Raw genomic sequence first — 144,179 nt, 5'->3', positions numbered from 1 at the left:
CCCAAAAAAGGAATATACAAGATTCGTGGAGTGATTCCCAAATAAATAAATAATTGACAGATTTAAAAAAATAATAATAATAATAATAATTAAAATTTATTTTTATTTTTATTAATAAAATATATTATTATTATTATTATTATTATTATTATTATTATTATTATTATTATTATTATAACCTACTTCCTTCAGGATCATTCCTGAAGGAAGGATTCTTCTTTTGTAGGAGGATTCCTGTGCCACCCCCCCATAGTCTCTAAACTCTCTCTCTTTCTCTCCTCGATTTCGTGACGGATTTTCGCCCGATCGAAAATCGGAAGATACCGCTGGGCTCCATTCTCCGCTACCGTCATTTCTACAGGAGCAGATCGGTGGTAGAAGCAGCGTAGGCGTATCTCCTGTGGTAAGTCAATTTTTCTTTTTTCTTTAATTTCTTGCAAATTATAAGCCGAATCGACGAACGGACACCACCACGAGAATCTAGGGATGATTCTCTACAAGTCCAGTCGGACGAAATTCTCGTGGGGTTGTCGTGGGCAAAACCCCAAATTTAGGGTACAGAGGTTATTTAGGGGCTTATTTTTAATTAATTAGTATTAATTTAGAAATACTAAAATATTGAGCATCTAGGATTAAAGTAGGATTTCTGAAATTTAGGGTTTGGGTGAGCACTACAGGTGTAATTTTGGAACCCGCAAGCAAAATTCAAAAAATTAAGTAGGGGTGTTAAATATTAGTTTAAATGTTAATTTGAGGTATATGGAGCCTAAGGAATGTTATATGTGTATTATTTTGGAAAAATAGGTTAATTAATCTGAGAAAAATATAAATTGCAGGAGTTGAATTTCGGACGCCAAGGGCGTAGAATTTGGGTGTTAACAAGTCTCTTAGTAAGTCAGGTAAGGGGAATAAATTATAACAGTGTTTTTAGAATTATTATTTGAATTAATATGTGAAAATGAGCATAAGATATTTTGTCTAAAAATTATTATGATATAAATATCAGATAAATTGTGTGGCATTTGAGTAATTTTAAATTCTGATATTTTGGACTATAAAATATAACAATGAGTAATTTCTGAAAAAATATTGAAATGAGAATTATTGATGTGATTAGTGAAAAATAATGAAATATGGTATTAATATGTGAGTAGAAATATTTTGCCTGAAAAATGAGATTTTGTGAATTACTGATATTAGAAAATAATGAAATGTGGTATTTATTTGTGAGTGGAAATTATTTGCATGAGAAATGAGTTTGTATAAATTACTGGTATGAGTATTTTAGGAAAATGTGAAAATACGTGAAATACGATATATATTATTACGAGATGATGAAATGTGCACAGAAAATGATGAGAATGTTTATATTGAACTAAATTATGATATGCTGGAATATGATTGATGAAATGCCAATACCACATAATGATTGCGGGTATGTGATAGTAAACCCTGTTTGATGATTATGATATTGAGCACAGTACCGTTGCTAGTGGTGTTAGTGCAACCACACGAACTCTTGGAGCGTGTGGCGTGACAGTCGATTGTGCCATTTTGTAGGGTTGTGGGCCCCCTAAGTCCAGGTTAGGGTTATAGGCTGACCAATCGTACTACTGATGCGATATGTGATATGATATTTGATCTAACCAGGTCGGCCAACCGCGATTAGATCCAGCTTTCGGGCCGCACAACCTTGACCATGGGGGGAAGCATGGCGTGGATAGAAAGATCCTCTGGGTGGCCATGAGTTATAGACGCAATGTTGGTATTTGATACCAAGGATACTCATAAGCCGGAAAGTAAAATGAAAATGGAAAGTGAAAGAATGATAAAATTGACTAAAATGATAAATGAAAGAAAGAATGGAAATTGAGAAATAAAGAATGTTAAATATGAGAAATGAACTGTGTGAGTTAATGACATAAATAATTGAGGCGAGGCGAAACTCTTCGTCTGAGGGCTTACTAAGTAAGGTGAGTGTCCTGATAGGTATCAGATGTGGTCATACGTGGCTACATAACGTGTTAGGGCAGAGGGAAACTACCTGTATGGGCGGGTAACCTTCTTTATTCTTAGGAACTTCGCAATAAATATGTGTTGAAAATTATTGAATTTAAGAAATGGTTTTAAAACTTATAAAAGCTTGTGTTGTGTATTTATATGAATATAAGAATGTTTATATCAGTGTATTTTCTTAGATGAAACGATGGTTTGAAAAGTAAAGTGTATTATAACTGAACTCATATGGCCACACACTGTAAATAATTTATTCCTTCTTACTGAGATGTGTCTCACCCAAATTATCTAAATTTTTTAGGGAACAAGGATAAACCAGGTGATAGAGCTCCGTAATCATAGGGAGCTAGGACCCTGACACACAAGGTGAGTTTTTGGATTAGGGGGTGTGTAATTTCCCCTAGAGTTGAGTAGGTTTTGAGTTTATGATAATGATGTATATATGTGTATGTAGATACTCGGGATATTGTATTCTGATTGATATAAATACACTGTCTTCCGCTGTTAGGTTTTATAAATAAAATGACTTTTTACCCGGTACCCAATGCGGGTTGAGTCGTACGAATGATAATAGGATTGTTGACGTGACCAATTTGTGAATGTTTTGGACGACGTGTGATTATTTATCTATTATTGAGAAAAAAAATTGTATGAAAATCGGGGCGTCACATTGGGGACCAGCATTAGTTACTTAGTCTATCTTGCGGGTGTGTTTGAGATCGTCCTCCTCCAAGGATAGGTGGTACCTAGATAGCGGGTGCTCATGGCACATGACCGGTGACAAGGCAAAATTCGCTTCAATCACTCCCAAGGATGGAGGGTACGTGACATTTGGTGACAATGCAAAGGGACGCATCATTGGTGTAGGTAAGGTCAGTAAGGATCCTTCTCTAATTGGTGATAATATTTTGTTAGATGATGGCTTGAAGCATAATTTGTTGAGCACTAATCAATTGTGTGATAAAGGATATAAAGTTTCATTTGAAAATGACAAATGCATAGTTGAAAATAAATCAGATCATAAAATTATTTTCACTGTAGATCTGCATGAAAATGTATATACTACTACTTTTGACAATTTAGCTTCACAACAAGTAACTTGTTTTTCTACAATAAATGAAGCTAGTTGATTATGACATAGACGATTAGGACACGCTAACATGAATTTACTGTCAAAACTAGTAAGAAAAGATTTAGTAAAAGGCTTGCCTAAAACACCATTTGTGAAAGATAAAATCTGTGATGCATGTCAAATGAGTAAGCAAACAAAATCTAGCTTTAAGAATAAGAAATTTAAATCTACCACTAGACCACTTGAAATGCTTCACTTGGATTTGTTTAGTCCTAATTATGTGCAAATTCTTGGTGGTAAATCATGTGCTTTTGTCATTGTTGATGACTTTTCTAGGTTCACATGGGTGCTATTTCTCTCACATAAAAATGAATCATGTGAACAGTTTACTAAGATTTGCAGGAGAATTCAAAATGAAAATGGCTATAAGATAACTCACATAAGAAGTGATAAAGGCACTAAATTTAGAAATGAAGGCATAGAAGATTATTGTGACTTAGCGAGTATATCACACAACTTATCTGCACCTAATACCCCTTAACAAAATGGTGTGGCAGAAAGAAAGAATAGGTCATTACAAGAAATGGGTAGGACCATATTGAATGAGCATAAACTACCTAAATATTTTTGAGCTGAGGCTATAAATACTGCATGTTATGTCATAAATAGGGTGTTGATTAAATCGCCACTTAATAAAACCCCTTATATATTGTGGAAAAACCATAGACCTAATATTTCCTATTTTCATGTTTTTGGTTGTATATGCTTTGTGTTTAGGGATAATGAACATCTAGGGAAATTTGATTCTAAATCTGATGAAGGCATTTTCCTAGGCTATGCTATTAATAGTAAAGCATATAGAGTTTTCAATAAAAGAACATTGACTGTCATTGAATCTATCCATGTTATAGTTGATGAATCTAATCCATTTTCTAAGAAAGATAATGAAGATGACATTGACATTAGAAAATGCTTAGAGAAGTTGTCTGTTGAAAACAATGCAAGTGAAAATTCAGAAATAAATGATAAGATAATGACAATGAAAATGAAGTTCAGGAGTTGCCTAGAGATTGGAAATTTATTAGAAACCATTCTCTAGATCAAATCATAGGTAAACCTTCCCATGGTGTAGCCACAAGATCTTCCTTGAAAAACCTAGTGAGTCATTCCGCCTTCTTGTCCCAAGAAGAACCTAAAAATATTAAAGAAACCATAGAGAATGAGTCTTGGGTGATGTCTATGCAAAAAGAACTTAATCAATTTGAAAGAAGTAAAGTGTGGACCCTAGTTCCTAGGCCAAGTGATCATACAATCATTGGAACCAAATGGGTGTATAGAAATAAGAAAGATGAGAATGGGGTAGTAACTAGGAATAAGGCTAGACTAGTTGCCCAAGGTAATAACCAGGAAGAGGGAATTGATTTTGATGAAACCTATGCTCCTATTGCTAGGATGGAAGTCATTCGTATGCTACTTGCTTATGTCGCTTTTAAAAATTTTAAATTGTTTTAAATGGATGTTAAAAGCATTTTTCTTAATGGCTATATTATTGAAGAAGTGTATGTAGAACTACCACCCAATTTTGAAAATCATAAATGTCCAGATCATCTATACCAGTTGTCTAAAGCCTTGTATGGATTGAAACAAGCTCCTAGAGCTTGGTATGAAAGGGTTAGTGGGTTTCTATTAGAAAATGGGTTTACCCGTGGCAAGATTGACACTACACTTTTTATCAAATCCAAAAATGATGATATTCTTATCTTTCAAATTTATGTTGATGATATCATTTTTGGAGCCAATAATGATGATTTGTGTAATGAGTTTGCCAAATACATGCAAAGTGAATTTGAAATGAGCATAATGGGTGAACTTAGTTTCTTTTTAGGGCTGCAAATTAAACAAGCTAAATATGGAACTTTCATACATCAATCTAAATATGTCAGGGACTTACTAAAGAAATTTAATATGGAATTCTTGGTACTCCTATGAGTTCTTCCATCAAACTTGATAAAGATGAGCAAGGAATCCCTGTTGATGTGAAATTGTTTCGTGGCATGATTGGGAGTCTTCTTTATCTTACAGCTAGTAGGCCTGATATTATGTTTAGTGTGTGCATGTGTGCTAGGTTTCAAGCCGCTCCTAAGGAATCTCATCTATTGGCAGTAAAACGAATCCTCAGGTATCTAGTTGGAACTATAGAGTTAAGGTTATGGTATCCTAAGTATACGACCATTGAGATTGTTAGTTATACTAATGCTAACTTTGCCTGTAGTAAGGTTGATAGGAAGAGTACTAGCGGTACTTGTCACTATTTAGGCTAATCTCTCGTTTCTTGGTTCTCCAAGAAAAAAAACTCAGTTGCCCTATCTACAGCCAAAGGAGAATATATTGCAGCTGGAAGCTGTTGTGCTCAAACTCTTTACATGAAACAACAACTTATGGATTTTGGGTTGCACTATGATACAATACCGATTAAATGTGACAATACTAGTGCAATCAACATTTCAAAAAATCCTATCTCACATTCACGAACTAAACACATTGAGATTAGACATCATTTCCTTCATGATCATGTGCAGAAAGGGGATGTGGCACTTGAATTTGTTTGCACAAATGAACAATGGGTTGACATTTTCACAAAACCACTTCCAGAAGATAGATTCATACAAATTAGACGTGAACTAGGTCACATGCATAGTAGATAGAGATGCTTCTTAGATATTTCATAGTTTGCATAAACTTAGGGGGAGCTTTCTAATAATTTCAAAGTCTAACAATTAATATAACAATTGGTATCTTTCATTGTTTTGGACTTTATGAAATTGGTTATGTTTTACAATGCACAATTCTCATATCTATTGCATGATAATGATTCCATTTATGTTTTATGTCTTGATCATACTAGAATTGTTTGAGTTGAGTAGTTGTGGATAAACTGTTAGGTCTTAAAACTCAAAACGGGTCATTTTTATACATGAATTTTTGGAAAATGTCTTATTTTCAAACGACATTTTGCCAAAATTTTTAAAATTCCCAAACTTCTCTTGTGTACTAATGTTATATACCCAGTGCCTCCGACTATTAATTTCATAGCCCTTTTTACTGTTGTCAAAAGGGGGAGATGTATAAGAGAGGGCGAAAATTGGGTTGACTTGAAAATTAGATTGACTTGAACTTAAATGAAAAATTATTTGCATTAATAAATTTTTTACATTATGTATATCGTTAGGGGGAGCCTTCTAGGGCTATATCCATTTTTTGCACGATGTATTTGTCATTATTAAAAAGGGGAGAATGTTGACCCTATAGGTCACACCTGGTTTTGATAATGACAAATACTCAGGTATTTGATGGCTTTCAAATGTATGTGCAAGTTCATTTTAGCAGATCAAGTAATTGCACATCAAAGCAAAGCATGAAGACCCTGAAGATTAGTTTCATATTGTAATTCATTTTATGTAATATAGGTTTGTAATAGTAATTAGGATATAAGGTCTATAATAATTACCTGCATGTCATGCATATAGGATATACTCTAAGCTCATTATGACCTTAGTAAGACCTTAGGTCCCAACACAAATGCACAATCACTCCCCATAATAACTTGCTCAATCAGGGGATCAAATTGAAATAGATTGAACATAATAGGCATAAAATGAGAGAGGTCGGGAGACCGAACCCTAGGTGTTCATATCACCTTGGGCGCCCAAACCGTTGGGATATCAAAGGTTTGACCAGGCTTCAGGCGACTGAACCTAAATTGACCCAATCTTCCCCGGGTGACCGAACCCTTAGAAAGTGACTTTTCACCAACTCGAGCTGCCGAACTTTTTAGTTCAAAATCAATTCGGTTAACTGAACGTATTTTCGTGCACCCAAACCATGCACCAAAACTTTCTGACTTTTGTTCAGCCAACCTAGTTTGAACTTGAGCACCCGAACCTTTTAAAAAGCCTTCTTGGGCTAAGTCTATTTAGGCGACTGAATTGAAGTTCAGCCACCCGAATCCTCTCGGGTTACTTAATTATTTACCAAGGTTAAAAGGGTTAAACTAGGTTAAAAATTCTAATGTGTTTTAAAACTTTCCTAATAATACCTTACATGTCATAAACGATCATAATTAGGCCTTGGTTTATATATATGAGCTCAATTCTGAGGATTAGCAATTAATTAGCAAAAACCATTAGTAAAAATCCTCTCTATTTCCAAAAGACCATATTGCCTATTTTACTTCAAAACACTCTCAAATCTTCATTCCCTTGATATATCTAAGCTTTGTGAGAGTTCTATATTAGGTTATTGATTAACATAGATTGCTCATACTCTCATTTGTGTGGCTTGATTGTCTGATAATATTTTTGGGGAGTTTAGCAAAGCTTATCCCACAGATTTGAATATGGTAAATCTTGTGTTGGGATAAACACAAAGGCTTAAGGATCTTTGCATTGTCATTGCAAGATTCCTATAACTTGATTTTGTTGTGCAAAATATTTTCTACAAGCTACAATATTTTCAAACTACTCTTGTGCTCATTTCATTGAAGGAAATCTTTTGAGATAGTTTGATTATCTGATTAGCATCTTTGAAACCTTGATTTGTTATTAAGATTTGATATAACTTGTTTCAAAGTTATAGCTTATTTAGAATACTCTTGAACATTATAGTGATCACATCTTGTTGAGTGTTGTTTGTACAGATATTCACATCACTAAGCTTACATATTCTATACTGTTGATGTGCATGTGATTGATTACATTTGGAACATATCTGCTTTACTGAGAAGCATAATCACTGTACCGATCATATTATGAAAATACTGTTGTATTCCAGGCATGGCCTGAAGGGGTGATAATCCAGTTCGGTAAGGATTGGTTGTGAAGGTTGAGGTCAGCCCTGCATTAATTCACCTGGTTATGAAGGTTAAGGTCAGCCTTGTGCTAATTAACCTGGTTGTAAAGGTTGAGGTCAACCCTGTGCTAATTGACTTGGTTGTTTAGGTGCCGCTCCACCCGTTAAGTGAGCCTTATAGTGGTAATCCTTGTGCTTGTTAGCCAAGGTGAGGACGTAGGCAGTTTGCCAAACCTCGATAACATTTCTAGGTGTCATCTCTTATTTACCGCTTTCTAGTGCATGCTTGGTTAATTTCATTGTACAATTTAATTCCCCCTGCATATTTAAATTGATTTTAATTTATTCACATTAGATTGACCATAAGGTTGTGTAATACTACTGCTAGGGGATTTACCTTGGTCCTTAATTTTTGAAAATACCAATTCATCCCCCCTCTTGGGTTCATGGTAAAGCTAACAGTTTAGGCCAAACAGTCAACTATTTGGTGCTGAGAAAATACTCTTGCACGCCACTTGAAACCGTCGACAATTTGGCCCAATCATTCAACAGTTTGGCCCAATACTGCATAATCCTCTTATGCAATTGTCATTTGCTTCACGTAACTTTCTCCAAAACATGTGATCCGCTCAGAATATGAGCCACATCTTCAAAAATCTCCACCTTGGCGAATATTCACCCCCTTGGAAATCTAAAAGCCTAACTGCTGCTCTACCCAAGCCTATAGATCGGGACCCGCCTCCCCTTTAACACCTAGAGACATAAACCAAGTCCAAACCACACTTGAACTTGACCGTGGTAACAAGAAATCCACCTAACTGAACACCCAGCTCCTTTAACGATCCTCTGAACCACAATACTACCTTGGTAACCTCAGTATCTTCCAAGAACTCCAATCCAATTGTAACTAGCACACCCTGAGACAGTACCTCTATAAGAACCCGATCCGTGGGAAAGGAAATAAATAAGCAAGAAAAGGATAAAACAGTAAATTGAGCAGGCTTCGTCAACGAAGCAAAAGTTCATCAACGAAGGCTCTTCTGTTGTTCGGCGATGAAATGCAAAGGCTCATCGATGAGGAGAAGCCGAGAGATTCTAGGAAATCCAAAAATCTCAAACTCATTGTGTAACGACTCGTACAATAATGATATTTAAATAATAAAGAGGAAGGAAAATGGAAACAGTAACAGAAGGAGTTCATCGATGACTTTGCATTTTGGAGGTGATAATTCCAAGAAATTTTCCAGGCCTCGTCGACGAACACAGGGGTTTCGTCGACGAGGGTTCTTCAGGATCTCGTCGATGAGGTTCCGTCTCGTCGACGAGAACATACCAAGAGAGGATTTTTGGGATGTCTGAAATTCGTCGACTAGGGTGCAGGTTCATCCACAAACTTTCTACAAGATTCGTCGATGAGGTGATGTGGCTCATCGATGAATCGTGTAGTATAAATAGTGCTAAACTCATTTTCTTATGCAGAAATTTCACCGAAACCCTCTTCTCTCTCTCTCCTACAGCTCCACCTCCTTCTCTCTTCGATTTTGGCCCCGTCAGTCGTTGAATCAATGATCTAAGGCCACCACGACGCTCCTGGGGTGAGTTCTCTTCAAGTTTGCTAGGACGAATCATCGGTGGGATTAAGTTGAATTTTTTCCCAGAATCAGGGTAAGGCCTTTTAGTTAATTTTTGGCCTTCTGGAAGTTATAGGAAATGATGAAGGCAAAGAAATATTGATGTTTTGTTCTGGCGAATGTTGTTTTCAGGGTGTTTAGTGGAGAACCCTGCGGGTGTAGGACCCGTCTCAATAGGGGGATTTTAGTAGAAATCAAGTAAGGGAAATATGCTATGTTAGGTAGTTCTAAAATGATTTCTAGTATGAAATGTATATTTTTACCACGTTATTTTTCACAGCAGGACTTTATACAGTTAATTAATTATGAAAATTATGTATTAAATTACTGTGTGACTTGAGAATATAAATATAGTACAGAAGTATGTTTTACAGTATTTTCAGGGTATGTTTTACAGAATATACAGCCAGTGGATATGTTTTATAGTAATTACAAAATATCATGACTATACAGTTTTCAGTACCATTATTATACAGTTTTCAGTGCCATGACTTACAGATTACAGTTCAGTTCAGAAATATAGTTGACACGGTTACAATTTATTTCAGTGTCATGGTTAATATAGTTATTTAAGAATCATGGTAAAACAGTTAGTTGTATATAGAGATGTATTATATAGTATCAGACCCTGTTGAACCATACAGCTTACAGAGCACGGTACCATAGCTATAGATTTTCAGTTCAGAGTGCAACCACCTATTCAGATAAAACGTGGTAGCAGGTCGATCGAGCTCAAATGTGGACAGACTCCCCATCAGATATGGGTTGAGGAGTGGCTAATCTGACTGAGGGAGTATAGTGGTTTACCCTGGTCGGCTAGCCAGGGTAGATCCCTCCTATGGGTCGCACAACCCTGTCATGAGGGGTTAAATCATGACACATAGTTATCCACATGTAAGTTTACAGTTATTACTATATTTATACAAATTTACAGAGACAAAATATATATATATATATATATATATATATATAGATACATTAGAAGTATTTTGAGTAGAAACCTAAAGTACAGATATGTTAAACAATAGGGAAAAGGTGATGGTTTATATTAATAATATTATAATTATAGATTCAGTGATACATGATTATATAGTAATAGATTTTCATAGTATTGTAACTCAAATGTCACACACTAGCAATAGCATATTTCGTCTTACTGAGCGTCAGCTCATCCCATTACTTTAACATTTTTCAGGTGATCCAGGTAGACGAGCTGACCAGGCTCGTAGATAGAGGGGCCTTAGTATTGCCCTGACAGTGGAGTTAGTATTTTGGGAGTATTTTTGTATAGCCCTAACCAGTTGAGAGTATTTTTGGAAAATAGTCATGTATGTATATTTTGGGAAACATTTTAGCACTCTGGTATTATATATAAATCAAATAAACATAACTATATATAATTATATATAGTTATGTTTATTTGATTTCTGCTTCTCGCTGCTTAGGTTGATGGTTGGGTTTAATCCAGTTTGGTATCAGAGCATTATAAATTTTACAGTGTATATATACCAAAAAAAAAAACCCCCAAGTTAAATAGCAAGTCGTTACACATTGACGAGGCTACTGTCACGTCGACGAACTTCCTACGCTGACTCGTCGACGAAGACACCGCCTCGTTAACGAAGTTGGTTGAGTCAAAGGTGCTATAAATATCCTTTTTTTTTTGCTTAGAAGCTGAGTTATTAAGTTTTCTTTCTCTCTCTTTCTCTCTCTCTCTCTCTCTCTAAGAACTCGAAGCCACACTTTCTCTCTCTAGTTTTCTTCGTCATTCGTTGTGAAGACTTCTTTACGAACCAAATACGGCCACTATGAGTTCTAAGTCATGCCTTTTGGGTTGACGAATGCTCCGGCAGTGTTCATGGATCTGATGAACAGGTTTTTCCATGAGCACCTGGACCAATTTGTAGTGGTGTTTATTGATGACATTTTGGTATATTCGAGGAGCCTGGAAGAGCATGAAAACCATATGAGGTTGGTGCTACAGATTCTACGGGAGAAGAAGTTGTATGCCAAGCTGAAGAAGTGTAAGTTCTAGTTGAATCAGGTCGCATTTTTAGGCCATGTGGTGTCTAAGGGCGATATCTCAGTTGATCCTAACAAGATTGAAGTTGTGGCCGACTAGGTGAGACCGAAGAGTGTGCAGGAGGTTCAAAGTTTTCTGGGACTAACGGGTTATTATCGTCGGTTTGTGGAGGGATTCTTTAAGTTTTCTAGGCCTCTAATACGATTGACCAGGAAGGGAGTGAAGTTTGATTGGACCAAGGATTGGTTACTGCTCCGATTTTAACCATTCTTTCTAGGGATGACAGTTTTGTGATTTATAGCGATACATGTCTGAAGGGTTTGGGATGTGTGCTTATGCAACAGGGTAAGGTAATAGCTTATGCTTCTAAAAAACTCAAGGAATACAAGAAGAATTACCCTACACATGATCTGGAATTGGTTGCTCTAGTTTATGCACTAAAGATCTTACGACACTACCTGTATGGTGTTCAGTGTGAGGTTTTCATTTAGCACAAAAGTCTTAGGTACTTTTTCACGTAGAAGGAGTTGAACATGAGGCAGAGACGGTGGCTTGAACTGATCAAAGACTACGATTGTACCATCAGTTATCACCCGGAGAAAGCTAACGTGGTAGCTGATGCGCTAAGTCGGAAGTCGGAGCATGTGGCAGTATGTGTAGTTGTAGCTCGGCATCATATCAAACGAGATCTGAATAGCCTTGGTGTAGAGTTGGTGGCTGGTGATCATTAGGCTTTCATTGCAACATTGGTGATCCAGCCGACTTTGTTTGAGCGTATTAAAGTCACGCAGGCTGGTGATGAGGAGTTGGTTGAGACTATAAAGAAAGTGCAGCAGGGGTTGGCTGCGGATTTTAACATCTCTGATGGAGGTGTGTTGAGGTTTGGAACCAAGCTGTGTGTTCCAAATGATGACAAGATCAGAAGGACGATTCTGGAGGAAGCACATCGTTCTTTGTATACAGTATATCCTGACAGCACGAAGATGTATCAGGATTTGCGCGAGACCTTCTGGTGGAGTCATATAAAAAAAGAGATTGCTCGATTTGTGGAGCAGTGTCTGACATGTTAGCAGGTGAAAGCTGAACATCAGAGGCCGGCAAGGCTGTTACAGCCTTTAGCTATTCCGGAGTTGAAAAGGGAGCACATTTCCATGGATTTCGTTACTGGATTGCCGCCAGCACTTCACGGGCAGAATGCCATTTAGGTAATTGTGGACAGGTTGATGAAATCTGCTCACTTCATACCGATGAAGATTAGCTACTCCTTGAGTAGGCTAGCAGACTTGTACGTGCATGAGATAGATAAAATGCACGGGGTACCGGTGTCCATTGTGTTAGATCGAGACCTAAGGTTTACCTCTCGTTTTTGGAAGGGCTTGCAGGAAGCACTGGGGACGAAATTTACTTTCAGTACAACGTTCCACCCCCAGACTGATGGACAGTCGGAGAGAACAATACAGATCTTGGAGGATATGTTACGGGCTTGTGTGTTGGACTTCGGTGGTGGCTAGATGCAGTTTATGCCACTAGTAGAGTTCGCCTATAACAACAGCTTCCAGGCCAGTATCGGGATGGCACTGTTTGAGGCTTTATATGGTCGGAGGTGTCGGTCTCCTCTATATTGGGATGAGGTTGGTGAATGTCAAGATTTAGGACCTGAACTCGTGCAGCAGGCATATGAGAAGGTGGGTTTGATCCGGGATAGGATTAAATTGGCTCAAAGTCGGTAGAAGAGTTACACGGATGTTTGTCACCATGAGTTGGAATTCGAGGTTGGGGGGTAAGATATTCGTGAGAATCACTTCGATGAAAGGGGTGATAAGATTTGAGAAGAAAAGCAAGTTTAGCCTGAGGTATATCACGCCATTCGAGGTTCTTGAGTGAGTGGGTTCGGTAGCCTACAGGATTTGCACTACCCCCAGTGCTCTCAAAGATCCACGATGTGTTCCACATATCCATGTTAAGGAGGTACGTGTCGGATCTGTCACATGTTATTAGTTACGAGAACTTGGAAATTGGGGATACATTAGCATATGAGGAGGTACCCATTCGAATTCTGGACCGTAAAGTTCAGAAGCTATGTACCAAGGATATGCGGTTAGTGAAGGTATTGTGGTGGAATCATGAGGTTGAGGAAACTTCTTGAGAATTGGAAGCGAAGATACGTCATAAGTATCCACAGTTGTTCTAAGTTGTAGTTTTAATAGTAGAGTCAGAGGGTATGTGAGTATTATCCTACTATTGTATTGTGATAAGTGGTTAGTCATTGGGATTGTGTATTATTGTGAACTCTTGAGACAGTTTATGTATGTAACCATGCTATTTCTCCGCCATAAGTGAGGGTATGTTTGTATTGTGATGGGGTTGCGTTGTAAGTGGCTTCCAGCTCTTCCCAGAGTTGAGTATGTGTATTTGATTGTGTGAATAAGTTCGTAAATGAGAGATTTCAAATTTCTAGGATGAAATTTTTGTAAAGAGGGGAGGTTGTAAGAACCGGATCCATGGGAAAGGGAATAAATAAGTAAGAAAAGGGTAAAATAGTAAATTGAGCAGGCTTCGTCAACGAAGCCAGAGTTCGTCGATGAAGGCTCTTCTGTTGTTTGGTGATGAAATGCAGATGCTCGTCGAATAGGAGAAGTTCAGAGATTTTGGGAAATCCAAAAATCTCAGACTCGTCGACGAGGCCACCGCCACGTCAACGAACTTCCTATGTTGACTCGTCGACGAAGACGCCGCCTCGTCGACGAAGTTGGCTGAGTCAAAGGTGCTATGAATATTCATTTCTTTGCTTAGAAGTTAAGTTATCAAGTTTTGTCTCTCTCTCTCTCTCTCTCTCTCTCTCTAAGAACTCGAAGCCACACTCTCTCTCTCTAGTTTTCTTCATTGTTCGTTGTTAAAATCGACAAACCAACGTTATTGCAAGAATCAGGGAAGAAATCTCTACATGTTCTGCGGAACAGATCTTCGTTTTGAGGTCTTCGAATTTTGACCCAAAAATCGAGGTAGGGTTTTGATTTTCATTTCTGTTTCTGTAGAATTGTAGGGGATAAGATTGTGAGTAATTATTGTACTGTAGTTTATAGGTTTTGAGAACTCGGTTCACTGTTTAGGAGTCGTAGAGTTCGGGTTGGATTTTTAGGGAAAGGTAAGGGGATTTTGTTTATATTGGTTATTTTCGAAATCAAATTTGGTAGAACTGTGGTTCACAATCCTGTGTGTGTTTTGGCTACTTATTTGGGTAAATCTAACAAGTAAAATTATGGGATTTTCATGTTATAGTTTTAGGAAAAAAGGGGGCATCGGGTTGCATCTCTAGTTTCGTTGGAAAACCATGAATATTTTGTGTTATATATTATGTTATGGAGATTGCCATGCCTTGACTTGTTTTAAACTGTATGTTGGAAATCATGATTTTGAGATTACCAAATAAGTGTGGAATGAACTATTATATAAACATGCATTGAGTTGTGATTTGCTTAAATGAGATATAGGAACGCGAGTTCCAAATTGTTCCAAGTAGTGAAAGAGTGTCTGACTCTATATCTGAAGGTGTGAAATACCACCTGCTAGTGGCAAGAGTGTCTGGCTCTATATCCGAGGGTGTGAAATACCACCTGCTAGTGGCAAGAGTGTCTGACTCTATATTCGAGGGCGTGAAATATCGCCTCTTATCGGCTAATCACTGAAGGGTGTAAATCCACCAATTGTACCGATACGATGCCATGGGAGCCTAGGGCTACGCCATGTGCCAGGGAGGCCGTGTAATGGGGGCTAGCTTCTTGCCGAAGGGTGTGACGACATCAGGTTACTTGATCATGTGTGTGTGGGTGTTAAGAACTATACTGGAACTGTTTTGTGAAAAATACTAGAACTGTATTGAACTGTGTATGTTATATGTCATGATAACACTCATATGTCACACACCGATATAACCTGATTCTTTCTTACTGAGAGGTGTCTCACCCTTATCGTACGTACATATTTTCAGGTCTTTTAAGTAACCGAAACTAGCGTCCTTGTGTTGGGAGCGTAATGGTTGGTATATTGAGGGAAGTGCTTGTGTAAGTACTAGGACTGTAACAAAGGTTGTCGTTTTGGGTATTTGCTGGCACCCTAGGTTATGTTTTGTATTATGGAGCTTAGACTCTATTTGTATAGACTCTAGTATGGTACTATGTATGTATAGAATGAACTTTTCCGTTGCATATATGTCGTGTATGTGAATGTGTATACGGTGTACGGGAATTCCACGGGGTCTGATCCTCATTCATTATTATATCATTTGTGTTTTGTATGATACGGGGACAGGTTAGGTTACTACATCACACCCTGGGTCCCATTGCCGGGTTCGGGGTGTGACAACCCCGGACTTCCAAAAATTAGGCCTTCCCACAATGTATCCTGTTGCAATTATCCTATCATCCAAGTCCCCTATATAGTCTTCATCTGCAAACCTCACAACTGGTAGAACCCTCTATTGCCTGCCAAAGTACCTAACTGCACTGGCGTAGGAAACTTTTGACACGACCCCAACATCACTGTCCAACCCTGAGTACTGAGCGGTAGGTTGTTTACTTAGATTCGCCAACAGTATATTGGTGATAGGTTTAACATCAACCATGTTAAACCTCACCAACACCTAATTCCCAAAACTACCCTGAGATAACCACAATCTCCATGTAGTTTTGTCCATACAACCACCTTGAGAGCACCAATCTCTCCGCAGCTAAAAGGTCACCCTCAGATAATTCCAATCTCACAGTAACTTTACTCTTACGAATCTCCAACCCAAGAATAATCTTGGCAGCACTCAAAACCTTCGTGTCAACTTCCTTTCTCAACAGAGTCCCCAACTGATTTATATCAGTTGGAACCTTTCTAGCAATCGGTATGTCACTCACATAAAATAACACAATACTTGCCCACTTATAACTTATCTCCATCTCCCCTTCTATGAGCACCACTAAACTGCCCTGTTTGATTCTTATACAATATCTCCATCTCCTCCATCATGGCACTTGTCTACCTACCCTTCTCCTAGTCATGCACTGCCTTCTGAAAGGTACGTAGTAGGATCCTCCATGGTAGTAATGGTTGCATAAGACATCAGATCACACCTGGGTGGTGGTCTGATAGCACCTCTGAGCCCATTGTGATCATGTTGGTTGTTAGTTTAAGAACAAGGATGTAAGAATTAAGAAAATTTGGAAAGTGAAAGGAGAATCTGATACTAACCCTAAAGGACCCAAGAAAATCTGGGTACCAAAAGTAGTTATTTGAGTATGTTTTGCAGATGTGCTTGAGATTGTCCTCTCCAAAGGACAAGTGGTATATGGATAGCGGATGCTCGCAACATATGACATGAGATAAAGCTAAATTCACATCCATTACATTTAAAGATGGAGGATTCGTTACATTTGGGGATAACTAAAAAGGCAAAATTATGGAGTAGATAAAGTTGGTAAGAATCCATCCTTGGTTATTGATAATGTTTTATTGGTAGATGGATTAAAACATAACCTATTAAGTATAAGTCAATTGTGTGATAAAGGTTATAGAGTTTCATTTGAACATGACAAATGCACTATAGAGAATAAATCTGAAAACAAAATATTGTTTACTACTGATCGTCATGAAAATGTCTACACCACTAGCTTTGATAATCTTGCTTCCCAACATATAACTTGCTTTTTTGCTATAAATGAAGGTAGTTGGCTTTGGCATAGAAGATTAGGACATGCAAATATGGACTTATTATCCAAACTAGTCAAAGGAGAATTAGTTAAGGGATTACCTAAGACAAAATTTGCTAAAGATAAAATATGTGATGCATGTCAACTAGGAAAACAAATAAAATCTAGCTTTAAGAAGAATAAAGTTATATCCACCACTAGACCACTTCAAATGTTGCACTTAGATCTATTTGGTCCTAATGCAACTCAAAGTCTAGGAGGTAAATTATATGCTTGCGTCATTGTTGATGACTATTCTAGGTTCACATGGGTACTATTTCTTACGCATAAAGATGAAACTTGTGAACAATTTACTAGATAGTGTAGAAGAATTTAGAATGAAAAAGGCTATACAATCACACACATACAAAGTGATAGGGGTAGAGAATTTCAAAACAAAGGTATGAAAGAATATTGTGACTCACTAGGAATCTCTCATGATTTTTGGCACCTAGGACACCTCAAAAAAATGGGTTAGTTGAGTGAAAAAATAGATCTTTACAGGAAATGGTTAGAATTATGCTTAACAAACATAAATTACCTAAGTATTTTTGGGCTGAGGCAGTGAACACTATCTGCTATGTATTGAATAGAGTTTTGATTAGACTCACTCTGAATAAAACTCCCTATAAATTATGGAATGGTCATAGACCAAACATTTCTTATTTCCATGTCTTTGGCTACAATGTTTTATTCTTAGAGATAATGAACACTTAAGAAAATTTGACGCCAAATCAGATGAAGGTATTTTTCTACGTTATGCCTTAGATAGTAAAGCCTACAGGGTGTATAACAAAAGAACATGGACTGTAATTGAATCCATTCATGTAGTATTTGATGAGTCCAATCACTTCTTTAAAATGACTGATGATGATAAAATTGAGATAAGTAAGGGATTAGAAAAATTATCTATTGAAAATAACTCAGATAAGAACATTGAAATTAACGAAACATCTTCAGAGGATATTCAAGTAGAAAAAGAGGTTAATGAACAACCTAGAGAATGGAAGTATGTAAGGAATCATCTCATAGATCAAATTATAGGTGAACCATCACAAGGAGTAGTTACACGATCATCACTTAGAAATATGGTTAGTCACTTTACATTCTTATCACAAGGAGAACCTAAAAATGTGAGTGAAGTAATTGAGGACGATTCATGGGTAATATCTATGCAAGAAGAATTAAATTAATTTGAGAGAAATAAAGTATGGATATTAGTTCCTAAACCTGATGATCATACAGTTATTGGAACAAAATGGATATATAAGAACAAGAAAGATGAAAATGGAATAGTAATTAGAAACAAAACTAGACTAATAGCTCAAGGATACAACCAGGAGGAAGGCATAGATTTTGAGGAAACATTTGCTCATGTAGTTAGAATGGAAGCCATTAGAGTGTTATTGGCATATGCTGCTTTTAAAAATTTTAAATTATATCAAATGGATGTGAAAACACATTTCTAAATGGCTATATTAATGAGGAAGTTTATATTGAACAACCCCCAGAATTTGAAAACCACAAATTTCCAAATTATGTTTATAAATTGACTAAAGTCGTGTATGGATTGAAGCAAGCTCCTAGAGTTTTGTATAAAAGGCTTAGTGATTTTCTTCTAGATAATGGGTTTATTAAAGGGAAGATTGACACAACACTCTTCATAAAAGGCTAAAAATGAAAATTTGCTTCTAGTACAAATATACATAGATGATATCATTTTTGAGGTAACCAACAAAGAGTTGTGTAATGAGTTTGCCAGCTGCATGTAAAGTGAATTTGAAATGAGCATGATGGGTGAACTCAACTTCTTTCTAGGCTCTAGATCAAACAGGCAAAAGATGGAATTTTCATAAACCAATCAAAATACATTAGAGACTTGCTCAAAAAGTTTAACATGGAAGATGGTAAAATTTTAGAACACCTATGAGTTCTTCCACAAAATTAGATAAGGATGAGCAAGGCATACCGGTGGATGTTAAACCCTACTATGGAATGATAGGTAGCTTGTTATATCTGACTGTGAGTAAGCCTGACATTATGTTTAGTGTATGTTTGTGCGCAAGATTTCAAACTGCACCTAAAGAGTCACATCTATTAGATGTTAAAAGGATACTTATATACCTTATTGGAACTACTGTACTTGGATTGTGGTATCCTAAGTACACTTCGCTTGAGATTGTCAATTATTTTGATGTTGACTTTGTCGGTAGCAAAGTAGATATAAAAAACACTAGTGGCACTTGTCACTTTTTAGGACAATCCTTAGTTTCTTAGTTTTCCAAGAAACATAATTCAGTTGCACTATCCACAACCGAGGCTGAATACATAACGACTGGAAGTTGTTGTGCTTAAACGCTATATATGAAGTAACAACTAATGGACTATGGATTGCACTATGAATAAGTTCCTATAAAGTGTGACAATACGAGTGTAATTAATATCTCAAAGAATCCTATATCACATTCACGAACTAAGCACGTAGAAATTAGACATTATTTTCTTCGTGACCATGTGCAAAAGAGGGATGTGGAACTTGAGTTTGTGTACACAGATGAACAATGGACAGACATATTCACGAAACCACTTTACGGAGGATATGTTTATCCAAATTAGACGTGAATTAGGCCTAATGCATAGTCAAGAAGTTGCTCAAAGATATATTAGAATACATAATCGAGGGGGAACTTAAATTAAAATTAAGTAATGATTATTGCATGTTAAATACTTTATCGATATATGATACATGTTGATGCGCACATGAATTTTTGAACTTTAATGAACTGAATTGTTTACCTATATCAATGTTGATTGAAATGTCGTGTATGTGCAATATGAAATTTGATTTGACAAAACAACTATATCTTTAGAAAAAGGGGGAGAAATAAATTGTTTAACACAGGGGGAGAGATATTTTTTTTTAAAGGGAAGAAATATGTAACTATGTATATTTTTTTATACCTTTTTGTTGATGTCAAAAGGGGGAGAAATATCCTACAGTAAAATTTTGAAAATATCCCACAGTAAAATTTTGAAACAAAGGGGGAGAAATATTTCACAAAAATATTTGGACAAAAGGAGAAGTAGAAATTAATTCAGGACAAAGGGAGAATAAATAGTTCAAATTACAATCTTGAAAAGCTTATTCTCTTCATTCTACAAAGCGTATACAACCTAACACACTCCATAGAATTAGAAGAGCGAAAGGATGAAGAAGCTTCAAGTTTTCAATTGTAATGGGTATTTAGTATTGTTTGTATTTACATATCTCATATGATGTAGTTGGAAGCTCAAAAAGACTTAGACTGACCTTAGGACACATGCATTTCATGAAAAATCTATTTATATTAGTTCTAAGTTGGATGGACATTGTAGAGACACAATAAGTCTAAAAAACAGAGGCCTCGTCGACGAACATCCTGGCCTCGTCGACGAATTCTTAAGGCCACTTAGCGATGAATGATCTGCTCTCGTCGATGAGAAAATACCAAGAGCTCAAAAATCTTAGACAGGCAATTCGGCGACGAACGTGTGCACTCGTCTACGAGTACGTCAGTGCTGAACGACGCTTCAGCGCGGACACATACATAAATCTTTTATTTTAAATGATCCAACGACCAGAAATATTTTAGATGGTGAGAACACTCATAAACATAACCTCTAAACCCTAGGACATCACTTTTTGCATACTTTTTGAGAGCTTTTGACATGTTACAAGCTTCTTGCCTGCACTCCAAAGCATACACATCAAGTTTGGGCATTTCATGCATTGATTTTCAAGATCAAAGGGCATTCACTCATATCTTTTGCAAACAACTTCACTATTGAGGTTTGGTAAACAAAGTATTGTTTTTGATATATTGATCGTTATTCACAAAGTTTTGTACTCTCACAATCCTATTATTAAATATTTCTTGAGAGCAACAACTTGAGTTCTTTATATATATATTTTTACGTGAAGAAATTTTTAAAGGGTTTATCAAAGCTTAAATATTTGAAAGTATTCACTTTTATTCAAAGTTTTCATCTTAGCACAATTATTGCAAAACATATTTGATTAGATCTTTGAAGCAAACTTGTCCTTCAAATATTTTTATAAAGATCAAACAGTGGATTAGATCTTTGGAGCAAAACTGAATGATTTAAATCTTTGGAGCTAAATTGTGTTACATATATTTTTACAAAGATCATTTAGTTGAATTTAATCTTTGAAGCAAAATAGCCATATCTATATTGATACAAAGATTATTAAAAGAATTTCATTGACAGCGTCACATACACTCATTGAGCTTCATGTTATATCATCTGAGTATGTATTAGGATTTTAATTGTACTCATTAGCTTGTTAAGGAGTGTTTGAGTTTTGCAAAAAATTGTAACTATATTGTTGTATTGACAGTTCAGGCTGTGAACCAGAGTGAGGAGGAAGCTACGCCTCTTGTAAGCAGCGGATTGTAACGGGAAGCTCCGTCCCAGTTAAAGGAGTGAGATTAGTGGAATCCTTGAATGGGTTGCTCAAGGCGAGGATGTAGGTCGGGTTGACTGAACCTTGTAAAAACTGTGTTTGCATCTCTCTTTCCCTTAACTCTTTTAATTTTCACTTGCACTTAATTCTGTGGTTGTTGTGTATGTGTTAATTGGTCAGTGCGTCAATATAGTAATTGGGTAAGATTGACTGATTAATAAATTCACACATTAAAATTGATAAGTTGAGAAATACTGAATGACTCGTCATCTAAGTTAACGTGTATGGTTGTAAGTAGTTCAAAATTAGAACTTGAGTGACACAAATTTTAAAATGCCCAATTCACCCCCCTCTTGGGATTACACCTAAATTAACAAATATAATTAGAACACATAAGATTTACATGGTTCGGCAATAGCCTACCTTCACAAGAGCAGTACTTCAGTTTTCACTATGAACAATGTCAAAGTTTATATCTTTGGGTTACAATAGTGTTTAGGTATGAACCCAATGCCTATAAAAGAGTTCTAACAAAACTAAATTACATCTATAGTAATCCCCCAGAGGAAAATCCTCTAGATAACCCCAATCTACAAGCCCTCGAATTCAAAATTCATAATTTGCGCCGATTGAAACAGTTGATTGTTTGGTGCTGAGAAAATACTCCTGCGTGCTGCCTGAAATCGTCGACGATTTGGACCAATCAGTCAACGGTTTGGCCCAGTGCTACATATTCCTCTCATGCAATTGTCCTTCATTTCACGTAACTTTCTCTAATACATTTGATCCGCTCAGAATATGAGCCATATCTCCAACAATTTCCTTCTCTTCTCCTATTGATAATTCCCTTCTTACAAACCACCTTTCTTACAAAAAAGTCCTTACCTTTCCCTTACTTAAATGTGCACTAAAGTCGCTCCAAGAGATCCTTTTATAGACATATTGGGAGTGGAGGGAAAATGCTTTTCAAATTTAAATTTCAAAATTCAAATGTGAAAATAACTACTAATATCTACCAACCATCAACTCCCATGCTCGACAGTTGACACATGGCACCAAAAGGACACGTGGTTGGTCCAAGGTTTCCAGCCAATCGTGTGAAGACAAGTCAAAAATTCAAATCTCAGGTAGTCTTTCATTTTGGGATGTAAAAAATGGTTATCGATAGCTTTCAAAGTTCCACTTGGTCAATATTAATGGAATATATATGATGCCATTTGGATTAAAAATGCACCAAATGAATCCCAAAACATCATGAATGACATCTTTTATCCCTCTGCAGATTTTATAATTGTTTATATTAATGACGTCATAGTTTTTTTTTAGAGAATCTAGACAAGCACTTTAAACACCTAAACATCTTCTTAAAGGTGATTAAGGCCGATGGTTAAGTAGTTTTGAAAAGAAAAAATATTTTTATTAGATTCCTTGCTTACAACATAGAAAATGGAACAATTATGCCCATTAATAGAAGTACTGAATTTGCTGACAAATTCTCCGATGAAATCAAAGGCAAAAAACAACTCTAGAGGTTTCTATGATGTTTGGGCAATATTTCAAATTTTTACAAGGATCTAAGAAAGATATTTAAACCTCTTCATGATAAATTAAAGAAAAATCCTCCACAATGTTCTTCTATCCACACAAATATGGTCAAAGAAATAAAATAAAATGTCAAGAATCTCCTTTGTATGACATTTTATGATCCACATACTTTTAAAATTATTGAGACTGGCGCCTTATAAATTGGATACAACAGAATTCTCAAACAGGTAATTGACAACAAAGAAAAAATAGTAAAAAGTTTGTGATAGATAGATTTGTTTAGGCTGTTGTTTTGTATTTTATTTGTCCTTTTCCATTTTATGTGTTTGTTTGTTTATGTTGTCTAATTACATTTATTAGCCATATCATTTCCAATAACTTGGAATAAATCATATCAGGATAGGAAGTTGACCTTCCAAAGAAAAAAAGAATTAAATTAAGTTATATAGATAGACAAAAAATTGATTATACAAAAACAAAGAAAAACATAATGCACATACATTGCATATGCCAAATCTCTACAATACACATATGAGATGACCTCTTTACTTGTGTCCACATCTTATTTCCTTAAAATATTTTGTAAGTCTTAGTTTAAAACTTGAAAAAATTAGAGAAATGAAACGAAAATATAAATGAATTCACTTTTCTATATATGATTTTATCGAAGAAAGTGTAAAGAAAAATTACAAAAATTTGAATCTTACGCATCACTAACATTTGATTTTTTTCTTAATTTTTAACCACACCAGCGAATACATGTTTAATGCACTGAAAATCACTAATTTTAAATATAGAACGTAAATTTATTTTAAAACTTTCAATATTAATTTTAAAATAGTAATATGTCTATCTTTAAATATTAGAAGACCTTTTTCTTTGCATTGCTAAATTGTTGAATTTTGACAACTACATCAGTTGACAATTAATCCTTTAACTGTTTTATCATTAAGTCAAATAATAAAAGTAGTTTAATCTTTTTTCTAATTTAAAGGAGTTAGTCCTTAAATAATTAATTAAGAGGATAATAAGATCCTTAAATTTAATTTCCTACATACTCTTCAGTTAATATAATCATTAATTCCTATTTGTTTTGTTCAAAAACAAATTTCAGTAGCTATAATTTTTAGTAATGCAGCAAGTGAGTTAAAGCAAATTAATAAATTTATCATTAATAAGTTTTTATATAATTATTTAATTTTTAAATTTATATTTTTGTATATTTTTATAACTTAATTAAATTCATAACATTTGCTCGTTATCAAAATGCTAATTATTATAAAATATTAGACAAAATGTAGATAGTAAATTTTTTAAATTAAAATAATAATTATTAAAATATTGATAATATTAAAAAATACAGACAAAAGAAATAATTGTAACTATATTTTTTTGATCGTTAATTAGTTATTGCACACTCATGTGTTGGTCATAGTTGTGAGCAACTTAATATTTTTTTTTATGTTTATAAAATTTATGCACTAGCCTCACATTTTGGTTTATAAGTGAGCTCGAGTCGAACTTGTCCTCGACTTGAGTTTAAAGTATTTTTTTTGAGTTCGGCTCGTTTAATATATATATAATTCAAGTTCGACTAACGCTCGACTCAACTAAAACTCATTTCAAATTAATAAACAAAATCAAGCAACTAAACAAATTAAACGAATTGATAATTAATAAATATAATTTGAGAAAAATGTTTTTCAAAGTGAAAAATTTAAAATAAAATATTTGATGTGATTAATATTGAATTTGTTCGAGAGCCTAATATTAAACTAGTTCACAAGTTTAATATCGCATTAATTCACAAATTATTAAAAAATTAGTAAACAAGTTATAAACCAATTCGAGTTTGGTTCATTTAGTAGACGCTCAATTTGTCATTATGAAGTTTAGCACGAGTGTGTTATAACATTATTAAGAAGAAAAAGAAGAAAGGAAGATATTGGTAATATTTAGGGTGGTGGTTTTAGTGTTCATATTTGAACAAAATTTAATTCTAGAGAGCGTATTTATATTTATTAAGAGAAAAGCATGCACAAGTGGCATCAAATCAAGAAGATTTACCAATATTTTTTTTGGTTTATTAAATTAAAAATTGTCAGAGAAGTAATGGCACGTTGGCACGTCGGACATTGACCAAACCCACCCAGAGGGGTCGAGCCCATTGACCCAGTGGTCCACCATTTTTGAACCCAGAGAGTAATTAATTAAATACACAAAAAAGTAAACCATTGCCGCAATATGGTGTTGCTTTGGTTGTTGCGGTGGCGGTGGCGGTGGCGGTGGCTTTAGCCATTTACATGCTGCCTGACTGCCTGAGCTTTCCTGCCCTTGATGGGAGGAAAATTGAAGGACAAAAAGCAGTTCACGCGGAGGAAGGTGTGTATGTGTGGATGTTGGTGAGCCACCCTTTCGCCAGCTGGCCTTCCGACAGCCCAGGGAAATTGCCCCCACACGCGCCAAGCACGTGACTCCCAACTCCCTCCTTCTCTCTCTCTCTCTCTCTCTCTCTCTCTCTCACTCCCCTCAAACCCAACCTCTTCTCGCTCTAAAGCCCCCCTCCCCTCTCACCCCATCGCTTTCTCCTTCGATCGATTTATCATTCCCCGAATCAACTCTCTCTCTCTCTCTCTCTCTCGCGTTCTCGCTCTACTTTCTCTCTCTCTTCTGTTTTTGCTCCTTCTCGTTGTGCGAGTCTCTGAGCTTTGATTCAGACATGCAGCTTCGGTATCGGGGGAGTTAGGATTCAAATGTTATTGTTCGGGGGCGGAGGTGCTGGAGTGCGGATCTGCTGGCGGTGAGCCTGTTTTTGTATCTCTTCTGTGTTTGATCCTTTGATTCTTGGATTTTTATTCGAATTTCGGTTTCGTTGGTGGTGTTGTTGGTTCTGTGATTCGGTGTTGGGTTTGGTGTTAGATTATTGGAGTTTGATTGGTTTCTGGTGGTTACGATTGGGTTGCTGGTGAAGAGGTAGGTTGAGGCGTGTTTTGGACGTCTTGGTAGTGGAATGCTTTAGTATTGATTGAATGCGCGATAATTTGAATCGAAACATGTGAAGTACTGTTGTATTTATGTGATTTAAATGATACTAGTCAGCCGCTTCCCTATTTAATCTTAATTTCTTTCATTCATCTGTACATCACAGTGATTTATAGTTATTATTCACGGCTCTAGATTTTGAAGTTATGTGGTTTTGTGCTGCATTTAGAGGAAGATTATCCCCAAGTTAGAAAAAACTTGTTTTGTTTGTGTCCATAATTTAAGTGGTCAAGGTGCATCTTGAGAATGCCAGAAGTGCTGCGGTTGGTGGCTGCCGTGGTAGCATCGCATCATCTCATTGGTTTAAGAGTATGATCAGAATGGAACTGTGAGGATATCCTCAAGTCTTACAAATACCAGTCTGCCTCATGCTTCTTGATTAGTTGTAACTTGAATTTATTTTTTTCATGCTCCTTTTCAGGAATGCTCATTTTCTTTGTAATTTTATTTGCCATTTTGCCCAAATTCTCTTGCAACTAAAGCCTTGGTCATTCAATGGTCAAAGTAATTACTTTTTTTCTCAGCTTCAAAACTTCTCACGTTCCTTGCAGAGTTGAAATGTCATGGAAAATTCTTGGAGGTAGGAACTAGGAAGATCGCCGAATTGATTTGTATAGCAGAAACAGTGTGGAATAAGCATGGCAAGAAAAACAGGAAATGATGATACATTCATTCGGGAATCGGGAGTCTGGATCTTGATATGAATACCGGGGCTTACATTGTATTTAAAATGATAGATAGAGGTTGATGAGTTGGAAAGCAGTTTTGGACAGTCTGGATCTTGATATGGAAACTGGGGTTAAATTGCATCTAATGTTATGGATGGAGGTTAGTAAGTTGGGTCACGATTTTTGACTGGCACTGAGACCACATTAACTGAATTAGATCCCTCTTATTTAACTTTGTGCCAAAATTATGGAGCATATTGATGGCTTGTTAGGTTCACGGGGAAAACTTTTGTGTTGCAATTGAAACTCTGAAATTTATTCACTTGTTTTGAACTTCTTTACTAATTGAATGCACATGTAACTAAGTTGCTGGCTATCTGGATGCAAAATTACCTGCTGCATTACAGCAGTTGATTTAATTTTTTTTAATACGCAAGTTTAATGTAGATTATGTGCATGCTGTCTATGTTTGAATGTCATTGGGGTATTTATAACATATTTTATCCTGAAAATTTTTTGAAGCTAGCAAAGTGATGCACAATAAAATATTGCAGTAGTGACCGTTGCTCCTTTGGTCTTCATTTTTGCAGGTCATATGGCCTCCAGCTCAAAGAAGTTGGAGCCAAAAAATCTTGTAAGCCAATATGTCGTTGTCTTATAACAAATTCTAGATTGAAAAAGGCTTTAATGGGGTAGGAAGTGGGCCGAAATGGTTTTGAATTTTGAATACTTAAGGATATGGAGGAGACGCGAGATGATGCAGGGCCCGCAGAACGAGGGCATTCTAGTGCTACATGGTGGCCTTCAGATTTCATGGAAAAATTTGGATCTGTTTCTTTAGTTTCTCAAGAAGAAACTTTGAATAATAAGGACTCAAATTGTGACATTGAGCGGGATGTTTTGTCACCTCAGACTGCCTCACAGATTCTCTGGAGCACTGGAATGTTTTCTGGACCAATACCAAATGGTTTTTACTCTGTAATTCCGGTAGGCAGTAAAATTTATTTTCTTGGTGTCTATAATTGTTATTTTTGGTTATTGTGTTACTACTGGTTCATTCTGAACCATTTCTGAATGGCTTTTGCTCCCTCATTCTGATTAGGCTTTAAATTTTTTTTCTTGCTGTTTATGTTTATTTTTTACCCATGTTTCCTAGCTGATGATACCTCCTACTTGTTGTGATATTAATTCTATTTCAATGAGTCTCCCTGTTTATGGGGGCATGGAACCTTGTATTTGCATTCCACATGCTATAAATATTTCAATAGGCAAATCCTAACTATGAAAAAGACAAAAAGTATATCAATAAATATGTGCACTTGTGTGTGACAATCATAGTTTACTTAAAGAGCATATCTTTTGTGAGCACATGGTAAAACTTAAGGCATGGTTATGCATATGGATTGGAAAAGGTTCCTAATTGCCTCTCTCTTGCACTGCATGGTTTAATACTCCAGAGTTTTTGTAATTTTAAAGGTTCTTTAGGTTGGTTCAATGTTGCTAATCCAATTAGTTGAGATTAAGGCTTTGCTGATTTGGGTTATTAAGTTTTTTGTTCGAGATTGTTATATCTACTTTGCTTGCATGATCAGACAAATGGTTTTGGAGGACCAGTTTTCGAGTTAGTATTCTCCCTGGCTTTATGTTAGAGGCGGGTGTCTATGCCATTTGTTTCTTTTCTCTTCAGTAATTAATTTCTATCATTATTCTTTTCTACTGATTTCTCTCCTTCTTTTCCGTTCCTGTAAAAAAACTGCAAATCTGGAATCTATTCAGTAAAATTTCTGTAAATTGTTGGTGTTATGCATACAAAGGCTGATTGGTTACAACTGCTAATTGTTGGATGTCATTATATTTTAGCTAATATATTCCTTTTTTGGGAACATAAAGGGTGAATTGGAGTAGGGAAACAAGGGAGTAAGGAAGTAGAGAGGAAAATGTGAGGGGGAAAAGAAGAATGAATGAATTGAAGTAGGTGAGGATGGAGACAATATTGAGTAGAATGAGACCATACTTCACCTATCTTTGTGTTTTGTTTTCAACATTTATTGATTTAGAGGGAAATGAAGTCTATTTGAATGGTGGTAATATTAAGGCTAGGACGTGACCAAGGGAAATGTCCAATTTGTTGTGCTTTATCAAGTATGATTGTAAGGATTTGAAATGAGGTTTTCTTAGGTAGTGCTTTTTTTAGTTTTATTTTTTTGGTGGTGGGCAGTTGTGGATTGAGTTATCTTTTTTCTTTGTTTTAATTTTCTTTTTTGAGGATTTCATATCCTTTTGTTTGTAGTCTAACTATCTCTTACTACATCTTCTTTCATTATCTGAAAAAATATTGATGACCATCAAGATGCAAGAGAGTAAAACTTAAAGTAATTTTGAATTATCTAGGTAGGGGTTTCCAATTCCATGTTTAGTTTTCTTGTTGAAGATACTATTTTGTTCCTCAAAGATGGTTTAGGTTTTTATTATTAATATTTTTTTTTTCAAAAAAATAAAATTTTATTTAATCGAGAATACAAGGAGGATGGGAAATCCTCCCATAAAAAAAAAAGGAAAAAAGTAAAAAATCCGTATGAAAGTAAAAGAAATGAGAGAGGTTAAGCTAAACCACCATCCAATTTTCCTAATGATCAAAGAAATTCAAACAACCAAAACATCTAGAAGAGAAGCCTTATGACAATGCCAAAAAAAAAAAAAAAAAAAAAAAGGTTCTGTCACACATCAAATTAGAATACATGTAGAGATCTTGGAAAATATGAGCATTTCTATTGGATAAATAACCCGAGAGCAAAAATTATCCATCATCATAGAGCAAAAATTATGCATCATCATAATCTCCTTGCTTGCTTTTTCCTCCCCAAGCCTCTGAAAGTAGTTAGGGCCTGTTTGGTATTGTTGCCGTTTCTTGTTTTTTGTTTCTCTTTCTCTACAATGAAAAAACATATTGTAAAAAGGCGTTTGTTTCAAAAGTCAGTTTTCTGTTTCTGTTGCCGACTTTCAACTATTTGCCAAAAATCTGAAAACGAGATTTTATGGTTTTCAGTTGTTTTGGCAACCTGTTGCCAGAAATTTTAATATCCAGAAATAGTTTTTTTGGATTAAATTATTCATTTTATACACTTTTAAATTAAAATCAAAATTAAATGATCATATGAATTTTAATAAAATTAAAATAAAAATATACATAAATTTCAAGAAGAAATAATCAAGTCAATTACAAAATATTTTTAGTATTTTTCAATTGTTATGTCCAATAAAATTTTATTGTGAATTATTTATAATTTTATTTTAATCATATTTTTATAATATTTTGATTTAAAGATGAAAATGAGAACTTTTTTTTAATTAGGTTTTTAATTTGTATTAGTTTTATAAATGTTAACCAAACAGGTTACTAGTTTCTAGTTTTTAGTTTCTATTTTTGATTTTTAGTTTTTGTTTTGGTTTTCATTTCTCTAATTTTTGACTGTGATACCCAATGATCCCTCAATAAATAGCCTACAAAGAGTTAAGGCATATTGAAACTCACCAAATAAACCAAAAATCTTGTTCCAAATTCCAAGCACCAAGCTGGTGAAGAGAAAGCTAAACAAGAGTCTCACCACTAGTAAAGCACATTACACAAACATTTGGTGACAAAATTTTGGGTGCTCATCTAGTAAGAATTGTCATCTTCCATTATTGAAGGAAGATGTGGGTTGGGGATAGAAAGCGAGGGTGAAGTTGGTCAAGGAGGGGGATTGCAACTCTAGATTTTTCCATAGGGTAGTGTCTATAAGGAGGAGGGGAGGCTATATCAAGGAGTTGGAGTTGAATTTAGGATTGTGGTGAGGGGGCAATCCAAGATTGGGGTTAAGAATGCTAACTTTTATAAACAATTGTTTACTAAGGATATCTCGAACATATTGATGGTGGAAGGTCTCAATTGGAACTTCATTAGGCAAGTTTTGCGTAGTGGCTAGAGAGACCTTTCAAGGCCGAGGAAATCAAAGAAAAGGTGTTCAAACTAAGTAGGATACGGCCCCTGACCTCGATGGATTCACTATGGGTTTTGTTTAGGAGAATTGGGAGGTCTTGCAAAAAGATTTTTTGAGGTTTTTTGAGGAGTTTCACCATAGTGGGTGGGGCATAACAGAAATATGCCTTTCTTATTCTAATCCCAAAGTAGGAGAGATCCTTAAGAGCAAGGGAATTAGTCTGCACAAAATTCTCTCCAAGGTCTTAGCAAAGAGGCTTTGAGATTTATGCTTTTGGGGGATGCAGAATGAGGTGGTTTAAGGATGTGAGGAAAAGGAAAAGGAGGGGCTTTTATTTAAACTTGACTTTGAGAAAGCGTATGATGGATTAAATTTGGGTTTCTTGGATAACATGATGTGCAAGAAACTTTTCGGGGTGGTGTGGAGGAAATGGATCAAAGGTTTCTTGAGTTTGATTGACTTGTCAGATATTGTCAATGGCCAAGTTAGAGATTGCTTTAGAGTGACTCAAGGCGTAGGCAAGGCGACCCACCTTCTCCTTTCTTGTTCACTTTGATGGTGGACACATGGAGTGGGTTGCTCTTGCATATTGTAGGTTTAGGGGTTGATTAGAGGTCTTCACTTGGGAGGGGAGGAAGTGGAGGTGTCTCACCTTTAGGTTGCTGATGATGTCATGTTGTTTCTCGAGGAAAATGTTTGAAGATTCCATAAAGTCATCATCTTGCTTAAACTTGTTAAGAAAATGTCGGGTTTAATGATCAGTTTGTCCTAAAATGGGGCGGCTGGCATTAATTTGGGTGTTAGGGATTTAGAGATTTTAAAATCCTTGGTTGGGTATGTTTCCTTGGTGTGGTAGCTTTCTTATCTTGGTCTCATGCTTGGGGTTAATCCAAATTCCTTGGCCTTTTGGGACCTTGTGATTGAGAAGGTAGGTAGGGGATTCAAGGGTTGGAAGAGGGTGTATTTGTCTCTTGGGGGCTGTCTCACACTCAATGCCTCTCTTTCTAGCATCCTTATTTATTTCCTTTCTATTTTGAGAGTGCCTCCAAAAGTTGCCGGGCTTCATGACTTTCTTTGGGCAGGGCATGGGGAAAGCAAAAGAGAGCATTTAGTTGGTTGGGAGGTGGTTGGTATATAGTATACCAAAATCCAAAGGGGAATTGGGGCTTGGCCATGTGGTACCCAAGAACATTTCCCTGATCAGAAAATGGTTGTGGAAGTAAATTTCCTATGTTGCAAGGTGATTAAAAGTAATTATGGGCTCCATCGAAATGGGTGGGAGACAAGAGGAAGCAATATTATTTCTTATGCATGACCCTTGAAGTTTGTGTCGTAGGTGGCAAATTCCTCTCATCCATTTCAAAGTAGGAAATGGACATAGGGTTCGCTTTTGGAAGGATGTGAGGTTGGGTGAGGTTTCTTTAGAGATGAAGGTGCCTCGTTGGTTTATGATTTCTTTTCTCCATAACGCACTTATCAGCTCATTTATCTCTTTTGAAGGAGGCTCTGTTTCGTGGGGCTTCCATTTTTCCAGAAATCTCAACAAAAGGGAGGTCGATGAGCTCACCACCTTCCTTTCTGTGTTGGGATGATTTGTTCCTACCAATAGGGAGGCCGAGGCAGTGTGGGAGTGTGATTTCTTTGCTGCTGTTCTATACTGAATTTTTTTTCTCGCCTCTTAGAAACCTGTTTGGAGCGACATCATTTGGAAGGCTATGGTTCTTTGGAAAAATGGACCTTTACGCATGATATGTTAATAGGAAAGCAGCTCCTATATGTCTCAGTCATGACATGTGCTTGATGTGCTGAGTCAACTGAAATGAATGCACACCTGGCATTGCACTTTTGGAATGCGCTTTCCTATTATATAGTTAAAGCTTGGGTGGCACCTTGGAATGTGGGAGATCTCTTTCTTGTGAGGCATCTGGGTTTTGGCTCAAATAGAAACGGATGTGTATTATGGAGTGGAGCAGTTTTCGCTATTATCTTATAGACCCTTTGGATCAAGAGGAAAACGAGAATTTTTATGGGTTGCATGTCTTGCCTTAGTCTCTTGTGTGATAAAGTGGTGTTCTTGGCTTCATTTTTGGGCCCTTTCGTTTGGTTTTTTTTTTGGGGGGGGGGGGGGTGTTTATCGTTGCTTATCTTCAAAGGTATTGGAAGGCAGCTCTAGCATAATATATCTGGTTGTACATTATTGGGTCTAGAGGACATCTTGTCCTCATCTATTGTACATTGTTTTAGTTCTTAATACAATTTCTCATGTCCACCCCACCCTACCCCACAAGAAAAAAGGAATAGCCATCTATTGTGCATTCTGCCAGTTTAAACCATTTATGGGCGTGTTTGTATTCTGTATGTAACAAAATGTGTTAAGCTCTTCTGTTGAGACTTTATTTTTGTCAAAGTCAATTTTTTTTAGAAGAAAAGCGTGAAGTAGCATTCTTTGCCTTGTTTTCTCTTTAGTTCTGTATCTCCTTTTGTGAGCTATAAACTCTGTATCTCTAAAGTGTTGATTTGTCCATCTTTAGAGGTGAATTTTCTTGTTTTTGTATGTCTTTGGTGGATTCCATTGAGTGGTGAGCAAGGCTAATACCTGGTGTGTGTGTGTTCGGGGCTGCTAGTTCCAGCAGTCCGGTATCAGTTGGTATGAGAGCTCAATTCTTGTGGCTGTTCGTGGTTGTTATGTGCAAGAATAACATGATAGAGATATTCGTGATCTTGAATTGGATGAGATGAGAAGGCAAATCCAGGAGCTCTAACAACATGTCAAGCATTATGAGAATTGTGTTGCAATGAAAATATTTGTGAAAATGATTATTTTGATACTTTCCATCATATCCTAGATCAAGTCTCAAGTGATGACTATTCTTCTTTTCACCACAGAGGAAAGAATTGAAAGTTTTCTTGAGATTCTGATGTGAAAGTTGATATACCAGAATTTGAAGGAAGAATGCGACCTGATGATTTCATTGAATGGCTTCAGACTATTGAGAGGGTCTTTGATTTCAAGGAGTACTTGGAAGAATGTAAAGTGAAGCTAGTTGTTGTAAAACTCTGAATGTATGCTTCTTTTGGGTGGGAAAATCTCAAGAAGTAGAGATCTTGTGAAGGAAGAAGCAAGATCAAGTCATGGGAGAAAATGAAAAGGGAGCTAAAAAAGGGGTTATTCTTGCCAGGAGATTATAGGCTAGAAACTTCTCTGAAATTTCATAATCTGAGGCAAGAGATCTATCTGTGGAGGACACAATGGAATTTGGGCAGCCAATGTTGAAGTGTGACATAGTTGAATCTGAAGAACAAACAATAGCCTTCTATTTGGGTAGGTTGAAGGAGGAGATAAGTGGAATGGTTAGTTTACTGCCTTGATGGAGTTTTAATGACTTGAACTGGAAGTAGAAAAACAACAAAGTAGAGTTCGAAGGAGTGGTTTCTAACATGGAATCAGGGAGAATTCTTCTAATTGAGGGAATGCATCCATGCTGAAGTCTAATATAGCAACCAAATCCATTTCTTCTGAGGCGTAAATAAGAGGTAATGTTGGGGCTGTCCCTAAGTCAGGTAGTTCATCAAATGCTAGCTCAAAAAATGAGTTTTAATTGTCAGGGTATGGACATATTGCTTCTAATTGTCCAAATTGCAATTTTTTTTCTATTATAGAGGAAGAGACAGAAGATGGAGTTGGCTCACCAATTTGCTCAGGTAGGGAAGAAGAAGTAACTTTTTTTGACCAAGGAGATTTGCTTGTCAGTCAAAGGAGTTTGAGTGCTGCCTGTGAAGAAGATGAAGAGTTGTTTGTTGCAATATTTTCGCACCAGGTGTAGTTCTAATAGGAATATGTTAGGATGAGTTTTGTCCTTGAATTGCTTAGCAGCTCGCGAAAAAAAGATTTTGTCATGGTGATGTTTGATCGTTTCTTTAAAATGGTACATTTTGTTTCATTCAGCAAGACTCTATATGCTACTAATGTTGCTTTTATAATTCAGAGAGATTGTCAGACTTTATGATATTCCAAAAACAGTCACACTTCAAATTGGGATTCTAAGTTTATGGGTCATTTTTGGCACACAATCTAGAGAAAGCTTGGAACTTATCTTCAATGCAGCACCACTCACCATCCCCAAACTGATGGTCAAAAAGAGGTTGTAGACAAAAGTTTGGGAAATTTTTTGAGGAGTTTGGTTAAGAAGAATTCGGATCGTGTTTTGCCACAAGCTGAATTTGCTTACAATCATTCAACTAGCCAAAGAACTGGTTGTAGACCTTTTCAAGCAATTTATTTCCAGAATCCACCTAGTCCATTAGATATGATTCCTCTTCCAACTAATAATTTTAGTGGAGAAGCGGAAGAAAGAGTTAAACAAATTTAGAAGTTGTATGAACTTATTTTTGAGGAGATTGCAAAACAAAATGAGGTATATTGTGGTTGAGCCAACAAGCATCGAAAATTTTCTGAATTCAAAGAAGGTGATTTTGTTTGGGTTTACTTGGAAGGGGAGATTCCCTCGGGACCAATTTGGAAAGCTCAAGCCAAGGGCTGATGGTTTATTCAAAATTTTCAAACTGACCGGTGAAAATGCATACAAAATTGAATTTCCAAATTATGTATTTCAGACACTTTCAATGTTGTTGGGTTATCTCCTTATTATGGTGATCATAGCACATCTGACCCAAGGATGATTTTCTTCAACTAGGGGAGCATGACACACAAGTGTGCTCAATGAGTTCATTTGAATTTGGGCTGCTGGAAGTTGACATAATATGCAAACAAATTCAGTTCTTGAAGTTGTGGATGAGCAGGTTTTGGCCCAATTTAAGCCCCATTTTGAGAAAGGTTTTGGAGGTTGAAAAAATGCACGTAAAGTTGAAGAAGTGCTTTTTTAGTTAACTAAATTATACATTAATTGGAGTTTTCTTATAGAAGTTATTGTCGTTTGAATTTTAGCTTGCAGTCCGCCAGTTTAAGCTTTTTATGTGTTTGTTTGTATCCCCTATGTAAGAAACATATTAAAATCTTCTTTTGAGTCTTTATTTTTTGTCAAAGTCAATTATTTCTAGGAGAAAAATGTGAAGTAGCATTTTATTATGCTTGGAGGGCTGTTCCAAGTCTATAAAAGAATCTAACGGCATGTATTAGCATAGTAGAAAGCGTTTTTGATTAAAAATGGGATACTTTGGCCTTTGCTTTATTCTCTCGTCAGTTGTGTATCTCCTTTCGTGAGTGGTGGACTTTATCCTAACTTTGTATCTCTAAAGTGGTGAGTTGCCTGTATCTTTAGAGTGGTGAGTTTTCTTGTTTTGGTATCTTGTTGGTGGATTCCATGGATTGGTGAGTAAGGCTGCCTGGTGTATTTGTGTGTTGTCTGCCAGTTCCTCATTTCTAGCAAGATATCACGATTGGGCCCAAGCGAAGTTCTAAGCCACCTGTCCTTTACAGTTCCTTTCCCTCCATATCTAGAAAATGGTAAGAGGAATGACTTCTCCAAATCTATAATTCTTTAAAAACAGAATGAGTGGCCACCTGCAACACTACCATCCAAGATAAAGCAAAATTTCAAACATTTCAGGTCCAGTCACTGCAAAATAAGAAGATGATATGCAGCATCGACATCTTTTTTGCAGAGAGAACGCCCATTAACAGTTGTGATTTCCACATTAAATGATTGCAAATCAAAGAAACTGAAAACAGTTTTCATTTACCATTTCCAGTTTTCCAGAGAATTACAAAAATGTCACCTTGTTTTTTAGTTTTGCAAGGTGATACTCTGTCTTGACATCCTTTTTGTAGAGAAAACATCTATAAGCAACTGTGGTTCCCCATGTGGAATCATAACAAGTTGAAGTAACTAAGGGACTATTTATTTGTGAAAAGAGTTTTCATTTTCCCTTTTTGTTTTTCTGAAGAATTACAAAAAATGTCACCTTGTTTTCTAGTTTTCCAACATTTACATAAAAGAATTTGGAAAACAATAAGGTGTTTTCCAACTTGTCTATACAACTGTTGGAAAATTTGAGAACATGATGGCATATTTGCAACTATTTGGAAAACTGATAATGGAAACTAAAACAGTTTCCCACAACTAAACAAGCCTAAGGCTTTCAAGGGAAACTAGAATGTTAGTTCCTATGAGGTCTGAGTTGAACATTCAACGTGTGTATTGTCATCGCACAATAAGAGTGGTACCTTATAAAGAGTGTGCCACCTTCACAAAAAATTAATTGATGGCTGCGTTTGATGGTTCTATTATTTAATTTGGCCCTGTTTCCTATTTTTCATACTTTTGGATGGAGTTGATTTTCACATTGGTTTTGTGTCTCGATTGAATTGTTTCAACTGGCTGTACAAGATCTGATTTCCAAATGTTGCTTTCAAACCTAGATTTGCATTATTGTGTGTACTTAGTGCTATTTCAAGGCTCCTATGTTTGTTAACTTGTAATTATTGTTGTCCCGTATCTCTACTTCTTGTTTGTGAATCTGTGATATTGTGTTGCAGTAGTGTTGGTTTGATTGATATATTTGGCTTTACCTTTCAAGTAACAGTATTGACTTATGGTTTAAGTTGTTATTTATTTAATTTTTTTTTTTTGGGGGTGCAGGAGAGAAGGCTCAAGGAGCTTTATGATCGCATTCCAACTTTGGATGAGCTTTATGCTTTGGGGAGTGAGGTTCTTAGAGCTGACATCATTCTTGTAGATGCAGAGAAAGATAAGAAGCTGACTATGCTAAGACAACTGATTGTGGCATTAGTCAGAGGATTGAGCTCAAATCCAGCTACAATGATAAAAAAGATTGCTGGATTGGTGAGAATTATTAATAATTCTTGTTTCATTTTTTCATCTTTTGTATTTCACAAAATCTAATATTTTTCTTGTTCAGATTCACCACTTCTTTTAGATTTGGATAAGCCAATAAGAACCCTTCCAGTAGTTTATCTGGTGTTTAATTTAAAAGTATACTTACAGCTTCGCTGAGAATTCTGAGGATCTAAATGCTTATGATGGAATAGTTGATATTAATGATCAAGAGGTAATGACTGTTTTTTGGCTTAGGATCAATTATTCACCGATGAGGAGAGATTGAAGGGGTATGGCATATTGGTGGGATGCACCGATTGGTTACCAGAGTGTAAAATTCTAAATTCAATTCTCAAAATTCTTCCAAATTCCAAAAAGCAATTTAACATGATTACACATCCATAATGCCATATGACTAACATAACCCCAAATTTTTTACTTTCCAAAATAAAATAAAAATGCTTGCTTAAATAAATTACTAATTTTTTTTTTTAAAATTGGGCACAGTGGGCCTGGTTGCTTGATGATTGCTCTGGACTTGGTCCAGTTAGTGGAAAGGAAAGAAGGCTCATTTATACCTCAGGTTGGCCAGTTAATCAAACAGGCCTGAAACAAGAAGGATGTTTGGTCAGTCCTGGGCTAGTCTTTGAAAGGAAGGCAGGCTTGTTTATTTCCCAGTTGGGGCACTTAAATGTACAGGCCCAAAATCATAATGATGCTGTTAAGATCCCGGTTTTTTTTGCAATAGCAGAGTGTTCTGATAAGATTTTTAAGTAAAGACCAGAGGGTTATTACATATTGGAATTCAAGTAGTGGTGAGGCTCACATGGCTTCTAATCACAATGTTTTTGGTCCAAGGAATCAGTTCAAAGAGCAGTGCAGTTCACACAACCTTCCTAAGATGGGAGGGTGTCTTTTATAGACAGAAGAGATGGTAATAATAGGCAAAGTGATGCAGGGGCAGCATCAAGGTTCTACAGCTATGGAGAAATTAGAAGAGAGGAAGGGAAAGGGAGGAAAGAGGAGATACCAGGGGGAAAACTCACGTTCAATCCTAATTTAAATTCATCAACAGCCTCTATAACATGGCTTTCACACACTTTATAAGAAAGCCTCTTAATATGAAAATTACACAAACCCCTACAACTAAATTACGTTACAAACATACACCTACAATACACAAATACTACAAACAAGCCCCCAAAATAGACATAGTATTATACTAATTAAACTAAACAAATAAATTACTAACTAAACCCAACAATCCTCGATCCAGTTCTTATTGAGTAGTATTCTTCAACAAGGATCTTCCCAAGGTCTTGCTTCTTGTCCTACATCAACTCTCCCTCAGGAAAAATTCAGCCTCAAATTTTGAAATGCTGGAGGATTAGAAGTAAGAAGCAAACTTGGATTCTTTGAAAGCCCAGTGCTTGAGTGATACAAGAAACCACGATCCTTTGGCAGTATCATAGACTTGAATTGAGAGTTAGCACCAATAAACTCATTAGGGATGACACACTCTACAGTAGGAATGTTTGAAAGACTTTGGATGTTTTCAGACACATTCATTGCCTTGCTTGTAGTGTCATCAAGTTGAGTACTTGTGCATGATTCCTTGTCTTGGTTGATTGGTGGGGCAGGCTTCAAAATGATCTTCCTACCATTATAGTGAAAGACGTGTTCTCATGTCCTTGAGTTACACTCAAATCATCCAAGCAAGGAGAACAAAGGAGTACATGGCCAATCTTCATAGGTATGATATTACACCAAACTTTATCAAAGTAAGAATGCATTTGGATATGAACCAGTCATCTTTCATAAACATGTGAGGTAGTGTTATCAATCCAAGGCCTCTCGTAAGGTTCTGAGTGAGGTTTTGGATAAAGTTACATACAAGTGACTCCATTAGAAACCATATTCATAGCATCATCCATCAATGATGATGTTGTGAACATTTACTCCACACTTGAGAAAGGTGTGAAAATCTTGAAATTGTGCCCAAGATATTTAAATGGCATTCATTTGTCCAATAATTTGTCACCATATTGCTGGATTTATACTTATATGCACTTAGATCTTGAGTTTCTTGTTGAAATGAAACCAATTCGCTTACAAAACTCCCAAATTGCAGCAATAAAACATGATTTTTGATGTTGGCAGTGAGAATTTCTAAGGTTTCATGCCAAATTACCGCGCTTGCTTGCAATATGTTGTGTCCACAATCAAAATATTTCCTTGCAGGTCAAAATATCATTGAGAAAACTCAAAATGTCGTAGCTGGGCAATTTCTCGAGAGACTGGAAACAGTAGAGTCTAGCAGACACTCTCACTCGCAGTCGTTGGTGCATGGGGTGCGTGTGCCTCTGACGATGGTGCTCTGGCAATGATTTTTCAGGCGAGGGTAGATTAAGGAATGGGGAGAACAATGGTGTTGGTGATGTGATGAGAAAAGCACAAGAGGATAGGCTTTCAAAGAGCTGATGGCTGGAGATGATTTGGCTGGCGTGTGGGGGTGCTCCAGTGGTTGCACGGTGATGAAAATTGTAGGGGAAGGGTTTCAGAGGGGGGGGGGGGGTGTTGGTTTTGGTGATGTGGGTGGTCTTGTACAATCTAGACTGGGAATTAGGGTTTCGAAAAATGGGACGTGGCTGGAATTTTCTGAAAAGTTCAGAATTGCAGAGCTGCTTTTCGGGGTTTTTTTTTTATATTTTAATTTTATTTTTTTCCCGGACCCTGCATATGCGAGAGCTTTGTGCACTGGGCTGCCCTATTTTTTAAAATTTTAATTTTTTTTTTTACTGAAGTTTCAGAATAGAGATGATGAGATGAGAGACTCACAGAGAGGGAGAGATTAATGCAGAGATTGGGAGATGAAGAAGAAAGGAGAAAGACAAAATAGAGAAGAAGGGAGGATTAATACAGAACACAGAGTGAGAGTACAGAACAGGGGCAAAACAGGAAGCTAGAGAACAAGAAGAGAAGAAAGAAGCAGCAGCAGAGAGGGAGCGAGAAGTTACAGAACAGAGGAGAGAAGGAAAGAAGAAGAAGAGAGGGAGAAGAAGAATATGGTAGAATGGAAGAGAAGAGAGAAGGGGAAGATGAGGGGTTGAAATGGAAGAACAGAAATGGATATTGGGCTTTAAGACAAAATGATGCAGGGATAGCATCAAGGTTCTGTAGCCATGGAGAAATTAGAAGAGAAGAAGGGGAAGGGAGGAGAGAGGGGAGACGCCAAGTGGAAAACTTACATTCAATTCCAAATCCAATTCAGAATCATGAACAACTGCTTCAACATGGCTTTCACACAATATTTATAAGGAAGGGGAAGGGAGGAGAGAGGGGAGATACCAAGTGGAAAACTCACATTCAATTCCAATTCCAATTCAAATTCATCAACTGCTACAACATGGCTTTGACATAATATTAAGAAAGCCTCTTCATATGAAAATTACACATACAATAATAACAACAAGCCTTAAGTCCCAGTTGATGAGGTTGGCTACATGAATCCTTTTCCACCAATTCACCTGATCGAGAGCGTTTTCCTCTATTAAATTAAGGGCTGTTAAATCCTTCCTCACTACCTCATTCCAAGTTATTTTAGGACTACACCTACACCATTTTATGCCAAAAATAATAACTAACTCACTCCTCACAGGTGCTCTACTAGGCCTTCGTTTCAAATGCCCAAACCATTTAAGCCGCCTCTCCCTTATCTTATTTTCAACCGGTGCTATGCCTAAATTACTACGTATATGTTCTTACTTTATCTTTTAATGTTAAACCACTCATCCACCTTAACATTCGCATCTCCCTTAACATTTGCATCTCAATAACTTTAATTTTTTTGTACATATTGTTCTTAGTTGCCCAACATTCTGAGCCATAAAACATAGCTGGTCTTATGGTCGTCTTATAGAACTTTCCTTTTGTTCTTAGTTGCCCAACATTCTGAGCCATAAAACATAGCTGGTCTTATGGTCGTCTTATAGAACTTTCCTTCTAATTTCCAGGGTATTCTATGATCACGCAACACGCCTGGCTTACTCTTCCATTTTATCCAACCTATTTTAATTCTATATACTACATCTTCTTCAGTTTCCCCTTCAACTTGCATAATAGATTCAAGATATCTAAATTTATTAGTGCTATTAATCTCTTGATTATCAAGTTTAATCTTCTCTCCATCGCTACTCCTTACAATACTGAAATCACATTTCATATATTCTGTCTTATTCCTACTTATCCTAAACCCTTTAGACTCAAATGTGGCTCTCCAAAGTTTTAACTTAGATTTCACTCCGCTCCTACTATCATCAATCAACACAATATCATCTGCAAACAACATACACCAAGGGATCTCATTTTGAATATTCCTACTAAGTTCATCAATCACTAAAGTAAAAAGAGGACTCAAAGTAGAACCTTGATGTACACCTATTTTGATTGGAAAATCTCTAGATTCCCCTCCTACAGTCCTAACGCTAGTCACTACTCAATCATACATATCCTTAATGACCTCATTATATCTAATGCAAGCCCCCTTCTTTTCTAAGACCTACCAAAGAACTTTCCTACGTATCATAAGCTTTCTTTAGGTCAACAAAAACCATATGCAAGTCCACTTTCTTTTGCCTAATCTTTTCCATTAAGCTTCTTAAAGGATAAATAACATTTTTTGTTTATCTCCCATGGATAAAACCAAATTATTTTTCTAAAAAATTACACATAAACCCGTAAAACTAAATTACATCACAAATGTACCTCTAGAATACACAAATACTACAAATAAGCCTCCAAAATACACATAATACTATACTACTTAAACTAAACACATAATAAACTACTAACTAAACCCAACAATCCTTGATCCAATTCTTCTCAACTATTCCCCGACAAGGATCTTCCCGAGGTATTGCTTCTTGTCCTATCCTACATCACGAAGTCTCAGCTGTGTAGGGGGAAAGAGGCTATGGGGGTGCTGCAGCCTTAATGAATCATCTGGGTGTCATAAATCTTCTCCTGATGGGATGCCTAGAGAACTTTCTATGGAGGTTGTTAACTGTGGAAGAACTTAGGTGGAGCAGGAGATTCAGCTTGTTGGAGGTTAGGGTAAAGAGTGATATACATTCAGAGGTGGCTTGTAACTTTTTAGATCAGGGGATTTGCATGGATGGCAAGGGATGTAATCAGGTTGAGGATCTGAAGGTGTATAAGTGTTATCCATAGAGGTAGGAGGGGCTAGGTAAGAAAATACTTCTTGTTATAATAATCGAATGAACTCTAACATGTGCGTGAACAAACTCTTAAAAAGAGATTCTATAGGGATTTTTGATGTTGATGAGTCATTGAATTGTTCTAAGCTCGTCTTAGAGAAGGATAATTGTGCAAGTCCTATTGAGGAGGAAAAAATGGGGTGATTTTTTGGAAAATGTCAGTTAGTATGACAATGATTTTGTATGAGATAGTGGTTTATTGTTGGATGAGTTTTAGGACCAATTTGGTTATGTTTCTGATGCTTGTGAGGTGCTAGGGGATATTTCTCATGTGTCTCCTCCTCGGTTTCTCTGATGAAGATTTGGAGGATGTGTCTATTTGTAGGAAGGGGTTTTGGGTGAAGACTTGGCGTTGAAGAGTCAATATCGGGACGAGATTTTACCCGTCCCTGTGGAGGAGTTTAGTGAGGATGTTGAAGCTCATTTGTTGGATAAGTTGGGATTGTGGCTGGCTGATCCTGGAGGGAATGAGGTTTGCTTGGATGGTTGTAAAAATAAACCTAAGGAAGGACAGCATGATCTAGAAAACTCGCATAGCTCTGTCAAACTATGATGGGAAGGGTTTAAATAGTGGTTTTCTTATTTAGAGCTTGTTTATTTGTTAGGTTTTTTTCCCCCTGTTTTCTTTCCTTTTACTTTTTTGTTTTTTCTTCTTCTTGCTTTGAGGATCTATTTTTGTCCCCTAGGTTGTAATTTCTCTCCTCTCTTAAAATATTTCTTTTGCTGTAATTTCTCTCCTCTCTTGAATGCATATGGCTTGGGGCTGATCCCATGGTTTCAAAGCCTGTACCAGTGACGAACACTGTAAAGGCACTGGATCACTTGAGCCTGAAGTAGTGACATCCCCATGATGTCATACACACACAAAATATTAAATATAAATATATATAAATATACGTGTGTAGAATGAATCTATTTCATTTATGTATTAAATAACTAGCATGTAATCTCAATGAGGTATGCATGAAAATTACAATTAATAAACTATCTCCTAGATTTGTGATGTGTGAACTTCCTATTGAGCACTTTTCTATAAACCATAACTTCAAGACCTATACAAAAGAAAAGGAGAAAAAAAACTAGTATATTTATATTGTCAGCTTTCAAATTCAAAAAATATTTGAAATACTATATATATCTCCAACATACCTACCTAGAAGGATTGGAAAAAATTGACACGCACACACGATTGAGAGATTAAAAGTGCTTTTAGTTAGAGTTATCGTACATTCCTTCGAAAACAGCATTCCCTTCCATCTTGTCAGTCTCCTTTTGAATTACTTGATCACTGATTCCTCGACTTCAGCACCCAAAGGCAGCCCCAATGTAGGGGAAGGGAAAAGCCTTCTGTAGAATTTGTGGTATCTGGAATCCTCCCCCCCCCCCCCCCCCCCCTAATCTTCCTGTATTTTTCCCAAGTTTCTTTTATTCCACTCCCTTCCCCTCTTCCCCCCAGGTTTCTTGTTTATTTTCCTTTGTTTTCTTTCTTTCCAATCAGCCCCCAGCAATTGGTATAAGGACTTCACTTTGATCTGCACTTGTTATTGCCATCATCAACTCACTATCTTTTCTGTCACTGCCACTACCATTTGTACCATTCTTCCTCGCTCAGCCGAAACCCCTGCACTGTCATCTTCATGCAAGCTGCAGTCTTCAACCACAGCATCCAAACCCTAACCTTCTTCCCTGATTAATGAGCACTCTTCAATCCATGCTCTCACCTAAAGTTAATCGGACAAGAAAAAGTCAAATGTATTTGTTGCTGGTTCAAGAATGGAGGGCAACTAGCAGGAAATGGAAAAAAGAGCTCACTGTTGATATAACAGAAATGAGCCCCCTCCCTCCTCACTATTGATCACTGTGAAATTTGCATAGAATGATGCAGTGAATCACTTTACTAGTAAGAGTCCTTTTGAGATTGTCAAAGGCTTCTTTCCTCATCCTTCTGTTCCCCCTACCACCTGATCCTTTGAGTACTAAGGTATCAGCCCCAGCGGCTTTGAGTGCTTGTACAACAGCTGATACCACTACCAGAATCTGTAGCATTCATGTTGATTGAGATGGAGCAAGAGCACATGAGCGTAGGATTGTGAGCTCCTTCAGAGTGATGGGGACCTATAGGTGCACAAGTAAGGATAGTGGCTTGGTTGAAATGAAGGGCATCGTTAGGGCAAGAAGAAAATGGGTTGAGGCAGTTAAAAAAATAATAAAATTCAACTTAATAGAAGAGATGTGCTTAATCCAGTTGAATGCAGAAAAAAGATCCATGTTATTGATGCCAGGTATTTGGTCATAGAGGCTTGTCATGGTATTTTTAACTAGCTAGCTTATTTTAATTTTTTTTATATGGATGGTTTTCTACTATATATTCTTTGATGATTCCAACTGAATATGAGTAAAGGTTCATGGTTAGATTACGATATTACGTTACTTGAGTTACAGGGATATAGTATTTAAGCAGCATTTGGTTCAGATATGGAATCAGAATTGTAATGCATTGAAATCCATAATAGAATAGAAGATTCTTGCTTTGTGTTTGGTTTGACATGGAATTGGCATTTGAATCAAATTGTTATTGTTTGGTATACCTAGACATAAGAACTGGAGTCGGCCCAAATTTTCCTTTAACCACTATGGAGCAAAAATAAAGTATATGCTCTTTCTCAAGTAATCTTCTAGCAGTACTTAATTTCCCTGGAAAATTGAAACAAACATGACTATTATTATTATTGTTGTTGTTGTTGTATGCTAATTATCAGTGTTTTGGGTCATCTGTTCAGAGAGTAACGTGTCTCTTTCTTGGTCACTCTTTTCCTTTGGGTATGCTGTGAAACATTTTTTTTCTCCTTTAATTCTCATTGGGTGTATTGATCTGACTATTTAGCAGAATTTGCTTCTAGTTGATGGCCTTGTCAGCTTGATTTTATTGTTGTACTTTGCCTTTATTTTATTTCTCGATAATTTTTTTCCTCTTTAAAAAATTGGACTTTGTCTTTCAAAAGAAATTATAATAAAGGCTTTGCCTTTCACCAAAGAGCAAAGTGCCCCCGCTGCCACCACACTAAAAAAAGGGGCATCCTGGGGCCACAAGGCTCCCTGCTTTGCGAGGGTAGGTTGTTGTTGTTGTTGAAAGGGGCATCCTGGGGCCACAAGGCTCCCTGCTTTGCGAGGGTAGGGGGAGGGTCCTCATAGCGTCTGGTGCCTCACCCTTGATTTTATGCAGAGAGGCTGTTTCCTTGGATTTGAACCTGTGACCAACCATTCAAAAAGGATCAACCTTACTGTTGATCCAGGGCGCAGCTTTTTGCCACAACACAACAATAATAGTAAATAAAAACTATCATAAAAAACATCATTTTCACCATAGCATCCCAGGAAAAAAGATGTCCATTATAGTGGTGTATCCAAAAAAACCACCACAATAACATGTAGCAAGATAACATGGAAAACATCCAAAGGAACTCAGCTATCATAAATAACTCTAGTTTACTTAACCCATACAAAATCCTAATGTCTAGCACTAGCTCCATTACAGCTAGGATCAATCAGTCCAATAACATATCATAGCTCAAGGTAAGTGGGTTGAGAGAAAAAACATGAAGCTCTAACGACTCGAGCAGACTTGTTGCCTTATGATTTCAGTTTGTGTTATTTCCTCCACTTTCTAAACAATTTGCTACGTCTTTGCTGTCCTGATAAGCCATGATCTTTTCATGTATCATTCCTGGCCATGGTAGCACAATGTTATAAATAAGGAACCAAAAATGCTAGTAACATTCAAAAAGCATTTTATCATTAGGTCATCAGAAGTCTCAACACTTTTTCCATTCTTGTACCTCTTTCCAAAATCCTTTTTCTACCTTTTGCAGCTATAGGATGAGTCATGAGGTCGGTTAGTTTAACTGTTATTGTGAACAATGGCAAGATCCCCATCAAGATTTACGGGGCATTTGTTTGCCCTTAACAGCCTCTAAAAAGAGGAAAGACTCTTAGTGGTTTAAGATTCAGTGAACTGGTGTTGTTTGTTTGGGTTCTGAATGGGTGCTAATTGCTAAATATGCTCTGACCGAACTAGTGTCTTTCCCTTTGCTGATTTGGTCAGCAACAAGCTTACATCATATTATGATTCATTTGCCCCTAAAAATGCCAAAATTACACATGGAATCTTGAACCAATACCTTCTTCTCTCCTCTTTGTGTAAATGCCTGCACAATCCCACAGCCTCCCTGTGCAGAGTCTCTTTGAGCTCGTTGGAGTTCCGGCTGACCAAGATAATGTTGATGCTTTTTCTGGCAAGTTGAAAGATGAAATCTTTTTTTGGATTTGAACCTTCGATGCCTGTTTTGGAGATCCGGTGATGATGGTCTTCGTGGCTCTAGAGGTTCTTAATTTTGTGTGTGGTGAAGGTGAACAAATGTGGGTGCAGAAGCCAATTGGGTGTGGAGGTGATTCATGCAGGCTGAACACAGAATGCAACTAGATCTGAATCTAGTGAAATCCCCTATTCCTCAATTCCCCATAACTACGAAGGATACCTGCCACAAATATGAAAAAAAGAAAATATTTTTTTTTCTTTTAAAAGGAAAAAGAGGACTATTTATTATTTATTGATGGCTCTTGTTATTTTATGTTTATTTATTTATTATTAAACAATTATTTTTTTTCTTATAACATTTCTATTAAAAATCATATTTTAACTAATATTTTTATGTTTTGCATTTAAGACAAAGTTTTTGCAATAATAAAAATTATTTTGATTTTTTAAAATACCTATTTCTAACAAATAGTTTTGCTCTTGATAGTTTAGCAGGGAAAAACACATATATTTAAAGGTTAGTTACTGAATGATTGGAACAATTCTGCATTTGGGTTCAAAGACTAATTATATGCTGGACTCGGTTCACAGATTCCGAACTACATTCTATATTCAGAACTTAATGCTTAATTTTGTCAAACACCCCCTTAGATTCTTTACTTTGTTTTCTACCTCTTCCATATTATTCATAGCATTGACAAAGGTTTCAACAAAATCACTCACTCTCATCTTTTCTGTATACTTCTTCAAGTGCCTCAAATTGCGAGGACACTCCATAAAAAGTTGTAGCATCCTTATGTCCCTATCATAAAACAATTCAAATTTTTCGCTTGTTAGTAGCAATATTTGACAGTTTTTCCCAGGGCCAATCATCATAAGTTTGCTTCCTGCACGAATTTTCTTCTTGGTGTCATCCCTTGTGAAACCACTCTTACCCAACATCTCAGTTTTTGTGTGGTATTTTTGCTTTAGGATCTTCATCCTTGACTTTTGAGGACTAGTAGACCTGCCTTCAAGCCATATTCAGTAAATTCTTGTGCAAGCATCTTTTCTGTTTGTATGAAATGTCCATTGTCTAATCCAGTCTCTTGTTTCCATTGAAGACTACTGAAGAACTATAGCTAATAGTCCAACAAAATTTAATCCTTGTGATGAATCCATTGCCGTTTCTGCTGGACCTTGAGTAGATATTGTTTGGCTCAAGGAGGGGGAGCAGACATTTTTCCCACCAAACAGCTAATGCTTATTGCAGGTTTAACTTGTTGATAAGAATTGAAGTTGAAGGAAAGTGGGGGGGGGGGGGGGGGGAGACTCTTCTTGTTGAAGAGGATATCAAAAGGGGCACATGTGATTTCTAAAAGAATCTTTACGCAAAATCAGAGACTTGGAGGCCAACAGTTGATGGCATCAATTTTAGCATCCTCAATCCTTCCACAGGGCAGTGGCTTGGAAGGTCCTTAAATGAGGAGGAAATTTATCAAGCCATCAAGGACAGCAATGGGGATAAATCACCTGGTCTTGATGGTTTCGCTTCAATTTTTCTTTCTTCAAAATAATTGGGGCATTCTCAAATGGGCATTCTCTATATTTTTGAGGAATTCTACAGAACAGGCAGACTTGTGAGTAGTGTCTACTCCACCTTTATCACCCTGGTTCCCAAGAAAGCAGAGGCTTATCAAGGACTTTTGGCTGATAAGCCTTGTGGGCAGAATTTCTAAGATCCTATCCCAAGATGTCACTGCATGCTTTAAAAAGTGATTGCAGAAGTCAATGGCCAGCATCAGCATGCTTTTGTTGCTGAAAGGCAGATAATGGATGCAGATTGTGAATGAAGTGGTGGGTGCCAACAGTATGTCAATGAATAGTTAGGTGGTCTCTGAGCTTGATGTGCAGAAAGCATTTGATCATGTGAATTGGAACTTTGTCCTTAATATTCTTAGAAGAATGTTTTTTGGGTAGCTCTAGTGTAGATGGATCCAACAATGTTTACTATCCCAAGTCTTGGTTTTTTTTTTTTTGGGTGTTCATTAACAGCCATCTTTATGACTTTTTTCACTCTTCTAGAGGTTTAAGGCAAGGAGATCCTCTCTCGTCTCTTTTGTTTATCTTGGCTATGGAGGTGTTGAGTCTTTTGATTAGAAAAGCTATTGAAGGAGGCCTTCTCAAAGGTTTCACCGTCGGAAAGAATGAAAGTGTTTTGGAAGTCTCCTATCTTCTTTTTGTGGATAATACCATCATCTTTTGTGAAGAGGATCCTCAGCAATTCCTCAACCTCAAGGTGTATTCTTCTTGTTTTGAATGTGGAATTAGGGAGTAAGGTTATTCCAGTAGGAATCAGTATAAATAGACGTCTCTTTGCTGGTATTTTAAGTTGCAAACTAGGGGCTTTTAACATTACCTACCTTGGTCTCTCCCTTGGAGCCAAAAAATTCTAATGCAAAAGAGTTTGAGACCCCATTTTTGAAAGATATGGAAGGAAAATTGGCTTGTTGGAAAAGGAACTACCTGTCCAAAGATGGGAGACTAACCCTCATCAAGAGCACACTTTCCAACCTTTGGTCTATTTATGCCCCTCTTCCCTATCCCTTGGTCAATTTCCATGTAGTTGGAAGGAATTCAAAGGAGATTTCCGTGGGGTAGCTTAGGAGAGGATTTCAAATGTCATCTCATTAAATGGGGGCATTTAAACTACACATTCAAAAAGGAGGCTTGGGGCTTAAATCTTTCTCTACTTTCAACAAGTTCTTCTCGGGAAATGGCTCTAAAGATTCATGAAGGAGATAAGGATCATTACTGGAGGAAAATCATCGCCTTTAAGTATGGTCTTCTCCATAACGATGGGGCCATGATTGAAGCGAGAGGTGCTTGTTGATTAGTGTTTGGAAATTTATCTGGCATGGTTGTGATAATTTCTTCTCCTATAGGAAATTAGGCGTGGTGGGGATAATTTCTTCTCCTATACCAAATCTCAAGTTGGGAATGGGGACAATGTGTTTTTTGTTTTGGCAATTGGCATGTAGCCAGTCTCCTCTCAGCACTAATTTCCCTCCCATTTTCAATGTAGCCTGTGACAAAAAGATGCTTTAATCCATGATCACGTTCAGTTTACAGAGCAGGGGTTCCCCTAGAGTGTTTCCTTAACTAGAAATGCCTTTAAATTGGAAATGAACTCCTTCACAGATTTTTACAGTAGTTTGTATAAAACCCAATCCAGAACGCTCCTAATGATCCCAAAGTCGATTCTGGATGGTCATTTAATGTTCATCCTATTACAAAATCCTCACTCTCTAGGCAGCTACCAGCAGCAATTTCCCTCAGAAGCTTGCCGGGAAAGCAGAAGCACCCATGGAGGTCACTTTCTTACTATTGACAAATGAGAACTTGCAAAAAAGAGGTCTGGCCCTTGCCAACACGTGTTACTTGTGTTTGAAAAATGCTGAATCAGTGGAGCACATCCTCTTTCACTGCTTACATTTTTTGGAATCTGATCATTCCTCTAATCAGGCAGCAGTGGGTTACTGCAAGAACAGTGGAAGGTGAGTTATGGGCTTGGAAAGGAACTCTCTCAAGCAAGGAAAGGGGGAAGGATCTGTCCCTCATTCCCCTTGCCATCTTTTAATTTGCACGAACGGAAAGGAGTAGGAGAGCTTTCAAAGGAGTGACTACCCCTCTTCATGCTGTTAAAGACCAATGGATTGCAATTATTAGTAGTGGTTTGGTTGTGAGACTCATGTAATGCTTTAGTTTTTTTTGACATTCTGCAGAGTTGGTGATTTTCTTTCTGTTGTCTGTACTCAGGCAGGATTGCCTTGATGCCCTTTAATGAAGTCTTCTCTTTATTGATTAAAAAGAACCCAATCTCCATCCTATGACATCCAATCCAAATGTTCTCACAAATTATAATTCACCATTATTGATAATATACATCCATACAAATTCTCGTAAACTAGTAATTTATGCATCTTTAGCATGTAAAAAAATTACTTAGATGAGATAATTCATAAGCAACACAAAATATGCATAATATGAGTGCTGTAGATTGTGTAATACATAGAAGCTCAGAACTTCAAATGGTTGACAATGTGCATGATAAGCAATTGCGTTCAATCACATAACAAATTCACTTTCTAGATCAAGCTCTCTAGAGGTTGAACATTTGTTTATCCAGGGCCTGAAATTGGTCCTTTTGTCAATTGATGAGATAATTGTAATGAACTCTACTCCATATTCTTCATCTGCTTTAATTTCATCTTCTAAAACATCATCTATGTCTTATATATGTCCTTGCGCATTTGATTATGTAGTGGAGCACATACCATAACATAACATGATTTGGTGGCACCATGTGATTGAAAAAGATGCTGCACAAGTGCGATTTTGTTGATGGCAATGATTAAAAAAAAAAAGAAAATGCATGTACTCTGATACAAAAGTTTTTGAGTTTGTAGTTTTTTTCTTTGATCAGCAAAGAAAGTTTATTAAAGGGTATCAGGGGGATGCCACCCAATTACAGAAATACAATGAACACCCTCACTCAAGGGTGTCAAGGAAATGAAGGATACATTAAGAGACTGCAATGGGGATAAAGTGCCTGGCTCGGATGGTTTCTCTTTCTTTCTTCTGATTAAATTGGGGAGTTTGCAAGCCAGACATTTTCAACACCTTTGAGGAATTTTTTAGATCAGGCAGATTTGTTAGTAGCTAATTCCACTTTTTAAACCTTGATTCCAAAGAAAATGGGGGCTGTCAATAGTAAGATTTTTTGTCCAATCAGCTTGGTGGGAAGCATTTATAAGATCCTTGCCAAAGTTCTTGCCATGAGGATCAAAAGAGCCATCCTGAAAGTCACTTGTCTGTTCTAGCATGCCTTTGTGCTGGAAGACAGATCACGGATGCTACCTTTGTTGCTAATTAAGTTGTGGATTCTTATTAGAAGAAAGGGAAAAGTGGTGACTTGCAAGCTTGACATGGAGAAAGCCTTTGACCATGCCAACTGGAATTTTTTCTTTGACCTTCAAATAAAAATGGGCTTTGGGGAGCACCAGTGCAGCTAAATTGCTCAATGCACTACATTTCAAGCTTCCGGTGCTCATAAATGGCTGTCCTGATTCTTTCGCTCCTTAAGAGGTTTGAGACAGGGGGATCCTTTGTCTCCCTTCTTGTTCGTCGTGGTGATGGAGGTGTTGAGCATTATGCTGAAGAAAGCTACCGAAAGGGCTCATTATTGGTTTGAGAGTGGGCAAGAAGGGAAGGTCCATGGAAGTGGTATATTTTTGTTTGCAGAAGATACAGTTATTTTCTGTGATGGTGATCCCCTGCATATTCTCAATCTATGATGCATTTTGATAGGGTTTGATGCTGTCTTGGGCTTGAAAGTAAATCTTGGAAAATGTTAACTTATTCCAGCACAGGAGGGCCTTTCCTGTTGGCCTTCTGGGGTGCAAGATAGGATTTTTTCCCATCAGTTATCTTGGGCTTCTTCTTGGAGCAAAATTCAAAGATTGAGGTGTATGAGACCCATTTCTGGAAAGTTTGAAAAAAAAATTGGTTGGATGGAAAAGGAATTTCTTGTCTAAAGGTGGCAGACACACTTATTAGAAGTACCTTGACAAGCCTTCTTGTTTGTTTCATGCTTCTCTTTCCTCTTATCATTTTAGTTGCCATAGACTTGAAGGGATTCAGAGGAGGTTCATATGGAGGGCTGTGGGTGCGGAATTCAAATCTTACTTTGTCAAATGGGGCACGGTCAAACAACCTATTTGCTTGGGATGCTTGGTGCTGAAGTCCCTTTACACTTTCAATAAAGCACTTCTCAGGAAATCATTGTGGAGATTTATGAAAGAGAAAGACCATCTTTGGCAGGGAATCTGATTCCAAATATGGGTTGGAGCATAATGAACAGAGCTTGCAGAAGAACATATGGTGTAGCAGTGCGGAAATTCATTAGAAAAGGCTGGGATGACTTCTTGCGTTTATCAAATTTCAAGTGGGGAATGGGGACAACATTTACTTATTGGCATGATGTGTGGCATGACCAAGAGGCCCTTCGTGTTTATTTCCTGCCTTCTACAACTTGCCTACAATAAGGAAGCCTCATCTGTCATCACCTTCCAATTTCGGGGCAGGGGATCTTCTGGACCATTCCCTTTTTCAGAAACGTGGAAGATTGGGAATTCCACCATCTCATTAATTTTTTTAGAACACTAAAACATTTTTTATCAGCCAAAGTGGACCATAGGTAAAAAACAAGGTCTTATCAGTCAGATCCTTCTATAAGAAACTCTCATATATGGAAACAAACCACAACAATCCCCCTTGGACTCACATTTGGAAGACGGCTGCCCCTACAAAGGTAGCTTTTTTTGCTTGGGAGTCCAACACATGAAATGATCTTAACCCTGGACAATTTGCAGAAAAGGGGTTTGACCATTGTCTGCAGGTGGTCCCCATGCATGATTGATGGAGAATCAATTGACATATCCTCTTTCATTGCCCCTGGACCAGGAACCTTTGGAATATGGCACTAAACTTGATTGGGCAAAGATGGGTTACTATTAGTTCGTGGGAGTGGAGCTCTGGGCATGGCAAGGGATTCGGGCAACCTAGGAGAAGTGAAAGGCTTTGTCTGTCATCCCTCTTGCAATTTTCTGGTGTGCTTAGAAAGAACGAAACTTGAGTGTAATTTTAGATATTTGTGACATCCTGCAGGAGGGTTGACTCTGTGTACTTTAAGTTGGCATCCCCTTGATGCATTTTCAATGAATTTATTTTACTGATTAAAAAAAATTTAATATCTCTTACAACCATCCCATTATGCCAATTAGAAATCATGGTTATCCAGTGATCCTTGACAATTTGAAGGGGTGACCGGGGAAGGTAACTGTATGAGTTGATGTAATTCATCATGGATGAAAAGCAGTGTCAATAATAACAGTGGTGGTATTTATAGATGGATGGGGCAGAATGAGGTTAATGCTCTGAAGTTAGACATGGTTCTTGTGTATTAAACCATCATAGTGATTTCTGCAGATGATCTTAATAAGATAGGTTAAGCACTGCAATAATTATGCTTTTCATGTGTAGAGCGTGATGCGGCATTGAAAAGATTGTGCTTTTTCTTAATTATAAGATTAATTTTTTTGTGAAGCCAGAGAGGGGGCAGGGATGTATGTAGGGAGAAATGGTGAGATGCGGAACAGTTAAATATTATATAATCTAGGCAAAAATGTATGTATGGGATTAAAAAATATGAAAAAATAAGTGAGGTTGGGGTAGAAATCTGATGATTTTCGTTCTTATGCTGATAGATTTGATGTTTAAAAGGTTTATGCTCGTCGAAAGATGGCTTGTTGAGGTGCTGAAATGAAGAAGATATTCAAGCATAAGAGAGAAAATTCTGATGAGTCGACTACAAAGGTACTAAGGAGAGATTCTATGGGTGAGTTCAGTATTTTGGAAGTTCCTCAAGTTGTGAAGAATATTGGAGGTTCAGGAGAGATTCTATGGGCAAGTTCAGTATCGTGGAAGTTCCTCAAGTTGAGAGGAATGTTGGAGGTTCTAATGAGATTAGAAAAGGTAAGGAGGTGAAGAATTGGGGGAATTTTTTCAGATTCAGAAAGTGATGATAATGGCGATTTTGACTGTGCTAAGGGGTGGTTGTTGGATGAGATTTGGGAACAATATGGGTACGTTTTTTGACTTTTGAGATGAATTAGGTGATTTATTTTTTGTTCACCCACCCCCGTTGGACGATCTGGAGGGTGTTTCTATTTTTGATAATGATGGGTTGGCGAATCAGTTTCAGCATAGGGATGGAATTTTGCCTACACCAGTCAAGGAGAGTTCAAAGGAGTAGATAGAAGCTCAAATTTGTATGGATAAAATGGATTTAAAGCTGAGTGATATTGGAGGAAATGTAGTGCGTTTGGATGGTGCAAAAGCTGAAAGCTGAAGGGTCAAAGGGGATTGACTAATTTGAAAAGTTCAGTAAATTATGATGGAAAGGGTTTAAAAAGGGGTTTCTTGGTTAATTTCATTCAGTTCTTTTTTGTTTATTATTTTTTTTTCCCTTTTTGTTTTTATTTAGTGGACTCCTTGTCCCTGCACGTTCTACCTTCTATTCTTTCTATCTAGTATACTTGTTTTTGTTATTAAAAAAAACACGACTGGCATAGAATATTTCTAAAGAAATATGTGTCCAACATATAAGCTAATGCAATTGCATGAAGACAATATTTACACATATTAAAGCCTAAAAAAATTGCAAAGTCGGATTATAACGTCATCCTTATTTTAAAATCAACAAACTCTTAGGCACATGGACTTACTAGAATGTGGCACTTGGTTCTTGGATTCAACAAGGATTACTTGTAATCCCATTCCTGGGAATGGTACATATTTGCAAAAAGCTATTCAATGCCGGTATCCCTATTCCCATTTTAAAAGGTGTGTATCCGAATCCTCAATTGAGGGAATCACAAAAAATGATCAAGTTACAAAAAGACCCTAGTTATATTTTAAAAATCCAAAATTACCATCATTTAAGAAAATAGTTGCAGTATTGAATTAACCTTTGAATTATGTTCTAGTTTATAATCTTATTTTAATTATTGCTTTTGAAATTATGTTTTCAATGAGTTTGGTAATTTTTTTAGTATTTTATCTTATCCTCCGAATTTTTTGCTAAACGCTGCGTACTATCATTTTTTTTCCTTTTTTTTTTTTTGTGTGAAGTATCACTTGCCCAACTTAAGAATATTTTGGAAATAGAAAGTTCTTTTATCATCATTCCAGGGATGTACCAAACATTGGAGTACTACAAGCCCAGTAATCATAATATGCTTCTGAACTGAATGTGGGAATCCTATATTCCCAGGAATCACAATGATGTAAGGCGGCATCTTAGATGCTGCGAACCTTGCATCACATTAGTTTTTTGAGGTTTATAATGATTGAAATGTGGTTATGAGATGTTGATAATCTTCTAAGGGTTTCCACTGAACAATAGTTCAACACTGATTTTATCTTTAGGAACTTCTGCTTTTCTAATAATGGTTAAACTGGAGTGTCTTTCAGCTGGTTGTATATTGACAGCATTGTAATTATAGTTGATAAAATTTTGCTGTATAATAATTAAATGTTTCTTTTTCATGTTTGACTTATTCTTAGGTTTCTGATTTTTATAAACGACCAAATGCGGAAAGTCCAGCAAAAGCTGCACTTGAGGAAAGTGCCCATATGTCTGAGAATAGAGTTGTTCAGATGCTGGGACAAATAAAGCATGGTTCATGCCGTCCCCGAGCAATTCTATTTAAAGTGCTTGCAGATACTGTTGGTCTTGAAAGTAGGCTCATGGTGGTAAGTTTGTCTTTTATTGGAGAGGAAACTGTTTCTACTTTTATTTTATTTTATTTTATTTTTTAAAAAGTGTTTGCCCTATTAAACTGTTTTTACGCTAGTTTCAGTTGAAAGAAATGTAATTTGTTCAATGTATGCTGCATTGTGGGTTGTAAATTTGTAATAGCTAATTTCTGAAGGTCCATGCCTTCTTTTCTTGTGCTTATTCGTTTCCATGATTCATTGTCAGGGTCTGCCTAATGATGGGGTTACCGAGTGCATGGACTCATACAGACATATGTCCGTCATAGTTGTGTTGAATTCTGTTGAACTACTTGTTGATCTTATGCGATATCCGGGCCAGCTGATACCTCGGTCAACCAAGGCAATTTTCATGACTCATATTTCTGCTGCAGGAGAGAGTGATTCAGCTGAAAATGATTCCTGTGACTCACCACTAGAGCCAAACAGTCCTCTGTATGGGTTTTCAGAGAAAGCTGACCCTGACAGGTTGATAGTATTAGAACATAAGTTTTTCTGTTTTCTGTATTACCTTTTAAAAAATATGAGCATTTAAGTAACTATGTGGTGCTTATGGTTGAAGCATGCTTTGTAAAACTGACTGGCCTATTATTCTTGTTTCATGTGGCATAGTGTTGATAGAGATGATGGCCTTCAATATCAGCGGAAATTGGAAGCCTCATCAAATATATCAGGTCCTGCATTGAGGAATATAATGCTGAGGCCTGGCTCCTCTATAGACCGAAAACTGAGGTTTTATTTGTTGTTTTTCTTTAAAAATTTAATTAAAAAATGCAACTTTTATTTGAAATGACATTCTTTTTCTATTTTTATTTCTTCTCCAATGGTTGTCTTATTTTTAAGTGGCATGATTGTAATCATATCTCTTTTGTGCTTCCCCAGTTTGTCACATAGCGAGCCTGATATTGCTACAGCATTTTGGCGACGCAGTCGAAGAAAGGTCATTGCTGAACAACGGACTGCTAGTTCAAGGTTTTCTTCAATGTCTTTTCTATTTGGATCTGGCAAATCTGGGAATCAGATCATGTTATGTTTGAAATCAGTATTTAAATTTTATTTCTTGTGTGAAATCTGGTATATGCCATACTGTATTCATATTTCTTGTTTAGTTGCAACTATGGAGATGGCTTGTCCATTCCCTCTCTCCCCACCTTTTTCCTTCTCATTTTTCCCCTTTACCAAGAGATGAGATTCAGTTATAATATTTCCATTAGAAGTGATGCTCTCCTAAGTTCTCATAGATTAGAATATTTATATACCTCTTTCATGAACATTGTTTTGCCTTCTGATTTTATTGTTGCAATGCAAGTTGACATTCTCACTGTTGGCTGCATGACATTTTCCAGTGTCTTGTGTGTCAATGCCCAGGATATCTGAAGTTGGTCCAGAAATTGCTGTGCAATGTTCAAGTTTAGTCTATGAACTTATCTTAGTTATTTTCATTGAATTTTTTGATGTGCACAGTCCAGAGCATCCTTCATTTCGAGCACGCGGACGATCCTTGCTTAGCGGTGATAGGAAATCATTTAGAGATTATTCTGATGATATAGCCACGTCAAGGTTGTTATCTCAATTGATCTAATTATCTCAGTTTATATGAGACACATATTAATATGTTATAACTTAATAAAATATCTGGTTGCGGAATGTCCACTCTGAAATATTATTTTTGATTTGATGTATGTTGAGTTGGATGCATTGATGGGAAATAATCTCATTTCTTATTTGACAGTTATTTATTATTATTTTTGTTCCCCCCTGTTTTCTTTTGCTGGGGGGGGGGGGGGGGGAAGGGTGGGATGAAAGTCACATCTTACCTTGAACATGCATGATTTCTTATTGCATGGTGCACATTGCTACATATATGAATGGCATTATTAGTTTTTCTGACATTTTCAGTAGAATAGAGTGACATTTTGTCTATTAGTATATGTTATCTTTACTTTGATAGTTGGATCCTTCATTTTACGCTCAATAGAATAGAGTGACATTTTATGTCTATTAGTATATGTTATCTTTACTTTGATAGTTGGATCCTTCATTTTACCCTCAAGTTTTTGTTTTGGATGTGTGGGTATGGGACTTATTCTGTTATTAAACAGTTCAAAATAGTGGGAAATCTTTGAGAAACTGGTGACTGGCCTTTGGACACGCCCTCACCCAAGGGCCGGTGCATATATTCAAATCCATGTGAAATAGTATTTTGATATATCCAGCTATGCCCTCAGTTTTCCTGTATCGATTATATTTGTTGACTTCACTAAAAAAGACCAAATAAAATAAAACGATGATAGGATTTTATCATATAATGAATTTTATTTTTGCCTCGAAATAACTGTAGCTCAGTTTTGAAATATTATGTTGATTAAATGAATAATTGATGATTGCCACTTTTAATGTTTAGTAGAAAGATGATGCTCTTTTTTCAAAAATATATATGAATATTTTTGGAATGGCTCTGGACTTGTAAAATCCAAAGCTATAGAGGTTGTATTACCTGGAATTTAGTTGTAGTGCCAATGCCACGGGGTTTGCTGAATATTTTCCCCTGATGTATGGAGGTGTATTTTCTGTGTTTGGATGGTCCATAATTCTAACTGATCCTTTTTTCTTTTATGGTGCTTTATATTAGATTTCTCTGAATACCCTCACATGTGGTTGCTGGTTAACTGCTTGGCTCCTTTTGATATCTACAATGTCAGAAAAAGTCCCATCTTTTATGTTCTACCGAAAACATAAAAAAGAAAAAAGTTATATGGCTGAGTATATATAATAATGGAAGATTGTCATGTGATCATCCTTGTCTTGCTAAGTTATCTTCTAATTGTTTTATAAATCCTCTGTGAAATGCTGTATGTGTGAGCTTGTGTATTTGTAACAAGTAGTGTCAACCTATGCCAAATAATAAATAATCGTTAGAAATTAATGAGGCATTGAATAACATAATTTAGCAAGAACATTTGTTAATAAAGGTAACAACTTGTGACTAATCATGGATTCATGGTCGTATAAACTGATCTAATTAATAATTCTGGATGATTGGTTAATGCTTCTCTGTATGTGATAATTATCATATTGGTACTATCCTATGAATTATATCTGTTCCCAATCAGTACCACTGGTGGTTTTTATTTTTGGGAACCATACGTCTGTGCTACAGTGTTTGTTACAAATAGTGTGAACTTATGCTGAATAATATATAACATTTAGAATATATCAAGGCATTGGATTCATTGAAGAACATCATTTAGCAAGAATATTTGTCAATCAAAATGACAACTTATGATTAATCATGGGTTCATGGTCAGACAAACTGTTCTCTTTGTTATTAATTAATGCTTCTTACATGTGATAATTATCAAATTAGTCTGCTATCCTAAGAATTGTATCAATTCTCAATCTGGGCAACTTGTTTTGTCTTTTAAGAGACAAAATTTCGAGCAGTTTATTCATATATTATCACTTGATTTTTCATAAATAAGCCCCAGAGTTCATTGACAATACCTTACCTATAGAGTTAAAGGGAATTACTTGCCCGTGGATACCTCTTGTTGATTGTCCACTTTCATTGCATCCTTTTATGATAACCTTACTGTGATCTGTAGTTTCTTTTGATGGCTGACTCTGGTCATAAAAGAACATTTATGATTAATTGAAGAACATCATTTAGCAAGAACATTTGTCAATCAAAGTGACAACTTGTGATTAATCATGGGTTCATGGGCAAATAAACTGATCCAGCTAATAATTCTTTGTGATTGATTAATGCTTCTGTATATGTGGTAATTGTCAAATTAGTCTGCTATTCTAAGAATTGTATCAATTTGCAATCTGGGCAACTGACAAAATTTCTAGCAGTTCATTGATATATTCTCACTTGTTTTCTCATAAATAAGCCCCAATGTTCATTGACAATACCTTGCCTATAGAGTTAAGGGGAATTAATCTGTGGACAACCCTTGTTGGTTGTCCATGTTCAACCTAATTCCATCTTTTTATGATAATTTTACTGTGATCTGTAGTTTCTTTTTATGGATGACTCTGGTCATGATAGAACAAACAGTTTCATGAGCTTCTATCCCTGTCGTTAGAAAGTTGTGGATGATTATTGCAATGTATCACTATTTCTTGCCAGTGATGCAATTTTAGGAATTGATAGTGCGTCAGTCTGAAAGATTTGAGGTCCCGGAAACATACCACCTTCTTGATCACTCCTTCTGATGGAAAGGGGCTCTTTGAACCCCCATCTTAATATTTTTGATGAAAGAGAGTCCTTTAATGCATGAAATCTTGTGCTCAAATTTTGTTTTACTGTTATTTTATTATCATTTTTTTTTGGCTTGAATTAACTAGTCTTCTGCCATCCGGATGGCTTCCTTTAGGTATGGACACCCCCTCCTATTTTCTAGCAAGGAACAATCTCTCTGCTTGATCAAACACCTAATAATATCTGATGATAATCTTGTATCATTTTGAGCAGCTGAATTTTGTATATGAAACATATGTGAGTTCTAAATTGAGCAATTAGTGAGCAGTTTCTTGTTCTACTGTAGCATGCTTTTCCAGGTTGCATGTGAATGTAATATTGTACAAGTTTTGTTCAATTTACTTTGAGCATGTTTCTTTTTTGGTCTGGTTTTAATGTTTTTATTGTTTCTTTTACTGAATAATTGGGGTGTGCTTGAAAAGGCTATGGAGGATGAGGCTTATGCATATTTCAAGGTTAAAATTGGGAGTAGAAATCATTAGGGTGATCAGCAGGAACAGATTGTAGTATCGAAGATTGTTTCTCCGGACTTCAAAAAGATACTTGGCCAGTTAAGTATTGAAAAGGAAAACAAACCCTCATGAGGGGATCAAGGCTTGAAATTATTGCATTCTTGCCTGATTTGGGAATGCATCTCAATCAAACCTACTTAGAATAAAAATGAAAAAAAACCATTTGTTTATCAACAAAACTACAAGAGCACGAATACCAAAAATCTTAAAGATGTTGTAGCAATCAAATAGCTCCTCGGTCTTAATGTCATCATTCAAGGTAAAATTCACATTGGTATCTTCATCAACCCATTGTTAAATCATTATCATCATTAAATACGTATCTTAATTTCTACAGTCATTAAGAATTTGTTAGCTTATTTTTTTCTGCTTGATGCTTATCATAATAAATATCATGATGAAAAGATTTTGACTTGTTTAGACAGCACATATGTGCGTATCTTGATGGACTGTTATCATATTGGTTTTTGGGATTTGGAATTGCATCGTGCTTGTGTGCATATTGGAATTGTGTTATGAGAACTGGCTGTTGTATGAATTTTCAAACGTAGGTACAGGTCAGATGGAACGTCAGATGCTCGTAGAATAAGAAGAAGAAGCATTAGTATTACTCCAGAGATTAGTGATGATATTGTAAGGTTGATGTTTGCCTCATTATCTTCTTTAAAATGTTTACTATGAATGATACAGATTCATATTGATAACAACTCTTGACTGCCATAATATTATCAACCTTTCTTTTATTTTTTTAATCTTTATTATATATGCTTCATTGTGGTTGGCTCACTTGTTGTTTCCCTTTTTTGGTAAGTGTTGACTTTGGTGTGATCCCAAAGGGGGGGGGGGGTGAATTGGGTTTTAGAACATTTTGACTAATTTAAACATTACATCGATTCACCACAGTTCATATCCCATTCAGTATAATAGCGTGTATGAAAAATGAGAAGCTATACGTTCAAACATACACATGCAACATATCTCATTAAAATAAAAGTGTGTATGCAAATAATTATAATCATAAATGAACAAGTATACACATGCTGAATTTAAAGGGCATAAATTAAATGAGATAAGGAGAGAGCGACACACGATATTTGTTATCGAGGTTCGGCCAAATCAGCCTACGTCCCCGCCTTGGGCATACCCCCAAGGATTCCGCTAAACCTGTTCACTTAACTGGGTGGAGCAGAAGCCATTACAACCTCTCCTTACGAGGTGAGGTAAACTCTAGCTCAATTACAAGGCTAAGCCCAACTTGTCTTACTTACGAGGCTGAGATTCCCCAGTTTAAATTTCGGGTTGAACCCAACTGGTACAATAAAAATCATTTTTGTACATATAACATGCTTCTAAAAATATAAGTAGAAATGTACACATTAAGCTCAAATACATACACTCTAATATGATATGAAATATATGCTCAGTAGAGTAAGGGGTGCTTATCTAAATAATTAATGCACAAATAAAACATATGAAAATATCAAAATAATTATTATGTTCTCGAACAAAGATTTTTGCTAATAAAAATGTTTGGAGAATTTGAAGTTTAAGCTCAAGAAAAGTATTTGTGCAATAAAGGATTTCTTCCAAAAATGTTTATCAAGAAAATTAACCGGAAGAAATCTTAAGGCTACTTTTAAAAATGATTTTAATAAATGAAGATGCAAATGAGAGTAAATGTAAATGAATATAAAATAAATGCCCAAAATGAATATGCTCTTCTTCAAAATAAATTTTGAAATAAATAAATGGAAAGAGTGGAAGAGATTTGATAAAAATATGCCCCAAAGAAATGATTTTATCAATAAAAATTGGTTTAGGGGAAACTTTGATTGACAAACGTTTTGAGAGAATTTGGAGTTAATCAAAGTTACTAATCTGGAGTTATAAGGGGTATTTATAGATTTTTAAAAAATTATGACCGTTGGGGACCTATTCGGGATTTTGAAAAAGTTTAATTAAAAGTTAACCCCTGTTTAGTGCTTATTACCGCGGTTAAAAATATGACAATCCGAGAGTTTCGGTCGACCGTGTTTTAAGTTCGGTCGACTATATTGATAAGTATGGTCGATTGAAGCACTTTTGAACTACGGATATAGTCGATTGAATTAAGGCGATTCGAAAACGTTCGAGGTTCGGTCGACTATATCTGAAATTCAGTATGCTAATCATATAGTTCGGTTGACTCAATCACAAATGAACTAGAAGTTCGGTTGACTAAGTTGTTAGGGCTCAGACACGTGCCAGTTCGGTCGACTATGGAAGATACGTTCAGAAACGTTTGGTCAACTGAGCTTTGGTCAAACTGTTGACCCCTGAATGGTTCGGTCGAATGAGCTGAATATAACCAGCTGGGTTCAGTCGACTGAGTGACTTTCAGTTATTATTGAGGTCCTAATTTTGAGTATAGTTTACCCTTGTTTGCATAGTTATGATTTTTGAGTTATAGGGGACTTTTCATGTGATGTTTAAGGACCTAAAGTCAATCTATGGCCTTGACCATTAAGTCCAAAAAATCCGACGTCGGTAGACTGAAGGTGATCCCTAGGGTCAAACTATGGTCTTGAGCATTAAATCCTATCATGCATGAGATGTAGTTATTACAAACCAAAGATATAAAAATTAAATGCAATACAATTGAAATCAAAATGTCTTCTTTTTTTTTTGCTCCTCTTCATGGAATACACCAAGCTGTTATGTGGGCTTTAAGTTTTGTCATAGTTTCCATTTCTCCTGTATCTTATGTCCGTGCTGACATGAAAATCTGTTCACACACTAAATGCACACATAAGATACAAGTGCTTTGTCAGCATCAAAACAGAGATTGGACTCAAAAAGTCAAAAGTAAGTAAAAGAATATGTATTAGAAATGACTTCCTTTTTAAAGCTTCTGCGGAAATTTCAATTCCTTCCAAAGCTTTTGTATGTGGCTTTCTCCGATGATCCAGAAAATTGCTTGAGGAATAGCATCCCACAGCTTCTTCTCATTCTTCCAGAACCTCTCCAGGATTGAAGTTCTGACCCCACTTCGCTTGGCATTACCAGTTTATTTGGAGAGTAAACAAGGCTCCATCACATAATGGTCCATCTGCAATGTGCAACCAATGATCCTCTTGTACCCCCTGCTCTTTGTACAAAAAAACATCTACTGATTGTTGAAATGCCCATCTTCACCAAGTCGTCTAAAGCAATATTCTTTCCTACATGGCTTCCCAAAAGGAAAATTCCCCTCTGAAACCTTAGTTTACCGCACAGTTTTCCTTGGTTTTCTGCCCATCTGTCCTCCTCTACCTTTAAGCCAAGAACAAAAGAATTTTTTTTGGAAACTACTGTTCTTAGAATAAATGTAGAAATCGAGACAAGCCTGCCTTCTCCCAATCTCCCCTCCATCTTACTTCACTCTCATACAGAACCTTCATGAGACCCCATAGTTGTCAACCTCTGCCGCACGAAAATTTCCCCTAAAAGTTGAATCCAACCACACTTGACCCCCATCCTTTCTGTACCAGTTTATCATTAACTCATCTTTGAAGACAATGTAAAAAATCTTGGTAGTTGATATTTAAGAGGAGTGGGACCACACCAGATGTGATACCAAAAAAGCACTTGTAGGCCATCACCTACATTGCTCGACAAAAAAATATCCTCCCAATCTTTCCTTAAATATTTCCAAAAACTGCACAATCCACCCATTATGATTTTCCCCATATGTAGTTCCGACAACCTCACTCTAAAATTTGTTTTCCTTGATAAATCTCCAAAGTGACTTCTCAGGAAGGGCTTTATTAATTGCATGTATATCAAGGATCTCGATGTTGATTCATCATTCTAGCATCTCTATTTGAATGCGGAACGTGAAACTTTGATTTATTCAGCTCTTTTATGGTATGGAAGATGGGTCACAAACCTCCAAGCATATCAGCCAAAGCTACGTTACTCGATTGTGCCTAATGGTATTTAAATGTGTCCTAGTCACTGACTTGAGGGGATGAATATTCTAAATCCTTATCACAAATGAGGTGGTGATAGGGAAAATAGGAATAAAATGTAAGTGCAAGTTAGACATAGTACTCTTGGTTGAATTCTCTGTTTCCAACGAGCTAAGTTTTCCTTGAACTTCTTTATTGCACTAGGTCCAAAACTCTTCTATCCTTGTATTTTATGTCAGATAGAACTCAAGATAAGTGAGAGAGGAAGAGCTCCCTTCTCACAGCTCAAAATGACAGCAAGCTGCCGCCCATCCTGCTGCCTGTGTTGGGATAAGTGTTATTATACAAGTTTGTCGTTGGCTGCAAAGGAGTCTTAACCAACAGGACACATCTGAAGTTGAGAATCTGATTCTCTACTGCATCACAAAGTATAGTGGAAATGAGAAAACTTAACAACCTCTCCTGTCAGGTTTCCAACCCTATAGCCTTTCAACACATCATTTTCCCCTGCTTTACCGGCATTTTGCTAAATTTTTTCATGACCAATGGACAAAAGGGGATAAATGGGGATCTATTCACCAGAACAGAACACTTCACTGTAGAATCCACTTCCAAATCCAAGCATCGACCACCTCATTAGCAAGAAAAGCTGCATCTAACATCTGCCTGCCCCCTTTAAATGTATGCCGAACGCCTCCTTCTATATGTTTGCCAAAACCTTAACCAAAATTCTGCAACCATTCCCTGTGAAACTGATAGGCCTATAGTCATTCAAGTCAGAATCCACTTCTTGTAGGAATCTTGCTTGGTAAAAGTACCATCAAGACTGGAGGCAAACTCCCATGTGGAATGGAATTCTTTGAGCCCTTTAGGGAAGTCATGGATAATAATTAGTAAGCCTATTGGGACACAGCCTAGATGAATGTCCTGATCTTAAAAAGAACCCTAGCCTTCCAAATGATGTGGCTTTAGGGAAGGGTCTGAGAAAGGGGTTTGAAGGAGGTGAAGGAAAAAAGATTTAGAGTAAAAAGGCCTCATGAATCCCCCTCCCAAACTCTCTCATCTTCCCTGTTAGAAGGAACAAAGGCTCTGGAACATTAAGTATGGTGGTGCTCATCAACCTCTCTCTCAATGAGGTTCCTTAAGAAATGGAAATCCCAAGAAAGAAAGAGAGAGCCCCCCTCCAAAGAAAAGGAGCTGCTGATGGTGCCTTGTGAAGAGGGGAAATCTTAGAAAGACAGGGCAGCAACAACTCCAATGTCCTCTGACCAATTTAAACATCCTCCTGAAACAAAACCCTATTCCTATTACTTATTGTGAAATGGGTGAAAGAGCAAACAAGCAACTTGGGAAACGAGCTTCTAAGGAGTTAGAAAAGAAGCAATACTGTCTCCTTTAGTGTCCCACCTATTCTGATGAGCTTCATAATTACTTGTTATCACCTTGTGCCACAGGAAATTAAGTTCTAAAGTGTACCTCCACAACCATTTTCCTACTAGAGAAATGTTTTTAGAAACCATGCCACCAGGATCCAGAACCCCCCTTCTGATTTGAGTCTCCTAAGTCTCCCAGGTAACCAAGTGATCTCTCTTGTTCTCCCTGAACTTGGACCATGAATGTCATGCATAAACTTTTCAAGAATCCTAGCGATGCTCTTGGGAACTCTAAAAGTGATAAAAAGTAAATGGGGCATGTTGGAAAAGGAAATACTAATGAGAATAATATAACCTCCAAGAGTTAAGTACACCCTCTTCCACCCCTTTAATCTCCTACCTAACATTCTGAATCATAGGTTCCAGAAAAGTCACATAGTCTGGATTTCCTCCGAGGGTGAGACTTAGCTAGGACAGTGGCCATTCTAAAGTGGTGCAATCCACCAAGGCTTTAAACATCTGAAGCTCTCAACTCCCCATTTTGATACAGTCTATAGCTGCTACACCACTCTTAGACAGTTGATCTTCAATCCTGAAATCTTATTGAAACTTTTAACGTAGTGATTGCCTTTCATAATTTCATAGCATTGTCTTAGGGGAACAAAATAGTATCGTCTGCAAACTGGAGATGGGATATCCCAACCTCCTCCCTCCTAACTATTAAACCTCTAATCCCCCTACTCTAAGCATGCAAAGCATCCTAATCAAGACAAACCACAAGTAGGAGTAAACAAAAATGAGGACAATGGATCCCCTTCTCTGAAACCCTAAAAGCCCTAAACAATCTCTAGTCTGACCATTAACAATAGCTGAAAAGTGGGTTGAACTCAAGAAGCACTTGCTCCACTTCCTCTCCACACATTCCCAAAACCTTTCTTCACCATCACTCTATCTAGAAAACTTAGTTAACCATGTCACAGGCTTTCTAAAAGTCCAACTTATAGATTAAAACCCCCCCTGCCCCTCCTACTCACATCCACAACCACCTCATTAGTGGCCAGCACTGTGTCAAGAATTTATCTGTTTTTAATAAAAGCTGGTCATGGTTACCATATCTCCCAAAACCTCTCAATCTTTTAGATAATACTTTTGAAAGAAACTTGTGGGCTAGCGAGCAAACTAATAGGCTTGCTATTCCTTACCCTTGTAGACCTCTATTTTTAAGGAATGATGGTTAAGAAGTTAGAATTCACACTAGTGCCCACCACCCCATTATGATGATATTCCTCTAAAAAACCCAAGATATCATTCAGCATCATCTCCCAACCTTCTTGAAGGAAGGGTGAAGCCATCGGGAGCATGAGCTTTGCTCCTACTCATCTCAAACAAAGGTGTTTTTTTATTTATTTTTGAGTAAATTTCTTCAATTTTGAAGGGCCTCTCATGGAACAAGGTTGAACTTGTATCATGTGGACAATCTACTGTATGGTGGTTGTAAAAGCTACTAGTCTCATCTACAATATGTTTATGGTCCCGCATAAGACACCTTTGAATCAAGTTCCAAATTTTTTTGTAAGGCCCTTTCTCCTTTTACTGTTGGCCACCCTGTGAAAAAAGCAAGAGTTATAGTTCCCCACTCTTGCTCATTTTACCCAAGATTTCTGACGCTAGCTTTATGTTTTCCCTTAATAGCAACACTCCCAATAGAGTGTAGCCCTTCTAGCACTACCCTCCTCATCTAGCTTGCCACAATCCTCAAACCTATCTAAGCCCACTGTCTTAGAGAATATATTTTTCAAGCCTTTGACGTCTCTAGAAACCTCTTTGTTCTACTATTTAAGCTTCATCTAGACATGCTTCAACTTTTTCCTCCCATCTCTGAACTTGATTCTCACTTGCCAAGATGTAACACAATCCTTGAATGATTGGTGTGGCCACGACATTTTCTCAAATTTGAAGGGATAGGGCTCAAGTGCACTGGATTAGAGTTTCAAAGAACATGGCAATGGTTTATCCATCTGAGATAGGCTGAGCAAGGGTTCTTTGATTCTTTGACATCCTTGAAAGCCTGCTCACTCACTTGCATAGCAGTAAGGATAAATGCCGCTCCCCGCCACTGTAGGGATACTATGGTGAGATCTATTCCCCACCCATCCCCCTCCCCCAATCTTCTGAGACCTTGTTTATACTCTTGGTAGCTCCTCAAGGGAGTAGCTTTATTTTAGGCTGCTGTGATCCTCTTCTATTTTCAATCATTGATACAACATTTTTGTGTTAATTTCTCAATCAGCAAGTGTCAGATACATGATTTTTCTGAGCACTCTCTGTCCCATACATACTTTGCTTTTGAAATCATTGTTCAGTTTATTGAAGAAGTTCACACATCAGATGCACTTGAATCTCAAAACACCACACGAATTTTGTATAAATTGTAATTTTGGTACACTAGGTTTACCTCGGGTTTTGAAGAAAAAACTATTGCACTCAATCCTTTTGCATTCTATAATTTTAGGGTAAATTTGGCATTTTTAACCACACCCTATTTTTCAAGAACAACGAGCTTTCTTTTTGCTTTTCAATTTAGAGCATGCACACTTTATGTTTTTCAGTTTAAGCTCTAGTCCTTTTACACCCTGGATTTTTCGTAAACAGAAGGATATACATGAATTTCATGTGTAATTTTCTGTACTAGGCTACAACATTTATTTGCTAAATTGTGTCTTTCTTCATTTGGTAGATACTTATACTCTACATGTGTAGCACTAAAGGCCCTATATAGCTTTACACACAGCTGGTCCCAAGCCCAAGCTTGAATAAAGGAGGAGGGTTGCATTAATAGTTGTTAGCTAGCATAAAATTTGTCTGATCTTTATGATATGACTCCTTGCCAAATGTTCACTAGGGCATCTCCTACGAGCGACCCGTTGCACTTATACCACCCTAGTGTAGCAAAAAATGGATAAGGGTGGGCTAGGCCAGGCTATTTTATATGGTAGAGGATCAAGGAGGTAGGTTAGGAAACTAGGGTTAGATCAGAAACTTGGAACATAGGGGTATTCATGGGGAAAAAAAACCTTGGAGTTAGTTGATGCAATGATTAGGAGAAAAATAAACATAATATGCTTCCAAGAGACTAAGTGGGTAGGGGAGAAAGCTAGAGAAATAGGAAAATAGGATTTAATCTTTGGTACACTGGAAAAAAAAAACGTAAACATTGGGAGGGGTCATTGTATACAAATATCTAAAAGATAATGTGGCAAATGTTAAAAGAATAGGGGATAGGAGCGTAAAACAGGGGATATAGTAGATGCAAATGCTTCGTGGAGTAGAATGGCCGACTATTAAAAAGATATCAAAAGAGATTCTAGGTGAATCTAGAAGAAGAGTCTCAGATAGGAAAGAATTTGGTGGTAGGAACAAGATGTCCAAAAAGCAGAAGATGAAAAAAATTTTGTATAAAACATGGCAAAATTTTAGAAATATAGAAAATATTGAAAAGTATAAGGAGGTAAGGAAAAAAGGCAAAAATGGCCATTAGTGAAGCTAAACATAGAGCTTATGATAATTTATACACTAAACTAGATACAAAAGAAGGGGGAAGAGACATTTATAAGCTTGCTAGAGCTAGAGAAAGTGCAGAGATTTAGGGAATGTACAATGTATAAAGGATGATAATGATAATGTCTTGGTAGAAGAAGAAGACATGAAGAGAGATGGTGAAAAACTTTAACTAGTTGTTCATTGAAAACCAAATTGAAGCTTATGCCTAGAAATGGCAAATAATGAGAAGGCAAAAAATTTGAGGTTTATTTGCAAAATTAGAGTCGAAATGGTACATGATTGCATAAATTGGTGGAAAAAGATTCATATAGCTGACCCCACCTAGCGGGACTTAAGGCTTGGTTTTGTTGTTGTTGTTGTTGTCGTTGTTTATTTGCAAAATTGGAGTCATTGAACGTAAGATGGCTTTTAAAAAATGAAAAGTGGCAAATTTATAGGACCAGATATCATTTCAGTTCAAATTTGGAAATTTCTGGGGGATAAAGGAAGTATATAGTTAACTAATCTATTGAACACTAGTATAAAAATCAAGAAAATGCTGGAGGAATGGCGGAAAAGCATGTTTAATACCTATTTACATAAGCAAAGGTGATGTTTAGAATTGTAATAACTATTGCGGAATTAAACAAAGAGTCATACAATGAAACTGTGGAAAGGGTAATCAAACAAAGAATATTTATAAAAACAAGGGTCTCAGATAATTAGTTTGGTTTTATGCCTAGGAGATCGATGCTATTTACCTATTAAGAAGATAAATGGAAAAGCTCAAAGAAAAGAAAAGGGACTTGCATGTGGTTTTTTTGGACTTAGACAAAGTATATGATAGAGTACCGAGGGAAGTTCTATGGTGTTTTTTAGGAAAGAAGGGAGTATGCAACAGATATCTTGATGTCATTAAGGATATGTATGATAGAGTAACGACTAGCATAAAAATTGGAGTCAGAGAGTCTAGAGAATTTCCAATCACAATAGGAGTACATCAAGGCTTTAATTTAAGCCTTGTTTACTTTTGAATTTACTAGGAATGTCCAAAACAAGATCCCATGGAGTATGCTATTTGCATATGATATTGTTTTGATTGATGAAAGTAAGAGTGGGGTAGACTCATTAGAACTATGGAGAATGATTTTAGAGTCTAGAAAATTTAGGATAAGTAGAAATAATACATAATATATGAAATGTAACTTCAGCCATGTAAGGAGGAATATTGAAGAGAAGATTAAACTTGATGTCTTGTATCTATCATGCGAGTGAAGGGAGAAATTGAAGAGGAGTACATAGTGCATCGGGTGTGAGGAGCAAGCTAGTTATTGTAAATGGTACTAGAAGAGGATGGGATAAATTTAAAATACTTGGAATGAGGTAGTGAAGAAGGATTTAATAGTTCTTAATTTAGGCAAAGAAAATGCCCGTGTTTGCATGAATTAGTGGAAAAGGATTTATATTGTCAGCCCCACATAGTGGGGCTTAAGGCTTGGTATTGTTTTTGTTGTTGTTTATTGAATTAGTATTTTTTTTAAATAAACATTTCTAGGAAACATTTCATATTTAGGTCTATTTACTTTAATTTTTAATAAGTATTTTCATAATAACTAGATTTTCTCTTATTAAAATAAAATACATATTTGCATTTAGGGAGTTCCTTAAAGTTTGCTTTTGTTTTTGCTTTTTAAAAAATATTTTTCTCACACTTTATGTGGTGATAATAGCACATTTTATCACTATGCACTGATGTTCTTGTTTGAAATATATACATTGTATATTTTTATATTTTGTTATATTTTTTATTTGTTAGTTTAAATTGCATTTATAATCAATAAAGGTCAATAAAGTAGTGAGAAGTACACATGCTTCCTCTTATCAATAGCAACTGAAGAAACAAACAGAGCATCAAATACTTGTATATGTTATATTTAGATTGATTTAATTTACTAAAGTCATTTCAAGCATTAATGTGTTGGATTTTGGGATCGAAACAGTGAATCTGTATGTTCTAAGAAGTTTGATGATGGCAAAAAAAAAAAAGAAGAAGAAGAAAAAAACAGTATTCATTGATGTGGTGTCCATTAATCATTAGATAATGTCCATGATGGCTTTAACTGATAGCGGTTTTTAAAATCATGGTCCTACTTTTACCAAACCCTGATATCTTCCCCTGTGATGTGTCAATTTTGCTGGCCCCGAATGCGTGCTTCTGGACCTTTTCTCCATTTTGGCCTTCTCTCGCAAAGTGATGATGATGCATCCTTGTACACTGGAACTTTGCAACTCTTATTTCACTATTTAATCTTAATCTCAGCTGGAACAGGGTTATAACCCAGCTTTGTCTTAAGTGTAGCCCATTGAAAATCCAAATAGGAAACACCCAACACTTCTGAGCTGCTATGTGCTGCCAACACTGTTTGGTATGTGTCCAACATATGTCAGAAGGTAAATTCATTATTTTTATTAAGAGACACTTTCCTGACACTTCTGGAAACGTCCAGAAACATGTTAGAGACACTCAGGACAACTTGTGCTGCAGAATGGAGTCTTGTCTCCTTTTCTGCTATAAAATTCAACCCGAGCAACATCCACCTAGATAAGGCTTATGATAAAGTACCTAGGGAAGTTCTTTGGTGGGTCTTAGATAAGAAGGGAGTTCCAAGATATACAGAGGTCATTAAGGATATGTATGATAGAGTAATGACTAGCTTTGGAATTGTAGGAGGAGAATGTAGAGATTTTCATATCACAATAGGTGTACATCAAGGTTCTACTTTGAGTCATTATCTTTTTACTTTAGTAATTAATGAAATAACTTGGAATATCCAAAATGAGATCTCTTGGTGATGTTGTTTGAAGATGATATGGTGTTGATTGATGATGGTAGGAGAGAATGGAATCTAAGCTAGAACTTTGGAGAGCCACATTAGAGTCTATAGGGTTTAGGATAAGTAGGAATAAGACAAAATATATGGAATGTAATTTCAGTAATGTAAGGAGTAGCAATGGAGAGAGGATTAAACTTGATAATCAAGAGATTAATAGCACTGATAGATTTTGATGTCTTGGATCTATATACAAGCTGAAGGGGAAATTGAAGAAGATGTAGTACATAGAATTAAAATAGGTTGGGTAAAATGGAAGAATGCGTCAGGTGTGTTGTAACGCCCCGACCTGCCACGTGGGCCCAAGGTGCTACTTTAGTGACGTCTGTGTACTTGATACCACATCATCATAAATAAATGCAGCGGAATTAATGAAACATTCTCCGAACATACATTACCAGAGTTCTGAATTTCCTTTATACATAAAGGTTTCCAACTTCCATATTACAACCCAACCAAAAAAGGACAACTAACTCAGTCCATACAACCATAATACAAGTCCATTGACTTACAACATAACTTACATGCACCAGAGTTCATACAGATACTCACAAAAGATACTATTCTAACTTCCACCCCCTTATCTTGCTAAGCACGATCCCTGATATTTCTTGAAAAGATGATTTGTATATTGGGGTGACACACTTCTCAGTAAGGAAGATTAAGCTAACATTAGTGTGTGGTTAGCATGCATTTAGTGTTTACAGAAAACACCTAGATTAAGTCAAAACATACATCTGCTTCTAACTCCGACTATGTAGGCATCCGCAACTCTCTTGTGGGTCTGATACCTTACCACTTCGTGGTTCGGACTTCTAGGGAAGGTACACCCTCTACTAAGGCTAATCGGTTGAGATCACCCTACACTTCTATCCAGAACAGTGTGGGTGCACATGACCAAATATTGAATCTCTAGCAACGGTATTGTGCTCATATTATAACTGGTCCTCAGGGTTCCTCAAGCATATCATGCAATTTAAGTAATAAAAATTGCATTTCAAACTCATTTCGTATAAAATCTGTCATATTATAAAACTCGCCCCCCCCCGACCATCATATACATATCGGCTCACAGTCACTAAACATAATCCCGGCCCTCGCGACCGTCATATACAACTTCCAGTGTTTTCAAAAACAGTTCCAATATTTCACAAACATTTACAAATTCGGTTATACAATAACCCCCAAAGTAATATTCATTTGCCACACAATTTCAGTATTTTAAATCTTGCCCGTAGGTAACTAAGAAACACAGTATATTTAGTTTATAAGGTCAACCAAACTTCCCACCGTTCATTTTATTCAAAATAACATATCATATATCATAGGTTTGAAAAAGCTTCATTTTGAACAGTCGGTTTTCGAAGTAACAACTGAAAACATAAATATACTTACACCAAAAACATTTCAATCGGTTCAAATTTGTTAAAAAGCTAACTTAACTTAATCCTCCTACTTGTTTTTGAAAAAGAAACTGAAACGAATGGAAAGACCTGAAACCCTAGCTTTTCGAATCGGTAGAACTATGAGTACTGGTTAGCCTGGAGGAGAGAGAGGGAACCGGCAGCAAGGGAGAACCCGTAGGAGCCTTTTAATGAAGAAAAATCGAAACCCTAGCAGAGCCCAAGAAGAGAGGATTTTGAAATTTCAAGAAAAAAATGAGCTCACTTCTATTTATAGGTGGGCAGCCCAAGAGAAAACCATCGACGGTTTTCCCTGTATCCACAAAGCCGTCTACGGTTTTATGGTTGACTCGCCCAGTTGACCCAAAACCGGCGACAGTTTTCTCATGCTCTTTGAAACTGTCTATGGTTTTGGCCCTGCCAACCAAATTGCTTCATTTTTCTTTTATTTTCCTTTATCTTTTCTTATTTCTCTCTTTTATACATATTTTCTTTTATTTTCTGGGTTCGGGTTCTTACATGTGTTGTGTGATTGTAGAATACCTTTGAAATTAGAAGGAAATTTCTATAAGACGGCCATAAAAACCAGCTATGTTTTATGGCTCAGAATGTTGGGCAACTAAGAAACAACATGTACAAAAAATAAAAGTTGTTGAGATGTGCATGTTATGGTGGATGAGTGGTTTAACATTAATAGATAAAGTAAGAAATGAGCATATACATAGTAATTTAGGCATAGCACTGATTGAAAATAAGATAAGGAAGGGGAGTCTTTGATGGTTTGGGAATTTGAAATGCAGGCCTTGTAGAGCACTTGTGAGGAGGAGTGAGTTATTGTTTTTGGCATAAAACGGGCTAGGGGTAGGCCCAAAATAACTTGAAATGAGGTAGTGAGGAAGGATTTAACAGCCCTTAATTTAATAGAGGAAAACACTTTTAATTAGATGAATTGTCGGAAAAGGATTCATGTAGCCAACCCCACCTTGTGGGACTTAGGGATTGTTGTTATTGTTGTTGTATTAATTAATTGATGTGTTCCTGCCTCGTTGTGCTCGTCTCCTTTTTTTTTTTTTAAGTTGTGTATGCCTATTTCAATATTGTGTTTTGACTGTCGCGTGTCGGCACCAGTCCTGAGAAATCCAAACTTTTTCTCCTCAATCTCACAGAAAACTCCTTTCCACGGATGAGCTGGAAATCCTGCAATCTGATTCTAATTTCATGAGGCCTGAACTGTCATCTGTATTTTCCAGTCACTCTGTGCCACCAATTGAGAATAAGCTCCTTCCATTTGACACACAACCAACTATTTAGAAGAGCTCCTGCTTCTTCTATAGAGTGAAAGATGAACAGAAACAAAGTATTGATGTCAAAAAACTTGGTCCTTACTTTTACATCACAGTTATCACTTATCACTTTATCAGTGACCTACCATTGCATTTCTCTTTTGTTGGCACCATCTGTTATCCAAAGTAACTCCCTACCGGAACCTCGTGAAGCTGTTCAATCATTTTACTCTCCATCCCCAACTCCTGTTAGACAGGGGTGCATTTTTAGAACAGTCAGGTAGTAAGAGGCTTTAGCATCTGGCTGCGTGACCCCATTGGTACTTGCTTTATGTGTTCTTGAGCTCCTTTTACCTCTTTTAGTCTTCTTCTTCTCACTTGTATGTTCTCTGTCATGCCTGCGAAAAGCTTCCATCCTACTGTTATGTCTCACTAGTTCCAGGAAGGGTCTCCAACTATTGGACTGAACCCTAGAGGACAGGACTTTTTCCCTTAGTTGCAGCTCAGTTCAAACAGGGATGTGGGAAGATCTGCATTTAAGAGTCGGTTCCTATCGAGGTTAATTATTCATTAGCATTGCACAGTTCACTTTTCCTCGTCTGCATTCAGTGATCCAAACATCATTCTCCACCCGATCGAATAAAGCTAGAAGATCATGCTTCAACATTGAAGAAACTTCCCCGTTGGAGCTTTAAGTAGCAATACATGTTTTGATGTACTTTGTTAGGTTTTTAACCTTAAATGTAACTTTTCCAAACATCAGCTCTGTTCTCGTTGGTTGGAAAATTTTTCCTAAAGCTATTTTTTCAGCATAGACAAAAGGAAAGGGGAAGTTAATATGCATAGTCAGTGATGGCATCCAATCCTTCTAGAAGTTTGAAAAACAATTCCTCTTGAAACACTCATAAGAGTAAGCTGAAAGAGATGCAGTACACTCAATTCTATCCCCAAGTCCACCATAAAGTCCTAGAGCATCCATTGAAAATATGCTCATTCTTTTCTGACCAAGCCCCAAAACACAGAAAAAATAAAATCCGTATTCCTATTAAAGCCTCTGAAAGAGATGCACAAAAATGCCTCCAATCACTCTGGCAAAAATCATTACTCACAAAAAACCCAAACAATCTATTCCACAAATTCCAAGCTGCAGAGTAATGGGGCGAAAAAAAATAAATGAGTCTCAGCACTATCAAAACATATGACACACACATCTTGGGAGAGTGTCTTATAAGACCTCCTACTCTGCAGCAGATGTCAGTGTTAAGACTGTTGATGAGTATCAACCAAATAAGTGCCTTGACCTTGGAGGTTAGAGGGAACCTTAGCAGGCGGAAAAGATGTCAGAGAAAAAAATAAATGTCAGAACAAAGATTTGCATGAAAAAACCATAGAATTATCAAAGGTTCAATCTTCTAACCCTACGATTGTTTCTTACTAAGGCTGAAAGATACGCAACAAACTGAGAATTCAAGGAACATTTACTGCTTGGCGATCATTATGATTTCTATGAGAAAATTCCAAGAAACAGAATTTTCCTCTATAACGATGAAAGAAAAAAATAGCAGTAACACCAGCCTTTCTGTAGTTGTGTACTGTAAGGCATTGAGACATCCTTTGGCATAATTATGTATGTAAATTACGCTATTTTATCTTAAAGGATTTCTTATTTTGTTCTTATATAGTTTTGTACTCGTGATGCATTTCTATGCTTTGGTAACTATTCTAGGGCTGTGCGAGCAATGAATGAAACATTGAAGCAAAATCGTCTTTTGAGAGAGCAGGGTGATGATAGACCATTTTCCTACTCTGCAAACGATAGAAACAGTAATTCAGACCTTCAAAAAAATGTATGCTCCCTTTATCCTTGTAACCAGTAACCCAATTATACTTTATATCTCTCTTTCATATCATATTGAACTTACATTTTTTTACTCATGAATACGTGGTTGGCTTGTTGATTCTGTGTTGCCTACAGATATATATATTCTTTTTTAGTGTATGTATGTGTTTATGTCAACGTATTCTTTGTCCAATGTATCTTACATTTTCATCAATTATATTAGTGACACGGTTTTGTGTTAATTTTCCCTATCAATTGGACAGCTTCACTTTTTTTCCCTCTTGTTTGTTTCGTTGCTTAGTAATATAAACTATGGATTAGACTGCTAAGAAAAGGGTATACTATTAGATTCTTGACTTTACACAGATCCAAAATATTTGAATGAATGACATGAAACAATTATTTACTATGGGAGTCGATTCTAAACAGAACAGAGGCCTTGCTTTCCTAACTCACATGCTGAACACTGAGAAGGAGAAATAGACCTGAAGATGGGAAGGCATGTTGCTATTTTGAAGGGATGGGTGACATTAAGGAGCGTGATCCAGAGAGATGTCATTAGTAGAAAGTGAAGAAGTTGTACAACAAGAACTAGAACTATCACCACTACCACCATTAAAGTAGTACATGCAATCCTTCTCATGCCCTCCCCCAATCCTCATTGCCTTTGGACATCCTGGATAACACAATGGGAAGGAAGGTTATGGAGAAACTCTGCAAATTAAACCTACCAGCTCCACGTTAGAGTCCTAAATGAATAAAATATCAGGAGAGCCTCTACAAATTAAATCTCTAACCACCTTATGCTCCCTAATCCCTGAACATTCCAAGATACAAGCTTCATGGATTACCCCTAATATTACCCATGAGCCTATCCCTTTTCTCATAGTTAACTAACATTCCAAGTCTACCAAGCTGCCTCAATTTTGAAGTTTTCTCCCCTTATCTCCTGTACCCATACTACTAATCCTCACAACTTCCCCTCTACGGTTTTCTAAGCTAAGATCTAACTCATCAAGAAGGTTTTGAGCCTCTCGGTTGTCCCTATCGTGGCCTTAGAGGGTCTGCGGTATGTAAATCCCCCTCGTTGGTAGAGTCCATGTGCTACACATGAGAATTGAAAGAAGAAACAGAGTGCTTAGGAATGAAGGAATACCTTTAGAAGTAGCGGCATTTATTGGGCAAAACCCAAGAGAACTAACTCCCATATTTCATGCTTCATTTATCGGAGATTCACGAGTTAGCTTTGAGGCTATTGAAAGAAGTATTTGAAATGAGCTCTACTTAATGCGGGGGTAAGTTTTTTTTAAAATCTGGGTCTAATTTAGACTCTGGATTCCTTTATCAGCTTAAGTACTCTATCGTTTCGGTTTTGGCATTTCAAAGTTTAGATCTGATTCTCCTTTCTTTATTTCCTAAATTTCCTCTTGCTAATCTTGCCATGAAGACAACTATGTTCTATAGTTTGAGAATTCTGTATGTCTCAACTGGTCCAATAACAGCCCCTTCTCCTCAGAATCATAGGAATGAAAAAACTCAATTTCCACATTTCCTTCGTTAAAGAAAAGGGGTTCAAAATTATTTGATATTGGAATCTCCTACCACTTTCTCTTCCTTTCTTCCTCCCCAATCCTCATCAACTCCTTTTCCTTTGTATGAGCTTATGAAAGATGATATAACACTTGCTCTGGGGAAGCTGTTTCTCTCTTGTCATCTTCAGCATTCTCTAGTTTCCTTACTATTAATATTTGATTAAAATGAATGACCTAACTTGAAGATAGGTCTTTCCCTCTATTTGTAGTATTAAATACATTCGAATGCCAATAATACCCTTACTAACTCTCACTAATTAACATACTAACACACCTAATAATAATAATAATACTAAAAGACATAAATAACCTTTAACACTCCTCCTCAAGCTGGAGCATAAATGTCATATGCTCCAAGCTTGTTACAATTAAATTTAACACGAGCGCGCCCCAATGCTTTGGTAAACAAATCAGCAAGCTGCATATTAGGCTTCACATAAGCGGTAGTAATGAGCTTTTGCACAAGTTTCTCCTGAACAAAGTGGTAATTGACTTCAATGTTCTTCATCCGCTCATGAAAGACTAGGTTGGGGGCAATATGAAGAGCAACTTGATTGTCACACATCAACTTTATAGGATGAGAATGAGAAATACCCAATTCTTCTAACATGTTCTTCAACCAGACAAGTTCACAAATAGTGTGAGCCATAACTCATAACTCTATATTCTGATTTAGCACTTGACCTAGTCACCACAGTTTGTTTCTTACTCTTCCAAGAAACCAAATTACCACCAACCAAGATACAGTACCTGGTTGTGGATCTCCGGTTAGAAGGTGACCTAGCCCAATCTGCATATGTATATCTATGGATCAAAGTGTGACCCTGATCACGATATTAAAGACCTCTCTCAAGTGTACCTTTGAGATATTTGAAGATGCAAATTACTGTGTCCCAATGACTTGTCCTTGGAGAATCTAGAAATTGACTCACAACACTTGTTGCAAAAGATATATCTGACTGAGTGACTGTGCGATAATTCAACTTCCCAACAAGCCTCCGGTATTTTCTAGGATTAGGTAGCAAATCACCCATATCCTACGCTATCTTTTTGTTAGGATCCATGAGTGTATCAACCGATTTAGATCCCAACAATATAGTTTCATCTGATAGATCAAGAACATACTTCCTCCGTGACAAAACAATTCCCGTGCAAGATCTAGATACTTTATATACCCAAGAAGTATTTTAGCCATGGTTTTAAATCGCGGTAGCGAGTAGCGTAACGTAACGGTAACGGTGTAACAGGAAGCGGGAGTAGTGGATGTTATAGAACGGGAAGTGGGTGTAACGACTGTGAATTTTTTTGAAGCACGCACAACCTTGTGCATATTAGCGTACTTGCATGTTTTAAGCTTTTAGCCCTTCTTAGAAAGAATTTTAGTATATTTTGGATCCTTTAATTCGAGTAACTAAGTCATTTGGTAAGGGCAATAAATTTACATTTGTTTTAAACCACCATTGATAGAAAAATTATGTGTGTGTGCGTATTTATACTTCTCATTGTTCTTATTTGTGATAAATTCTTATGTGTGTTAAATTAATTAATAAAACAAAATACATTATACACTCCATTAATCTATTTGACACATAAGACATTAGATATTCAAATAATACAAATATGAAATAGCTAGAAAAGAAAGAAGTTTGAAGTTGAAAAATATAGAACATAAATATCCCACTATTAATATTATCAAAATAAAATATTTTCCTAACAAGTTAGTATTTTCAAATTGTTAATTAATGCATCTATTGTGAGTATTTAAAGAAATAGTAAATTTTGTGTCATCATTATCCTCATTATAATCTTTTCCCCCTCTTGCCACTTGGTATATTGAGAATGATATGTGAAAGAGTGGGAAAAAACGAGAAGAAGTAAAAAATAAAATAATTTTTTGGTGTAATGGTCCTGTAGCGGTTACGTAACCGCCGTAGCAGCCTTTACGTAACAGTTGTTGTCCGTAACGGCTGCTACGACTGTGATTTTTCTTCCCACCGATTTCGCGGGGTGTAACGGTATTGGTAATCCAAAAAACTGTTACGTAATGGCGTTACGTAATGGTCGCGGCTGTTATTTAAAATCCTGATTTTAGCGGTTCCAAATCTTTGGTCTGAAACTTAGTGTGTAGAAAATGTTTTAGACTCTGAATACCTTCATTGTCATCGCCTGTAATAACAATATCATCCACATAAACAACAAGAAGGATCCTATTCGAGGAAGTATGACGATAAAACACAGAATGATCCATAGCACACAGTGGAAGACCAAACTCTAGTACTATAGCGCTTAAATGACCAAACCATGGTCTGAGAGATTGTTTTAAACCATATTGAGCCTTCTTGAGTTGACACACTAAGCCTGACTCCCCTTGAGCAACAAATCTAGGTGGTTGATCCATCTAAGTCACCTCTTCAAGGTCACCATGCAAGAAGGCATTCTTCACTCTAACTGATGTAGAGGCTAGTAACAAGTAGTAGCCAAGGAAATGAATAGACGCACTGATGTAAGTTTGGCAGCTGGAGAAAAGTATTTGAATAATCTAGACTATACACCTGAGTGTATCCCTTAGCAACAAGATAGACCTTTAGACGAGCCACAGATCAAGGTTGACTTTCACAATGTAAACCTAGCATCAACCTACCACAGACTTGTCAGGAGGAAGAGGTACCAAGTCCCAACTACCATTGTCATGGAAAGCATTCATCTCTTGAACCATAGCATCCCTCCGCCTAGAATGGGCTAAGGCTTCTGAAATAGATTTAGGAAGGGTAGTAGATGATAGAGAAGTAACAAAACAATAATAGAAGGGTGATAAGGAGTCATAACAAACATAGTTGGAAATGGGATGTTGAGTACATATGCGTTTACCTTTCTAAACAGCAATAGGAGGATCAACATCATGAGGAGTATGATCATCAGATGAGGAAACCAAAGGTGTGATGGTAGAAGCTATGGGGGATTCTCTTCCTTGGAGCTGCCACTTTGAATATAGCTACAAATTGGGATGATCAAGGTAATGAGAAGGACTCGAACTACGTGGAGACTTAGATGGTTGGTTTGGCAAGGACAACAAAGTAGAATCTGGAAGATTAGGCAAATGAAGAGAGTCATTGAGCTTAGAAGCACTCAGTGACTAGGTGTAGTAAGGTGTAGACTCAAAGAAGGTAACATCGGTAGAAACAAAAAATCAATGTAGCACATGACCATAACAATGATATCCCTTTTGAGTATACGAGTAGTCTAGAAAGACATTTTATAGCACAAGGATCCAACTGATCCACCTCAGGAGTTAATTGATGAACAAAGGGCACACACCCAAATATATGAGGAGGGAGAGAAAATAAAGGTGAGTTAGGAAAGAGAATGGAGTAGGGAATTTTACCCCTAAGAATCGAGGATGACATTCTGTTGATCAGATAACAATCAGTAAGTACAACATCACTCCAAAACACTTTAGGTACATGCATTTTATAAAGGTGTGAGTGATTTCAAAAAGATGCCTATATTTCCTCTATGCAACCCTATTTTATTGAGGAGTGTAGGCATATGATGGTTGATGAACTATACCAAACTTAGTCCCGTAAGTACTAAATTGTGCACTAAAATACTCTTTAGCATTATCACTTTGAAGTATTCGAACTGACAAACCTAATGTCATTATTTTAGAACAAAAGGCACAAAATACATGAAATGAATCTGAATGATCTTTTATTAATTATAACCAAGTCATTCTTGAATAATCATCCACAAAGGTTACAAAGTACCGAAAACCCAACTTGGACACAACCCTACTAGAACCCCAAACGTCAGAATGAACAAACGTAAAAGGGCTTTCATCTTGTTTATTGACTTGGGAAGCGAAAGGAACACTTGATATAGACATTTTGTGGGATTACCTATTTGAGCAAGAGATGCAATGGGAAGAGAAGCTTGTTGTGACACTTGATACTGCTGGAACTTGGAATACTCTTCCTTTGACATGGATACAGTACATTGCCCCCCACTCGGCCCCAAAGGCGAGGAGTTGATGGTGGCTACATTGGCTGCCCCCAAAGGTGTCAACTCGGTCGTGGCTGCATTGGCAACACGTGAAGGTCTACCATGAAGATCTTAACTTTGCTTAATAGTATGATTACTCCATCCACAATGAATGCACTTGTGAGGAGTTCCTCTACCTTGTACGTCTCTACCACTACGACCACTTGAATCTCATTGATAACTTTTGCGGTTACTTGGTAGAGAACTAGAATCACCCTTATAGCAAAGGCTGTCCTTTCAGAGCTAGATGCAAGGGTAGGAGAATGGGTGCTAAAGGAAGTATGAAGGACACGAGAATAAACATTAGAAAATGATGGCAGCTTGACTCCACTATCTATCTGGGACCGGACTCCCTTAAACTCGGGTCTTAAGATTGCTAGAACACGAAGAACTCCCTTTTCTTCTGCATCTCACGAATGTTGACAGTTATAGGTTGCAGGACGTTAAGCTCCTCATGAATACGCTTCATCTCTCCCAAATAATCTGCAATACTACTATTTCCTTGTTGTAATTGAAAGTAATCTTGGGATAAATCATACATACGTGTAGTGTTACTAGAGTATAGAAGTTTGATATAATCCCAAATCTCCTTGCACCTATCTAGATGCTTTCACATCCGCACAATTTGTGGCTCCATTGAATTCCATAAGAGGGAAACAGTCAAGGCATCTTCTTGAAGGCACATGTCTTTTCTCTTCTCATCAGAAGGCTCAAATTGGAGCAAGTGGTCAGATTTTCCTAATCCTGATAAATAAACCCAAACAACTTTAGACCTTTGAACACAGTTCTTTCCATCCAACTTTTGAGTCATTATTTGTGGCAGCGATGTAGGAAACAAATTTTTGGGATTCATAGATTCCATTCCAACACTCACAAATCAGCAACCACACCAATGTCAAGCAAAAAGAACAATCAAAACTAACTAGGACAATCACAAACTATGTGAAGCACGGACACAACCATGGGTGAGGTGAATCGCTCACCAACAGATATAGCACTGCCACAGCCACCATGGGCAAGGTGAATCGCTCACCAACGGATGTAGCACTGCCACAACCTCATAACTGAACATGCAAATGCTTCCACTGCTCCAAAAAGGTTGGAGTGTGAGCACATGATCGAAAAGGTTGGATCCCAACAGCTTGATAAGATTGTCTAGAGAAGGAATCAGAACATGACAGAAGAAAAGAAAAAGGTGGCCGGAAATTCACTCACGTGCTGGCGCGTGGGGTCGGTGTTGCCAGCATTTGGCTGGCGTGTGGGGGCTGCTTCGGGGATGGGGTTTTGTGGGGTTAGGCTTTTGGGGGGGGGGGGGGGGTTCTGTTTCTAGGTGTATGGTTGGGTATTGAAATAGTGTGGGGTGGAGGTGCATCCGGGAAGGACAGCTGAAGGAATGGTTTTTCCGGTGATGGCTGAGGGAATATGGTTTAGGTTGGATCACACTTTGATTCCATGTTAAGATTTAATTAAAATGAATGACCTAACTTGAAGATAGGTCTCTCCCTCTATTTATAATACAAATAAAATACATTCTAATGAAAATAATACCCTTACTGACTCACTAATTAACATATTAACACACTTAATAATAATACTAAAAGACATAAATAACCTCTTAACACTTCCCAACTTTCTCTGATTCCCCACCTGCCAGTGAAGGGCAGCTCTGTAAAATATTTGGCTGTTGCTCGAGATTTCCTGTTGAATAGAACAGCCTCTGTTTTGCTTAGCTTTGCTGTAAAGAAGATACCCTCTTCTGCTTATTGTTTCCTGTCGAAGAAGGCCAAATCTTCTTTCCAACAGCTGGGCTATTAAAACCCAACTGCGAATGATTTATAACAGGCCCATTTAAATTATGACCAAAACCTGGTCTGCCCTCCTCTAGATCACTTGAATTGAGCCCAGTACCTGTTCTGGCCCCATCCAGAGCACTTCTTTTAGCTGGGCCCAAATTTCCAGCCCCATTTCGGAACTAACCATTTTTTGCTAGGCTCATTTGTAGGAGGCTCACTTTCTGAGGGTCTGTATTTAGCATAGCATCCAAAACCACCATTGTTTTTAAAATTTAAACCCAGATCTCCTCTGCCATCAGATCGCAATAAAACAGGAACAGATTTAGGAAAATCCCTACAATTTCAGACTCCAGCTCCCCCAGAGAGTGGCATCCCTTTTTCTGGAAAATTTGACAACGTTGGCAAAGGAGAAACTTCATCCTTCCCCAGCAGAAGGAACAATATATGAAATGAAAAATTGTCAAGACAATCCACATTGATCACCTTTCGAACAACTTAAAAGTGAGATAGACGCTCATAAATCTAAAGAAAATATCAACAAATGGCGTCAATGGTGAGGAAAGAAACGAGAGAGAAGATGGTATTGACTCCCCATCTTGCTTGATTAATTGATATCCAAAGATGAAGAGTTCACTTTGTTTTGGGGAGCGGAGGAGGCATTGGCCATGAAATCTCATACTTCTAATGAATATGGGCTTGTTCTTGTCTGATATAGACTCATAACAGCAGTTGCACACCAACTGGCTCATTCTTGTCTGCACACTGATTTTTGATACCATGCATAAAATACAGATAAAAGAGGAACAAAAGAAAGCAAAAGAATATTGCCACAACTAGAAACTGGTGTAATCATATCTTTCTCAAGAATAACCTTATTGTATGAAGTTGTGGGTTTCAAGGATTAAAATAAATTAGGACTACATGTTATTTGAGAGGAGGTGCCAAAATTGATGACTCATGCCGAGGAGGATGAAGATGTAAGAAGCCTTCATTAATTGGCTATAGCGGCACTATATGTAGAAGACTAAGTATGGAGTTGTTGCGGACAAGATTATGATACTCTTCTTGGGACATGATGATGTACTCAACTCCTTAGTGGAGTGGTCTAGTGCACCCGAGCTCTTAACAGTAGAATCACCCCCAAACTAGTTCTCCTGATACATTATTGCATGAAAGGAGAGTTAAAGGGCTTTAGAGAAGCAGTATTTAGGTTGCAAGTTGGCATCATTATGATGGAGGAGGTATTTGTGCTAGTGCAGACATATGGCATGGTAAGAAGAGCTGGTGTGGATCATTGGGCACTTCCCATAAGGGTGATTGTGGAAGTCGCTGCTACTGAATTTTTTGGGATACTACTGAAGCTAGGGCTCTGAATTCGGAGTTGGAAGCTTGGACTTGAGGGGATGTGAAAGACGAGAGGAGTTATTACATGTGGTGGCTCATCGGGGTACCACAAGAGAGAATACAATTAATTTCTCTATTTATAGTGTGATTTAGGCATCATATTTTGGCAGCAAAGTCATTACATTGGAAAAAGTTGTTAGGCCATAGGAAGGTTTGAGGGGGTTGTCCTAAACTCCTAATATGGTGGATGAAAAATTCTGGGTGGGGTAAAGTAGAGGAGGGGCTTGCTTATGAGTTGAAAAAGATTTTATTGGCCAAAGGAAAAAAAGATGTTATGAATGGGCACAATCGCCTTGTCAAGGTTTTAAGAATAATTGAAGGAAATGTGAAGCAAACTTATGGCATTTATTTAGGGGGAAGGGATGGAGCCAAGTTGGTGATTTGGAGAGTAGTACAAAGATTTATTGGAAAATCATTAACAAGCAATGGAATTTCCTACACACTTCACACCAACTCGATGCCATCATTTAGTTATAGCTTATAGATTATGAATTTATTACAATTGTATTTGTCCCAAATTGTTTTATTGATTCTTTTTAAGCTATTACCAAAATCCCCAATTTCAATATAGTTAGGAACTATCACAATTGCAAGAGGTTATGGATGGAGTTAAAACTAGTGATCACAAGATTGGTGCCGAGTGCAGCAACCAATTTAACGCAATCACTCAAGAACTAATTGGCAGGTTATTTAATTTGTATAATTTATTTCATCCATGCTTTTAAACTTGGAGTAAATTTAAGATAACCAAAATTTTCTAGTTGTTCAAGAAAAAGAAGATTCATTTGGAAGCTCATTAGGACAAAGAAATGGTGGGAGAATAAATCCTTGTAAATGATAATCATGGATTAGTTGAATTTAGGCATCATTTGGAACCATTTATAGATAGGTACTTTTTTGGAAAGAGTTCTTATCTGAAAAGAATACTTATCTAAAAGTAGTATGAGATTACTTATTATAAGTGCTTTTCCAGATAAGTTCTTTTTCAGAAAAATACTTTATCAAAAAATACTTATTTTCCTAAAAAAAGTAGTTTGGAAAAGTGCTTTTGAAATAAGTAGTTATTTTAGTGGAAACCAAACACTATATATTGACACAAGTACTAAATTTAAGTACTTTTCATGATAAGTACTTAATTTTTAAGACCTTCCAAATGGGGGCTTAGTACCTTGAATAAAATAGATAAATGAAAATGAAGTGTTTGGGATTATGTGCGCATTTAAATCGTGGACAGATTATGGAAATTTTGCAACTGAACTCTAAAGAATTATTGTGAAAGTACCAAAACAAGTACATTAGCTTCAAGGTGTGAGTGTAACTAAGAGTCCATTAGTCTTCAAATATAAGGAATATGCCAGAGCAAGCAAGACTACAGAATTTAGTGTATTGGCATTACAATACGGAGTCGAAGTTGAGGCATATCAAGAACTGCCCTGGAAATAGAAGCTGGCTTTACCCCTGTTACCTTTGATTAAATTTTTGAGGAAGATGATTCTTTGGTGGTAAGTGTGTGTATTAAATGGAGAGGGCAGTTTTGACTGGTTAGTGATTGTTGACGATGATGATGATGATGATGTTGATGATGACAATGGCATGTGAGCGATGGCTACATCAAGCCGCCAGCCAGAAGAATGCTCTAATTGAATGGGTACTTAGAGTGACAATGGTGGTGGTTTAATGATTCCTAGTGGTGATGATGGCAGTCCATTAAGTGATGCTAGTGGTTGTGGCAGCTGCCAATGTGAGCAGGCCCTTCCAACAAGTGCTCTTGGAGGAGATAATGGCTTGCTGCCCATTCTTATTCCATTTCCACCTCAAATTGCAAGTTTGATCTCAAACTCATGATTAATCTTTAGTCTAGTCTAGGCATGGCGAATTGGGGAAATGGCAATGGTATATGAAGAATAACAAGAAGTAAATGTGAAGTTTTTGATTCCTATGATGTCGGATGAAGTTTTGTAATTCAGCATTGGAGATTCATCCTTTTGTAACATTAACTATTATAGGAGCCACAATCTCTATGGGCCATATCCCTATCCTCTACACATGGTCTTAAATTTCCACAAACTTGTCGAAATTTCTATCAAAAGTTTTGGTTTCTCTCACCCTCGAAATCAAAATAGCAGCCGATTGTCGTATTACATAATTTCCTTTGAAATCTCAACGAATCATTCAAAAAATTTATTGAAATCTTGAAATTTTAGTGAAACTTATCGAAAATTTAGCCATGGAATGAAATTTCCTTAGAATTCAAATGAGATATTCAACATTCAGGAGTAAAGTGAAAATTTTCACTTAAATTTTTTTTTGAAATAAAAGATTATTCCTAGGGCTTTTGAAATTATATGAAAAAAATCTTACAACAACATTTTATTTAACCATTCATGTCAAAATTATCATTATTTGTATATTAAATAATATTTAAATTCATATAAACTTACAACAACAGTTTACTTAACCATTCACGTCTAAATTATCATTATTTGTATAATGAATAATATTTAAATAGTTTATGAGTTTCATTTGTATTAACTAAATATGTTGCACATTATCTTACAAATATGTTTGATACACATTATATTACAACTTTTCAACCTTATACATAACATAGATGTATTTAACTTGTAATATATTATTCCTAAAACTTACATTATTATGTCTATTAACCATTTCTAAAGTTTCATAAAAGAATTTCATGCTTCACTTGGGATTTCCTTTATTTTTTCAAATCGAAATCAGAACTGACATCAAAATTTCCATGTTTTTGGAGCTTTGAAATTTGAGTCGAAATCGAAATTTAAGACCTTGATACTCCACAGCAGTACAGTGCCCATAGCATTATCCACTCTATAATCCAATTTATATATCTTATCATATTCAAACACATGCTTATCCCTACCCCCAAGGGCCCCAACCTGAATACGTTGTCCATGATTGCACTGCTTATTGTTGTTATCCACCATCACCCTTAGTAAAGTTCCAAGCAAGTTCTTAAATTTTGATTTCAACTAAAATTTGAAAACTTCAAAAAATATGGAAATTTCAATTTCGATGTGAATTTTTAAAATGAGGGAAATTAGTAATAAAGCATGGAATTCATTTATGAAACTTAAAAAATGCATATTAGACAATTAGACATAACAGTGCTAGTTTTTGAACTATGAAGTCTATAATATTTTAAATTTAATACAACTATAGATGTACCTTACATAAGGTGCAGTTGCTGTAATACAATAATCATATGAAACACATTCAGTTAATATAAATGAAATTCGTAAATCAGTTAATATAATTATTATATTATGCAAATGAAGATAAGTTTGAAGTAAATGGTTAAATAAAATGTTATTGCTAATATCTAAGTTTAAATTTTCTTATAATTTTAAAAGTTTTTATAATAATCTTTGTTTTCTATCGAAAATTGAAAAGAGTTATGTATTGATATGAACATTACATGTGAATATATACAACAATCCTAGCATTCCTAAAAAGTAAATTAATTATTCTAATCCCATGATTTTTGGGACACCCTAACAAAATAGGAAATCCCATGATTTATGGGACACCCTAACAGAATAGGAAACTTAGCTGTATAGGCCTAATTCTAAGGATACAATCTGTTATTAAAAGAATATCCTAAAATAGTTAACTAATTATACACGGTTTTCCCACTCCCCCTCAAGCTAGTGAATAGGTATTCTCCATTCCCAGCTTGGAGACAATAGTTTGAAAAACAAAGCTACTTAACCCTTTGGTAAGGACATCAGCAAGTTGACCATGTGTTGACACGTAAGGTGTACAAATCAATCCACTCTCCAACTTTTCTTTGATAAAGTGTCTGTCAACTTCAATGTGCTTCTTTTGGTCATGTTGTGCTAGGTTATGAGCTATGCTGATTGCAGATTTATTGTCACAATAAAGTCTCATAGGGCCATCCCACTTAATCTTCAAATCTTCAAGGATGTTCTTCTGCCAAAGTAGTTCACACACAACTTGAGCCATTGCCCGGAATTCAGCCTATGCACTCGACCGAGCTACCACACTTTGTTTTTTACTTCTCAATGTCACAAGATTTCCACCGAGAAAGGTGCAATATCCTGAGGTTGATTTTCTATCAACAATAGATCCAGCATAATCAGCATCAGTGTATGCCTCAAGTACCAATCCTCCATTTCTTCTGAACATGATACCTTTTCTTGGTGTTCCCTTGAGATACTGTAGTACTCTATGGGCTGCTTGTAAATTAACTTCCTTCGGGCTATGCATAAACTGACTAATCACACTTACTGCATATGCTATATTTGGTCGTGTGTGAGACAAATAAATGAGTCTTCCTACCAGGCATTGATACATTTCTTTGTCTACTGCGATATCCTCCTCAGCTTTTCCAAGTTTAAGATTAGAATCCATAGTAGTATTTGCTGGTTTGCGTGCTTTCTTGCTAGTTTCCTTGAGAAGATCTGTGACATACTTCTGTTGAGAGATAAAAATTCCCTACGTAGAGTGAGCAACCTCAATCTCGAGAAAATACTTCAATCTCCCTAACGCTTTAATCTCAAACTCTTTAGCCAAATATTGACTCAAGACCTGTTTCTCCTTAGCATCATCTCCTGTCACTATTATGTCATCAACATACACTAGAAGGATTGTAACTCCCCCTAAAGGAGAGTGTTTACTGAACAATGTATGATCCCTTTGACTTTGTTTGTATCCCATAGCCAACATAACTCTTGCAAATCTCCCAAACCATGCTCGTGGTGATTGCTTAAGGCCATATAGTGCCTTTTTCAATTTACACACAGTGTGAGCAGCCAAATTCTTCTCATATCCCGGTGGAACCTGCATATAAATCTCTTCCTCTAGTTCCCCATGTAAGAAAGCATTCTTGACATCAAATTGTTGCAACTCCCAACCATAATTAGCTGCTAGTGATAATAATACTCTAATCGTGTTCATCTTTGCAACAGGAGCAAAGGTCTCTAAATAATCAATCCCATAGGTTTGAGTATACTCCTTGGCTACCAATCGCGCCTTGTATCTCTCAATCGACCCATCTGCCCTATACTTCACCGTATATACCCACTTACAACCCACCGGTTTCTTTCTTGCCGGTAACTTCACCAACTCCCAAGTCTTGTTCTTTTGCAACGCCTCCATCTCCACATTCATAGCTTGTCCCCATTTTCCATTAAACAAAGCCTCAGATAATGTGATAGGAATGGTGATGGTATTTAGGCTTACAAGAAAGGCTCTATGGGATGGTGAAAAATTCTTAAACGACAAAAAATGTGCAAGAGGGTACAATGGTTGCTTTGTGCATTTTCGAGTTCCTTTCCTAATGGCAATTGGAAGGTCCTGGTCATCATTATCAACATGAGATTCAGTTTCATCTTGCAATGGATGGTTAACAATTGTTACCTCATTCAAACGATCTGAGTTGGACTCTTGGACTTGCATTGGTTCAGGAACAGCCATCTTCCTTCTTGTGACCTGGCCAAATATGGTATTTCTAGGAGCAGAATCGGTCTTTTCTTTGGGTTCATTTGGTGTTTTAGGCACAGGTTCAGAAGAACTCTTAGGTACATGGTTGGAACAAGATGAACAAGGAGGTACAGGCATAGGGTTCGAGGTTTTAGACATAGGAGTTGATGGCAAATCAAGCAAAAAATCTTCCTTATCTTCCCTAGTTGAATTCTCCCCCTGAAGATAAGGATTAGTGAAATAAGACTCTTGTTCATTGAACGTAACATCCACCAAGACATAGAATTTTTTGACGGAGTGTGGTAACACTTATATCCTTTTTGAGTCGAAGAATAGCCCACAAAGACACATTTTAGTGCCCTCGGATCTAATTTCCCCCTGTTGTGATTATGAACATGGACAAATGACACACCCAAAAATCCTAGGAACAAGGTTGTTTGTAGTGGTTAGGTCTGGGTAGAATGTAGAAAGTATGTCCATAGGACTCTTGAAACCCAAGACTCTTGAAGGCAAACGATTTATCAGATGAGTGGCTGTCTGAACTGCTTCCCCCCAAAAAATCTTAGACACATTTTTTTGAAACAACAAAGCTCTGGTTTTTTCAAGGAGATGGCCATTTTTCCTCTTTGCTACCCCGTTTTGCTGTGGGGTATTGACACAAGATGACTCATGTACTATTCCTTCTATCTGAAAATATGGGGTAAGAATTTGATTGAAATAGTCCCTGGCATTATCTGACCTAAATCTTTTGATATTGACCCCAAATTGGTTTTTGATCATGGAATAAAAATTTGGGAACACAATACTAACATCAAACTTATGTTTAAGCAAAAAAATCCAGGTAACACGAGTGCAATCATCAATGAAAGAAACAAACCATCTTGCCCCAGAAACATTAGAAATAGTAGATGGACCCCAAATATCACCGTGAATAAGATAGAAAGGAATTGAGCTTCTTTTGTAACTAATTGGAAAAGGTACACACTTGTGTTTAGCAAGTACACATGCCTCACACTGGAAGTTTTCAACATCTAAATCCTTAAACAAGGAAGGAAACATAACTTTAATAATCCTAAACGATGGATGTCCAAGTCGGCAGTGATGAAGTAAAATATTTTTTTTATTGGATAAGACAAACTCTGACATAAAGGAAGAAGATAATTTGTCCTTGGTCATGTGCAACTGACTTGGTGTTTCAAGATAGTAGAGGCTATTCCTTTCCCTAGCACATCCAATCATCTTCTCTGAATCCTTGTCCTGAAATATACAATTACTACTATCAAAAATCACATTACAACATAAATCTTTAGTGAGTTTATGTATAGAGACCAGATTTGTGGACAATTTAGGAACATGAAGGACATTTTTCAAAGTTACTGATGGTCTTATTTTCACATCCCCAAAACCAGCTACAATGGTCAAGGATCCATCTGCTGTGGCTATTTTCCTATTGCTTGGGCATGGAGTATAAGTTGAAAAAATATTGGATAAATGGGTCATATGATCGGTTGCTCCTGAGTCCATGACCCAAGAGTTGGTAAAGGTTTTATCTAAGACATTTAATCCAATAGAAGATGGAAGCTCACCTGAATATGCCAAAGAACAAGTACCTGGAGATCTTTCAGGTTTTCCAAGACTCTTTGAGACATTTAATCCAATAGAAGATGGAAGCTCACCTGAATGCCAAAGAACAAGTAACTGGAGATCTTTCAGGTTTTCCAAGACTCTTGATAAGTGATCTCGGCCTCTCAATCTCTTCTTGGTTGAAACTACTCAGCTCCTGCGATGTTGATTCACCTTGTGGTCCTGCAGCAATGTGGACTTGTCCATTGTTCCGTGGTTGTCCTCCGTTTTGGCCCCATTCTCGGCTTGGAGGCTTTCCATGAAGTTTCCAGCATTTTTCACGGGTGTGATGAGACTTCTTGCAGTAAGTGCACCATAATCCGTCACGATTTTGGGTTTTCAGCTGGCCACCTTTTTCTCCTTCAAGTGTTGCTCCTCTCTCCATGTTTGTGGCTGATTTATTGTTACCACTAGCCACCATAGCCGAACTATCAGTGATTTGTGGTTCAAGCATCAACCCTCTTCTACTTTCTTCTCTTCGGATTATAGCCACTACTTCGTTAAAGCTTGGAACCTCAGGCTTCCCAAGAATCTGTATCCTTACTTGATCAAATTCTGGATTAAGTCCCACCAGAAAATCATACACCTATCTTGTTCAATAAAGGCCTTTAGAACCGCTGCATCATCGGAGCATTTTGTTTTTATCACCCGGTAGTGATCCAATTCTTGCCACAAGGATTTCAGTTGATTTGCATATTCAGTGACTGTTTTATTCCCTTGTTTTGCTGCCATAGTTTTTACCTTGACCTCATACGCTTGTGCCGCATCATTAGCTTTGGAATAGGTTTTCTGAATCGCATCCAATTGTCCTTTGTAGTAGCCAAAAACATGCATGTGTCACTTATTTCTGGAATCATGGAATTCCACAACCACGCCATGATCATAGAGTCTTCTTCATCCCATGCTTCAAACTTAGGATCCCCTGGTTTAGGACCTGTACCTGTGAGATGACTAATCTTTCCCTTGCCTTTTAACACTGTGCGAATGAGTTGAGACCACTTAAGGTAGTTCTTTCCATCTAACCTGTAGGAGGCATGAATATTCTGCAATTCTCCTGCTTCTTGGGGTCGGATTACCTCTTCTGATTGGGCTGTAGTAGTAGTTTCCATGATTTCTGACATGTTGAAGGCTTGAGCAATTAGCTAATCAATGATGATGTCAGCCGGAAGCAGAAATGATGATGATGACTGGGCAAAAGTGAAATCCACAGAAGAGAAAAATTGGCAATATAGGCAAACAAAAGTTTTTAAGGCTTTGACAAAACAAGCCCTGTTTGGCAGAAATAGAGGTGCACGAGCTTAAAAAATAGAGTTGAACAGAGGTCTGCAATGATGGGAAGAAACCAGCAATGATGGCTGGAAATATCAGTGCTGAAGGCTGAAAAAAATTGGAACCCTAAGGAGCCTAATTTGGCTCTGATACCATGTCGGAAATTGAAAAGAGTTATGTATTGATCTGAACATTACATGTGAATATATACAACGATCCCAGCATTCCTAAAACGTAAATTAATAAATCAAATCCCATGATTTATGGGACACCCTTACAGAATAGGAAACTTAGCTGTATAGGCCTAATTCTAAGGATACAATTTGTTATTAAAAGAATATCCTAAAATAGCTAACTAATTATACACGGTTTTCCCACATTTTCAATAAAAAATAAGATAAATTAAAAAAGAAATGTCGTTTGGGTTTAAATTCACGTTTGAATTTCATGGAAATTTCATTTTATGGTTAAAATTTCAACAAGTTTCTCTAAAATTTTGAAATATTTTTAAATTTTAGATGATTGAATGAAATTTCAATGGAAATTGACTGGCATTTCAATTTCGAGGGTGATGGAAAGCGAATATTCTGATGGAAATTTAGACAACTACATGGAAATTGGCTGTGGCTCCAAAGGATTATATGAATCTTATCTTTCTTGTTCTTCTTTCTAGTGTTGAGAACCAAGTTGGCACGGACAAAATATGGGTTCCTTTTATATCTTATTGGAAGGAATTGGAAGTGGCCCTTGTACTTGCTTTCAAATATAATGTAGTGAAAGGGATGGAGGTTATGAGGATCCTCCAGGCTCCATGTTCGTGTGGTGGTGATGATTTGAATATCTTGATATTTGAGTGAGACATTTTTATGTTTTTATGTGATTTTTCTGTGAAGTATGAACAATGATGTTTTCTCCAAAGTATTGAGTTTTGAACAATGAACATGTTTATGTTTTTATGTGATTTTGCTGTGAAGTATGAACAATGACGAATTCTCCGAAGTATGGAGTTGTGAACAATGAACATCTTGTGATATTTATTTTTCATTGCATTTATGATTTCTAACTTCAAAAGTTTAAATTGCATTTATAATAAGAAAAAAAAATTGCAGTAATATATTGCTTATAGGTTGATTATTTATTAAAATTCACCTGAAAATTAAGGCTTTGAGTCACAACATTTTAGCTGTGTGTTTTCCGCAAAGCACGCTAATGCAGCAACTACACATCACATAACACCTGCGATGGTCATGGAAATTGCACTGCAACCTTTGCCTTTATATAGACTGCCAATATTTTTCAGAATCATGCGACAAATTAATCAGAATCAGTAATTACCTAGTCCCAGTACCGAATCTTCAGGGGTTCGTCTTGCTCATATTGATCAATCTGAATTTGTTGCTTAAGCCTACCCTATTTTTTAAGCTGTGTAATTATTATTAATATTTTTTTTTGTATGAATAGTGTCTCTATTTATGGCTAAATTTAGAGCCAGTATTCCTTTCTATGGACAATAAGGCCATCCCATTCCATGTCTCTGTATGCTGGCACATGTGTGTACAATTGTACATGTATGCTTTATTGATTTTTGTCCTCTGTTACTTGTTACATGTGGTTATGAATAACAAACATCTAAAACAAAATGAGAAGGTTTCATGAATGTCTCATACATACACCAGGCACATACTTGTCTATGCACATGTGCGCGCAGACACACACGTTTATATATATATATATATATATATATATATATATGTATATATTGAGTGAGAGAGCTGGGAGGCAGAGTCAGTTTCGCTGTAGAGTTTGCTAGATATTTGCAAGTTTCTGTGCAATTTTTTAATCTTGTGGTTTGAATCTGCAATGTGCCTGAGCTTGTTGTGAAGTTATGATCTTGTTATTGGCCTCTTTATTGAAGTCATAGCATCTGCTCTTTGCATTTGATTCACTATTTTTTAGCAAACTTTAATAATTGTGTGAAATCAGGTATCTGATTTTCATCTCGATCGTCATGATGAAATATCTGGTGCAAGGTCTGCTATATATACCCCCAGGGATCAAGTAAGCTCTCAAAAGGCATTGTCATTACCGTCTTCACCTCATGACTTTAGGGGTCAAGCTTCTGGGAGAAGTGGAACTTCGGACCGTGTGGCAAATGAGGAAATGGTCTCAACATGGAACAGAGTTTTGGAATCACTTCTGTTTAATGACAAGCCTTTGCTGCCTTTTCAAGAATGGAATATTGATTTCTCAGAATTAACTGTTGGAACCCGTGTTGGGATTGGTACATATTATCCCTTGTGAAGTTCTCAGAATTAACCTTTTATCTCTGTGAATACTGTAGAGAATTAATGCATTGCCTTTGTCTTGGAAGAGGTTTTTCTAGCCAGAACATGTTTGCACTAAACTTTTGACATATCTGCTCTGCCAAGTAAACATATGATTAAATTAATTCCAAATTTAAAAAAAAAAAAAATTTCCCTAGTTGCGCATGGGTCTAAAAGTGACTGGACCATTATCCCTGCAAAATGAGTCTAGGCTTCAAATGTATGAGTCAAAATGACATGGGGCTTAAAAATGAACGGCCAGAATGGGTGTATGTAGATGCCCCTTATTGGGGATTAGTAATTTGAGAGCATCTCCAATGGTGGCGGAGACAACCCATTTCGCTTTCTCATTATAGGTGCTAAAATGCTTTTCCTCCCGTTGCATGGCATTTTCTTAGTCCGTACAGTTTTTTTTTTTTTTTAAATTTAAGCTAGTCAACTGTATAGTTCGTTATTGCCGAGGTATTTCCAAACTTTAATGGGGATGCACTCCACTCCAACTTTTTCTCTTTTTTGTATATATTTTATTCATACTTAACTTCATGCACACTAATTTTGCAAATTTATCTCATTCTGGGAAGCTGTTTTGAATAATACCATACTATGATACTAAGTAACACACATATTTCAGCATCAATTTTTTTTTATTTTATTTATTTTTGTCTCTGAAGATAAGAACAGTTTTTGAAACATTAGGAAGCAGGCCCGTAGTTTTCCATTGAAATAAAGAACAATTTCTCAAATATAATGGACTGGTCATGTAGTAAGGTAAATGCTTAATTTTATTATTTCAAAATCCAGAGTTTCAATGTAACTCTCTATCTGAGCAAGCCTGTCTGAGTTTGTATTTTTTTTTTTTTCAAATGGACTTTTAGGGTTTTTTGGAGAAGTTTTCCGAGGCATTTGGAATGGGACAGATGTTGCAATTAAGGTTTTTCTGGAGCAAGATCTGACTGCTGAAAATATGGAGGACTTCTGCAATGAAATATCCATCCTCAGGTATCCTTTTATTGATGTATTGTTTAATATTTGTTCTATCATCTTATCTGCATGTATTTCTAACTTCGTTCTCTTTTATTTTTCCTCTTTCAGCCGTCTTCGACACCCAAATGGTGCTTCCCTTTGCCTTCTAATTCAAACTATTCCTTCATTTTGTGTCTATGGAAAACTATAATTTAGACTGCTTTTTTTTTTTTTTTCATTTTTTATTTCCACCACTGGTGAACCTGTTGCTACATTTGCAGTAATTTTGTTTCTTGGTGCATGCACCAAACCTCCACGTTTGTCAATGGTTACTGAATATATGGAGTTGGGATCCTTATACAATTTGATCCATTTGAGCGGTCAGAAAAAGAAGCTCAGCTGGCGTAGGAGATTGAAAATGCTGCGTGATATTTGTAGGTAAGTTAAAATCCTGCCTACTTTTTTCGTTTTATTCAGATATCTCAGTATTATTCTTTAAGGATGTACAATGTTTTTGACTTGTTAACTATTATCCATCCCCAAAAGTTTTTAATGTTATTCATGTATGCAACCTAGATTTTTTCTCTCCTCATTTATGAATTTCAACTTTAATTGGTTATGTTGTCCAATCCTTCATGCTGCTATAACTGAATATTGTATGCCAAATTGTCTTTGTTCTGTTTGGTGTTAGAATGAAAAGTGAAGAAATCATAGTAGTGGGTGAGTTCTAATATGGCTTTTAATTGAAATCACACAACTTCTTCCAATATGAATGAGCATCCTTACTGAAGAGAGTTTATTGAACCAAAAAAAAGCGTCCCCAAAACTCATCTACTTTGGATATCTCCCAGTTTATTGAAGACCAGCTTGATACATCAAGAAGGGACTTGAAAGTAGATGGGACGGCTGGAAATAGAAATTGGAAAAGTTAGTGGGCTTTCCACTAGATCAGCTTCTTTCCAAACTTGGCAATGATTGGATCGCATACCCTTCTCTCTCTCTCTCTCTCTCCCTCTCTCTCTCTCTTACTTTTTTATTTTATAACTTGTCACCAAGTAGAAGACCTAGATGTTCTCCATTTCACACCCAAAGATCTTGAATAGGAGAGCCCCATTCAAATTACTCCCTTGAAGAATAAGTTTACTTCTCACCAAGTTAATTTTAAGACTTTGGCATAACTTCAATGCAAAGTAAGGTGGAATCACTTGCTAGATAATATCTACGAATTGAGGTGCAACAAGAGATCCATTTCCTCCTGTCCTCCCTAGAATCCATCAACTAAAAAACATGCAGAGGAAACTTCTAATTGGTATGGTCACAAGGTTTTCAATGCAAAGCTTGTAATTGGCTCCCAACTCCACATTTCTATCGAAGGTTGGACATTCATTGGTGATAACTGATATGTATTTACTTTTTTTTTTTTGTAATCTAATGAGCAAAGAAAATTTATTAAAAAAAAGTGGGCGTCAAGAAGATGCCAGACAAGCACATAGAAAACTAAGAAAAACAAAGCACCAATCACTGAAGTACATCAAGAAAATCCAGAATTGCAGAGAAGTCCTCAAATATCCCGTAATGCCTACTAGAGATCATAGAAATCCTGTTATCCATGACAACTTGCAGAGAAGAGGCCTCCCCATCGAAAGCCCTTTTGTTTCTTTCTTTTCAAACCACCCAGAAAATAGCACGGGGAATAAAGGAGGGAGCTCTCCTCTTGAGCTTATTGGAGCAGATCCCTTTCCAAGCCCAAATCTCACCTTTAACTGAAGCTGTAAGGACCCAACCCTGATTAACCATGGAAATGGTCAAGCTCTAGAGATTCCTGGGTCTGGGGGGCAGTGAAGGAGGATGTGATCCACAGATTCCACTTTTCTCAAGGCACAGGAAACACCAATTCTCCATAGAGAAGGCCTTTCTCTGGAGGATGCCAAGAGTGAGATCTTTCCCATAGCTACCTCTCAGGTGAAAAAAGCAACCTTTGAACGGGTTGCTGTTTTCCAAATGGGCTTCCAAGGAAAAGAATTAATGCACTCCATAGGGAAGCTAAGGTGGTTGTAATAAGATTTGACTCTTGAAATTCCTTCCTTGTTCATGGACCAAAGGGTTTATTGGGAGTCTGGCTTGGAACATTGTAAAGGCTACTATAAAAATTAATAAGAGTATCAGTCTCCCAATCAAGAACATTCCTGATCAAGGAACATTCAAAACGGTCCCATGGATTGAGTGTTTCAGGTGATCGAAAATGAGGGGGCATTTTTATCACAGGCAAGCCTACATATAGATGGGAATGAGGCGCTAAACTAGGAGCCACCCCACATGATGTCATGCCAAAAAATTACATCTGCCCCATTTCCAACCTTGAAATGAATGTGAGAGAAGTTCTCCCACTTTCTTCTGATGAGTTGCTGAACACTTGCACCATAGCTATTGGTTGCCTCCTTGAAGGCCTAACCATTGTGGTGAAGGCCATATTTAGTATCAATAACTTCCTGCCAGAGAAAAATTCTCTTAGTCATGAACCTCTAGAGCCACTTTACCAAGAGTGTCATGTTACAAGTAAGAAGGGATTCAAGGCCAAGCCTTCCCTTATGCATGGGTGTTTGACAACCCCCAACCTCATAAGATGATATTTGAATTCCTCTCCTATGTTCCCTGAAAGGAATCTTCTTTGGATGCCCTACAATTGATTTACCACTGGACTAGGGATGGGAAATAGAGACATAAAATAATTTGGGAGATTGACTAAGGTGCTTTTGATAAGAGTGAGTTTGCCACCCTTACAAAGGTAATCCCTTTTCCAAACACCCTTGTCTTTGAACTTGGCTCCCAAATGGAGGCTAAGGTAAGAAAAGAAAAATTTTTGAGGGTGCAGCCTGCGATGCTTGCAAGGAGGGGGCCACAATCACTAGGCCGTTAGGAATGATAACACTTGTGACTGCTTCAAACCCAAGAAGAATGCATTTGAAGGTTGAGATGGGAATGTGATCTGGAATGGGCTGAGGGAGTAGAGATTTTGTCACTTCTGGAAAGTGTTCTTCCCAGTTAGAGGAGGTCAGGAATCCAATCCTTGAGCGAAACCACGATTGTTTAAAGTTAGATCACGTGAAAGAGCCTGCAATGAGAGGGAGATCAATGAGGCCAAAATCACTTACGAATTCATTAAACTCCTGCATGCAGGTAGAGTCTGAGGATCTCCCATTCCTTTCGTGAGGATATAGAACCATGCTGAGATAACCCAATAACCAAGGGGGCTTCCCATTTATTTCTAGTATCCACTAGTTCATTCCAAAAGAGATGCGTGTAAGGTCGTTTGCCAGGACCATGGACCTTGGTGCAAGTCCACAATAAGTTGTCATCCAAGTTCTTGAACAGGCAAGACACCTAGAAGGAACTAATGGAATGATCTAGTGATTCCACTATCAAATCATTACACAATTAGAATCCCTCCTGCTGTGCCTGCGGCATTTGATGTAATCCATCGACAACTTTTTGCACCCCATAATCTAAGCTATTTATTATTTACCAACCAGCCGTTTAGAGTTTCAACCATAGATTCTTGAAAGCAGATGACATCCCTTTTTCAATCATTGAGAAAGGATTTAATAACTGCCCTTGGTCCCTTCATGTTCCAAGAGATTATTTTCCTCAACATAAGTTCGCAATAGTCACGCTGCTGCTAGCAACACCCTTGTCAGAACCTCTATCTGATTTATTGTAGTTAACAGAAAACTCCTACTTTTTAGCTCCCTATTTGTGCCTTTCTTGGGGCTGCTGCCCTGTTCTTTCTTCTCACCAACCAACCCTTCCATCTCCTCTTTTTTTCAATTTCCTCATAGAGACAAAAGGCTCTTCCGTCAAAACCTTCAAGGGGAACACCAATCACCTTGCTCACTAAATTCATTTGCTTGAGAACCCAGGCCAAAACCTTCGACTTGAAGGCGGGACTACCAAAATCCAATTTATTCAGATTAGTCAAGGGAAAAGGCTTCCAACTGGTTTGAGTAAAGCCAAATTGTTCACCTAACTCCTAGGGAGCAAAGACTCCTCCCTTTGCTGATCTTTGGCCAAGACTGAAGTTGTAGGAGAAGGATGATCAATAAGAGGGATCGAGGCTTGAAAAAGTGGCATAGGGGCCTTGCCACTAGTGGGCCCCACACTAGAAGGCAATGAGGAGAAGGCGTCGAGCTTGGAAAGAGGTGGTGGGGAGGAGATCCAGCTGGGAGGTAGCTCGAAACTAAAACTAGGAGGGCTGGGAACAAATGGGACTGCCGAAAGATAAGATTCCATATCTCTGAAGTACGTAAATAATTTGGGTGGGTTGAGGGGGATAAGGTCTAGGAAGTTCAAGATTTGTTGATTGTAGGTTGATTTGAGATCCATGAACAACAATCGCAAAGGAGTGTATGCATCCACTTGTCGTCTTTGACATCTACAACTTGGAGATGGTGAAGCTTAGGTAGCCACAGCAATGAGGGCAAGCACATGCGGCTGTCGTCAAAGGGGGAGGAGAGATGACTTGAGATTTTGGCAGGGGAGGAAGCTTGATTGAAGCCTTTGACTTCTCAAACTGGGTCTAGAGTGGGGATATGCGTTTGCCCAACTCTGACAAGGCGATGAAAAGCTTGAACCACCCTTTTGAGTCAAAACCCTTAGGGGAAGGTGATCACGCTTTAACAAAGGATTTTTTTTTTTTTTTCTTCAGACAAGAAATTTGTTGAACATATTATTTTGAAGGTCAAAAAGGTGTTCTCCTTTGCTCTGGAATGTGTCCTCCAAGAAGAAGGAAGACATTCGCCCTTTACAGTAATCCCATAAACACTGAGAGGAGCCATTCGAATTCCCCTTTCTCCAGGAAGTTCGATCTTCTTCCTTTACGATTCTTAGTAATCTGGAGGAGATCAACCCTGTCCCCTTTGATCACATGGTCAAAAGACTTCCGCTTGATGAAAATTGTAGTTCTCCCATCTCCTCTTATGGTGGCATCACCTTGCCTAGGGTAAATAATTTTAGTGGTAACTGATAAGTACCTTGTCAAGAATTTCTCTTCTAGAGAGTTTTTTGAATTTGGAAGATTGTCCTGCTCAATACCTTTAATCTTGTGGGAAGAAATTTGAAATTAAATTTTTCCCCTTGACCATATCTAACTTTGCGTGGGAAAGGTGATTGCCATGCCATCTTGTCTTGTCTTTTTCGATTCTATTGAGACCATCAATTGCTTTTCCATTTGTTACTTTGGTGTTTTGGTTTCATTAAGATCATAAATGGCTTAGATAATTCTATCATTTGTCAAAAACTCTTCTTACAAACTTGTTTCCTCCCTATAGTAGGAGAGCATGTCTTCAAAGGTGTTTGTCCCTCAAGTAGGCTTCTTTATAAAAGGTTCTTGAAAAAACTGCTAATCTCCTTACACTTCCCCATAAATGCCTAGCTCTTTTATTAAATTGTACCTTCTATGAGCATTTCCTATATTATTACAAAATTTTGTTTTCCGATCCACTTCATTAAGCCAAATAAGTCTTGACTTTATGTCTTCAAGAATTTTCCTCAATCTAAACCACCTTAAAAACCTGAACTTTGATAACTTGACTAAATGAGCATTGATTTTTGAGTTGCCCCCAATTCACCTAAAAGCTTATACTGTTGAGCTTTGGACCAACGGCCTAAACATTCTCCTGCATGTTGCATGTCCAGCCCAGACTGCGAATGGATATAGAAACAAGCAATGTGTAACACCTTTACAGAAACAAGCAACTGATTCTAATGTATATAACCATTTATATTTCAAGCTCTCTCTTTTTCTCTCTTCCTCTTTCTAAAGGCCATCAATTTCGCAAATCCCTTTATCAATTGTTTCATGATTGAGATCTGAGGCAAGTTCTTTGATCTGAGACTGGAGAAGGTTGGTCATGATGACTTTATTTTCTTATTGGCATAAAATCCTTGTGTTAATCATTGGATGAGGGTTTCATTACTGGGTGCTTGTTGGTTTGCTGAGTTTGTTTCATTTGTTTTTGTTCGTTTGGAGAGATTTAATCATCTGAAGACATTTTGGGTTCAGTGGTACTGGGTGGTTCTTTGGTTGATTAAAGGCAGTAAGTTCTTGGAGATGGGATGGAGTCTTAGTGAAAATCATCAATCCATCTTTGTGCCTTGGGGTTTGGAAGGTTTCCTATGAGGAGACTTGCTAGTCTGGGGAAAAGCAGCATTCAAGTGCAGAAGGTTGGTGTTTCTTCGGAGGGGAAGAAGAGACGTCAAGGTAATGAGGTGGTAAAAGGTGTTGCTCAGCAGCCATTTATGGAAAATGAATATTATTGTGTTTACTGTGGCAATGTGCTGTTGGCACAGGGGAAGAATCAGATGGGTGGAGTGGGTGACTGCTGGCTTGGTGTTTCCGCGAGCTTCATTATAGGGAGAAGATGGGTTGATTGAGGGCTTGAAACTAGGATATTTTGGAGTGAGAATGTTCAGGAGTCTTCTTAAGTTCAATTTTGGACTACTGTTAAAACTTTTTCCTGAGGTCCATATTTTAAAAGGGGAGAATGTTCAGAAGAGTCTTTTTAAGGCCCAACACACTTCATGCTCTAAGTACTGGGCTGGCCCTTTTAAGGAATGGAAATTATTCGATGACAGTCCCAATCTGGGAGCAGAGGGATCATTGTGGCTTGCTAATAGAGCTGCTGCACAAGTGGGAAAGAGGAGCTTCCATGATTCAGTTGCTTCTAGAGGTGTACCAAAATTACTAAAAAACCGAAAACTGGATCGAAACTGAACCTTTCCGCGCTTCGGTTTTCTGGTTGCGGTTTTTGATTTTGGTTTCATGTAGCTAACCAAAAAAACCAAATAACTGAAATATATGTCATGTCTTTGTTTGAATATTATGTTTAGTATTTATTTGTTAAAACTATTTGAAAATTTTTATTTCAATATTTCAATTTATGAACATTCATACAGGCTTTAAAGAAATGAAAGTCTTGTGCTTGCTTGCTTGGTGATGGAATCAATTTATACAAAAAGAAATTGGTGCATCTACTTTTTTAACTGAATTGGGACAGCAGGAAATTGCTGTTAGGAATTACTGCTAGTAAACAAACTCAACACCAACAAGTGCAAGTGTGTGCAACTGTGTAACTGAGCAAAGAGCTAGTGGGCAACCCTTTGTGAGGGTATTTGACCCACATTGGCTGCATGATAGGTGGGGATTCCTCTCTACCTTATATATACATATTTTGATATTTAAAGAAAAAGTTTGTTAGGGAAAAAAGAAGGTACAACGAGCGGGGACAGTGAGACTGCCAAAGAAAACAGAAAAGAAAGAAAAATTAAAACAAAATAGCCGAAGATCACACCAAACTAGATAGATTAACCAAGAAAACCCCTTTTCAGACCCTTTCCATCATAATTTACCAAACTCTTCAAATTTGCTAATTCTTAAACCCTTAGATTTACAACTTTTGCCACCATCCATGCAAACCTCATTTCCTCCAATATCACTCGACTTTAAGTCCAACTTATCCAAAAGATTTTGAGCTTATAAATCCTCCTTGAGAATTTCTTGCACAGAAGTAGGGAAAATTCCATTCCCTATGCTGTGAATTGTTGACTAAGCCATCATTTTCAAAAATAGGTACTCCCTCCAAACCTTCCAACAGGGCAGGATGAAAAAAAGATATATCCCCTACTTCATTGCAAGAATCAGAAGCATACCCATATTGTTTCCAAATCTCATCCAACAATAACCCCCCACCACAGTCAAGTTCACTCAAATCATCACTTTCTGAATTCGAAATATCCCCCCATTTCTTGACCTCCTTTTCTTTCCTTTGCCCATGGCTGCGCCCAACTCTCTTTGTAAGAGTCTTCCGCTATGCTAAGTTCTCCTCTAGAGTCTCTCCTTAAAAGCTTTGTCCCTGTTGCTCCAGAAGTTTCTCTCTTCTCATCAAACACCTTCCTCATCTTGGCACCCATATGAGCTAACTTCCGGCGAGTATACACCTTACTACCCTCAAATCTATCAAAATTCATACACAAGATATCATCAATCTCCTTATCTCCCCCAAAATTGCTCGTGAATTTTTACATCTTACCTCCCCATTTTTTGAACACTCTTCCAGCCTTGTTACATTTTTAATAGCAGAGTCTAATTCTAGCTCCAAGATATTAATATTCTGGGTATGTACCAGAGTTCGATCAGTCTGACTTGAAGTTTGGAGTCATGGACTCTGGATGTGAAGTCTAACCTCCTCCTTCTCATTGCTTGTTTCCTGAGCTCTAACTACTGAGATCTGCTCCTTCCCGTTTTTGAAATCCGACTGTGACTTGTCTGTTTCCCTGTTTCCCTGTCCAGCATCCTGACCTTTGCCATTTACCTTCTGAATAGAACTCAAGGAATGAGGTACCTCCCCTAGACTCCTCATTAGAGGCTAACTTAGATAAACCTAAGTCTTGGGCTTGCTCAAGTAAATGGCCCAGTTTATATAAAAAAGAAATACCCTTCTCATCAATTAGTTGGGCTAGGTCCAAAACAAGAATCATACCTCCTGACCCTTACCTCTTCACTTCCTCCCCCCTGAATGCAGCCCTAGCAGCCTCTAAAACGAGAAACTCTTCCGCCGAACCTTAGCTACCTTCTCAGGAAAATCCAACTGATTGACAAAGACTGCAGCCTTCAGAGTTTGCTGACTGCTTTGATGACTGGTTCGCTATGGCTGGTCTGGCAGATTAACGGCAGCTGCTGTTGACTTCGGAAGCTCAGACTTTTTCATCTGAAATTACACTGCCACACCTACAGCGCATGTCTTCCTTAATGGCACCATAACTCAATATGCAGAGAGGCCTTGACGATTGCAACCCTTGCCTCCATCTATATTACTTTTCAGCACAACTTGCCTCCACGATCTGAAATGTGGATGACCATTTTCAACCATATCATCCAAGTCTTTTCATAACTTCTTCACCAAGTTGCAGAAAACACTCGTGAAGCTTTTCATCCCTCACCTTTTTGCACCACAAGGAATGAACACAGAAAATCTCCTATGATTCCAGCCCAACTCTTACTCCAGGAACTTTCCCATCTTCATCCACCTGATCGACAGCCAATAGTTTGTAATACCCTTGCTAAAACTCGGAAAACCCCTGCCCATTTGACCAACCAAAAACGAACAACCCTCCGACAAATCACGAAACAGCCTCTTCTAATAACCTAACCCATCTATTACAGGCATCATTCTTCTTGACCACGAGCAAAGATGGTCTTCCCTTGCCCTTGTCTAGATGCAGATTGAAGGATTTTCCTTCAATCTGAAATGCTTGGCACGTCATGACCTAAACCAATCTTCATTGCAGCAAACGCACTGGAAGGGATACGAATTGTATTGCAAGGGCTGACTGGGAGAGAGAGGTACAGAGAGAGACGATTAGGGCCATCAAGTTTAATTTATGTGTGTACAGATCATCAATCCCTATCAAACTCAAACAAAGTTAACAAGTTTGCTAATCCTTTAACAAGAAAGGTGAACAACCATACTTCAGCAACATATACATGCACAGCATCCCCCAAACCACTCATCAGGTCTGTATATAATGGGGGCCACAATCAGCGAGAATTCCTCTTCCTTTACAACACAGCAGCCCCTCTCCATTCATATGCACTCCCTCTGTGGGCTCCAACTGTCCTCTTGTCTTTGACATGGGCCTGGCATTGTTGAGCTCTTCACCCAGTGTTCACTATATATAAGTGGGTAGTGTGTTTTAGTTAACGATTAAAGTTATGTTGAAAATTGGTTAGTAAACCAAACTAAACCATAGAATTACAGTTTACTTGTTAATTGAACCTTTGGTTTCTGGTTTGGTGTCAGTTTGTAGTTATGAACTAAAGAGTTCGGTTCGTTCATCGGTTCTGGCTGAAACTGAGCCAACCAGCACCCCTAGTTGCTTCTATGTTTCAGGTGACAGTTCTCTCTTGAAAAGGAATTCTTCAAACTTGTTTTTTTGGGGGGGGGGGGGGGGGTGGGATATTTTGCTGGTTCGTGGTTGTGGAACCTCGAGGAACAAGCAAGTCAGGATCATAATGACGAGTTGTGCATGAGAAGTAAAAGAAACAAATGTTGATTCCAAGCAGAGAACAGGGAATTATGTTGTGAGAGGTAATTGTGGTGGTAAGTATTGTGTATGCTGGAAAGAAAAATGATGGGACTAAACTTTCTGCTTGTCTGGTGGTGATGCTGTTGATTCAGGTAGGTCTTGAAATGAGGAATTCTCTTGATTTCTAATTAATTCTGATGTGTGGGTGGAGCAGGAGCTACAGTCAGATGGAGGCGAGAATGAGGAAGGATTTGGTAGTTGTTCATGCCCAGAGGTGGTGGGTATTTCTGGGGGGGAATGTAGGGATGGAAAAGATTGTTGAAAGGCAGTGGATTTAAAGGTGTACAAGCATTGATTACCAAGGAAGGCGGGGAAGGCTAAGAAAAGTTTGTTTCATATTTGGTGAAATTTCAAAGGCGTATAACACATGTTTGACATTGGTAATTTGAAGACTTTATCAAAATCAATGTGAGATAATGAACCTGTGACTGAGCGTGCATTTGCCATCCCACATCCACGAATTGAGTTATTATGGTTTAAACAGCTATCTTCCCCCTATGAAGGAAAGAGGAGGAATGGTGCACATGCCATATTGGAACTTCACTTCAACCCTGCTATATTGTTCATTTCTGAAGCTTGAATCCCCCAATTTTTAGATGGAAGCATCTCCATTTCTGCCTCAATTCTGTCCAAGCCTTTTAAAAAAATTTAGTGTCCATTTAGCTGTGGAAAACATTTTCATTTTTATTTTTTCAAAGAATTATACAAATTCCAACTTATTTTTTAGTTTTCCAAGATTTGTATTAGAAAGTTAAAAAATAAAGAGCTTGTTAGTTGTGCGATGCAACTTCATTTTTAATTTTAGATTTTAAATAATTACAAAAAATATTTTTATTTTCAATTTTCAAAAAATTATATAAGGTTACTATTTGGGACCATGGATTTTAGGACTTGGATTTGGATGTGTGGGTTTGGAAGACGTTTAACACAATTATATATTATATCATGTCATAATTCATACAAATCCAAATCCAAGATCCAAATTCTATACTCCCAAATGCAGATTAAAAAACTAGGAATTAAAAAAAGAATTAGATATTTTCCAACTTTTGTATTCAAATCTAGAAAATTGGAAAACAAGGTGGCACTTTTTGTAATTATTTGAAAATGAAAATAAAACTTTTCTGTAAGCAAATAATGCCAAAAAGATATTAACCAACTTTTTTGTATATGTTTTGGGAAACTAAAATGGAAAATACAATTTTTTTTCCACAACTAAACGCCCTTAATGTTTCTCTGCTTTTGGAACAAGTCCAATATAGAAGGGATTCCACCCACGTGAACATAGCCTCGATCATAAGCCAAAGTAGGTCATCCTCGCAATCTTGCTACTTCAACATAGTTCATTTCCTTATGTTTGGGATAGGGTGGCAAAATGGGTCAATGGGTCGGGTTTGGATTGGATCATAACCGGGTGGGACTCAAACATGTTTGGTTTTGGTTGGCCTATTTAAAATGGGTGAGTAAATCACAAACCCAAACCTACCCAATTAAAAAATGGGTTATAAATGGGTACCCATTAAGTACCCATTAAGAAATATATAATATATTTATTTTAATTTTTTTCTTTAAAATATCACCTAAAGTTAAATCTTTATTTGAAAAAAACACTCATTTATTCTTTTTTCATTAATATCTTAACATTTGTGAGTTAATCACACTTATTTATTATTTAATTTGTTTTTCTCTTCAAATATATATATTTTTTAAAAGTGATTTGAAATTTGGAAAAGCACTTATGACCTATTTATCATATTTTCCCTCCTAAATATTCCAAAGAAAGTAGTTATATAAATTTATCCTACCTTCATTTGTTTTAAAAATACATGGTATGCCATACATGCATCAAATATCATAATTTATACATAAATAGAGAATTTAATATTTTTTTTTATTATAAAAAGTTCAATGGATGATCCAACGGGTACCCAACCCAAACTTGGCTAATCCATTTATTAATTGGATTGGGTTCGGGTTGATCCATTTATAAGTGGGTCACTCCTTAGACTCAAACCCATTTTAGATGGTCGAGCAATGGGTCACCTGTTGGGTCGTGACCTGTTTTTTTGCCTCTAGTTTGGGATTTTGATTTGCCAACATTCTTTTTATGGCTTGCCTCGAGGGATTCCTGCCCACATTAACGTAGCATTAGTTATAAGCCTTATTCAGGCCACCATTCTTGCTATACTTATAACTTTAAAAAAAGCTATTTTCCTAAAAATATGGTTTATTGATTGACTAGCGACTGCCATCTATTTGTGTCTGGAAATTGGAAAGGCCCAATAGTGGTAATCCATCAATTTCTATAGCCCTGTTAACCAAAATGCCCACCCATCTTTCCTTGTGCCTTTTCCCAACTACAGTAGAATTTCTTATTGATTGTTCATCAGAGATTCTAGCCCTGCATTTAGGAGCCGAGTTTAAACTTTGAATTTGGACTTTTATGTCCAATTTGGAAAAATGCAGAACAAGATTGTATTGTTCGTCCATGTACACCGATCCTAATACAGGGCCTGGAATCCATGCTCCCAAACCTAATAGAAGTTCATTTCCTTCTTGAGTTTCGGACAGCTTCTTAAATTCAAAATCTTCCACACATCTATAGGGTGCTTATTTTTTTCTGACTCGCTTCTTGTTAAGAAACAGTCTGTCTCTTTCTGCATAAAGCTTGGTGGCTCTATCTTTGGCATGAAATTCAAAGATTTTCCGTTTGTTATGCATAATCTTGTTTGTGGTGCACTCTAACCCTTAGATTGGTGTTTGCAGAGTGTACCTTTCAATATATATCTAGTGTCAAACCATTTCCTTTAAGTGTGTAATTTTGGGAGAAGCGACAGAGTTAGGCTCCCCGAAGGGAGAGCATTCCTTGATCTTACTGCTCAAAATTTTGGGAGAAGCTGCACAGTTATGGTTGGTGAACCAGCAGATGTGGAAAGTCTGATGTAGTTTGCTGAAATCTGCAGAGAGGTACCAGCTAGCAGGCGAGGAGAAGAAAAACAGAGAAGGGAGAGGAGAGTAATTGTTTGAGATTGATGGAAGATAAAGTTAGCTGGCAGCTTACAGCTATTGGATTCTTTTCATTCTGCTTGGGACAGTGTAAGGAAGAGAAATGCTAGTTACCTGGGGTAAAGTCCTCTGGACTAAACTCTATTTTCCTAGACATGCAGTTGTGGCTTGGTTTTTATTAAGGAACAGGTTAAACACAATGGATAGAACTCTTAAATGTAAAAATAATATTGTTCCTATTTGTAAGATTTGTGGAAATTGTTCTGAAACCAGAAGGCACCTGTTTTTTGAATATTTTTATTCTCTATCAATGCAACAATGAGCTTTCAATGTGTGTTGTTTGAATTGGGATGACAACCTTAACAGGCTTTCTACTATGAGTTGCACAAGAAATGAGGAAAATAGAAACTTATATGGGCTGCAACTACATACTGCCGGTGGATTGCTAGAAATAAACTTGTTTTTAAGGAATGGTGGTTAATCCAGAATCAATTGCAATTCTATTGATTAATAGCATCAAAGCAAACACTAATCATGAAGAAATCTCCTGCCGATGACAATATTATCTGCTGCAAGTTTGGAATTTAAGTATGCTTGAAAATGTTCTGTTTCTTGTTCTTTGTTGCTGTGTTACTCTGCTGTTTCTGCTGATAGGTTGGTTTTCAGCTGCACCGGAATCTTTTGGGTTGCTGTCTCAGTGGGTGAGGAAAGAAAAAAAATATTTTGAGTTAAAATTATGAAGGAATGGGATGGAAAGAAGAGGGAGGCAGAGGGGAATATAGTGGGCCACATAGGGGAGAAGGTCTTTTTTTTTCGTTTCTGAGAATTGGCAGTACCTGGTGAAATGATTAGGGCTATGGGCTCCGTTTTGGGCAGAAATGGATCTTTGGGTCAGAACATGGGCTCACTGGGGCCTTCAATCTCTCTGCACTTTTGATGGGATGCAAAGGGGGCCTGTGAAATTTAGAAAGTTGTCAGTTGAAGATTAAAGTCTGTTCAAAATGGAGGACAGGAAGATCGCACCATGTGCTATCAGAGCCACTCGTCCCTTCTCCTTTCCTTTGTCCTTCCGTGGTTCTCAAATGGTCAGGGGGGCAGGTTTTTCTCAAATTGCTGAGAGCATCAGAGTTCTGCTTTGCCCTTAAAAACTTTCTATTTTGCTACTTCGTTTGAACATGATTGTTTACTATGTATGACATTCTGGCAAATAGGTCTATGTGAATGGAGTGACCTATTTTCAAGCATTGTATTCAATTAGATTTTTTTTCCTGCATGTTGGGCACCGGTTGTTGGGCAACTAACAACCGTTTTCCAAAATGTTGGGCAACTAAGACAACATATCCAAAATGCAAAGTTGCTGAAATGCAAATGTTAAGGTGGATGAGTGGTATAACATCAAAGGATACATTAAGGAACGGACATAATTTTTATAAGTTAGGTCTAGCACCGGTTATAGATAAGACGGTTTGGGCATTTGAAATGTAGACCAAATAGTGCATTAGTGAGGAGGGAGTTAGTTTTACTACTACTGGTAGTTAAAAGGGTAGGGGTAAACCTAAAATAACATGAAATGAGATAGTGAGGATCTAATATCTCTTAAGCTGGCAAAAGAAATTGCGCTTGACCCTATCGATTGGAAAAAAAATGTTTCATGTAGCTGGCCCCACCTAGTGGGACTTATTATTGTTGTTGTTAATAAGAATTTATAGTCACATATTTTAAGGTGTTTCTATGCTAACGTTCTCTGGTGCTGGGGATTTTTTTTTTTTTAATTCATAATCCATCGTGGGGCCTAACAAGAACTTCCTTTCTTGTCACCATTCTCTGCTGACCAAGAAATGTCCCTGTCGATTTATTTAGATAAGAAGAAAAGGAAAAAAAAGGAAAAATGGGTCTCGAGGGGTGAGGGTGAATTCTGTAACAGCCTTCTTTGCTATAATATTTCTCATATTGCTCTTTTGTTAATGGGGAGTTTACGGGAAGTTCCAGTTTGGAAATACACTGTTTTTCTGGTTAGCAAGAGAACTCATGTACTGTATTATGACTACCACCTGACAGCATGTGTTGCTCTGAAGAGTTAAGGGTCACTGCAACCGCATTTTACCAAATAAATTGTAGCTTTGATAATCTTCATTTTGTTTTTTATGTGGTGGAAAATTTCAGCTACTAACTGACCATTGTTTCCTTGCTGGTCATTTCAGGGGGTTGATGTGCATACACCGGATGAAAATAGTCCATCGTGATCTAAAAACAGCAAATTGCCTCGTAAATAAGCACTCGACAGTCAAGATCTGTGATTTTGGGCTCTCTAGAGTAATGACGGACGCACCATTGAGAGACTCATCATCTGCTGGAACTCCTGAATGGATGGCCCCTGAACTTATACGCAATGAACCATTCAGTGAAAAATGTGATATTTTTAGCCTTGGTGTGATAATGTGGGAGCTCTGCACGCTAAATAGACCTTGGGAAGGTGTACCACAAGAGCGGGTATGCTAATTTTATGCTATGCATCTCCATTTTCTGTTTTCTGATATTGGTTCAAGCATTGATCCTCCACTGCTTTGCTGTTTAGGTTGTCTATGCTGTTGCTCATGAAGGATCACGATTGGACATTCCTGAAGGTCCTTTGGGCAGGCTAATTGCAGGTCTAAAATTTAATTTTTTAAAATTGTACTCTCTAACATCTCATGCACAAAAAATTTATGAGCTCTGATTTTGTTGTGCCTTGGTTGTAGATTGTTGGGCAGAACCGCAGGAACGGCCAAGCTGTGAGGAGATACTATCGCGCTTGCTCGACTGCGAGTACTCACTCTGCTAATTAGATGTGTTTGTTGTGTATAGAAAACATGGCAGAGGTGTTAAAATATGTTACCGGCTCAAGTTGTAAACTTTGACACGATTTTCCATTTATTGTACAAACATTATAATTGTTCATCTTCTAATTCCAATAGTACAAACTCTTCTTTCTGGGCAGCTAAAAACATTTGTTAAGTTCTGGTTTGAATAGTTATACTTGTAGCATATCCCAAGTGCTATTAACACATTGCAAAATAGCGTCTCGAGAGGCAACATGAGTGTTACACGAGTAGGAATGGAATATCATTTCAAAAACTCATACAAGCTCATCAGGAGGACAAATGTCAAGGGATACAGAAGTTGGGACTATATGGAGTTCCTTTATGATCTGGAGTAACACTTGTTTCAATCAAGGATGCGGCGCCCGTTCAATGCATCTTCAAAACGACTGCATGAATCTACTCTCATCTCTGTGCTCATATCATTCTCTGGTGCCGGGTAGTAATCTTCTCTAAGCTGTACATCCCTCAGATTTGGAATTTTAAGAAGGAAGTTCATAAAATGTTCATTAGCAGTTCCATGGATAAAGAGCTTCCTGAGGGTACCACATTGTGCAAGCAAGCCAGCTGCTGGTAGTGTGAGTCCCCTCTGGTTGAGGTCCCTGTCTTGTGGTAGCCAATAATCTAGTTCATTAAGCCTCAGATACCCAATGCCATTGAGGAAAAATCGCTCCCACAGGCTTAGATCCATCTGCCCTGATGGTGCCGTTAGGGCATTACCTATCACATCACCACAGTCCAACTGCATCTTCCTCAGCCGAGGATATCGCCTAAGGGTGCTCAATCCGAACTGATTCTCTGAAGGTCTTGCCTGCTCCCGGCAATCCCCTTCAACCTTTATCCGAATCTCCTCCAGCTGAGGGCAATCCTCAAGACCCACTGCTGCGAGTGGAGTCAAAAGCTCACCGACGGCAACCCAAAGTGATAAATATTGCAGCTGGTCCCAGGTTTTACACCAGAATGTATTGCCATTGCTTTTCATGTAGGAACTATCTGGTTGTGCTGCATTCTTAAATTTCTTTTTCTTGTTCATAACCCCATAACCATCAGCTTCAAATAAGTTCATGTATTCTGCAGGCTGCCTGGATGAACCAGCCTCTTCTGCCATTTCAATTAGATCAAAATTTTGAACAGCATCCTGCAGATTTCCCCTCTGTTCTGATCCATCCCATATGCAATCAATGTGAAGCCGTTGAATCCTGTCACGGATTGGCTCCACGGCTCGCAGAGACAACATTGCGTTGAGATTCTTGCAGCAGGAAATTTTCACATCCACCAAAGTCCCACGAAGCAAACAAGCCATTGTCCTCAATCCCTTAACCGTAATGTTTTTGCATCCCTGAACCTCAAACTTGGTGAGCATGGGGCTTCCTCGGGAGATGGCTATTAAACCCATGTCGGTCAGGTCAGCTGAGTTCTTGATGAACAGTGATCGAAGGCCGCTGCAGAGCGCAATACCATCCAGCTGAGACCCAATCGCCATACACAACCCCTGAAATTGCCCGAGCTTCAGCGACCTCAACCTCGGACATTTCGAACAAAGCACTTCCAAAGCCAGCCCGCTGTCTCTGACATTTTTGCAAACATCTAGTGCCAATTCTTCAAGAAGGGGAAGGCCCGTGAAGAGCCCAATCAACGCTGAACGGCTAATCTCCGCATCGCCCGCGGCCGAACCATCTTCGTTGGGATTGCCTCTGGTGTTCAGCAAAGACGAAGCATCGGCGAGGTGGAGAATCGAGAGTTTGGGGCAACTAGAAGCGATGGCCTGGAGAGCTTCATCGCCCACAAAACCAAGGTACCGAGGGTCAAACAAACACGCAGCACGGAGCTCCACCAAGTTGGGACAAGCCGCACTGATGGCCCGAAGCTCGTTGGTCTTGAACCCCTCGGCGAAGGAGCGAGTCATCAGATCGAGCCGGGTGAAGCCAGCAGCCACAAATGGGTGTGCACTCAGTGCCGCGGGAAGATCTTCCGTCCAGTAGTAGAAATCGGAGAGATCAAGTGAAGAGAGCGAGAGGCAGTGTTCGAATAGAGAAGAGAAGTCGGATCCAAGGGGTGACGGTGATCGTTGGTGCCATCGGACGAGTTTGACGCGCTTGAGATTGGGCCAGTAAGGGGCGAGGACTTGGAGAGTAGAGGGGGTGCGAGAGTAGAGGGTGAGAGAGGTGACGCCGGGGAAGGCTTGGCGGAGGAGGTGAGCCAGGAGGTGGGGGTGGGGATCGTCGGAGGAGGAGGAGAGGAGGGAGTGGCCCCAAGGGGAGAGGAGGGAGAGGTCCAGGTGGGTTACGGATCTGAAGCATGTGGGGATCATGAAGAGGTCGCGCTCGTTCCCCCGGAGCGCGAGGGCCGTGCGTGTGGTGCGCTCGATCAGAAGCCATTTCCGGCACACCAAAGCAGCGGCGTTGCGGCTGCGGGTGTCGGAGATCGTGGCAAATATGTTGGTCAGAATCGCGTCCGGGAGGTCGTGGATGTGAGTGCTCGAAGCGGTTATCGGCGGCCCCGCCATTGGCGGCGGTCCCAGCGCCTCCCCTGGCTCTTACTTCTCTCGCTCTCTCTCTCTCTCTCTCTCTCTCTCTCTCGGAAAGTAAAGTCGCCGTCCTCTTCTCTCTTTTCTATCTGTATGTCTGACCAAGGAAGAGAGGGGGGTGTGTGTGGATTTGGTAATGACTACGGAGTGGTGGGTTTTGTGGAGAATAGGGAAGAGAGAGAAGGCACGTGATGGTGATGGGGATGACGGTCCATTTCGCCTTCTGCAAATGAAGAATTGAAGAGCGTGGGAGTGGGAGGTGGGGGTTGAGAGTTAAGAAGGCATGAGAAGGCTGCTGCTGCAGCTGCCGCTGCTGCTTTTGAGATCAAGAGATCCTTCCGAGATTGGTCAGGTTTATCTGCTTGTCTCCCTGTGCTTTGCTTTGGACCTGCAAAGGTCTTTCTTACATCCTACTGTTTCCACCCCTTCACCCGCTTTACAAATTCCTAGTGGGGAAAAAATAAAATAAATAAATAAATAACTAAAGGACTCGTGGAAAAAAGGAAAAAAGTTCCATGATTGGCTTATCGCTCCCCAGTGCGCCGAGCTACACCAGTAGAGTCGGACCTAAATGATGCATGACAAAAAATATCCTTATTTTTTAATAAAAAAATGTCTCTGAAAATATTTATAAATTCATTGTAAACACAATAACTTTCCCAGCATTTTTTATTTTTAAATTTAATTATTCAAGAAAATCTTTAATTATTTCTCTATACGTAAGACTATGCCTAGCAAAACGGGTCATAATCCGTCGGGTCACCCGGACCCGTCCGTTTAAAACGGGTCCAGGTTTAAGAAAGTTAACCCATTTAATAATTGGGCGGGTCACGAATTAACCTGTTTATAAACGGGTTAAGTGGGTTTGGGCGAGTCACCCGCTGGTTCCAGTTTAGTGCTTCAATTCTTCTCACACGCGCACGCCTCACCCTCACGGTTCACACTTCACAGAATCACAATCACACACACTTAAAAAAAAAATAAACCCTAAGGTAAAGTTCCCCTTCCCGACTCCCTAACCCGAGTCGCGCCTCTCCAGTCTCTACTCTCCAATCTCCTCTTCTGGCCGTCTAGGTCGTCTCTCTGACCTCTCGTCCACGACATCTTCTCCGTCCCCAGCGACTTCAACCCCACTCACAGCCACCCCAGCAACATAGCCGAACCTCCCATACCATAATGCCCAGAGCAGCAATTGTGAATCGGCACACCCCCACGATCTCAACATCGGAGCACAGTTGCCGTCGTCACCCTTTGTCTCCGACAAGGTCCTGGACAAAATGGTCGTCGCTAGCCTCCAGTCTTTAGTCTCCTCGTCTGGCCAGCTCCACCTCCACACCATTTCTTTTTATTTAGAAATTAATAAAAAAATTATATATTTTTAAACGGGTGACCCGTTACCCGCCTGTTTATTAAATAGGTGGGTTAAGGTTGGCATGTGTGTGATCCGTTTAATATCGACCCGTTTATGACCCGGCTTGTTAGTGACCCGCCCAAACTTTGCCCGCCCGCCCGTTTTGCCAGGCCTACGTGAGACCCTGATTTATATCTACTGAAAGCTTGTTTACTAACACGTTTTGTTTCTCATTAAATTTAATTAAAATTTTGTCAATAAAAATGTGCATTTAAGCCTTGCATGAGACGTATTTCATCTTTCCTTTCATGCTCTTTCTCACTTGTCATCTAAATTTAAATCTCAAATGGTGTTTGAAGTTCCAACTATTGTATCCTAAGAGATACTATTATATTACTAATATAGGGTTATTTTCTACTAGTTTATTTGTATGCCAAATAAGGAAGTATGACTCTTCGGTCACTTTGATGTTTCCTAATGTCAGGATGATAATTACATAAAAACCTCTTTAGGAGAGGGTGAGTATTCATCAGTCATTGTAAAACTCACTAACTATTGTCAACTTGTTTAGCCTACTTGCCTCCCTTGCTAAACACATGATGTTAACGGAGGTGTTGTTAATGAATTGTGTAGATTCAATGTTTACTGCTTGCTTGCCATTGCTTTCATGAATGCTTACTGTTTTCGCTGCCATTTTATAGAATTTAATGAAAGTGTTTTGTGGATGAATGTTGGTAAACGATAGGCTGGCTAGAAACAAAAGTGTTTTAGTTAGCGCTGCACGACCCTTTCACAATGGTGTGAAAATAGTCGGTTCGTGACACTTGGTATTAGAGCCCAAGGTTGTGTTGCTATAAGAATTCAGTTACCTTCGTTGTGGGATTTAGAAAGTTTTGGTAAGTGACCATGACACTAAACAATGCTGAGAAGATCAGCGTGCTGGAAGCACAGGTTGAGGCAACAAGTAACACTGTGGTTGCGGAGGTGGCCCAGATGAGAGAACTTCTTGATGAAGTGATGGGATCAAAAACATCAAGCAAGTTTGATAGGCGACATGTCAGAGGACTTTTGCCATACAATTGAAATTTTGCAGTCGCGGATGGCTGATTTAGATGCAAAGGTTAATCTCATGGTTCTTGCTATGGGGAACTCCAACATTCCAGGAGTTAGCAAGGTACTAGCCCAAGACGTATGTCGGTGCCCGTGATGCCAAGGAGTTAGAGAACTTCTTGTTTGATGTGGAGCAGTACTTTCGCGCTGTGAGGATGGCCTCAAAATAGGCAAAGGTGGATACTGCGATCATGTACTTGGTTGGTAATGCCAAATTGTGGTGGCGTACCAAGTACAAAGAAATTGAAAATAAAACCTGTGTAATCAATAGTTGGGTAGACTTGAAGAGAGAGCTCAAGGCCCAATTATTTCTTGAGAATATTGAGTATAATGCAAGGAGAAAGTTAAGAGATCTCAAGCATATGAGGTCAATCAGGGAATATGTGAAACAATTTTCTACTTTGATGTTGGATATTCAGGATATGTCAGAGAAGGACAAGTTGTTCTATTTTCTTGAGGGGATGAAACTGTGGGCAAGAATAGAACTTCATAGGCAAAGAGTTCAAAACTTGTCAATTGCACAAGCTGTTGCAAAACGTTTGACTAACTACGCTGATGATGATACCGTTTCGTCTAAACGGTTTGGCGGAGAGGGAAACAGTAGAAAGTCTTTCAAGAAAAGCAAACCCAATAGTGGGGGAGCTGACTTTAAATCATCAACCTTAAAGGAAACTTCGTCATCTCGAGAGTTCAACACACCCAATGGAAAGGGGAAGAGTAAAATTTCATGCTACTTGTGTGGTGGATCTCACAGAGTGAGTGAGTGTCAACACAAGGGATTACTCAATGCCTTACAAGCTTCCACTTCGAGACAAGTGGTGGAAAGCGAGGAGGAAGAGGATAATGCCCCAAGGGTGGGTTCAGTGCAGCTGGTGAGCGTATTGGAAAAGCAGGCAAAAGCACCGAAAGTTACACGAGCAAAAGGGTTAATGTTTGTGGACTTGAGAATAAATGGGAAGAGTACCCGCGCTATGGTGGATACGGGGGCTACTCATAATTTTGTTTCGCAGTTGGAAGCATGGAAACTCAACTTATCCTTAGAGAAGGATACAGGATGCATGAAAGCAGTTAACTTTGTAGCCCAGCCTACTTTGGGAGTAGCCAAGCAAGTGACTGTGAAGCTGGGATAGTGGGAAGGTCACACGAATTTCACAGCGGTGCCATTGGATGACTTTCCAGTCATTCTAGGAATGGAGTTCCTAAGGGGGACGAGGACAGTGCTAATGCATTTAGCTAGTTCCCTGTGTTTGATGGGAGATCACTCATGCATGGTGTAAGTCGTTGCAATGAAAGGAGACGACGGGAAGTCCCTTTCAGTCATACAACTCAATGAGAGATTGGGTTAGGGTGAGCAAACACGTCTAGCCACGGTGATGGTAGACAAAGAAGTAGGCCAAGAGCTGGTTCCTACGACCATCCAAGTGGTGTTGGATGAGAATAAGGAGGTGTTGTTAGATAAACTGCCTCATAATTTGCCTTCATGACAGACTGAGGAGCATGAGATCGAGTTGTTATCAAGAGTGAAGCCACCTGCTAAAGGGCATGTCGGATGGCGCCTTTAGAGATAGTAGATTTGGGCAAACAACTTGATGAATTGGAAGCGAGATGTGTTCGCCCTTCCAAAGCACCGTTGGGAGCATTGGTGTTGTTTCAGAGGAAACATGAGGAGCATCTACGGAAGGTGTTCGACAGGTTGAGGGGAAACAGTTTGCAGATGAAGAAAAAGAAGTGCTCTTTCGCTCAGTGGAGCAACAAATTCCTTGGTCATGTGGTTGAACAAGGTCGTATCTAGAGGGGTATGGAGAAGGTAAGGATGATTCAAGAACGGAAGATCCCCACGACAGTGAAGGAGTTGCGTTCCTTTCTTGGCCTTACTAGATATATTAGGAAGTTCGTTGAGGGGTATTTGCGGAGAATGACTCCAATGACAGGACTACTAGGGAGGTATTATTGGCCGCACACGTGCGATGATGTGGTTGATTATACCAAAACTTGTCTTACTTGCCAACAAGACAAGGGGGAGTGGAAGAAGTATGTTACTTTCATGGCCACACTAAAGTACTATTCGGCAAAGGAGATGACACAATTGTTCTTTGTGACTGTTGTGAAACATTGGGGGTGTTCCCCAAGTTATTGTTTGTGACTGAGACTTAATGTTCATTGACAACTTCTTGACAAAATTTTTCAAGATATTCAGATCACATCTTGACATCTCTTCGAGTTATCACCGACAGACAGACGGACCGATGAAGAGATTCAGAGAGCTCCTAAAAGAGTACTTGTGCCATTTTGTCAACGACAACTAGAAGAACGACGTGCAACTACTTGATGTGGTTCCGTTCTGGGGCAAAGCCCAAAGGAGCTCAACAACCAACAAGAGCACTTTTGAGCTTGTTACATGCCAGTAGTCGTTGTTACCTCACATAGTGGGTGAGCCGTACAGATGAAAGAGTCTTAGGGCGTACATCTTCACTAGAGAATGGAGACAAAATACAGAGTTTACCCGAGCCCATCTGGAGAAAGCTTCTAAGCTAATGAAGAAGTGGGCAGATCAGAGGAGAAGACCGCAGTTTCATGTCAGCTGCCCCAAGCTGTTCAACGCCAACACCAATGACCTGAGCAGAAGTCAGTCCAACGTAGCAGAGTTGAAGACAGTGCAACCTGACAGATGTGAAGTTGAAAAGATCCTTGCAGACAGAAAGTTCATATCTTCAAGGAAAAAGCGGCAAAAGTTCCTAGTGAAGTGGAAATGCCTTGATGACAAAGAAATCAGCTAGATTTCTATGGAAGATATGAAACCATTTGTGGACAAAGTTGAAGTGTACCTAGCGCCAAAGTCTACGAGGACGACGACCGCATAAGTGGGGGAGAATGTCACGAGCTAAGCTTGTTCAGAGCATTATGCTTGCCTGTGACTGCTTGTCTCGTGTACTTGAGATGAGTTTCCATCATGTAAATACTAGTGTAGGGTTATTTTCTACTAGTAGTTTATTTGTATGCCAAATAAGGCAGTATAACTCCTCGGTCACTTTGATGTTTCATAGTGTCAGGATGATAATTACATAAAAACCTCTTTAGGGGAGGGTGAGTGTTCATCAGTCATTGTAAAACTCACTAGCTATTGTCAACGGGTTTAGCTTACTTGCCCCCCTCACTAAACACATGATGTCAACAGAGGTGTTAATGAATTGCGTAGATTCAATGTTTATTGCTTGCTTGCCACTGCTTTCATGAATGCTTACTATTTCCACTGCCATTTGATTAAATGTTAATGAAAGTGTTTCGTGGTTGAATGTTGGTAAACGATAGGCTAACTAGTTAAACAAGAGTGCTTTAGCTAGCGCCGCACGACCCTTTCATAATGGTGTGAAAATAGTCGGACCGTGACACATTACATATAAAGGCATTTTATCATTATACTATTTATTTTATTAAATACGGTTATATATTTGTCGAATAGTAAAGATAATACAAAGCCTCAAATTCCTCTGTGTAAGGTTGGTTATGTGTGCGTGTATATATATATATATATATCAATTTACATGATTTTGCGTAATTTTCTACAACAATTTCAGGGTCGTTAAATTCTTAATCTTATTTTATGCGATTTTAGTTCTATCCATTTTCCTTTTACTACCACTAATAGTAATTAACTCACTCATTTTCATTTTTACATTATTTTATCTACATTGTAGGTGAGTAGGTGTCCAAGCTATCTTAGTCGCACATCTCTTATATGATATTCTATGAATGCTAAGCTTAATTTATTACAAATATATTTATTTCTTAAGTTGTTTTTAATATTATCTAGGCCTCAGCTAGTATTTTCATTTTGGAAATTTTTTTTAGATTTGTTGCTTCCTAGTTGTCCAATTTCTAATCTATACATCATATTTGGTCTTATAGTCATCCTATAAAACTTTTCTTTTTATTTTAAGGATATTGAATAATCACACAAATACGCTTGAAGCATTTCTTCATTTTCACCCAACTTATTTTAACTCTATGTATCATATATTTGATTTCTTCTTTATCTTATAAAATGGACTCAAATACATTAAAAGTCTGCTATTACTATTAATTTCTTGAGCTTCAAGTTTAATTTTTTATCCAAGATTCCTAATATCATGACTAAAGTTGCATCTTGTATATTATGTCTTAATTTCTACTTATACTAAAATTATTTCCCCATAATTCTAACTTAAAATTCTATTCTATTCTACTTTCCTCAATCAAGACAATTTAGTTGTAAACTACACCACTAAACTTCATTTTGTACTCCTAGTAAGTTCATTCATTAATACTACAAAAATATAAGATAAGGATTCAAAACAAATCATTTATATATATGTACTTTGATTTAAAATTTATTAGACTCTATTTTGTCGTCCTAATGCTAGTTATTACTTTAATATACTTAATGACATAGTTAGAACTACTACATACTCCTTTTAATTCCCTAGTACCCACCACAAAACATTTTGGAGAGTCCTATCATATGCTCTCTAATTTAAAAATTATATGTCAGTCTCTCTTCTTTTCCTTAAACTTTTTCATTGATCTTAAAAGATATGTAATTTTTGTAATTGATCTAGTATGCACTAAACCAAATTAATTTTTTAAAACCCTCATTTATAACCTTTGTCTTTGTTAAACTATCCTTTCATACAATTTCATTGTATGACTCATCAATTGAATTATACTATACTTACTACAATTGTAAAGATAATAAAATACTAAAAATATTAGGTAACTCATAACTAATTAGGATTAGTACATAAATAAATATAGTATAATAGACTAATGACTAACATTATTATAATTTTCCTCTGATGATTATTATTCAATATGTTTATACTTGAATATAGTTTATGCTGGCGGAGAAGCCTTTACACCACAAGGGAACAAATCCCTTAACGCTCACCAAGAGCCTTCACAAAGGAACAAATCCCTTTTACACTCGCCAAGAGCCTTTCTAAGGGAACCAATCGCTTACCATTTGGTTCACAAAGAACCCTAACAAGGTGACTATGAAATACAACAACAATGCTCCTTGAATGAACTGATATTTGATACACTTGAAAACCTCACACAACTCTCTCAAAGTAACGATTCACCACAATATTGAAGAGTAAGAGAGAAGTTGAGCACAAAGGTGATGAACTAATTGAAGTGCACTTATAAGTAATGTATTTTTACTAAAATCTATGTTTAAACAAGTCTTTGGAATTGTATTTATAAGAAAAATGAGTTACTAGCCATTTTATGGCTATTGGCCTTGTAAAATAATATTATACTTTGAAAACTAGCCGTTTAAGGACATTGGGGTTTGAATCCCAAGAGAAACCGTCGACTATTTAACCTAATTAGTCGACTATTTACCCCAATTGGTTGATTGATTACCCCTAATCAGTCAACTGTTTCATCTGGGCAACATTCTGCCTGAGATCGTTGACTATTTACCCCAAACTGTTGTCTGATTACCAAAATCAGTGAAAGTATTCAACATGAAAGTTGTGGGATTTTTTCTTAACTTTCCGTAGATACAAAGATTGCTCTTTTTGGAGTTTTGTAGTAAAAATTATGCTCCAAATATTAAAGAGTGTTCAGAAAATTTGAGAGGTGCATAACTGAGGTTTTAAACCCAACTAGGATCAAGTTTTTAAAAGATTATAACACTAATATGCTTTAAAACTTGTCCCATATAAAAATGCATTTGAGTAAATGATATTTTTATAAAACTCTTGTTTTGACTTTGAAAACTCATAAGTACTGAACTTATGACTTGGTGATATCCTATGTACTCTTACAAACTAGTATGCACATGCAATTTGCTAAACTCTTGCTCAATGATCATGCGTGAAATAATACTGCAAAAGTTACAGCAGTTCCTCAAACACTCCTTATTACATATGATTTTACACTTGCTTCATTTAGATGTGTTTGAGTTCTTTCGAGTGAGTGTCCACCTTGATCTTTCATACATGAACGTCCACTTGGTCTGATGTTTGCCTTTGATCCAGCATGATAGGAATGGTGTATTCCCAAAAGGGGGGGGGATGAATTGGGTTTTTAAAAACTTCCTAGGTTAAATTCAAATCACAAATAGTATTTTACAACCTATGATCTTTCTAAGCAGTCTTAATTCCCCTCAATTAATTAAGTATGCAAATATTTAAAATAACATGACATTCTCTACAATTTAAATATTTGCATACAAACATCTCATCATATCCCATTTAAGATTTAAAGCATGTATGTGAAATGATTAGCCGCTAACTGTAAACATAAATGTGAAGCATATCTCATTTAAATTAAAAGCATGTATGCAAAAGTAATGAAAACGATAAATAAACAAGCATACATGTGCATAAATTAAAGTGCGCGAATTTAAATGAGAGAGAGAGAGAGAGAGAGAGAGAGAGAGAGAGAGAGAGAGAGAGAGAGAGAGAGAGAGAGAGAGAGAGAGAGAGAGAGAGAGAGGAGATTTGTTATCAGGGTTCGGCCAATCCTGCCTATGTCCTTGCCTTAAGCCAGCAGCTCAATGAGCGACGCCACTTACACTCTCTTTACGGGGCAGACTCTCCCAACTCAAATTACGGGGCTGAGCCACAACCAATAACCACACCTTATGGGATGGTGCTCCTAACTCTCCTAACCGGGTCTGAGCCAATCCAGAGCACACTTTTGAGAATGGTGCAAATCCTAGCTCAATTACCTAGGTTGAGCCAACCTGGTATCTTTACGGGGCTGAGACTCCCCAGCTTAATTTACAGGTTGAGCCAAACTGTTCTGTAAAAATATTTTTGTACAAAATAAATGCTTCTTATATAAGGTGAAATGTACACATTGAAAGCTCTAAAATCCACTCTCTCAGTAGAACAGAGGCTATTTTCTTAAAATAATTTTTGCAATATTTGAATGAGATGTGTATGATAAAAGCTTCAAAAATTTAACCCTAACAAATGTTTTTCCAAAAATATTTTTCAATAAAAATGTAGGAGAACCTAGAGTTTGCTTTCAAATGATTTTTGCAAATAGAAGATTTATATATGAAAGCTCAAATGCAGTAAGGCTTATCAAGCACCCATATATATGAGTGTAAATATGTGCTAAAGCCTTTTTAAAAAATCAACCCAAGTACTTGTAAAACAAAAGATAATGAATAGATGAGTGTAAAAAAGCTCTTAATTTTTAAAGGATGAGTAAAATAAGACTTATGTAATAAAAGGCTCCTTTTAAAATCTAAGCTCAAAATGAAAAACGTTTTCTCCAAAAATATTTTCAAAAGAAAGAGTAGGAGAAAAGCTAGATTTAATGCACTCCAAAAAAATTTTTGCAAATAAAGGATGGAGAGCTTTTGATTTTGATTTAAAATCCTTAAAAAAATGAGAGAGTTTTGGACTAATCAGAAGCTATTAATTAAAGTAATGGAAGAGCTATTTATAAACTTCTCAAGAATATGACCGTTTGGGGACACGCTCATCATTTTGAAATTGTTTAATTAGAAAATTAATGACGTTTAGCACTGGAAATCTTGAGCAACCTGAGAGGGTTGGTCGACTAAGGCATGCACCGGTCAATTGACCAAGGCGATATTCCAGACCTTTGTAAGTTCAGTCGGCTATCCTAAAGGTTCGGTCGGTTGGGCCTTAAGGGTCGGTCGACTGAGCACTTTTTGTGCTTCTATGGCCGGTCGACTGAGCACTGAAATATGGCCAGAAAATAAGCTTCGGTCGACTGGTGAATGTACAGGTCAACTGGCAAAGAAGCATATTTCAAATTTCAAGGTGGTTGATCGGCTGAGGAAACTTAAGTTAAAAAGACGATCTATCGATTGAGCTTTACAAAATATTGATGTTGGGCCTAAGACATTGTCGGTCGACCGAGGTGATATAACACGTATTGGTCAGTTGAACAAGCTTAGTGAAAACCTATATTTTAGCCTTGATTTTGACCTTTAAAATTTAAAACCCTATGCATATGAGTATGACATTTTTTAAGTGAAGGATTTTCTATAAAAATTTTGGAACCTAAGGTCAGTCTATGGTTATTCTGAGCTTAGCATCATATCACGTGGAGCATGCATTATTACAGACCAAATATAAACTAAATGCAATTACAAATCAAATAATATAAATATCTTCTTCTCCTTTGCTCTCTGATTCTTCATGGAATACGCCGGACAGTATGTTCTTTAAGTCCTTTGGGCTTCCATTACTCCTTTACCTTATGTGTGTGCTGAATCATAAACCTATTTAAACACTAAATGCACACATGAGATACAAGTGGTTTGTCATAATCAAAACGAGATCGGACTCAAAAGGTCAACACAGTATCTTCATGTATTTGTCACTTGTACCTGTACTAACTTGTTCTGCAAAGACATGTTACACTTAAATATGATTATGTAGCCACTAAGGTTAACAATCTCTCCATTTTTGATGATGTCTAACCTATTAAGATTTTACTTAATCTTTACATTTGAGTTTGTACTTATCATAGCTTGATATGCGAAGATTAGTTTACCTAGAACCACTAATGGGTTGTTATAATCAAAATACGATAATTAAGATCATGTAGCCATCAAGGCTAACAATGTCCCCCTTTTTGATGATGACAAACCATTGGTCTTCTTATAGGATATAATTACAAGCTCTCCCTTAATTTATGCATTTTATTTGAATAAGATGAAAATTTTACTCCCCCTTACTATATGTATATAAGACATAATTAAATCATTAACTCTATATTTCATATTCTTTGGAGTTGTAACACTCAAAGCATTTAGCAACAAATCTGAACTACCATCTATAATCGTTTAAGCAATACTACACATATTTGTTCTAAATACACTAATCAATAATACACTTTTCCTCCACATACATAACACTACATAACTTCTCCCCCTTTGATCATCATAAAAAAGAGAGGTACTATTCATTTAGCTTAAAATTCCCTAAAGGCTTATTAAGACTTGTTTCTGTGTTGGCGAGGCAAGTATGTGCTGAACCAAAACGTCAACCTACCTCGGTTGATTTCCGTTGATGGTTTCCCCTGAAATCGTCGACGGTTTGATGCAGAACCAAACCATCTGAAGTACTAGATTGGCCTCTTGATTTATTCCTTACTTATAAATAATGAATGATAATTGTTCAATAATGTAAAACTTTAATTGAATGATCAAACGTTGAGAGCATATAAATGATGTAAGGATAGACACTCTTATTCAAAGGATACTAAAAGGTATGAGTATAAGGGTGTAAGAAGAGAATTTTCTTCTTTTTTAGTCAACCATAAATTTGTGAATGCTTGAAACCAAATTGCATTTCACAAACACATTGATGCTCATGGTATATAGGTTCTTGATCAATCATGAATGTTTATTTAGAGAACCTATTATTGCTTTGAGATATTTGATAAGATGAATTTCCTATTTATTCAATATTGGCACAAATAAGGGCCTAGAAGGTTTCCTTTCATCCTATGAGGTTTCATATATGATTCTTAAAGCTACGTTTTACCTAATTAAAGTGAGTTAAGGTTAGAATCTTGTCAGCTCATCACTTGGCAACCAGAAGCTTCCATTATTGCCATTGTAGAAGACAAATTTTCCTCTAATGGTAAGATACGTTGAATTATATGGCGGGTTAGTAGCTCTAGCATAGCAGAATGTATTTTATTGAATTTTCCTAAGCATTTTGTTGAGTGCTTGAAGCTTTTGTTGAGTAGATATCTCAACAAAATAAATCTTAGATAAGAGGTAGATAATTCATATGTTACAATAATCTCTCCTTGAATTACTTTGGTATTGATTCCAGATCGGCATTGAAATAATGACTCATATATACCTTGGTATGGGATGCTGATTAGATTCAAGTGTAGCCCAAGGGTTTTTTTTTTTTTTTGCTAATTCAGTATAATTATGAATCCAAAGTAATCATAAGTAGACATTTTCCATAAAGATTTCATGTTTGTAATTGAAGTATGATAAGTATGTCCGTACTACTTGGCAATGAGCATTTAGGAGTATATGAGGCTTTATTGAACAATGCTCTTGGTAAAAGGAGACATGTTCTCCCGATTTGCCACTAATGGGAAGGTACCCAAGAATATGCTCACAATTTTGGGCAAGAATATGACATTACAAATGACAGATTCCTTTACCAAATTAATCCTGATTTGGTAAATCTTTGCTTATGGAAGATAATACATTTTGTATTAATAATGTTTAAGGAATTTTCTTGTAGGTCAAGCATAAAGGGAATACCCTATCTTGAGTCACTATGGATGAATATAAGAATCCCTAGTAGATGTCTCTAATTGATCTTGATAGGATATCTTTTGGTAAGCACTAGTAGATTATTGCTAGAAAGTTTTCACTAGTAGGGTTTTTCTATATTATTTGTGATAACTGAATTTTCATTTTTGAATGTCCTTGAATTTGGATCAAGCATTCAATGTCAATGTTCCAAGATGAGTTTAGGGTTGGATGGTACGCAGTACTTACGATGTCATGAATAATTCCCCTAAAACTCAATTCTATGCATGGGATAAGATATGCTATCCTTTAGATATACTTACAATGTGTCCAAATTTAAGCATATATCATCAAAAATTATATAACAAATGAAGACATCTCTTGTCCACAATAGATGGATTTTTTCACAGCCTGAAAATTCTACTATATATATATATTTCCACATATTAAACTCTGATACCACAAAATATAAATGAAGTCAACCTGGACCTAAAGTGAGGTATCGAGAATATACCTGTCCATAAATACATACTATCTATGCAGTGGAAAACATAATATACCTGAACCTTATATACAATACCAAAGTTCTACTATCTCCATAATTATACATGTACATCCCCAAAATCTATAAATCATCCTAGGGATTACACAAAACATATTCCCCAACTCAAACACTTAACCCGAAACTAGGACAGTACCACAACCTCCTCTACTTCGGAGCTCGCTCTGCTTGTCTGTTTGGGTTTTATGAAATGTTTGAATTCTAGAATGAGACACCTCTCAGTAAGTGGGATAGATTATCATCAATGTGTGCCAACATGAGTTCTATTGTGTATCATAAATATATGTTATGCATAATTAACTGTAACATAATTAATTGTATCTGATAATCAGGTAAATTTGTACTCATACTTATATAAGTCTGGAGAAATCATATTTTCGACATAAACATACTGTGTTATAATAAATTATTAAAAACATGTAAATCATCTGCTATAACTATATAATACTGAAATTTTCCCCTAGATGGATAACTAGCTAATATCATGTATTTCCCCCACATTATTGGGTTGTATAGACCGTAGGCGGGACCTAGCAATGGTCAGCCTACCACGCTAAGCCAAAACTGACTCATCCGTAAGTACAATTGGCCTGCCCAGGCTGGTCCGAATTGCCAGGGGGTTCACTACTCCACTCTGAGCTCAATCAACTATCCAATCACCAACACTTTATCTAAGATGTGTGGTGGCACTAATTTGAAATAATAGCTATGGTACCGTGCTCCGAAACTGAACTAATAAATCACGGTTCTACCATCATATAATATATTTCATACTATAACTGTATCATAACTCATTTTCATATTTTTATGTAAAATCTATCATAATATAATTTCTGATTAAACTGTTATATATATATATATATATATATATATTTGATCATGACACTGGGCCGGCTGAACTATCACAACACTATGCCAACTGAAATATCACGGCACAAGGGCGGCTAAACTGTCACGACACTAGGACGGGTGAAATATCACGGCACTAGGCTGGATGAACTGTAATAGTATATGGTAGGCTCGCCAAGGCTTGGGTCCTTAACTACCAAAAATAATATTTATAAAACCTAACTATCCCAAGTTCAGTAGAAAGTGGGTAAGTCGGGTATCGATCCACGGAGACTTGAAGTGCAGTTATTAAACCACTTCCAATTTAGTTTACTAAAGCCTTGTTATAAAAAATAAGTGAAAATGGTGTTTTACAATGGTGATTATCTAACAACTACAGGAAAACATGTAACTTAAAGAAAACAAATATAAACTACTGGAAAGCAAGTAAATTTCTAAGTTACCATACTCCCACAAAGCGATACTGTGATCTGAATCAGATGCTGGATGCCATGCTTCTAACTACGCTCATCTAGACTTCCATAGAAGTACTAACTCGAGCAGGCCAAAGTAGGAGAGGGGCGATCGAGGGCACAGGGAAGCATGGGTGAACCAAACATCTGGAGTATGGTCGAGAATTAGAGTATACCCTGTCTTAATGATAACGAACACCTCTGCGGTTCCATAGTCGACTATTTCCCTTTGATTGATACGTAGCAATGCTTATCCTTATCTGCAATCTTTCATTAAACACACAACAAGTAAATGGAAAGCAGTAAATGGAAAATAGTAAATGAAAGCATGAGTAAAAAAATCACCCCTTTATCATTCCAAACGTCTGTCACTAACCCCAGAAGTACAAGAGGAGATACTGATATACACGTTTGTTGTATGAATGCCCCTGGTTGTTACAGGCCGTTGAACACTCCATAGATAAACCAAAACTACTCTAATCTTACTATAACTTGGCTCTCAATGACTTCCTAGGTCTGTTACTCGCCTAAGAGATGCCCAAGAGGAACCTAGAGCTTGTGTTCGTAGAGAATACTTATAGGCTCTAGGGTTTACAAGGTTTGTTTTACAAATTAGGAAGGTTTGCAGCAAATATCGTGTAGAAGATCGTCGATGTCAACTAAGTCGCCCTTTTGCCATTCTTGTGCGCACCCTAGTTGGACCTCGTGGGAAGTCAGGGATTTGAATCTTCAATATCTTCGACTTTGTCGTGCCTTAGGATCTTGATGGTCGAGCTAATGGTCAAGACTTGCAGTATCTCGAACTTTAGGAAATCTCAGTATCTCGACATGGTCGCCCTTGAAGGTCTCTTGGTCGAACACTTCGTCAAGACACTCGGTACTTATGAATTCCAGTTTTGTTTCAGTATCTTGACGTAGTCGCTCCAGGGTGTCATTTGGTCGTGCACTTGGTCAAACCTTGCAACATTCTGATCTTAATCTGAACCTTGGAGTTTGCAGTGGAAGACTAAGTCGCCCCTATGGTTTGCTGGTTGCGCCACATGGTCGAGCGTCATCTTCATGTCTATTCATGATATGAAGCTTCTGGAGCTTGGATGAATGATTGAATTCAAGCTTTGAATCCTCCAAATCCTCTTTGGCTTCTTGTAATGCCTAACTCCATGGTTTTAACCTGTTTTTCCTAAAAAGACAAACAAACCTTGCATAGCTCTAAACAATGATAACTCTAGGTAAATATATAATAAAATGAGGATAAACAAAGGTAAATGAGGGTCTAAAATCATGTATTTTAGAGACTCATCACAACCCCCAACTTACACTTTGTTAGTCCTTGAGCAAAGCAAAATCTAAGAAAACTACTAAATCCTATCTATATCCTCTGTCACGGGAAATATGATTGCATTTATCATATGCAATAAGGCTTTAAACCCCTAGGTTGATCCTAGTGGACGAGTTCTAGTCTTGTGAGGGTTTCCAGGGCAATACCTGCAAACACCAGTTTGAAAGATGGAAACACATGCAACATAATCATACCATTTTACATACAAAGATATAACTTTATTATATGCATATTCCTTCATACACAGCTCCATTATACACACACTCCGCATCGTTTTAATCATGCAAAACTCAATGTAATATTTCCATTTCAAGATGCAAATCATAGAGGATTAACCCATGATTATAATTCAAAGTTAATATTAGCATGTAAATCTGAGTGTGAATAGGCCACTTCACAGGGCATGTGTAAGGTATATGATTTGTCTCACTCAGAATGCTCAGAGGCACCTATAGAATGGCCATCTTGACTCAGCCTCACTGGTTTATTCCCTCTCAATTCACTTAAGAAAATGGGTTCACTCTTATATGTGAGGAAGAGTGTCATGATCAAACGTACCACATATTTGAAGAACTAACGTTAGAAGTGTGGAGTGGACTAGTCGTATAAGAAAGGGATCCAACCCTTATTGAGGTGTAGGGTCCTTCACCCTAGCATCTTCTCATTCACTCGCCACATTTAATCAAGACCACCTTAGATGTACTTGTTCCCCAGACTTGCGTGAATTCAACAAATGCATTGGTCAGAAGATCCTTCATACATGCAGACTTGTAGTGTGTGTCCTCAAATTGACCTTTTTATCTTTTCTCAGAGCAAGTGTATATTTTTGTTTTTATTTTCCTCTGCTCAGGTTTTTCTTTCTTTTTTTATATTTTTTCTTTACATGGTCAACTAAGACAATCATCACATTCTTATCTTGTCTTCATGTTTCCAACAGGAATGTAGATCGAACATAAGTCCATGGAAAAAGGTCAGTCTCTAAGGGTGGCTTGACCTTTATGTTTTGAGAAAGCTACAAGACCTAAGTTTATATCTTCCCACTTGATGTCACCTCTATGTTAGTAAATACAAGAGCAAACACTAGTTGTCAAAGGAAATCTAGCAAAAGAAGGAAAGTTAAGTTTTATAAACTCAGAGTTTGACGTCAAAAACTCGAGCAATGAACGAATGGCTCAACAGTACCTCACACGGTGTCATAGTCACCATGGTTGTTCTATCAATGCTCTCAAAAAACCCTAAGTGTTACAGATCATGTGTAAGTGCGTTTTTAATCTCGTAAAGTACCATGTAAATACTAGAGTTCACATTGCAGTATTAACCCAAACAAACCACTAATCAACTACTTAAGAGTAATATCAAGTTGTCGGCCATGTTATGCAACTTTTACACAACTAATTTACTACATTGTTAGTGAGCATAATGAAATCATGTAACTGGAAAGCCTGTGCATGTAACACTAGGTTATATAGGTGTATGTAGAAAGCATAAAATATGTTAGCATGGTTTACTAAATTTATTTTCAAAAAATTTTAAAATTGTGTAATTTTTGTGCATGAATGTGCCATACAGTGTACCACCCCCTACCCCCAACTTAGAACTTTAGTGTCCTCACTGAAGTGTTGAAAGAAAAATAGAACCCGGGCAAGGGATAAGACCGTGCATGGTGTCAGTAATAACCAACAATGTTCCTACAAAATATAATGTTCAGACGAGTCATGCATGCAAATTTACATTGTAGCACAAAAGACACAAGATGGCCAAAAGCACAATGAAAGTTGTCATTAAGATTCTAGTCAATACAGTGTAGAAAGGCATATTACAAGTATTGAGATTGCTATAGAAACCTGGTGAACCCGAATAAGAAAAAGAAAGAAAACAACTCTATGCCACTGAGGCACAATACCAGACCCAATGGAAATGACATAGCAATGTTGATTTTAGACAGACTCATAGTCAGACTCTGAATCAGATGAAAGCATCAGTGGCTGGGCTAATGTTGCATCACGAGTAGGTGCCGTTTCCCGTAGGTGCTAAAGCCGGCTAGGGGAGAGTGGGGGTCGACTCTGACATATCTGTAGAGTGTGGAGTGGTTGCGGTTGATCAGGTATGGTACTTGGAAAGAGGGACTGATATGATTGAAAGGGATATGGCCACGGTTTTGGGTCAGGCTTGGGAGCCAAAGGCTCAATGGTGGGAGCATCGGTGACCTCCGATGGTGGAATATATGCAATAATAGGCCAAAATTGTTGGAATGGTAGTGGGCGAGGAAACCGAACTTTATGAAGATTGGTGGGGGGTTGTTCCCCGAGTGACGTTGTTATCGATGGCACCCTCATGGTTTGAGCTGAGCCACTTGGTCGTGGGGCCAAGCCCCATCTTGGTATTTGCCATAGATGTCGGTGTGGTGCCTGTACCACGTGCACAACCTCTTCCTGTGCTTTTGAACTCTGCTGGCTCCTCAATGAAGAGCCCCGCCGTGGCAAGGCTTGAAGCCGTGGCCTCTTGGTAGCAGGTTGAGATTATGCATGGGAGGATACCAGAGATGAATTAAAAGGGGAAGACATTTCTAGGGATGCAATGTGGCTATGATTGGCTCCGATGGCAAGGGTGAGGATGGGGCAACTATGATCGACCAAATGAGAATGCAGGAGATGAAGAGTTGAGGTCAAGCCGATTTTAAACAACTTCTCATTGTTTCTCGACCAGGGTGCACCAAGCTCAGTGATGGTTGTGGGCTTGGTCGACCCTTTCAGTATTTTCCAATCTCAAAACAGTGCAGGGGCTTGACCAGGTTGCCCACACACGTGATGGTCACTTCACTTTGTTGTACCCCCAACTTATCCTAAATCCTACTGTAAAGACTCTGAACCCTAGTTAGTCTATTCTAACCACCCTAAGGACTCAAAAAGAAAAGAAAAACTATCGGGTTGCCTCCAGGAAGTGCTAAGTTTACCGTCTTCAGCCAGACGCTTTAAAGCTCAACTTGAATTCAGCTTGGGTCCTAGTTAACATTAGTTTCTACCTTCTTTTCCTTACACCTGAAGTTGCATACCTCCACCTTATTTTCAGAATTGGGGACCGAATCATGTTTTGTTATAAATTGCACAAAAGGGTCCTCAAATTCGGTAATGGCGGGGCTGTCAAACTGAAATGTATTGTCCCAAGGGTATTTCTATAGCTTTGAAGGAGTTACTTCCCTAACAATTTTATCCACCACGTCTTCGTCCACAGCTTGGATGCCGTTAAATGAATTTTGGGAGGCATTAAATATGTTTAGCCAATGTTGCTTATGGCCCCATAAAATGTCCATAATCCCCATCCTACATTGAATGCCGGCATTAGCCGTGGCTAGGAATGGTCGTCTCAAAAGGATAGGGATTGAGTTTGTGGAGGGTTCCATATCTAGAATAATAAAGTCAACCGGGTAATGGAATTCTCCAACTGTGACTATGACATCCTCTATTACACCCCTAGGTTTCTTAAGGGATCGATAAGCTAAACTCAATGTGACCTGAGTGGGTTGTAGCTTTCCATTGTTAAGTTACTGATAGGCTGAGTATAGGAAGATGTTCACACTTGCTCCTAGTTCTAAAAGAGCCCCTTTAATGGCATAATCACCAATTACACAAGAGATAGTGGGGGAGCCAAGCTCTTTTAGTTTAGGAAGGAGTTGACTTTGTGTCGTGGAACTCCAATGCTTAGTCAATCGTGCTTATCCATTCATAGCTGCCCTTGATTCTCTTTGCAGCCTATATAGTTCCCTGATGATTTGTGCATATCTAGGAATTTTATTCATTGCATCCAAGAGGGGTTGGTTGGCTTGAAATTGTCAAAAGGCACCCAACATGGACTCAGTGGTAGTCTTCGCATTGGATGAGCGGGGTATAGGAAGATTTGAAGGGCATGGGGCTGGAGAGACATGAAAGGCTCTATGAGGGGCATAATGTGGCTTGGTCCTTCCAACCACGGGTGCGAAAGCGAGGTGGTTATGTCTTAGGCTAGAAGAAGGTGGGAGATAAGAATCAGTAATTGGTGCCACCTTCTCCTCTTCTTCTTTCTCTTCTTTGCTCATTTGCTCCTCGATTTCATTATCTATTACCCTACAACTTACTACCTAGGCTTGCTCAGGATAAGCTGTCAGACCAATGTCTGGTTCACACTCTACCCCATATTGCCCCTTTTGATTTATTATAGGCTAACTTGGTAACTTACCTTCTTCTCTCCTACTTAGTGTAGCAGCTAGCTGCCCCATGACAGTTTCTAGCTTTGTGATAGATTGGGAATATGAGTGAAGGAGTTGCCAATCCACTTGACGGTCGGCTTCGATTTGCTTGAGGGCTGTCAGCACTGTCTCCTGAAATGAATCATATTTGGGTTGAGGTGGAGGTTGCTGCTGCAATGATAACGATTTAGGGTTGGAGTTAGGGTGACTTTGGAAATTTTGATATGGTCGTGGAGGAGGAGCATTCGGATCTTGTGGAGGTCTTTGAGATTAAAAACCCAGAGCTTGTGGCCTTCATAATAAATTAGTATGTTGTTTCCACCCAGGGTTGTAGGTGTTCGAATAAGGGGTTGGACAACTTATCGTACCAATTGTAAGTGGCCTTTACTTCCTACGCACAAGATCAAGCTGGGAGTGCGCCGGGAAATTATAACATGTATGTGAAGGGTCATAGCAAATTGCGCAAACCTTTGCGCACACTATTGTTTGTGGTCCTAAGGACAAGAATTGATCTAATTTTTTAGATATAGCATGCATAGTAGGGGCTAGGTCCTGGTTTGTGGTTAACTCGTAGACTCCTTTAGGTTTTGAAGTTGATGGATTGGGTAGTCTATGAATAACAACCATGTGCTATTGAGAGTTCTCAGCCAAATTTTTAAAGAGAATCTAGGTTTCGCTTTCATGCTTTATGAGGAAAGTACCTCTGCACAATGCATCTACCATAGACCTATCTCTCTCAGTTAACCCTTCGTAAAAAGTTTGCACTAATTGCCACTTGGGGACCTGTTGATGTGGGAATTTTCAGAGCACGTCCCTAAAGCATTCCCAGGTCTAAAAAAAGAGTTCCCCATCCATCTGTGAGAAGCTTGTGATGACTCTCTGAAGCTGGTTAGTCTTCCCAACTGGGAGGTACTTTTTAAGAAATTCAAGCTGCATGGTGGCCCAGTTGGTCACCGAGTTCAGTTCTAAGAACGTCAGCCAATATTTGGCCTTATCCTTAAGAGAGAACGGGAAAAACCTAAGACGAAGAGCATCATCACGGAAATTAGGGATGTTGATGGTGGCACAAATTTCCAAGAACTCATCTAGATGCTGATAAGGATTTTCTAAAAAGTTCCCATTGAAGTTGGGCAGTGATTGCGCGCTTAAATTGCGTAATTAGGTGCATTAATTCATGCATTACGAATTATATTTTTAATTAAATACCTAATTACTCTCAATATTTTAACATTGTATCCTATTTATAATATTTGGGGTTTATTGAGTAATTTATGAATTTTTGGTATTTTTTTTATTGCAGGGTGACTATTGGAAGCTAAAAACCGATGGTACTTTATAATCCATGCGTAACTCTCTCATCTGACCTCTGATTTAGATGATTCAGGATGCTATAGAAAGATAAGAAAACACTCTAAAAGTTTTATGTTTTTCATTTTGAGAAATACTAGATGCATGAAGGTCAAAATTGAACGTGAAATTACCATATGCTGTTTTATGGATTATTTCAACATTACTTCATAATTAGAGCGTAACTTTCACGTCCAAGCTCTGATTGAGATGATTTAAAATTTTATGAAAAGCTGAGAAAGAGCTCCACAACTTTTTTGTTTTGAACTTTGAGATATACGGACGTTTACTAGGTCAAAATGGGCCTTGAAAGTGCAAAACCGATTATGTGTTAACAAAAGGAAGAAAGAAGAAAAAAGATAATAATAATAAAAATAAAATAAGTTTGATTTGACCTGGCCATGCAGCCGAGTCCATTCCTTAAAGTGCTGGGCGCTAGAGAAATCACAAGGGTAGCATATATTAAATTGAGATATAAAGAAAGGCAAGGAAAAAGTCAAAATTGGAGGCTTGCTTTTGGAGGGGGTTATATATAGGCTTTTAGGGTTTTCTTTGAGGGTAGTTTTTTATAGTTGTTTTTTAGTTTTAACAGCTACTCCTCTCTCACAACCAGCTCTCTTTTCTCTCTCTCTCTCTCTCTCTCTCTCTCTCTCTCTCTCTCTCTCTCTCTCTTCTCTTTTCTCCCTTACTCTCTCATCTCTCTCTTTCTTTGAACTCAATTTTGCTAAGATTAATTTCTTGGGTGTTTTTTTATTTATTTAAATTTTGAATTAATTTTTGTTTAAAAATAGTTTGTTTAATTTAAGAACTTTCTTTAGATTAGATAAATTTCTGTTTAAATCTCTCTCTCTCTCTTGCATTTAAATTTTTTTTGAGCATTATTATTGTTAATTTCAATTTGTCTTCTTGTTTAAAGTTTTTATCGAGATTTAATTATTTTATTTGGGTATTTTTATTATTAAAGTTGGTGTTTTTATTTAGAGTGTATTATTGCTTGGGTTTATGTTTAAAGTTAATATTTTTACTCAGTTGGATGATTGCAGGGTTTACTTATTTCATTATTTCGGTATTTACAGCTTGTATTTAAATAGTTATTTTGCGGGTGTTTAATTTTTTGTTAAGATTTAAATTTCATTGAAAATCTCAAAAATCATAGGAAACTGAATCTAAACTGTGTTCGGTAAAATTTTATTTTCTTAATTTCTTTTGAAATTACACAAGTTTGGAATTAAAATGCATTCCCCGAGGAGACGATCTGACCCTTGGGCTAATTATTACACATTTGAACTCCTATACTTAGGATAGCCTTCGTGCTGCTCATTTTTAGAGTGAGTCAAGTTTTTGGCACCGTTGCCAGGGAATGTCAGTTTTAGTTTCAAGCTAGTGTGCTTTCTGTTAGTTTAATTTTTCTCATGAAGAAAAAAAAAAAGAATTGTGCTTTGAAGAAAATATGGCTTCACCTGCACCACATATGCTTATGGATTTTTTGCAGCCTAGATGCACCACTGCACCATCTTACACTGTTTTACCTAATGACGAACTTAACTTCATGATGCAGTGTAGGAGGACGTCATTGATACCTCAGTTCTATGGGATGAAATCTGAGTGTCCTTATCAGCACCAAACGAAGTTTTAGTTGACTTGCAATATTTTTTTTCTCTCGTGCTAAAACTGATGAATTTACTATACTTTGTTTATTTCTGGCCTCTTTGAAGGATAGGGCGAAGATGTGGTTTAATTTTTTGAGACCTCGCTCTATCTCTAATTGGGCTGATATGGAGTGTGAATTTCTGCATAAGTTTTGTCCCTCACAGAGAACTTAATTTTTACAAGAACAGATCATTCAGTTTATGCAGAAGGGTGACGAGACTTTTCGGGCTTACTGGGAGAGGTTCAAGGATCTGCTAAGTACTTGTCCACATCACGGGTTTGAACCATAAAGGTTACTTAATTATTTCTATACAGCTCTTACTCCTGATTGCAAGCACTTTGTCCAGACCATGTGCAATGGAGAACTCTTTAGCAAGGAACCGGATCAAGTACTATCATTCGTTGATTACTTATTTGAAAGTGTCCGACAATGGAATACACGATACGATCAGGCACCCATGGCAGTACAACCTATCGGCACAATCAGTGGTGGAGATAAATATGAGCCAATATATTATCTAGACACTCTTCTGCCTCAGTATTAGCCACAGCAAATCCCTCAGAGCTATGCACCATCAGGAATTCAATCTAATGCAGCACCTGCTCCACCGGAGAAGTCTCTTAAGGATGCTTTCCAGTAGTTCATGCAAATTCAAATCACAACTAACAATCAATTCACTCAGGCTATAAATGAATTGCGAGACATCATTAATACGATGAGCACACAGTTGGATATCTTAGAAAAAAAGGAATTTCCGATAGAACATCAACCTAATCCTCAAGAATACTAGCACCAACAGCAACAAATACATAATGCTTCTCTTGAGATAGCGGAGGCCGTTCTTACTTCAAGAAGTATAAACGAAGTTTCCCAACCTGAGATACTCATCAACATACCAACAGTTGTCCCGACACCTAAAGTTACAACTAAGATAGATGAGGTCAAAGAAAAACCAGAGAAGGTGAGCCTAGAATTGAAGAAGTCAGTTAACGTGGAGCCGTCATCCCAGCCAAATATTCAAGTGTAAGAGATAGCCAAGGAACCATCATTACCTATTGTAGTAAGTGTCAAGGATCGTAATGCTGAAGCAAATCTCTGCAACAGTAAGGTAATTGGTACATTAGATGAAGAAGTTGAGCAGAATGGTGAGAGTTCAATTTTCAAGGAACCAGGTAAAAAATTTAATTTTGATGCTTCTGAAGAACTAAAGCCAACTGTTTGACAACTTTTCCTCAAAAACTAGTTCATAAAGAAGTAAATTTCCTGAAAAACATACTAAATAAAGATCCTTTCTTGTTAAAATAAGAAAATCAATTTGTACATGTATTGTCTGGTATTTTAAAGAGCATTAATTCATTTGAGGCTAACTTTCGTATAGGTATTAAGATTGATTCATTGTGGCGACTCAAATTTGGAGACCCGCTAGTTCAATTTATAAAACTACACCCACTAGATGAAATTCCTTTAGAGCCTTCACGAAACAGATTGTGATGTTTTTCTTTTCTTTCTTTTCATTTTGTTTTACCTTGCTTTATTTTTAGTTTATTTTTAAGTACATTTTTCTATAGTTTAAGTTTTTCTTTCCCCTTACTTCTCCACCTAGGCACGCTCCACTTCCCCGGTACACATCTTTTCTATTTCTCCTATGCTTTCACATTGAGGACAATGTTCCACTTTAGTTGGGGGGGGGGGATGAGAAATCATTGAGAAAAAATTTGAATATGGATGATTAGGCCATGATTAACACTGACTTATCCCCTTTACAGACTTGCATATAACCTAGAAGTTACACACTTAAGATGTATAATGAGTTATTTATGTGTAGTTTCTCTTTATATGGCTAATCTAAGAATTGTAACTCTATGTAGGTTGATTGGTAGGTCATTTGTGTTAATTTGCCTATATAAACTCTTGTATTTATATGGTACCTCATGAGACTAAATAGACACTTTCACGTGATTCATTGCACTTAAGCTCCTTGTGAGCACTAAGAGAACCCGTGGTGACTATGACACCTTGTGAGGGATCCTTGAGCTATTTAATGTTCTTTTGAGTTTTTGACGTCAACTTAGAGTTCATGAAACTTAACTTCCTCCCCCCCCCCTTTTTTTTAATGGATACTCTTTGTACACTAGTCTCGGTTTTTGACTTGCTAGCCTAGAGGTGGCATCTAGTGGGGAGATAGAGACCTAGGTCTTGTAGCCTACTCAAGATGTGAAGACTGAGCCATCCCTAGAAATAGACTTAGTTCATGGACTACTGTTCGAGCTTAATTCCCATTGGTGGTATGAAGACAATAACAGAAGTGTAATGATTGTCCTAATTGATAATGAAAAGAAAAAAAATTGAAGAATGAGTAGAAGAAAGAATAAGAAAAATAGAAATGCACATGAAACGAAAGGTTAATACCTGCTCCACACAAATACCACAAAAAGTCAGGGACACGACACATGTTCTCACCGTATGAAGATTCTTCAACCGCTTAATGCTTCAAATGTATTGACACCTAGTTTGTGAATAAGTTGATCTAAGGTGGTCTTGGTTGAATATGGTGAGTAGGTGAGGAGATGCAAGGGTGAAGGACCCAACACCTCACAAATAGGTTGGATCCTTTTCAGACTAGTCCACTTCATAAATTTAGCATTTGTTCCTTACAATATATGGGATGTTTGATCGCGACACTCCTCCTCATATATGATGAGTGAACCCATTCTTTTTGAGTGTTTTTTAGGGTATACCAGTTAGGCAGAGTCAAAATGACCATTCTGTAGGTTTCCACTGGTATCCTGGGTGTAACGAGTCATACACATTACACATACCTCAAGATTTCACCTATTGATACTTCGATTTATATGACTACATTAACTCTGAATTGTATTGCCAGTTAACTTTATGTGAGTATACTATTCTTAACGACTACATAAGGATGAAACTTACATGAATGACTTGCTTCAGAACTGCGTGAATTGTGTATGAGCTTGTATGTAATTTGGTGATATTCATGTATGTGAAATAGTATATTTATATTCGTGTTGAATGTACATTCATTTAATATTCATTGGAATCGGTGTTTGTGGGTGTCACCCTGGAAACCCTCACGAGACTACAACTCGTCCACTAGGATATACCTAAGGGTTTAAAGCCTTGTTGCATTCGGTAAATGCAACAGTGTTTCCCATGAAATAGGAGGTAGATAGGATGTGGTAGCTTTCTTAGTTTTTTTTTTTAAAAATTTTTCTAGGGACTAGCAAAACTTTAGTTGCGGGGTGTGATTACGCGCTTAAATTGCGTAATTAGGTACTTTAATTCATGCATTACGAATTATATTTTTAGTTAAATGCCTAATTACTCTTAATATTTTAACATTGTATTCTATTTATAATATTTAGATTTTATTGAGTAATTTATGAATTTTTGGTATTTTTTTTTTATTGTAGGGGGACTATTGGAAGCTAAAAATCAATGGTACTTCGTAATCTATGTGTAACTCTCTCATCTGACCTCTGATTCAGATGATTCAAGATCCTATAGAAAGATAAGAAAACGCTCTACAATTTTCATGTTTTACGTTTTGAAAAATACTAGCTGAATCAAGGTCAAAATCAGATATGAATTTACTATACGCTGTTTTATGAACTATTTTGACATTACTTCGTAATCTAGACGTAACTTTCTCGTCCAAGTTTCGATCGAGACGATTCAAATTTTTTGGAAAATCTAAGAAAGAGCTCTACAACTTTTGTGTTTCAAGTTTTGAGAGATACATATGTTTACTGGGTGAAAATCGGCCTTGAAAGTGCAGGATTGATTATGTGTTAACAAAAGGAAGAAGGAAGAAATAATAATAATAAGTTTGATTTGACCTGGCCATGCAGCTTGGTCCATTCTTTAAAGCGTTGGGTGCTGGAGAAATCACAAGGGCAGCATATATTATATTGAGATATAAAGAAAGGCAAGGAAAAAATCAAAATTGGAGGCTTGCTTTTTGTAGGGGGTTATATATAGGCTTTTAGGGTTTTATTTGAGGGTAGCTTTTTGTAGTTTTTTTTTTTTTAGTTTTTGGTAGCAGCAGAGTGTGCAGTAGGGGGCAGCAGCTGCTCCTCTCTCACGGTCAGCTCTCTCTCTCTCTTCTCTCATCTCTCATCTCTCTTCTCCCTTACTCTCTCATCTCTCTCTTTCTTTGAACTCAAT

At 37.4% G+C, this 144,179-nt stretch overlaps 2 protein-coding genes across 9 annotated transcripts; one reads left to right on the top strand and one right to left on the bottom strand.

The window, feature by feature from the left end:
• Positions 1-25,657: 25,657 nt before the first annotated feature.
• On the top strand, positions 25,658-114,443 carry LOC131147810 (probable serine/threonine-protein kinase SIS8). 8 transcript variants are annotated; one of them, XM_058097395.1, is made up of 18 exons: positions 25,668-26,132; positions 26,926-27,202; positions 27,633-28,029; positions 37,622-37,825; positions 56,579-56,767; positions 56,997-57,256; positions 57,401-57,520; positions 57,671-57,760; positions 58,253-58,348; positions 62,119-62,205; positions 77,713-77,833; positions 97,010-97,307; positions 98,226-98,349; positions 98,443-98,462; positions 98,595-98,751; positions 113,661-113,949; positions 114,035-114,107; positions 114,198-114,443. In XM_058097395.1, exons 3-18 carry the CDS (start codon positions 27,781-27,783, stop codon positions 114,278-114,280), a joined length of 2,460 nt encoding a protein of 819 aa, XP_057953378.1. In that variant the 5' UTR covers positions 25,668-26,132; positions 26,926-27,202; positions 27,633-27,780; the 3' UTR covers positions 114,281-114,443. The 8 variants fall into 8 exon arrangements, with proteins under 8 accessions (XP_057953382.1, XP_057953377.1, XP_057953384.1 ...); XM_058097400.1 differs by having other exon boundaries at positions 25,696-26,132; positions 62,125-62,205; XM_058097397.1 differs by lacking the exon at positions 25,668-26,132 and adding an exon at positions 26,151-26,305.
• Positions 114,444-114,537: 94 nt separating this feature from the next.
• Positions 114,538-117,278, bottom strand: LOC131147811 (F-box/LRR-repeat MAX2 homolog A). Its single transcript, XM_058097403.1, has one exon. It carries the CDS (start codon positions 116,821-116,823, stop codon positions 114,664-114,666), a length of 2,160 nt encoding a protein of 719 aa, XP_057953386.1. The 5' UTR covers positions 116,824-117,278; the 3' UTR covers positions 114,538-114,663.
• Between the last annotated feature and the right edge of the window lie 26,901 nt (positions 117,279-144,179).

This window comes from Malania oleifera, chromosome 2, assembly GCF_029873635.1.
Source record: "Malania oleifera isolate guangnan ecotype guangnan chromosome 2, ASM2987363v1, whole genome shotgun sequence".
Taxonomy (NCBI): Eukaryota; Viridiplantae; Streptophyta; class Magnoliopsida; order Santalales; family Ximeniaceae; genus Malania; species Malania oleifera.
This window is presented reverse-complemented; position numbering and strand designations above follow the sequence as displayed.

Excerpts from the sequence above, each read along its gene's own strand:
- LOC131147810 (XM_058097394.1), top strand. The coding sequence starts at position 27,781 with ATGGAGGAGACGCGAGATGATGCAGGGCCCGCAGAACGAGGGCATTCT. Across the intron at positions 58,349-62,118 it reads GATGATATAGCCACGTCAAG|GTACAGGTCAGATGGAACGT; the intron begins GTTGTTATCTCA and ends TTTCAAACGTAG. Across the intron at positions 113,950-114,034 it reads AAGGTGTACCACAAGAGCGG|GTTGTCTATGCTGTTGCTCA; the intron begins GTATGCTAATTT and ends TTTGCTGTTTAG.
- LOC131147811 (XM_058097403.1), bottom strand. The coding sequence starts at position 116,823 with ATGGCGGGGCCGCCGATAACCGCTTCGAGCACTCACATCCACGACCTC.